The sequence below is a fragment of the Peromyscus maniculatus genome, chromosome 8 (genome assembly GCF_049852395.1).
Source record: "Peromyscus maniculatus bairdii isolate BWxNUB_F1_BW_parent chromosome 8, HU_Pman_BW_mat_3.1, whole genome shotgun sequence".
In the NCBI taxonomy this organism is placed as follows: Eukaryota; Metazoa; Chordata; class Mammalia; order Rodentia; family Cricetidae; genus Peromyscus; species Peromyscus maniculatus.
This window is the reverse complement of record NC_134859.1, coordinates 82,294,942-82,438,005: the sequence shown is the minus strand read 5'-3', so window position 1 is coordinate 82,438,005 and position 143,064 is coordinate 82,294,942. Positions and strand designations below refer to the sequence as shown.

Here is a 143,064-nt window from a genome sequence, read left to right as displayed (position 1 = left end):
GATCAACTTTTGAACAAATCACAGAAGGTAAATATCCGTGGCTTGGTGTCAAAACTACAGCTCCCGGTAGCCAGGAGATCAGAGAGAAGGGACATGGGGAACAGTGACTTCACCTCAGCAGTGAAGAATCAGGAGCCACCATCAAAGCTGAGCCTGGTGACACAGGACTGTAATCCCAGCTAGTGAGAAGGCTAAAGCTGGAGGATCACAGGTTCAGAGCCTGTCTGGGGTACATAGAAAATTCAAGGACGGCCTAAGCAGCTTTGTGAGGTCTTGTTTCAAAATAAAAAGTAGAAAGAGAGCTTGGGCTAGAACTCAGTTTTAGTACTTGCCTAGCCTGCATAAAAAAAAAAAAAAAAAAAAAAAAAAAAAAAACACAAAAAAAAAAAAAAAAAACACAAAAAGATAGCATCCATGATGGGCTGAACAGGAACTAGAGGCTCTTATGTGAGACTTGATATTACAAGTCGAGTTCTGAACATTCTCGCTCAGTCTCTGCGTGGACATGCATGTTTTCTTTTCTTTTAGAAAAGCACTTAGGAATGGAATGGTTGTGTCATAGGTTAGCTCTGTGTTTAGCTTGTAAGAAACTGTCCTCCAGAGTGGTTGTACCATTTTATGTCCTTCCTGCATGGTGCATGGGAGTCCCAGCTCCTGCACACCCTTGCCAACACTTAGTGCAGTGCGTCTCTATTTTAGCCACTGAAACTTGTGCGTCAACGGTGGTATCTCGGTGCAGATTTACCATACGTTTCCCTGTGACTAATGCTTTACCTGAACCAGTTTGCCATCTGCACATCTTCCTTAACAAAACATTGACTCAGATCTCTGGCTCATTTATGTTTTCAGCATGAGGAATTAAACCCTGGGCCCCAAGCATGTAAGGCAACTCCTCCAAGCCTGGGCTACATCTCCAGCAGATTCTTGCCTGCTTTTCAATTTCTTTTCTTCTTAAAAATACTGCTTTTTTTCTGAGCCAGGCATAATGGCGCATGTCTGCGTCAGCACTCGGAAGGCTGAGGCAGGAGTTCAAAGTTATTCTTAGATGCATATAGGAGTTTGAAGCCAGCCTGGGTTACGTGAGACCCTATCTCAAAACAAAACAAAGCCTTGCTTTTCTGTCTCAATTTTTACTTTCCCGTCTACCTTTGTTAGAATATGATTAACAAAAACTGTATGTATTTACAGTGTATAACAGTGATGTGCATAAAAGTTATAAAATTACTCAATCAACTAACACATAGGACATTCCCTTTTAGTTTGTTGAATTTTCAGAGTTCTTCATATAAATTTATGGAGATAAGTCCTATACGTGTGCAGTATTGCTGTCTATAGCTTCTTATTATTTTTTAATTTAATTTTTAAAAATTCTCCTGGAACTCATTTGTGGACCATGCTGGCCTCGAACTCACAGAGATCTGCCTGCCTCTGCCCCCTGAGTGCTGGGATCAAGGGTGTGGGCCACCACCACCTGGCAATTTCTTGGTTTTTGAAACAGGGTCTCTCTAAAGTTTTTTTTTTTTTTTTTCCAAAAATGTATTAGGTTTTTTTTTTGTTTTTTTTAAATGTGTTTTGTTTGTTTGGATGGTTTGGTTTACTTTTTCGAGACAGAGCTTCTCTGTGTAACAGCCCTGGTTGTCCTTGAACTCACTTTGTAGACCAGGCTGGCCTCTGAACTCACAGAGATCCACCTGCCTCTGCCTCCCAAGTGCTGGGATTAAAGGCGTGTGCCACCACCTCCCGGCTTTCCATGTATTTTTATGAGTGTTTTGCCTGCACGTCTGTATTCGTGTGCACCCCGTGCATGTGATGCCCTCAGAGGCCAGAAGAAGGTGTCAGATCTCCTAGGACTGGAGTTACAGACAGCTAGGAGGGAGTCACCAAGTGGGTGCTGGGAATTGAACCCGGGCCCTCAGTGGTCTTAACTGCTGAGTTATCTCTCCAACCCCTAGAAAACCCCTAGTCCCAGATCTTTTTGACCTTTGGTTGTTCGAATCTGCAGATGTGGAATCACAGATACAGACAGCAGATCATATACACATAGTGCATTTGGAATTTTGCACTAGATATATTATAGTGGGTAGCAGTTTCAGCTTTGACCCTGAAGCACTATTTAGACAAAGGGGGAGATGTAGTGGATAGCTGTTCCAGCGGGGTTCTCTGGAGAACTCTGACTCGGTCTGCCATCCAGCATCCAGGATCATGAGAAGCCAAGAGGGCCAGCACTGACGGATCTCGGATCTCAGCTCTTAAGGGTTCCCATCTTGGCCACGCCCCAGCGGCAGGTCATAGGTAGGTGTGGCAGTTACCTTGCCTCACTGAGGTGGTGTTTCAAGGTCAAAGCTGGAACAGCTACCCACTACACTATGTCTGCTCTATTTTTTTGTTTGATTTCATTTTCATGCTTTTCAGTCTTTCCAGGTAACACAGGCTGACTTGAAACTCACTTTGTAGCCTAGGCTTGCCTTAATGTTATGATCCGCTGGCTTCTAGTTCTTGAGTGATGGGATTACAGGTGTGTACCACCAAGCCTAGACGATCATTTGATTACATCACTGTGGATTTAGAGATGTTTTATTTTGTACTGTGGTGTATGATTTATCATAATACTGCTTAAGTTTTTTACAAGAGGATTTCTATATCTCAGGCTCTTATTTGAACACATTACATAGCCAAGGATGACCTTGAATTTCTGGTCTTCCTGCCTCTACCTCCTGAGTGCTGGAATGTGCCTTCACATGCAATTTATATAGTGCTGGGAATCCAAGCCAGGGTCTTCATGCATGATAGGTGAGCAGTCTACCAGAGGAACAGCATCCCCTCCCCAACACTGCTTAATTTTGTTGCTTAAATTTTCCACTATTGGACTGGGGTGTAGTGGTACATGCCTGTAATACCAATCCTTGAGCACAAGAGGTAGGAAGATCACAAATGTGAAGCTGGCCTGGGCTAGAGTGACATCCTGTCTCCAAAAGTCAAGAGAGGGAGAAACAACACCATGATTACCCGTGAGAAGTGTCTTTAGAGCTCTCTCAGGTAGCTCCCGTGGCCTCTCAGCATGGCTGTGGGGCTTTGGTCTGTCTGATTCAAGCACATGCTTACCTCTGGCACTTCTGAAACTCCAGGGTCGTCTTGTGTTTCCTGCTGAAGTCCTTAAGTCAGCCATTTCTCTAAGGGCTCCGGGTTCCTCTGGCTGAATTCATTATTAGAAAACGAGATGTAGGCATGAAGTATGTTCATATCCCACAGGCTATGATGGCTCCTAGGCCTTAGCCAACAGAGTAAGAAAATGCACGTGTGTATGCGAGTGCACGCAACATAGAGATGTATGTTGTAAATATGCCTGTGTGTGATCTGCGTGTAATCCACAGATCATTCCACTACCTCCTTCCTCCCACGCTGCACAGTTAGAAACCTGCCTCCTGCTGTTTGCCAACCCCTTACCTATTTAGCTCCAGTGGGGGGGGGCAATATCAGAACGTTAGCCCACACCCCATGGCAAACGACTGCGTCAGCTAAAGTGCAGCACTTATGGACAAGCTCCTGCCTCTGTTTCACGGACACTGCTCATTTCCCGAGGCATGTGGATCTGCATCTTTCACTCTCACTCTCTGCAGCTCGGATTTGTGACAGTTGGACTGCAACACCACATTCTGGTTCTCCCTCATGCTTTCCAAGCTTCTATAATTAGAAATATCCATTCTGGCCAGGCGGTGGTGGCCCACACCTTTAATCTCAGAACTCCAGAGGCAGAGGCAGGCAGATCTCTGTGAGTTTGGGGCCAGCCTGGAGTGCTGGGATTACAGGTGTGTGCCACGAATGCCCAGCTTGCTTCCAGTTTTTAACAGTAGTTTGAAGTTGCTAAAAAACATATGCACTGAGGACATAAGTTTTCAAATGAGACGAGTAAATGTTAGTATGATTTTAGGGTCCTGGGGAGACATGAACAAGCGTCTACCCACCCCACACTGGGCACCCTCAACAAATGATAGAAACAGTTCCGTCCAAGGCTGGGCTGGTGAACCCAGGACTGCACTGGCCTTGCTTTCAGAAGCATGATTAAAGAGCTGCTTCTGGGGGTCACGGGTGATGAAAAGAGCTGTGTCTCCAAATGCTCCATGCTGCAGAGACGGCGTCCCCTCTTCAGTTAACGTCCTGTCTCTACACTTTATCACTTTCCCAGACCACACGAAGCTACGGCAGAGTTAGAGGTAGAGTTACGCACAGCTGGGGTGGGGGTGATGTGCTCAGGTGGGAGGGAGTGGCTGGGACCTCGAGTGACTGTCTAACAACTCTTGATAGCCCCTTTCTGCAAGAGAAAACCAACCGGCCTGACCTTGCTCAGATGCCCTAACAGCAATCACAGCTGTTCAATTTAATGGTAGTAATGGGGGGGGGGGGAGGCTGGAGAGATGGCTCAGCGGTTAAGAGCACTGGCTGGAGGACCCAGGTTCAATTCCCAGCACCCATATGATAGCTCACAAGTGTCTGTAACTCCAGTTCCAGGGGATCTGGCACCCTGGAACAGACATACGTGCAGGCAAAACATCAACATACATAAAATAAAATAAATCTTAAACGAAAACAAGATAGTAATAATGGCTGTTGAGCTGAGGGCAACAGCCCTCAACAGTTCCATATGTTAGATTTGTGTACCGCTACCAACTGTCTTCTGAGGTGTTTTTACCACTTTTCATTCCCATCAGCAGTGAATGAGCATTCTCCTGTTCTGTGTCCTCACTGGTACTTGACATGGCCACTGCTTTCGGTTGTGGCCCTTCTGGTAGGCGGGTAGTGGCATCTCATTTGTTCAAATTTCCACGCCCCTGACACACCTGCTGAGTGCTGTAATAATTCTTTCTTTGTCCCACCCACCAGCTCTCAAATAACGACACAGAGACTTCTCATTAATTATGAAAGCCCGGCCTATAGCTTAGGCTTATCCTACTAACTCTTGTAACTTAAATTAACCCATTTATATTAATCTACATTTTGCCTCATGGCTTTTTACTTCTATTCCATCTTGCACCTCCTGTTTCCTCTCCGTGTCCTCTGGTGTCTCTGCTGCGCCTAGATTCATCTTCTCTTCCTCTCTCTCTGCCTGGAAGTCCCGCCTAACCTCTTCCTGCCTAGCTATTGACCATTCAGTTCTTTATTAAACCATTCAGAAGGCTCCTTGGCAAAAACACATCTTCACAGTGTACAAAATGATTATTCCACAACGGAGCGCTTCTCATGGTTATTTACAGTTTCTGCTGCTTCTCTAGGGTGGCCCATTCAGACCTTTCACTTATTTTTTTTTCTGTCTTTGTTCATGTATATGTATGTGTCTTTGCGTGTGGAGGGCGTGGGTACACTGCCCTGGGCTGAAGCTACAAACCCAGGATGCCCTGCTCTTCCAGCGTTAGGTCTCATAGTCGATTAAGACCTTCGGCAGGTCTCCTGGCTCAATGTGAGTCTCTCTTCAGACCACAGGGAAAAGAAGGCAGGGGAAGGGAAGAACGGATATTCTGAAGAGGGAAAGACCTGTGCAAGTTGTAGAGATGGGGTTAGAGACCTCAGGGGAGGGACCATCCCAAGGCTGGAAGACGAGAAGAGGAGCTGGCGGGTCAGTGAAGAGCTGAGGAATGGAAACCAAGGAGGCCCAAGGAGCCACCCCAGAACATAAGCTGGTCCACCATAAGTGCGGCCCGACCTGGGACACCAGCTCTGAACTGCTTGCAAACCTGCCTGATCTGCAAGCCTGGCACAAAAGATTAAGGAGAGCGAGGCATGCTTACAGCCCATGCTTATAACCCAGGCTTGGGAGGCTGAAGCAGGAGGTTTGAGAATTCCAAGCTAGCCTGAGCTGCAAGGCAAGGCCTTGTCTCAAAACAAACTAACGGGGCAGGAAAGATGGCTCTGTGGTTAAGGGCACTAACTGCCCTCCTGAAGGACCTGGGTTCAAATCCCAGCACCCACATGGCAGCTAACAACTGTCTGTAACTCAAAGATCTGCAGGCAAAACACCAATGCACATAGAATAAAAGTAAATAAATTAAAAAAAAAAAAAAAAAAACAACTAACAACAACAGCAAAACCCCAACCAGCAAGCAAAGACCCAAAGAAAGATGAATGAGAAAAGGCAAAGGAAGTGGAGCGGGAGACCTGCCCGGTGCTTGGTCTGAGGGATGGTGCCTGAGACCTCCCCACCCCAGGAGCATCAGAAGAGGAAGATGAATGGGTTTCCCTTGGGCACACCCCCTCCGTGGACTAAGGGAGCCTCTGCAATGTAGGGTCTCAGCCATTGGGTCTGTCAGGTGTCCAGAGCCCTGCAGGATGCCTGCAGGTGCATTGTTGTGCTCCTTGAGATTATGAAGGGTATCTGGGTGTTGTGGTGCAATCCTTTAATCCCAGCACTCGGGAGGCAGAGGCAGGTGGATCTCTGAGTTCAAGGCCAGCCTGGTCTACAAAGTGAGTTCCAGGATGGCCAGGGCTACACAGAGAGACCCTGTCTTGAAAAACCCCAAAAGAAACAAAACCAAACCAAATAAACAAACAAAGCAAAAGATTCTTGGGGAGAATACATACAGGCTGTGGGATCCATTGGCAACTTGCTGAGTGGGGGGGGGTCAGAAGGGGGCATCCTCTGAGCCCCCAGGGGATTATGTTACAATAGGTGGTCCAGGCTTACCCTGTGCCTTTCCCATAGGGCCACCAGGAAAGTGGAGAGCAGATACATGGGTTCCTGCTCTGAGAATTTCCCAGTGGGGACCTGGGAGGAAGGCCTGGCTGGTGGAGGAGGGGAGGCTCAGGTAGGCAGTCAGAAGTGAGCTTGGGAGGGGTGGTGGGTGTCTGTCGGCACTTTAAAGGGCACTCTCCTCTGAGGCTCCTTCCCATCCCAGATCTTATCTCGGGGTGCCTGGCCCTAGATGGAGCCTGGCCCTGCAGCGCCCAGTACCCGGGGGAAAGAAGAGGCACAGATCAAAGGGCAGGCGCCCCGGACCAGGGAACCTGAGATACTTTCTTTGTCTGCATCCTGGAGATCCCTGGCCTAGACAGGATGGATGGAGCCCTGGTCCAGGGGCTGGGAGGGGAGGGGTCCGCACAGAAACTAAATCCCGTGCATTCACTGTGGACAAAGGAAGGTGTTGGAGAGGGTCAGTCTTCTTGCCAGCTGCTCTAGCTGGAGGCTTCCGGCCAGGTCTTGGGACACCTGGGGCAGGCAAATCCGAGAGGAAGGGCTGGTTCACACCTCTATTCACTGAAAACCCAGGGCCACTCACTCACCAAGCCGGCCTTTTAGTTGATTCTCAGTTACGTATATTTGGGGAGGCTGGGGATAAGAGTAGAGTGTGAAACACACACACACACACACACACACACACACACACACACACACACACACACACACCACCCCACACCACACCACCCAGCTCTATTCCCAGACACTGTGACCATCCCGGTCCCCTTAGAGAAGCTGACAGGCCATTTGGGTGTAACCCTATCCCCTACTCTGGGCTCCCCCACATCTGGACTCCCCTAGCTGCTGACCTACCCTGGTGGCTGTGAACTCTTCCTCCACAGCTGGCCTGGAGGCCAGAAGCAGAGAAGAGCTGAAGGGGCAGCTGCTGTCTGGGCTGTCTAAGTTTCAGGTGGCGCCAACCCTGAAGGGGGGCTGGTGAGGACGGGGTGCATGTGTTATTTGGGGCCTTGCAGTTGGCTCTGGGATTGGGGGTGCATTTGGAACAGGTTTAGCATTGTCCCCATGTTGCCCTGGAGTCTGGGAATTCCAGACCCTGTGCTCCCCAAGTCATCCCTGAGACGGGCTGGCTTCTGTGTGAGTTAACTGGGTTAAGACCACGATGGACCTTGTGTTGGGGAGAGCAGAGAAGGGGTGGGTAAAACTGGGAGGAGGGTGCGTGGGCAGACCCAAGGTCTGCCTCCTGTTCTCTTCGGCCACATTGTGACTCTGCCGTCCGTCCATCCATCCATCCTTCTTCTACAACAACCTAGACACTGTGTGGCAGGGGGAACGTTATGCTGAGTCAGCAGAGAAGGGACCTGAGCATCTTAGAGACCATCCAGGGAAAGATTATCAACTACAGATGGGCTGGGCACTGAAAGGGAACGTGGGATCTTGTAAACATGAAGAACTGGGGACTGAACTCAGTTAACAGACCCCAGAGGCCTACACAGAAGGAGTCAGCCTGGATGAGGTGGTGTCCCATGGGTGGCACTCCTGGAGATCTTTCCCAGCTCTGACACACAGCGGCATTCTGGGACTGCCATTTTTTTTTTCTTTTTTTCTTTTTTAGGTTTCCCTGTGTCCACTGCTGAGTAAGCAACCTCACAATCCCACAGCTCAAACCAACACCTGTGTGGCATGACAATCCCACAATTCTCATGGGTAGACAGTCCGAGGTCTTTGTTCAGAGTACAGGTGTGGCATTCAGGGTCCCCTTCCAAGGTCGTGTGGTCATTGGTACACTTTGGTTCTTGTGGTTTGCTCAGTGATTACCAGCCTGGAGCTGCCATTAGTGCCTAGAGACTGAGGCCGTTCCTGTCCCTGGCCCTGAGGCATCTCCAGGCTCCCTCAGGTAGGAAAAGTTATTTCTTCAGGCCGAGCAGGAGCACCTCTGAGCTCAGGGAGGACCTCTGTTTCTCTTCTTCACCTGATGAAGTCAGGCCCACCCAGTTACCTCCTCTGATGAATTAAGTCCACTGACTTTGGATCCTGTCCCACCACCACAAACATCACCTGGGACACATTCCATTGCTGGAAGCAAGTCACAGGCCCTGTCACATCAAGGGGGAGGGGACTGCATGAATGGGTGACCCAGTGGTGGCTCACCTCACATACCTATGCTATGCCATTCCACCAAGGCCATTGTCACCTCTGGACGGCTCCTTCCACAGACTTCTGCCCTCCTGGACTGTGAGACTGGCTGATGTTATGACCCCACCCTGCCCCAGGAGGAGGCTGGGTCTGAACCTTCTCCTTCAGCTCTGATTCCATAAAGGGTACTGTGGCACACTGTACAGGTAGCTGAGGTCTGTCCCCTGAGCTCTGGGACCTCCATTCTTATGGGGGAGGCCAGTTCCACATACCCAAGTCACTTTTAGGCTGTAGTTCAGCGGGAGAGTGTTTGCCTGGTGTACAGGAGGCCGTAGGTTCAATCCCCAGCAACATACACAGACGTAACAGCACTTTGAGTTTGGTGGGGGTTAGGAGGGGAGAGAGCGAGCTATTCTAGCAAAACAACAAATTAAGCATCATACATCGGGGGCACAGAGTCTAAACACACTGGGGAACAGGGAGGGGTATCGGGAAGGTGTGGACATTTGATCCGGAAGGACATGGTCATATCTCATCCCCGACACTTCCCCAGAATCCTACCCAAATGCTTCTTCTTCTACAACAACCTAGACACTGTGTGGCAGGGGGAACGTTGTGCTGAGTCAGCAGAGAGGGGACCTGAGCATCTTAGAGACCATCCAGGGAAAGATTATAGCTACAGATGGGCTGGGCACTGGAAGGGAACGTGGGATCTTGTAAACATGAAGAACTGGGGACTGAACAGACGCCAGAGGCCTACACAGAAGGAGTCAGCCTGGATGAGGTGGTGCCCCGTGGGTGGCACTCCTGGAGATCTTTCCCAGCTCTGCCACACAGCGGTCAGTCTGGAGGCCACGTCTTTGTCCTTTATTCTTATTTTCTTTCTCCAACAAGGACCCCAGCATCTTCCCACAATCCATCATTTTGAAAGAAGAGTAATTACTGGTCCTCCTGCCCAGCAGCTTAGCAGGACAACTGTGTGTCTCCAGACTGCAGAGTTCCTGGGTGGTTCAACTCGCAGTGGGGAATTCAGAAGCCCGGGGGCCTCGTCTCACTGCCTCAATGCCCAGATGTCCTCACACCCCCACAGCGCCAGACAGCCCCAGACAGCCTCACAGCTGGGCTGGCTAGCAGCAGATAGCTGAGGAAGAAGGGCGAAGAGGGGACATCTCAGACAGACAAGCAGACTGGCAGGGGGTGGTTTAACTCTCTCTCTCCCAGGATGGACCCAAGGAGACCCCTGTAGTAACTGTCATTCCCCTGCCTCCACTGATTGTCTAAACAGGGGATTGCCCTCTTTGTTCCAGGTTCATTCATTCATTCTCACAGAATCATAAGACACAGACTTCACCCCCAGGTTTGTTCATTCATTCATTCATTCATTCATTCATTCATTCATCCATTCATTCCTACAGAATCATAAGACACAGACTTCACCCCCAGGTTCATTCATTCATTCCTACAGAATCATAAGACACAGACTTCACCCCAGAGAATCCGCATTTGGAGGTTGTTGTCTGGCCAATGATTTCCCCTCTGATTTCCAATTCCCCTCAACTCTGAAACAGAGAAACAGGAAATGGATATGGCTGGAACCGGAGCAGGCTAAATAGCTGTGGCAGGGTGTGGAGGACACTCCAGAGGCGGCCCAATTCCCGTCACAGCTCCCCACTCATGTCCATGCCCCTGGACAGGGCGTGAGGCGTCTGCTTTCTTGTAAAATGACAATGAGCACTCAGCTACCAACAAAGCGTCCTGGGAGCACAGTCCTGGGGGTGACTGGTACCTGCAGACACACAGAAACTGCCCTGGAGCACTGCCAGCTGCGGTTGTGACCACGGGGCCCACTCTGGTTTGTAACCGGCTCAGCCATCTGGAGCTCATGCTGAACACACAAGCAAATCACCAACAAGTCTGTCCTGATGTGACAAGTGATAGGAGGACATCAAAAAGGGACTGGACCGAGGGGGAGGCCGGGCAGGGATGTGGCCAGCTCTGGCCTCAGGCAACACCACTGTGCAAGGGAAGTGTGGATGCAAGGCGCTGGCCGGGGACCATGCCATCGATGACTGCTGAGAGATGCACAGGGTGACAGGAGCCCAGAGCAGGGGCCTGCACATCCCAGGCAGGCAAGGGAGACGAGGCATGGGCTATTGGAAAGGTCTGAGTCTGGGACTGGGGGCGGGGCGGGGGTAAGAATGTGCAAAGGACCGGGAGAGAAGAACTGGGAATGCCAAGCACAGAACTGGAGTGCCCTCAAGAGCAACGGGGAGCCATGGAAGGCGTGAGGCCCAGAAGGGAAGGTGTAGGTGTGAGTTTGGAGAGAAGGAATTGGAAGAGCTGGAGAAGAGGTGGGGAGTCCCGGAGGGCGACCAGAGACCGAGCTGCCGAAGACAATGGAGCTGTTTTCTCCCCGGAGCTGGACTGTGGTTCTCAGACCACACTGTTCAGTTCCACACGTTTCATGAGCGTCTGCCCCAGGCCAGGCTCCACACACACACTGAGTGTAAGAGGCAGCCTAGACCTCACCAGTTGAGAGTCTCAGGGATCCCAGTCTCCTGGAGACAGACCAACACTGACCGGAAGTGATGGCTATGGAAGAGCGGGCAGGGATGTCCCCCTTGGGGTCCCTGAGGGTAGGGGCCACACTTCCCTTGCACAGTGGTGTTGCCTGAGGCCAGAGCCGGCCACATCCCATGAAGCTGAGCCCCTGAGAAGAAGGGACAACTCTCTGCTGCTGTTGGGGATGAGGTCTTCCTCAGGCCCTGCTTCTCACCAGCCCTCAAGGGGCCAGGACTGAAGCAAGCAGCCCTGTAGTTCCCAGACACTCGCCAGCCTCCTGTGTATCCTTCCAGGAGCTATGGCTCTGGACAGTGACCAGGGACTTCATCTCAGAAGTGTCTCTCTGGGAGCGGCTACCCAACTGAGGGTCCCTGAAGCTCTCGCTGTCCTCTCCCAGTTCCAGCTCTAACTGTCTGTTGGCCCAGGCCCTCAACTTACCCCGCTGCAAATGCCACAGTGACTGATGAGTGGGACCAGCAAGGACACTGAGCTGACTCTGGTCTTGGAGAGGGGACCTGTGAGCAGGAACAGGCTAGGGACCAGAAAACTTATAGGAGCGAGCCCTAGCCGGGAGACTGGGGGCTCAGGATCTGCTCTCAACCTGTGGGCCACTGACAAGCTATGTCCGTTCCATTAGCCTCAGTTTCCCCATGCTGTGATGGGCATGGGGTAGTCATTACAGCCTCTAATGGCCTTCACGTTTTTTCTTGAATTTCACCAGGGCCTTTGGTTAGGCCCAAGGCAAATCGGGATGTCTGTCCACTGTCCCAGACCAAAGGACAGTACTGAACCCTGCCTTTAAGAGGCTCCTGTGTGACCGCGAGCCATCGCTCGCTCTTGGGAACTCTAGTCTGAGGGAGTACACAGCTCCTGCTTGCTTCCAGGGGTCTCAAGTGAGGAAAAGAGTTGTAGCCTCTGCCTCAGGGAAGAGAAATGCCATGCGGAGAAATGGATCCCCAACTTTAGAGGCAGCTGGACCCCCAGCTGTGTGTGAATCGGAAACTGGATCGACGGCATGGGGAGCAGAGCATATGGAACCTGGAAACCATGCCGCTCCGCCCCCCTCCCCAGTCCTTCTGTGGGCGCTAGCGTGGGAACGTGCAAGGAGGGCCCTGCTGGAACTGGAGCCCATCGGCGGGTAGCTCTTCAAAAGCTGCGCCCTGGGGCCTGGAGGCTGGGCATCGAGGTCAGGGACCCGGAGCTGGTGAGCCCGCTCGCTCCACGGATGGTGTAGACAGTGGATGAGGGCTGGCGTGTGCGCTGCCCGTGCAGTACGTGTGCGGAAGGCAGGCAGCATCCTCCTTGGCACAGGCACAGACACTCTAGGGCACAGCTGTAGCCGAGGGCTCTGGGGTGAGCCATCCCAGGTCCTCTGCAGACAGGGAGGGCGGGAAGGTTCTCCACCTCCGTGGTCTGTGCTCTGAAAGCCCCAAGGAACCCTGCGAGCCCATCTCGGGGGACCCTGTCTACCCTTGATCCCTCACCCTGGCGCCCCAACAACTGGGCCTGACTAGTGAATGCATGCTTGGCCAGCTGTCACTGTGACATCCATTCTCCCCGGTAGAGTCTGGGAGTTCCTTTCCCCCTCTTCCCACCCTCCCCGACCGCCACCTCACAGCTGGGAACCAGGCTTAGCGGCAACTGGAATCCTCCCGTGGGATCTCGTGGAAGACCCTGGGTCTTACGAGGTTTTGAGCCTGAGCCCCACAGACTTTCCACTCCTCGGGCCCCCAGGGCTCCAGGAAGGTTCCGAGGGCGCTGGCCCCTGCTGGGAAAGGGAAAGCCTGCTTATTTACATATCACTTACATCTAATTTGCGTGTGTTTCCAAGTTGGCCGTTTCTAGGCAACCCTAGAATTGTAAATTCCGAGGATGCTGAACCTTTTCTCAGGGCTTGCTTCTCTACATCCCACCTTGACCAGAAGGCCTCCTAAGATACTGGACACACACACACACACACACACACACACACACACACACACACGCCTCCATTTATACCGTTTACAGAGTGTGCATGCACACGTACAGCGTGCCCAGCTTTGTGCACAAGTGAAAACAGAGTCTTGGGCACCCACCTTTGCACTCATTATGCCTCGTGGGGATCTCACTTGTTCTGCGATCACGTCTCCACACACACTTTGTCTACACCCAAACCCAGACACAAACCCAGAGTCTCTAGTGCATTTTACGGACACACAAGTGAGCAGTGGGTGAGCACATACATCACAGAACCCCACAGACTGGTTGAGATGGTCCAAGCTGCAGGCCCTTCCCACCCCAGCTGAGCAGTCCAGGCAGTGGCCATCCTGTGTGACAACCGATTCAATGGCTGCTGCAGTGGCTTGGCCACCAGAGGGTCCCCGGGATTCCAGTCAGAGTGGCTGTCCTTGAGCCAGAGGCTCGCTTGCCCCCAGCCTGTACTTTCAGTTAAAGCTCCATTGCCACGCTCTCCCCAAGTCCCCTTCAAATTCCTCAGCACACTCCCCAACTTCGTGTTGTGACAAAATGCCAGAGACAGGCTAACGTACAGAGGAAGGAGGTTTGTGTTGTGAAGGGTCCTCTTGGCTACGTTACATGGACAATGGCAGAGGAGATCATCTTGCCAGACAGGAAGGGACAGGGCCAGAAGCAAGGATGAGATGGGACTTTTTTTTTTTTTTTTTTTTTTTTTTTTTGGACAGGGTCTCGCTGTTTACCCTGGATAGCCTGGAACTTGCTATGTAGATCAGGCTGGCCTTGAACTCAGAGAGATTTGCCTGTCGCTGCCTCTCTAGTGTTGGAATTAAACGTGGCTTTTTTATTAGTAGCCGGGCGGCGGTGGCACACGCCTTTAATCCCAGCACTTGGGAGACAGAGGCAGGCGAATCTCTGTGAGTTCGAGGCCAGCCTGGTCTGCAGAGCGAGTTCCAGGACAGCCAAGGCTGTTACACAGAGAAACCCTGTCTCAAAAAAAAAAAAAAAAAATACCGTTTGTACATGTGTTTGCGAGCCCAGGACGGGAGGGCACATGACATGTCAGATGGTTCTCTCCTTCCACTGTTATGGGGGTTCTGGGGCTTGAACTCGGATCATTAGGCTTGTGCAACAAGAGCCTTTGCCCACTGAACCATTTTGCTGGGCCCTGCGCTTGGGATTCTTATTTTATTTAGTAATTTATTTTTATTTCCTCTCTATGCATGCATTTGGAGGTTTACCTAAAGACCTCCCAACAGATTCCACTTCTCAAGGATTCCCCTGCTTCTCCCATCACAACGTGGGGACCAGAACCAACGTATCAAACTGGGGAGCAACCCACATCCAAACCACAGCAGGGGCCTGCCTTCTGCCGAGAGCTCCCCCTTCATCTGCCTTGAACTCATGCACCTCTATACCGCATGTTCTTCCCTCTTCCTGGAGGCTTTCCTTTTGTGTCTCCCTGGAAAACTCCTACACATCCTTCAAATCCCACTTCAGTGGGTCGACTCTCTCCCAGCCTTACCCACAAAACTCAGTGTTGCTCACTCCATGCATCAGAGTCAGAGGACAATGGGAGGCCCCTGCCCTCTCCCAGGGCTCACAGGCTGTAGTCCTCCATTAATACAGAAGAGCACATTTTCCGGAATCTGTACTTGCATGGCAAACACTTGGTTTACACCACACTGAGCTTATTTCTGGAGAAGAGCATGGGCACCTGAGCCAGACGACGCTGCTCCCACCCCCCTCCGCCCTGTGCCTTTGAGTATCACAGCCTCTCTAGGCCTTGGTTCCCTGCCTATGGGCAGTGGTTGGATTAAGAGGATTCAGTGAGCGTTTCAACCTTTGTGACCTGAATTCTAGTGTCACCGAGTGATAAAGGTTGGTCTGCTTCTGAGGATGCTTGCTTTGTGCTCCACCTCACCAGCTCAGGGGCGATCTCTAGCTACACCATGGGGCTAGAGACAGAGCTTCTAGCGAGGGTGTGAATCAGTTCGTGGGACATAATCAGAGGAGTTTCCCTGACGCCACACAGACTTTGCTTTCACAGCTGCTCCATCGTTTAATTCCATGGCTGTTGGAGATGCTGTTGGCCCATTCTGCAGGTAGAGAAAGTGAGGCTCAGGAGATTTAGGGGCTTCCCTGCCACAGTTGCACAGTGAGCCAGTTTTTGGCAGGGTCGTAGCCACCATGCTCTCCTGCCATCCAGGTCCGGGTCAGGATGGCCCTGGGCATGATCGGATGCCTAACTCAGGACTTCCTGGTAGGGTCTGTCTGCACAGATCCACGCCACTCCCTACATCTCACGTTTCAGCAGCTCCTGACTGCGTCCTGAGATGTTGCCCATTGGCATGATCCCCACAACTGACAGAGACCAGCCCTGCACACGGAGGGCAGAGCAAGGGGAGGTCTTGTGGGTCAGTCTTTGCACTAGTCCAGGGTACTGGTTGCTTAGCCCCTCCAACGTGTTATGTGTATGAATTTGTGTGTGTATGTGTGTGTGTGTGTGTGTGTGTGTGTGTGTGTGTATGTGTGTGTGTGTGTGTGTGTGTGTGTGTGTGTGTGCGCGAGTGCGCGTGCGCCTGGTACCCACGGAGAGCAGAAGACATCAGATTTCCTCTAACTGGAGTTACAGACGTTTGTGAGTTCTGGGAATTGAACCCTGGTCCTCTAGAGTTCCTGCTCTTAACCACTGAGCCATCCCTCCAGCTCCACCCCCACATCCACTTGGCTACAGGCACTTTCTGCTCTACACGCCACACAGCTGAGGATGCTGGGCGCTCTTCCTGGGAAGCTAGCCCTGGAACACCCTTCCCACCTTCCCCAGTGGTCTGGCCTCATGCCAGGGATCCCCCAGACTCTGACTCTGGGCAACAGTTTAATGGAGCCCTCAGCTCTCGGCAGAAAGAGCTGTGAGGCGGCAGAAGTCCCGGCAGCCAGGGTCACCATGTGTTTCCTTGATATCTGGCCATCAGCCAGAGGTCTCTTCTCCAAGCCACACAGCAAGGCTGAGGGCTTAGACATGGGAGAGGGGAGTTCCAGGGTGTTCTGCTGCTGTCCTGGTCCCACCAGGGTGCCCAGTGAACTCCGGGGAAGGAAGTCCGAACAGTAAGAATGTCAGGAGGTACAAACTGGGCAGCTGAGAGGGGGCAGAGCTTCCGTTGACCTTGGGACAAAATAGGTACCCACCAGTCTCTTGTCTAGCATGCAGGAATCCCCAGCGTGGCATAAAATCGGATACCATGATACGCAGGTCTGTTGTCCCAGCAACTTGGGACAGAAAATGGAGACAGGAGTATCAGAAGTTTGAAAGCCATCCTCAGTCACATAATGAGTCCAAGGCCTGGGGTACCTGAGACATTGTCTGAGGGAAGAAATCTGGGGCAGAGAGAGATTGAGACAGAGACAGCGATTCAAGATCCTGCCAGGCCCGGGTCCGCAGAACCAAAGAGGTGTGCCGTAGGGAAGGAGGTTAGACATGTCCCTGGAGCAAGAGGTCTGCAGGTCCTAAATGATCCAGCACATGACCTCTCCTAGACCAACGCTAGGCATCAGAAGTTGTGGGGATTAGAAAAGCCAGGAGGGGGAGCTCCTGGGAAATATTTAAAGGGACTTCAGTGGCAGAGCTGTCCAGATAGGCTAGCCTCGGGCTCACCTGCCTCAGACAGAGCAGTCTTGAGCATCCACCAGGCAGGGGCCACTCTAGCCCTGTCCCGTTGCCCACTGTGCGGGAGGGTCTGTGGCTCTCACTCCAGCTGTCCTACCACAGGAGAGGGGAAGGTCACAGTCTGGGCTGGGGACTAGAAGGCCATGGTAGGCCATAGGCTTGGGTAGGGGAGCCTCTAGGGCAGAAGGGACCGTGGCTGGTCTCTGGGAGCTTCTACATTTCAGAAAACAGAGATTTTTCAGCTGCTGCGAGAAAGGTTATTGGATGAACACCTAGAAACCGCACCGTGAGCAAAGAGCGCAGAGCAGGGAGAACCGCAGAGACCCGGCGGCGAAACGCCGAGAGGAGGACGGAATGACTTCTGAACAGGCTCCAGATCTAGCCTCAGCTCTGACCCGAAGAAGCAGGTACTGGAGGCTGCTGGACACTGCGGCTCAGCCTGAGTGTAGAAGCAAACATCCCACCGGCCTGGAGGTCGTGGGCCTCTGGGACTCAAGTCCCGCGCCCAGCCCCGTGCAGAGAGCGATGCCGCGGTATCGCAGCGCCCTCTGCCGGCCAGAGGTTGGAGCCTCTTGCTGGGGAACCTTTTGCAACAGAGTCAGCGTCTTTTGAGGGAGGCACACACATTGGAAGACCCTCGGACTGTTGAGCTCACCCCTATTTTACTGCTGGGAAAATGAGATACGGCCAATCTTAAAAGGCTCTGGGCACACAGACGTGTATGTATGTGCACCACAGGCTGTCCACGTTTCAGTAGTGGTGTCCCGGGATGGCGGGCCCTGGCCACCTCCACAAGCCACACTCCCCACCAGTCACCCCCACAATAAACCGCATGAAATCGACGGCACAAACGCAGCTCCGACGACTCTCAGCCTCAGCTTCGCCTCCAGCCCTCCTAGCATTCTTCAGTGCCACGGTCTCGATTCCAACACCTCCCTGTCTCCCTCCCCCCATCCTCTCCCCCATCCCCTCCAGCGCCCTTCACTTCTCCAATCCCCCCCTCCCCACACACCCTCCCACCCCGCCTCAGGAGACACCTGTGCTCCTTCTGCTTTCTTCTTGTTTAGTCCCCGGGAAATGAAAACTTTAATTTCTTTTTTTATTAACTTTATTGGATTTTCTTTTTAATTATAACTCAACGTACTCCATGTTCTTCGCAATCACTTAAACAAACCGGAGGAGCCTAAGAACAGAGTGGCTAGCTCCCCCTCTTCCCAGCTCACAGCTGAGGACGGGGTGCCTCTGGGGGCTGCTCCACCCGAGGTGGCTCCGCAGCCAGCCCACCGACCGAGGCACCCGCCGCCTTCCGGGTCCCAGGACTCGCGGGGAAGGGGAAGCTTGCCCTCTGAGGAATCTGTGGGCAGATGGGTAGGGGCGAAAGGGTCTGGGATACGGACTGCTGCCTTAAGTGGGGTTCCCTGAGAAAGTACATATGACTAGAGGCTCCGAGAGAAGGCACCGTGGGTCACCACACTGCGCTTGAATAGTCTTCTACAGGCACAGGAAAGCCACTGAAGGCAGGATGGGGACTTCTCTGGATCTGCTGCCTTGGACACTGGGGCATCCACTGGGTGGAGACTAGCTAGAGGCAGGGACAGTATGGCTGCCAGGTGATGAGTGAGATGGATGGAGATCGTCCCTTCTTTGTAAAAAGGCGTGGGCTGGGTCTTTCGTTGCCCCGCTTTCCGTCTTGGACTTTCCAGAACTTCCAGGTCCCAGTCTCCAGTTCCACCTCTCCGTAATAATTAGTGTTAATTGTCAACTTGACAGGATCTAAAATCACCTGGGGGGTCTTTTGGGAGGGGCCTGGGGGAAGGGAGGTGACAATCTTGATTGAGTGGATTGAGGTGAGAAGGCTCGACCACTGTGCCCATTTCCTGGGATTCTGGACTGTATAAAGAGGGCAAGGAGCCTGGCAGCGGTATCCATGCCGCCTCCTGACGGCGGAGATGGGACAAGGGACTTCAAGCTCCTGGCTCCTACCGAAATGGGCTGTAGCTTGAACTGTGAGCTAAAATGACCCTCTTCCTATTAAGTTGCTTTTGTCAGGGTGGTTTTTTTAATTCATATTTATTGACTTTACGTATAGGCATGCTATACCTGCATGCGAGCATGGGTGTGCACAGCGTGTGTGTGTGTGTGTGTGTGTGTGTGTGTGTGTACAGAGTGTATGTGTGTGCACAGCGTGCATGTATGTGCACAGCCTGCCTGATGCCTGAGGAGGTGGGAAGAGGGAAATGGATTCCCTGAAACTGGAAGGGCAGAGCAGCAAGTGCTCGTAACCACTGAGCCGTCTCTCCAGCCCCTATCAGGGAGCACAGCATCAGGAAAAGACACAAGACAATCCCCGGAGTGACAGCTATTCCCTCTGGGGGCCACCAGCCCCGCTTATTGATTAGTCTTGACTCTTCTGATCTGAATGTAAACAACACATTATGGTGAGCAGCAAAGTCAAAGCCGAGGAAAACTGAACCAGAACCCCAAGTCACCGTAAATATCCACACGTGCATATTGATACCAGAAGTGCCTGGCTACGTCAATAAGTGGAGCAGAATTCTAAACCAATTACACAGATGTCTTCAGGGGGAGGGGGTTGCCATGCCCACCCCTTAGCTGTGAACTACAGATCCACTGTTCTTCTAAACCAGAGGTTTTCAACTTGTGAGTTGAGACCTCACAGGTTTGCCTATTAGGTATTTACATTATGCTTCATAACAGTAACAAAATTATAGTTAGGAAGTAGCAACTAAATAACTTGATGGGGGGGGGTCACCACAACATGAGGAACTGCGTTAAAGGGTTGAAGCATAAGGTAGGTTGAGAACCATTTGGAGGAAAGAGGGACTTCACAGTGAGGAAACTTGGCAACTCCCTCAGCCATGGTCACATCAGCACGCAGAACCGTGAGGAGAAAGTGGTCCCTGCATACGGTGTGATAAAAATGCTCTTCTCAAACCAGACCTCGTGGTGCAGACCTGTGATCTCAGCCGAGGCAGAAGGACGGCAAGTTCAAGTAGCCCTGGGCTACAGAGTGAGTTCAAGGCTAGCCTGAGCAACTTAGTAAGACCCTACGTCCAAATAGAGAGCAAAAAGATCATAGATACAGTGACATGAACACTCACTAGATCAAGGAGGAAGGGGGAAGAGGATGAAGAGAGGGGGTGATAGCAGACAAATTGCACCACACACACACACACACACACACACACACACACACACACACACACACACACACACGGCCTGAGCAACATTCCTCAAACCATTAGGTCATCAAAACCAAGGAAGATCTGAAACAGACCTAGGCCACCAAGGAGAGTGCTAGGAAGTGAGCACCACGTGTCACAGTGGGTCCTGGGACAGAAAAAGGACACTAGGTACACTCTAAGAAAATTTGAATGAACTGTGGACTTTAATTGTCATAGATCAACACTGACTCATGGCTCGCAGCAAATGAGCCACGCTGATGTAAATGGTTCCTGGGGTGACGGGCACACCAGGGAACAAGTTGGGCTAGTTGATCAGGGGTTTCTTATTTGTTTTTGTCTGTTTGGTTTTTCGAGACAGGGTTTCTCTGTGTAGTTTTTGTACCTGTCCTGGATCTCACTCTGTAGACCAGGCTGGCCTCTAACTCACAGAGATCCACCTCCCTAGTGCTCGGACTAAAGACATGCGCCACCAACACCTGGCTTGCTAAGCAATTTGTTTTTAATTGTTGTTGTTTGCTTTCAGTTTTTGTTTGTTTGTTTGTTTTTCCTTTTCTGTAAGTATGGAGCAGTGTTTTTTTTTTTTTTAAATAAAGTCCATTAATTTTTAAAATCAATTCATTTTTGGTCTTCCAAGAAAGAGACTTACTATGTCGCCCAGGCTGTTCTGGAACTTGCCAGGACTCTCCTGTGTCTGCCTCCTGACTGCTGGGATTACAAGCGGGTGCTGCCACACCTGGCCGCCCACTCCTTTTTGAGATGCCCACCCCTGACTCCTGAGAGGTTGAGCCTCTTCCCAAAAAATCTGTATCCACTTACCCCTCTGCCTGATTTTTATTTTTGCCTCTTATTGGTATATAGTTTATTTTTATAGAAATTATATTCTTTTTTACGTATATTTCAATCTATTGTTTGTTTTTTATCCATTGTTTTTTTAATCCATGAAACCTTATGTCAAATAATTTTTCATAAACAAATTCTCTCCCTCCCTCCCTCCTTCCCTCCCTTCCTCCCCTATCTCTCCTTCCCTTCCCTCCCTCTCCCTGTCTGTCTGAGCTTCTCAATTATCTGCCTTAAGAAGAGAATCTCAAGTGCTTGAGAATTATCTTAGCCATTAAGATACTGGCTTTCTTCCAGAGGACCCAGGTTCAATCCCAGCATCCACATGGTGCTCACAACCATCCATGACTTCAGTTCCAGGGAATCGGATGCCCTCTCTGGCCTCCACAGCACCAGGCACAAACGTGGTGCACTGTGGTAATATATTGTGTACCAAATAAAGCTTGCCTGAAGATCAAAGGACAGAATAAGCCACTAGATTAAACACAGAAGCCAGACAGTGGTGGCACACACCTTTAATCCTAGCACTTGGGAGGCAGAGATCTGTCTGGATATCTGTGAGTTCAAAGCCACCCTGGACTACATGAGATTGACTCAGTCTAGGAGAGAAACAGAGCCAGGCAGTGGTGGCACAGACCTTTAATCCCAGCACTTGAGAATCACACACCTTTAACACTTCCCAAAAAGGAAGTGATATGGTGGGCAGAGAAAGGTATATACAGTGTGAGGAGACAGGAACTAAAGTCTTTTAGCTGGGGAAAGCTTTTCAGGCTGAGGAGTCCTAGAGGTAAGAGGTAGTTTGTTCCTTTGTCTCTCTGATCTTTCAGCATTTACCCCAATACTTGGTCCTGGTTTTTTTTTTTGTTTTTGTTTTTTGTTTTTGTTGTTTTAAAAAACATTTTAACAATTTGTGTTACAGTGCACAGAAACATGCATGCAGGCAAAACACCCATACACATAAAAAAAAGTCAGGAGTCTCCGGAACCATGCCTGCCTGATGGAGCTCACCTGTAACCCTGAACCTAGGAGGTGGAAGAAGATGGCCTGTGTGTTCAAGGTCGTCCTCAAGTTCATAATGAATTCCAGGCCAGCCTGGGCTACATAAGATCCTGTCCCCAGAAACAAGACCAAAGGATGGTCTGGGGCAATGGCTCAGTTGGTCAAGAGCTTGCCTCAAAAGCACGAGGCACCCAGGTGAAAAGCTGGGCATGGTGGCCTGTGTTTGTGATTCCAGAGCTGGGAAGACAGACAGGACGGTCCCTGGGACTCACGGGCCAGCCAGTCTGGTGCACTCAGCAAGCCCAGGTCCCAGTGAGAGAGCCGGTCTCAAAATACAAGACTTCTAAGGAATGACACCGGGTTGACCTCTGACTCCTCATACACACCCCTGAACCCACACCCCAACATGCCCCCCACTACTGAACCCACCTACCCCCCACACACACAATTTTTAAAAAGAGTTATCTCATCCCCCAAGTTAAAGAATTAGTGTTCTAGGGGCTGGAGAGATGGCTCCGTGGTTAAGAGGCAGTGGATGCTCTTATAGAGGACCGAGGTTTGGGTCCCAGTATCAACATGGCAGCTCATAACCCTCTGTAACTCCAGTAGAGGGGACCTGGCTCCCACTTCTGCCCCCCCCCCCCTTACATACAGGCAAAACACACATATAAAATAAAAATAAATAAATCTCTCTAAAGATTGCTCCTAGATTTTCTTCTAATGTTTTTAGTTTCTTCTGATACATTTGGTTTTTTCATTTAGATCTTTAAGTCCTTGGATCGGATGTGTAGGTGGTGTCGGACAGTAGGAGGAGGCGTTTGGCTTCATTTCCTGCCAGATGGATCACAATACGGCAGCCTTATTTACTAGACAAATTGATTTCCCCTAAACCAACAGGCATTTCCCTTTGACAGGTGACTCCCTGGGGAAATCATCTTCCTCAGTTTCCCCTGCTGCGATGCTCGAAAGTCTCTGCCCACCTCTGGGCTGAGTCCAGGCTGTGTCCACCTCCCCCTACCACACACTTCTGGAGTCCACCTTTCTTGCCATGGCTTCTCACAGAACTCACTCACCACTCATCGCATGGAATGCCTTCCAGGCTTCAGTTTACCACGGAGCCCATTCCTCTAGCAGAAGAACCACGAGCAGCCACACCTGAGAGCAGGGGACCCAGGTCCAATGGTGGGAGGCTGATCTTTCCACTTAAATTTCTATTTAAATAGAGCCTTGGTTTGGGGGCTATGAGACGACTCCGTGGGTCAAGAGACTTGCTGCCAAGCCTGACGACTTTATAATTTATTTATTTTTATTTTTATGCACATCGGTATTTTGCCCGTCTATGTGTCTGTATGTGGGTGTCAGATCCCCTGGAACTGGAGTTGCAGACAGTTGTGAGGTGCCACGTGGGTGCTGGGAATTGAACCCGGCTCTTCAGGGAGAGCAGCCAGTGCTCTTAACCGCTGAGTCACCTCCCCAGCCGCCAAGTCTGATAACTTTAGTTCAGTCCCCTAGACAAGCTGCCCTCTGACCTTGACACTGCTGGTCCCATACAAATAAATAAGTCAATGAACAATAAATGACAAAATGAACGTAATTTCTAAATATGCTGGTGAGGTCAGACAGAAAGGAAGCCAGGGCTTTTCTTTTTTGTTTACTTTTTAGACATTTTTAAATTGTGTTTTGGGGGTGGGTGCGTGTGCCATGACATGTCTGTGGAGGTCAGAGGATAACTTGAGGGGGTATGTTCTCTGCTTCCATCGTGAGGGGGTGCATTCTCTGCTTCCATCATGGGGGGGGGGTATGTTCTCTGCTTCCATCGTGAGGGGGTGCGTTCTCTGCTTCCGTCATGAGGGGGTGCGTTCTCTGCTTCCATCGTGAGGGGGTGCGTTCTCTGCTTCCATCGTGAGGTGCTGGGGGTTGAACTCAGGTTGTCAGGCTTGGTGGCAAAGGTCTTTACACACGGGCCCATCTCACTGGCCTGGTCATTTGTCATTTGTCTTGATGGCTGCTGGTTCGCAGGGGGGTGGGTGTGAGATGGATCTTCGTGTGGTTTTGCTCAGCATCTCTGACAGCTGGTGACCCTGGACAGGCGTTCGTGTGTGTACTGGCCCTCTGTAGTTCACCCTTTGAGAACTGTCTGGATGTTTTGTTAGCTTATTTACTGAGTTCTGGGTTTTTGTGTGTTTTCTGAGGTTTTTGTATACTCTGGGTTCAAATCCTCGGTCATCTGTCTAGCTAGCCAAGATCTCCTCCCATGCTGTAGACTCTCTCCCTTCTTCTGTTTTATTTCCCTGTGTGGACGTCTTTCATTTCATGGACCCCCATTCGTCAATCATTAATGCTGTTTCCCTGGTACCTGGAGTCCTGTTCGGAAAGCCCTCGCCCGCGCTAATACATTGAAGTGTATTCCTTGTTGCTTCCTCCAACAGATTCAGAGTTTCTGGTCTTCCATTCAGGTCTTTGAGCCACTTGGAGTTGATTTTCATAGAGGCTGAGGGATAGGCAGCCGGCCCCGTCAACATTTGGATATCCAGTTTTGCTCCCAACGTTGGTTGAAGAGGCCGTCACTTCTCCCCTGGACATCGTTAGTATCTCTGTTAAGAAGCGGGTGGCTGTGGTCGGCTGGGTTTATACCCAGGGATGTAGATGTAACCAACCGTCTTATTAAATAAGAAACACAGAAACAATGTAAAAGAGAAAGCCGAGAAGTCAGAGCTCAGAGCTAAAATCTCACCCTTCCTCCTGCTGTCCCAGCTTCGCGAAAAAAGACCTACTTCCTGTCGGTTCGTATTTTTAAAGTATGTTGTTCTGCCTTCTCATTGGTTGTAAACCCAAACACATGACTGCCTCGTCACTGTCTGAATGTACAGCCCCCTAGGTCTTAAAGGCATATGTCTCCAATGCTGGCTGTATCCCTGAACACACAGAGATCTTATGGGATTAAAGGCGTGTGCCACCACCGCCACACTCTTGCTATGGCTCTAATAGCTCTGACCCTGAACACACAGATATCTATGGGATTAAAGGCGTGTGCCACCACCGCCACACTCTTGCTATGGCTCTAATAGCTCTGACCCCCAGACAACTTTATTTATTAACATACAATCAAATTAATATTTCAGTACAAATCAAAATAATATTTCAATACAATTAGATTACCACCACACAGGGCCTCTGTTCTCCTCCATTGATCTGTGTGTGTGATTTCATGTGGGTTGTTTTTCTTACTACGGTTCTGTAAAACAACTAGAAGTCGGGTAAGTTGGCCTGGCACTATGGAAATCAATAGAGAGGCCCCCCCTAAAGAAAATGAAAAATAGATCTACCAGCTAAGCCGCACCTCTGCCTGTACCCCACAGACTCCAGGCCAGCAGAATGTAGAGATGTTTGCACACCAATGTCTAAGGCAGTGCTACTCACAATAGCTAAAGTCCAGAGGCGTCCGTCAAAATGGAGTGGACCCAGAAAATGTGGTCTACAGGCACAACAGAATTTTTCTCAACCATTAAGAAGAATGGGGTTATGCTGTTTTCAGTGGGGAAAAAATGGATACAACTGGAGATACTCATATTAAATAAATTGTCAGTCTCAGACAAATACCACATTTTCTAGCATTTGTGGCCTAAACATTCCAGGTACATAAGATCATGTATGTAGAAATGAAACCATGTAAATGAACAATGTTGGGGGGGGTATTGAGACAGAAGAGCGTACAGGAGGAAGGTGAGGAGAAACTCAGAGTACGTTATGTAATTATCTAATTATATGCTTGCATGAAAACAGACTTATGTAACCTGTAATGAACAGAAAAGCCCTGGCAAGAATCAAGTTCTCAACAAGGTTTTGCCTCCAAGGGTGAGCAGGTGGGTGCCCACCGGCCAAGCAAAGGAAGAGGTCAGGTAAAGGGCACAGTGTGGCAAGGTCAGGGAGGGCCTGGTAGGGGCTGCAGGTGGCTCAGAGGCCAGGCAGAGGCGGTGAGGAGAGGGAGGGTAGCCAGATGTTGTCCAGATGAGCAGGAACAGAACATCTGGAAGCAAGCCACCGTGAGGGAGACACATCTTTGGGTGTGTCAGTGAGGGCAAATCCGGAGACGTTTAGCTGAAGATAGAAGACCCGCTCGGGATGGAACAGCAGGGTCTGCTGGGTTGGGGTTCCCAGGCAAAAATGGAGCTGAGCGCGGGCATCCACTCTCTCTGCTTCCTGACTTTGAAGGCAATGTGTCCAGCCACCTCCCACTCCCGCTGCCAGGACCTTTCTTGTTGCCACAGCTCCCTACAGTGATGACCCTGGCTCTCAAAGCTGAGCCAAAGTAAACCCTGGGCTTGCTTTTTATCAGGGAATTTGACAAAACAACACGGAAAGAAATGAATAAAGACCTCCCGTCTCCTGAGAAGCAGGGACTACTCTGACATGCCAACATCCTGTCTGCACATGTGGGAGTGTGTGTGTGTGTGTGTGTGTGTGTGTGTGTGTGTGTGTGTGTGTGGTGTGTGTGTGGTGTGTGTGTGTGTGTGTGTGGTGTGTGTGTGTGTGTGGTGTGTGTGTGTGTGTGTGTGGTGTGTGTGTGTGTGTGTGTGGTGTGTGTGTGTGTGTGTGGTGTGTGTGTGTGTGTGGTGTGTGTGTGTGTGGTGTGTGTGTGTGTGTGTGTGTGGTGTGTGTGTGTGTGTGGTGTGTGTGTGTGTGTGTGGTGTGTGTGTGTGTGTGGTGTGTGTGTGTGTGTGGTGTGTGTGTGTGTGGTGTGTGTGTGTGTGTGGTGTGTGTGTGTGTGTGTGTGGTGTGTGTGTGTGTGTGTGGTGTGTGTGTGTGTGTGTGTGTGTGTGTGTGTGTGTGTACACGCACGCATGCTCCCCCCCTCCCGTAATGCCAGGAACCTAGCATTTCTCTGTTGCCCCCAAACAATTTATTTATTTTGTGGATTTTTGTTTTGCTTCATTTTTTTACTTGTTGAGAAAGGGCCTCACTAAGTCCAGGCTAGCGTCAAATGCCCAGTCTTCTTGCCTCAGCCTTCCAAGCACTGGGAGTCTATCTTTCACCTAAATTATGCCCAGCCTCAAAGAAATTATCTTTAACATACATAAAGACAAAACACCCATGCACATTAAATAATTAATAAATGTCAATGAGTGAATAAAGGGATACTTTGTGCCATAAGTGGAAAAATCAATACCCCTTGCCATAAATAAAATAAATGTAAAACCTTAAGATATCTATTTTGTGGTGGAGAGATGGCCCAGAGGTTAGAGCAGGGTACAACTCTTGCAGAGGACCAGAGTTCAGTTCCCAGCACCCATGAGGCAGATCAATCTATAACTCCAGCTACAGGGGACCTGATGCCTCTGTCTCCTCAGACACCTGCACTCACATGCACACTCCCACATGCAGACACACACACACACACACACACACACACACTTGCCTACACCAGTTTAAAGACGACAAAAATAAAGTCTCAAGGCTGAAGAGGTACTAGCTTTGGTTCTGGGGTCCTGGTTTCATCCTTCCATGCCTCAGTGCTCTCATATGTAAAACGTGGCAGGAGTGGATGGGACCTTCCTCTCTGGGTTGGACAGACAGACGAGAACATGCAGACAATGTTTACTAACTTGATTTGGTGAGTTCCAGACAACAGGAAGACAACTACATGGGCCTACCCCTCTGATCGCACATCCAAACTCTGACTCCCTTGCTTGGGTTGGAATAGGCTGATGGGAGGATAAACCAGACAGCACCCCCACCCCCACCCCCACCCTGGGAGTGGCAGTGGAGCCCTGCAGCCCACCCTGCTGTGTATTGGGTCCACACAACGCTGGTGTGGAGATTCTCATGAGGGTGAATATGGGGGCCTTCAGGAGGCAGAACACAGGGGCCACTGATCATCAGTCGTGACATGCATGGTTTTGCGTCTTTATCTGGGAAAGTCGGTACTCACCGGAGACGGGCCAGCTTACAGGAGCGTGTAGACGCTGGCCTTCCCCCAGCTGCAGGGGCCTGGCACACAGGTGCTGAGCTTGCATGAAATGAGTGCTGGTAGGCACACTCTCCTGGTGACCCGGGGCTGGTCAGAGGCAGAATGGCCGGGTCCAGGTGTCCTTCCTGTTGCCTCTCCCTCAAGCCTCATGGCTGCAGCTGACACTCCAGAATGAAGCCCGGACTGGGGTCTTTTTCAGGCCGTGGCCATTCCTAAGCTTATCCACCTTTGTCCTGCTCCTGTCATTGAAAACTTTAGGGGCTGTGTGCTAGTTTTTTGTTTTGTTTTGTTTTGTTTTGTTGTTGTTTTTGTCAACGTGATACAGACATCTGAGAAGCGGAGAGCTCAGCTGAGAAAACACTCCCATCAGAGTGGCCTGTAAGCAAGTCTGGGGGGGGGGGAGCATTTTCTTGATTGATAATTTGTGTAAGAGGGCCCTGGCTCACTGTAGGAGGAATCTCCTGTGGACACGGGGTTGAGAGGGTATAAGAAAGATGGCTGAGGGGCTGGAGAGATGGCTCAGTGGTTAAGAGCACTGGCTGCTCTTCCAGAGGTCCTGAGTTCAATTCCCAGCAATCACATGGTGGCTCACAACCATCTATAATGAGATCTGGTGCCTTCTTCTGGCCTGCAGGCAGACATGCAGACAGAAGGCTGTATACATAATAAATCTTTAAAAAAAAAAAAAAGAAAGGAAGGAAGGAAGGAAGGAAGAAAGAAAGAAAGAAAGGAAGGAAGGAAGAAAGAAAGGAAGAAAGAAAGAAAGCTGGGTGAACACGAATCTGGGGTGTCATTCCTCCAAGGTCTCTGCTTGAGTTCCTGCCCCGACTTCTCCCAGTGACGGACTGTGCCCTGGAAGGGTACATGAAATAGATTCTTTCCCCAAGTTGTTTCTGACCACGGTGTGTATCACAGCAACAGACAACAAACCAGAGCAGGCTGGAATTACCAGAAAGGGAACAAGGATGACCCCAAATAGTCTATAGGGACAAACACTGGAAATCCTTCCCTTTGAGGACCTAAGGTCTCTCTGGCTATCACTCACAGCTCTGCTCCTTCCTGGGGCCCTAAAATGCCTCTGCCGGGTCTTTGATGGGATTTGGAATCTGATGGTCCTAGATGTCATCTGCCCAGTAGAAGCCACAGTCAAGGCTACTCTGGGGAGCCCTTGTGACCCAGGATCCCACAGGGAGTGTGTACTGCTTCCCTTGACCACCATCCAAGGGTGCCCAGCAGGACCCCACCCAGAAGGACCTCTCAGCTAGCTGGCGAAAGCCCTCAGGTGACGGCGCAGTTATTCTTCCTTTGGTCGCCAGGCGTCGCTACAGGCCTGAAAATGGAAGGCGCAGCCAGGCGTGTCCTCTCTCCCGGGGAGTGGCCCCCGGAATTGTTGAAGCTCCTGGCAGGTGACAAGGCCTGGCAGGTGACAAGAATTGATCTGTGGAAGGAGCTGCCACTTGGGAGTTCTGGCAACATTGTTCAATGGGGGTTCAAAGACCCTCGAGTCCCTGAATTCGAGCTGGTGTGTCTGCAACCCACGAGGCAAATCCGACGGCCCTGGGGACTGGAGAGCTTGCAGACGTTGGGAGCCCCGAGTCCTCTTCGTGCAAAGGAAGTGAAATTCCTCGCCGCAGGTGACCCACTTCACAATGATGAGCCTGAGGCTGTGTGCGCCCCGAGATATACGACCTGCATCCGTCCATCCACGTCTTCCCTATAGCCAGCCACCGACAGCGCCGCCCCCCTTATGAGCTCTAGCACCTCAGTGACACTTGGAATTCTGTGCTCAGATAACAAATCAGAGTATTATAATAGCTAGCTCTCATTGAGCACTTGCTGTCTGCCCGACATTAGCACCATGAAGAGCACAGAAGTGAAAAATAACCTGCCCAAGATGGTGAACGAGTCCAGGCTAGGGACCAGGGGATCTGTCTTCGGAGCTCAGGTGCACTTCATTCCCATTCATACCGTTTTGGGGAGGGGCATGTAAGGGACGGGAGTTCGTGTAACCTAAGCTGACCTCGAACTAGATATACATCTGAGTGTGATCTTGAACTTTCGATCCTCCTGCCTTCCCCTCCTAAGTGATGGCCGTTCATTTTTCAGTCTGTGCGGGGCACTAGGCGGCCACTGCGCCGCAGCAAGGGGACCGTGCCTTCCCCAGACTGCCCACCAGGTGGCGCGCCGACGCCACGCGCATCCCCGCACCACACCCGCGCTCGGTCTCACCATCGGCCCCTGTAATGCTCTCGTTAACCACGGTGACTTGGGTCCAGCCGACAGGTGGCTGAGGGGGTTGCCACTGACCTGGCGCCAGGTGTTGGCTCCGTGCCAGATGCCTGTTTCCTCCTCTTCACTCTTCGCCTCCCTAGACGCTGAAATGCAACAGGAAAGAGCTCCGACACTCTCCTTTTGTTCAGTTTCCAAAGCACTTTCACCAGCTACATCCAGACAAAGACCCCGGGAGAGGGGGGCTGAAGCTCTCCATACCCTCAAGAAGCTGAGATCTAGGGAGAGGAGAGGCCGACCAAGATGGCGAGGGGTGGGGCCTCAGAGCCAGACACCTAACCAGAGCGAATAGACTATGTTTCCCCAGGAAAAGGTCCCTTTGGATGGTGAAGGCTTGTGGAAGCACTCGAGGTAGCCCCCCACCCCCTTGGAGCCTAAGGCATGCACAGTTTGAGACTTTAGCAGTCTCCCTCAGGGCATTCCATGTCACGGGTCCTCTGAGGGCCCCCCCTTTCTCATTACTTCCTACAAAACAGCCTCTGTGGCCCCAGTGTGCACCCGCCCTGGAGCTCTGCCCTTAGTCAGCAATTCCCGCTCTCACTCTGACGAGTCTCCAGGCTCACACACATGCTGGTCATCCATTTTCACAGGGCCTGGGTCCCAAACACCCAGGGGCACTTCCCACACCTCTGTTCCCTGGGCCACAGAGCTGGGGTCCATCCTGACCCTTTAACGTCTGTCATTGAAATGGACTCCTCCATCCTTCCCCTCAGACACTTTTTCAGAGCCGCCATCGCCGGCCCCCACTCCCCTTTCCTCACAGCCTTATGCCTCTGACCTAATTCAGGCTACCATGACCTCCTTGGGTCCTGGACTCACCCCAGCTCTCAGCTCCACCCCTCACAAAGACCAGGATGCTCTTTGGGGTGCTGCCTCCAGAGTGCAAAGGCACCCACTGAGACCCCAGAGCTCTGTGCTCACACCCCTGACACAACCTGCTCCTGTCCCCCTTGCCTTGGGCCCCTCTTCCTGTCTTCCATGCACCTGCCTCCTCTAGTTCCTCCTTCTGAAGGCTTCCTAGGCTCGGGCGATTAGTCCACCATCCCCTTGCCTAGAAGACCTACCCCACCCCCCTGGCAGCCCCGGGCCCTCTCATCCTTCGGACCACAGGTAACTTAGGGCCTTCTCCCTTCCTGTCTCTTGGGACTTGTCTCCCTCATGCTCTGCGCCAGCATCTCAGAGCCCGGGCCTGCCCCTCTTCTGTCTTCCACGTCTCCCTCCCGGCTCACATTCTCCATGCAAATGAGAACTACCGTCTCCTGTCCAGAGCCATACTGCACACCAGCCAGGACCCGACATAAAAGTAGACACTTGATAACTATTCATGGAACAAATGACTCTTTCATCCGGGCCCCCTCAGAACCCCACTCCTGGGCTGACTTTCATCTGTGGCTTTTCCTCGATCTGCTTCATCTGCCTAGAAGGTTCTTTCCCTCTCCTCCCGCTCCACACAGCACTTCCCACTCATCTCTCTGGGATCCATGCTCGGCCCCCCTATTTAAGTTTGGGTTTTTTTTCCCCCTGGGCCTCCTTAATGCCCGATACATAACTCTCCATCCCAACTCTTTAAAATTGCAAATTGACATCTAAACGGGAGAGATTATTAACAAGTATGAGCTATCATCCCCTCCTCTCCCCGAGACCACGCCAGACAGTGGGTTTAAGGGCAGCCACTCTCTGCCTTTCCAAGTCAGGAACTCTGTCTCCTGCTCACTGGCTGAGCACGTTTCAGGGGCCCGCTGTGCTGTTTAGCTGGGCTGCACTGGAGAGGCAAGGAGCAAACAGCCGACACAGGACTCTTCCAGAAGCAGGCAAGAGCACAAGGAGGTGATGAGCAAAGGCTGGACCAGGAGCATTTGGGTGCAGAGGGGCCTGGAGACTGCAGGCCTTGGGCACTCAGTCTCTCTCCCTTCATTGAGTACCTACAGTACCAAAGGGATGCTATGGCTGGGACTTGGGTCATACAGAGACGTGCCCCTGAATGACAGATCCACCTTGGGAACCACCACTGCCATGGTGCTCGGTGCAGAGAGCACTGTGTCTGTGGCCTGTCTTCCCACTCTTTGCCGATGGGCTTTCGGTGGCCTCTGGGGTCACTTTTCTTCTTCCCTTACATTCCCAGCATTCCTCTGTTCTTTTGTGCTGTGGGTCATCCCCTCCTTCCCGACATTTCCCATAACAGAGTTTTCCCTTTCTTTCTCTCCTTTTAGACAAGGTTTTACTACATAGACCAGGCTGGTCTCAAACTCACAGAGATCCACCTGCCTCACCCTCCCAAGTGCTGGGATCAAAGGCGTGCGCCATAGCACCCCGTTTTCCTTCCTACCTGAGATATGCTCTTGGGCAGCCTGGGCTGGCTTCGAAGTCACTGTGGAGGGGCTGGAGAGATGGCCCAGTGGTTAAGAGCCAAGGCTGAGTTAGGCGGAGTGGCATCTGCCTTTATCTCCAGAGCTGGAGAGACCAAGGCAGGAGGATCTCTGAGGGAAGAGGCTAACCTCATCTACAGAGCCAGTTCCAGGTCAGCCACAGCTACACTGTGAGACCTTGTCTCAAAAAACAAAACAAAACAAAACCAGCAAAAAGAGCACTGGCTGCTCTTCCAGAGGACCCAAGTTCGATTCCTATCACCCACACAGCAGCTTACAACCATCTGTAACTCCTATTCCAGGGGATCTAATGCCCTCTTCTGGCCTCTACAGGTACCACGCAAGCAGGTAGTACACAGATATATATGCAGGTAAACGTTAACAGCAAAACAAAATTTAAAAAAAAAAATCCTTCAAAATGACTATGTGACTGAGGGTAGCCTTGAACATCTGATCCTTCTGCCTCCACCTCCCAAGTGCTGGAATTCAGGTGTGTATTACTATGCCTTGATTATGGGGTGCTAGAGACGGAACCTAGGGATTTATGTATGCTAGGTAAGCACTCTACCCACAGTTCCATCCATAGTTTTGGAGGGCTAAAGGTCGCTTTACTCTGTGACCTCTGGTTGAGGGTTAAGTAAAAATATACAGTGCTGGGTTCCTGTTTCCCCAGTGAGGAAACCTGGGGCCTGCATAATGGAGGCCGTCACTCTGCCCCTCTGCTTGGCACACTCAGGGGAGAGAGTCCCTGCTCCTTCGGCTTCCAGAATGAGCCCTCATGGCCCACTTTGCTCCTGATCACCTACTCTGCCCATGAGCACCAGGGAATTTTCTTCCTTTGCCAACTTCTGAAATGTCAGGCTGCCCAGGGCTCCTCCTCCTCCTCCTCATCCTCCTCCTGTGCCTACCACTTCTCCAGCACCCTCCACACCCCAGGACAGACTTTCTGGTGCCCTTGGATGACCAACAGCAGCACAGAGATAAGTCATAGTCAAAGGTGAATTCCTCCACAGCATCCTGCTCCATACACCAGGGTGCCACCCCTTCAACACCCCCACCCCTCCCCCACCCCGTCCATCTTGCAGCCTGTCACACAAAGCAGGATGCTGCCTGGCACCCTCGCCCCTCCCTGCATCTGGCAACAGCCAAAGCCTGCCTGGTTTGCCAGCTGCTGATGTCTTCAGGCCCCCAACCCCGATCTTCTAATTGCTTCCCCTCCCCCGCCTCTCTTTCTAGTGAATTCTCCGAAAGAAAGCTGTCCAAAATGCAAGCTGTACTGTGACAGTCCCTTAAAACCCTTCCAAGGTTCCCCATATACGTGGGTCCAGACCCCCTTCAGCCGACCCATAAGCCCCCAAGGGTTGGTCCCTGCCTCTGGTCTTCCCCTGGAAGAGGCACTCCCACAACAGCCAGCTGCTTTCATTCCTAGCTTCCTGCACCCCCTGCCAGGATGACCCCTTGCCAGACCTACTCCTGACCTCCTGGACATGAGCGCCCTTGGCATGTCAGCCCTGACCTTCCCGTCCCTCCTCCACCTTTGCTGGTGCATCCTCAAGGCTTTATGGGGACTGTGTCATAGCACTCACCGCAGTGAGTTATAATGATCGATTTTCACACACAGGGCGAGGAGATCCTGGAGGGCAGGGATGGTGTCCCATTCATCTCTGTAGCCCAGGCTCTGGCCTGGTGCCGGGCACCGGGTACCGAGGACAGGCTCCACCGGTGGCTGATGGACGAAGGCAGAGAAGAAACTTAAAGGAAGTGGGAGCCAGGAGTGTCCAAGAGGGGAGTGAGGGCAAGCCCGGCAGGAAGAACAGCCGGAGTAAATGTGTGGGCAGTGCAGAAGCCAACCCTTCCGTTTACTGCACTCCCACGGTGCCTGCCAGCCACGGTGCGTGCACTGGGTTTACCCACCACGTCTTCTCTCCTCTAAATGACAGATCTGAGCACTGACATCAGAGCATGGACTTAACCTACCCAAGGTCACACAGCGTGGAGGGGCCTGGGGTGGAATCTGAGACTGGCCCGAAAACAGTAGTACTCCTGCTGCTGGGCCACACTGCTCTCCTGGGGCAGGACTTGGAATGCGCCAGGAGTGGGCCCGGCTACACCTCTGCCTCCTCGCCGAGAGCGGGAACTAGCTGCCCACGCTCAGACCAACAGCTCCTTCCTCCCAGCTGGACCCGAGGCTCCAAGGCCACACAAAAATGTACCTGCTTCTTCCTCTCCGCCTGGCTTTGGGTATCTTGGAGTGTACACACACACACACACACACACACACACACACACACACACACACACACACACACACACCGGAAAGGCCCGGGGCATCCAGGAGATGGGGCTCATCCAGGCTACCTCCTCCTCCCGCAATCTCTCCCTCTTTGCACTTGGCCCAGGCTGATATTAAGATTCATCTGCATTCCTCACACAACGCCTGGCAGATGGTGGGGGAGGAGGCTGGGTGTGAGCTGGGGGCTGCAGCCAGGGACCACACTGGATCTCAGAGGGGCCACAGGAGAGAGTGCGGAGAGCCTTCCACAGGCTCAGCCTAGACCGGGGCCACTCCAAATGCCTCCGACCTTTTGTTTTTCTCAAGACTAAAGGAGTTCTAGAGAGCTAGAGAGGAGGTCTAGCCTAGCCATTAAGAGTGATAGTGATGGAAGGTGGTCCGGTACCTTTGGGAATCTCTTGTCTAGGTCAGTCCTTCTTGCCCTGGAGATTTGAAGAGACCAGAGCAACCTGGGACCCCACTGGGACCCTCCTCAGCCTGGTGAGCATCTATGTCGTAGGGAATGGGTAAGGAAGGACAGCCTCTGAGCGAGAGGCTGTGCTCATCCGTTCACTTCTCTATTTCTCAGGATGCAAACCCTTACCCCAACCTTAGGATCTAGCCTAGCCCCTAGTGGTGTCTTCAGACCAGCGCCTCATCCAAATGTTTCGTAGTGATTGCTCTGAGGTCCTGAGGTCATCTAGGAAGAAAAGGAACGGCTAAGAAAAGGGGTACGAGCTAGACACTTAGAAGAACTTCCCTCAGCACCCTCATCAAGTCTTGCAGGAACCAGCAGCTGTGATCCGCTGTTGATATCCTTAGACCCTTAAAATGGGTTTGGGCAGAACTGTCTGTCCAAATTCCAAGACTCCGAGGGGCGGGGGTAGGCAGGGCGACAAATCCCCGATGCCCGCTACAGAAGATAAGGCGCGCTGCCAGAAGGGCGGAAAAGCTGGTGTCCCCATCCGCGGTCTTCCAGCCTTTCGCCTCCTCTCCCAGAGCTCCTCCGCCCGCCTCCTGTCCCCTACGCTGGAAAGTCAGCGTCCCAGGTCCCCAGGCTGCGGGCCGGCAGGGGAGGAGTTAACTCCGGAGGTACCGACTGGGCTCACGGTACCTGCCGCCGCCGCCGCCGCCGCCAGTGGGAGGGACGAGGAAGCGGGAGCCGCCTGGGCGCCAGGAGCGCTCCAGTCTGGCGGGGCGCAGCGCGGGGAGCGGGCGGCCGCGGCTCGGCTTGGCCCGGGGCGTCCGCCAGGGGGCGCGCCGCGACGGGGCGGGAGGGGCCGTCTGGTCTGGGGAATTAGCACCGGGGACGGGCGCGCGCGCAGGTCCCCAGCACATCTGGGCGAGAGCCCAGCCTCTGGAAGCGAGCGGGGCGCCGAGCGCCTGTCTGGAGCGGCAGAGCCACCGCGCAGCCGGAGCCCCTTCGAGACGCTCCGGGCTCACATCTGGGAGCGGGAGAAGGGACCGCGCGGCGCGCAGCTGGACGCGGGGAGGGGGCGGCGGCTACACAGCTGGACCGAAGGGGGCGGGGTCGGTCCCAGCGACGGGCTGAGGGGAGGGCCTCGAGCCACCGGGGACCCGAGCATGGGACAGCGCGCCTGAAGGAGCAGCCCGGGGAAGAGGGGGCCTGGGACCCTGAAAGGAAAGAGAGAGACCGGTGAGAGCGGAGGAGGAAGATGCAACTGACCCGCTGCTGCTTCGTGTTCCTAGTGCAGGGCAGCCTCTATCTGGTGAGTGGTCCGCGGGGAGCGGCGCAGGGCGGGGGCCAGAGGATGGGGAGAGCGCGGGAAGCTGCGGAGCCCTGAAACTTTCTCCCTCCCCACCCCCCCCAACCCTGACATCCCGGGGATGCGGGCGAACGCTGGAGGCTAGGGGAGAGGGCGGGTCCGAGGCCGGAGGCCGGACGGGAAGGGTTAATAGGGGCGGGGAGGAGGGTGCTCGGCTGGCCCACCCACTCCGTGGCTGATGGCGCGAGGTGCGAGTGACATTAGGGAAAAGGCCCCTCGGAGCTGAGTCGCCAAGGATTACCCGACCTCTGGTAGCATCCCAGGACGCGCGGAACGGGGGTGGGGCAGGCAACCTGCCCGGTCAGGGGACGCGGGATTCTCCTCTGACCCCTGGGGCCCAGAGAACCCCAAACTGTGGGCCCTGGCGCGCCAAGCCCGGGCGGACTGGGGGCGGCCCCCGCGTCCCTGCCTCCCGCCGTCCCTCCCGCTCCCTCCCTCCTCGCCTGTTGTTTTCCTCGCCTCTCCCGGCTGCGCGCAGCCCGAGCCCCATAGGACCTGGGCAGGCGGCTCCCGCCCCAGGCGCTCACAGCAGCTGAGCTGAGCGCCCAGAGCCCGCTCCCCCGCGGCCCAGGATGCCCTGGAACCCCACCCCGGACCCTAGCCCAGAGCTTAACTCCCCCGCGACCCATGCCCGCCGCCCCACATCTGCCCTCGACCCCAATCCTGTCCTGGAGAAGCTTGAGCACTACTGGAACGCCCCCTTCCTCAAAACAATTCCCACTGACAGCACCCCTCCCACCCCGAGTCCACTGTCGGGGAGGAAGCCTTTCCTGCTTGGCCCTTACCTGTGGCCCTGTTCACTACTGAGCTATTGACTATCTCAACCATTCAGTTAAACCCTAGAGCCAAGTATGAACAAGTGGGCAGCCTTGAACCCAGCCCAAGGAGCCTCCCTTCCTGCCTTTCCTGACCCTGGGGGCACTGGGAACCTGGAAAGCAGGGCCAGCCTTAGCTGTGGGACAGATAAGGGCTTGGTCATCAGCCACAAACACAGCCAAGGCCAGAGCAAGAGGCATAAAGACTAAAACCTTTTGGAACCTCCCATGCCAGCTCCCCAGGAATCCCCGCGGCCCCACCCACATCATCATTAATCCAGATGTTGTAGCTGAGCTGGTGTCTCCTCCCTGGTGACATAGACACACTGGTAAAAACTCGGTTTCAGAAACTGAGCAAACACATCCAGGCCACAGTCCAGGGAGCCAGGTAACCTCCCAGTCGCCCAGCTCTGCTGGCTCTTTCCACCCTCCTCCGGGAAGCCTCCCCAAGGTGTGGCCTGTCACCATAGCTGAGCCTGTCGAGGTAAGACAAGCTCTGGCAGAGTTTGACAGGACACTCCAGGTGGAAACGGGGCTTTAGGAAAAGTCTTTTGCAAAGGTGCATCTGGTCTGTGCCTTGTGATGGGACACTGGCACCGGTGACCCGTGTCTTGTGGTGATGTAACCTGCGCGTCCCGATGTCCTCACCTGTGAAATGGGACTCACAAGAACTGGTCCCTCATCATGCAAGTGCCATCTCGGCATGTCGTCACCGGTGTTCCCCAGAGAAGGGTTTTGCTTCCACGAGCTTGGCTATCCTGGGTGTGGCATTCACACCTGGGTGTCCTCGTCTTAGCAAAACCTGCACCAAACTGGTACCTGCCCAGGACTGTCACTGGGTTCTGGATTCTTATTTTATGGCCTGTAGGCTGTCTTTGCCTCTAACGCCAGTAGTTAGGCCAGGCTAGGAATGGTGTCTTCTCAGCCAGAAGACTAAAATGTCTTAAACGGCATGAGATGTGTGTGTGTGCTGACACGCAGGAGCTCCTAAGATAGGGAGGGGCTCCCCAAATAACTTGCAACTCCCAACTCCAGGTGAAGGACGCCTGGAGGACAGAAATGATGCCTCCTTGGTGTCATGATGCCCCACCATCAAGGATGGGGATTCTACCTCCCCTTCAGACTGGGGGCTTCTGCAAGATCAGAAGCTGAGCCCTTCCCACCTGACTGGGGCTTATCCAGACAGGAGAACTGTGTGTCTCTGATACCCTAGTCCATGAAGGGGAAAGACGTCCTGACCTTCCTTCCAGATTTGGAATAGCAGCCAGGGGCAGGGTGGTAAAGAAAGGTCATGGAGGTGACTGATGTATCGGAACATGAGAGTGGGTCATATAGAGAGCCAGGGTATACACCTGGCCTCAGCACAAGGGAACAAGCAGATGTCCCCCTTAGCCTGGGCCAGACAGGGACAGAGACCACGCAGATGGTGATAGGGTGGTGGGTCACATCTCAAATCCTCTGGGTCCTCTGGAGACAAAGCTCTAATTCTCTTTTCAAATCCCTCCATAGGTCATCTGTGGCCAAGAGGATGGCCCCCCTGGCTCAGAGGACCCTGAGCATGATGACCATGAGGGCCAGCCTCGGCCTAGGGTACCTCGGAAGCGAGGTCACATCTCACCTAAGTCCCGCCCCTTGGCCAACTCTACCCTTTTAGGGCTGCTGGCCCCACCTGGGGAGGCTTGGGGTGTCCTTGGGCAGTCCCCCAACCGCCCCAAGCAAAGCCCCCTACCCGCGACCAAAGTGAAAAAAATATTTGGATGGGGTGATTTCTACTCCAACATCAAGACAGTGGCCCTGAACCTGCTGGTCACAGGGAAGATCGTGGACCACGGCAACGGAACCTTCAGCGTCCACTTCCGTCACAATGCCACAGGCCAGGGTAACATCTCCATCAGCCTTGTACCCCCCAGCAAAGCTGTAGAGTTCCACCAGGAGCAGCAAATCTTCATCGAAGCCAAGGCCTCCAAAATCTTCAACTGCCGGATGGAGTGGGAGAAGGTGGAGCGAGGCCGCCGGACCTCGCTCTGTACCCACGACCCAGCCAAGATCTGTTCCCGAGACCACGCTCAGAGCTCGGCCACCTGGAGCTGCTCCCAGCCCTTCAAAGTCGTCTGCGTCTACATTGCTTTCTACAGCACGGATTACAGACTGGTGCAGAAGGTGTGCCCAGATTACAACTACCACAGCGACACCCCCTACTACCCGTCCGGGTGACCTGGATGGGCCGCAGAGGCCTGTGCAGGAGGCCGGCTGTCTGGACACTGGGCAGGGAAAGGGATAGGTCTCAGGAAGGGAGGGGGAGGAGAGGACGAGAGACCAGGTGGGCCAGGGCCGGGCCTCAGGTGTTGGAGAAGGGTCCCCACCGCTGGCCCCAGCCTGAGGTCAGAATGGACTTGTCGTGGAGGAGGAAGGGGCTCTGGGCAGCCTTACAGAGCCATCCAAAGCTGATGCTGGGCCCTGAGGCCCCTGGGCAGGCAAGGTGGGTGGCCCCAGATCAAGCCACGGAGAAGACCTTAACCCTTGGCTCTCTCCTTGCCATTCAGAAAGAGGACAGCAGTCGGCAAAGGGGTGTCCGACTGTGTAGGCCAGACAGACAACTGAGGAGGGATGGCTCAGTGGCTTCCCCCATGGGAGCAGGCAGTGTGTGGCCCCGAGACCCTTTCCTGCACTGAGTGATGACCTCATCCCCACCCTCAGGCCTTTGCTGTCCCAGTGACTACCTTTCATCACCAGCCAGGCCACCCCTTTCCGAGACCCCGTCTCCTCCAGCACTCTACACTGCTCTCACCCTCTTGCTGATGGCACACCGACCCCGTCCTTCACCCGAGACAGGGCTACTCGGTCCTCCTAGCCTGAAGGGCAGAAGCAGAAGCCGGTCCGTGCGCTGTGTGCTCATCCTTTGCCCGAACCCTGCTGAGATTGCTCCCTGGACAGCCCGCTCTTCATGTCAGCCGGGGCATTCCGAAACAGGGGTGGGGACTCCTTCTCTGGGCCATGGGGCTATGTGCAGAGTGGGGGGCAGGAGACTGGACTGTGTGGCCACGCTGGAACTGTGCCCTAGTGTTGTCTGTGGGGTGGGGGTGGGGGGATGGGAAGTCTTGTGAAATGCCCTGTCACTTCTGTGTGCAGAGTCTTGTCCTTGGAGCAGGGAATAAAGTTTTCCCGGGGGCACCGTGTTCCGAGTTATCCAGGGAAGAGGGACCTGGACCCTGTCTGGCTAGCATTTTCCAAATGGTGACCAAAGCTGCAGACCTCTTGGAGCTGGGGCTCCCTGCGGCTTTGGGGCTGGCTTCTCTGACACCCTTTGCAGGCCCACAGATCCAGTGCCAGAGGCCCAAGCCAACACTTTTGGGGCTGGGCATAGCACCTGAAGGGGAAGCTTGGGGATAAGAGCCAGCAAGGGAGGGACGACGGGCCAAATCTTCCTCCCCCAGCCCTCACTGGGTTGCCGTCTCTGGCCCTGCAGGGGGCAGTGGTAGATGCCCAGTGATGTCCGAACTCTGCCATTGTTTTTCTCTGCGACCCCGAGTGGTCAAGTTCACTGTCCTCACCGGCCTCTTTCGGTTTCTCCCTCTGCATCCTGCAGGGCCACTTGCGCCCCTGAGAATCACTTCAGGGTCCTCGCTAACTCAGCCAGGCTGGGTAGGGCCTGTACCTGGGCCCCTGGCCTGGGTAGAGAGATGCTGACAGACTTTGAAAAGTGCCCAATGCGTTGGTGGCGCACGCCTTTAATCCCAGCACTCGGGAGGCAGAGGCAGGCGGATCTCTGTGAGTTCGAGGCCAGCCTGGGCTACCAAGTGAGCTCCAGGAAAGGCGCAAAAGCTACACAGAGAAACCCTGTCTCGAAAAACCAAAAAAAAAAAAAAAAAAAAAAAAAAAAAAAAAAAAAAAAAAAAAAAAAGAAAAGTGCCCAATGACCTCTAAGCAAAGGTCTTGGCTCCAGGTCCAGAAGATGAAGAGATTCCTCTCTGCTCTCTCCAGCTGTGACTCCCATCTGCCTCTTGGGGGGAAAGGAACAGACTGAGGTGGCATGGGGACAAACAGCGTGAGAGTAGCCACTTCCTCCTTCTGCCGGAGAGGGCATCAGAATGGATGGATGCCCAGGCAAGGCTCCTGGACTCTGGGGGTTTGGTGGAGGGAAAGCTGGAGCCCCTACCATCCTTCTGGAGGTCACTCTAGGTCTCTGCTCTTCGGAGGTCAGCACTCAGGTCTAAAGGTCCTTTTGGGGAGTGTAGCCATACCGTGGAGCATCCTAGAGTGAGGGCCAGTGGCCTGACTTCCTCCAGTCCTTGCCCTCTGTCCACTAGCTCCGAGCCCAGATGGTCCACGCATACTCACTGCAGCCCACGCTCACCTGGTTGCATCCCCTCTGTGTGTGAAATGACCTAGAAAGCAAGATGGCTGTGGGCAGGGGGCGGGGGGGGGGGGGGGGGACACACACTCCCTTTCCAGCTATGCCTGAATCATCCTGAAGCCATGTCTTCTGAGCAGACTCAAGACACACATGCCCCTCCACAGCTCTGTCCCTCCCCACCCTCTGTACCAGTGACTACAGTCAGAGGGGTTGGGGCTTGCTCCCTCCCAATCCTCCAACCCCCTCCCCCAACCAAGAGACACCTTGGCTGCTAGAATCTGGAGGGTTCTCCCGCCTGTGCCTCTCGCTGTCCCAGGGCACCTGTGGGGTGTAGCAGATGAAGAAGGAACTGTGAGGCGCCCCCATTCCCACCTCTGTGTGAACACTGAACCCTAAGCACAGTGCAGGGGCGCTCTGACCCGCCCCGCCTACTTCTCCTCTCCTGTGGAGGGCCAGCTGCTGCCGACAGCTGGAGGGCCCGGCCTTTCTGGCACGCGGTGCCGCCTGCACAGGGGGTGGGTTCATTTTAATAACTTCATTTCGTCCTCACGCACACTCTGCCTCCTCTTCGCTGCCTATCTGCCTTCCCCGGCAACCAGGCTGAGCTCAGTTCAGATCTGGCTAACAAATGTCTTCCCAAATCCTGATTCCTTGGAGGGGTCCTCTGGTCTTTCTCGGGTCTTTTCAGCTAGCTCATGAGCCTCCTTGATCCTCACAAGGGTAGCAAGTCCACCCGACTTCCCTGGCTAAGAGGATACCCACTTCTGCCCTTCTGAGCAACAGCTGTGGCATCTCCTGGAGAGATGGACCTCGGGTCCCATGAAGCACCCTGACCTCTGGCCTTGGGGAGCACCCACAGGAGACTGATTCTTCTTGAGGGAGCCCTACAAGAGAAGAAGGTCAGGGTCCTGCCTCACGTCACCCCCTTGACCTCCCCACAGCCCCTTGAAGTCAGTCTCTATAACCTTCTCAAGCTGGTTGGGGACCCTACTTCTGGTCTGTTCTGCCCCCCACCCACTCAACTAGGTGAGGGTCTTGTCTCTCCCATAGGGTGTAGCCCCTGGAGCAAGCCTACCAGACCAGACCAAAGGAGCTTTTCAAGGGCTTGGCTTGCGTCTCCCCATCAGAGTTTGGGTGGGTGGGGGGCACCTGGGGGTAGGGTTGCACCTCCCTCGACAGACTGAACACTGCTTGAGGAGGAGCTGGGTGACATGTCAGACTGATGTAAAGGCTGTGTCTCCCCCATCAGATTGGCATCGTCCTGAGGGCAAGAGCTGTACTGCGGACGGAAGAGAAGCACTCTTTTCCGAGTACCGGGATACCCGGAGTTGCTCTGCTCTCCCATCTGAACTGCAGTAACCTGTGAGCTAGCAGAGGCCCCGCGGCCAGCAAAGCCGAGTCCTCCTCCTGGGGAAGCTTAAGGCAAAACTGAATGGGTTTCTGCCCCTCCTCCCTCTCCTTCGTTCCCCTTCCCTAGATGAGCAAGCGGGGACTGAGTCACCCCTTCCCCATCCTTGGCAGGAATGCTGGTGACCTTGCATGTGGCAGGCTCCTGTGGCGAGGCCCATTGCTCAGAGATGCACACGGTGGGTGGGTGGAGAGGGAAGCTGGAGGAAGGGGTTTGTGGGGGCGGAGGCAGCTGAAGGTCATAGGGTGACCAGGGACTTGGATCATCGAGTGGGCATTTGCAATGGGTTGAGGGCGACTCAACGATCCAGTTCCTCTGCGTTGGGAAGTGATCCAACCTAATGGCTGGGAGTGGGAGAGAGAAATGTTACTTCCGAAGAAGACTCGTGGTGCTGCCTGGAGAACCGGGGGCTGGGGTGACAGGTGACAAGAGACACCATCAGCCCTACCAGGCAGAGGCAAGATGGGGTGGGGGTGGCACCTGCCAATTATGCCAAAGTCCTGGAGTGGCAGCTGACAATATCCCCAAGGCACAAATGCCACGAGAGACCTGCGCCACGAGAGACCTGCGGTTTGCCCATGAGAGGCTGAGTTCTGGTTCCACCGGGGACCTTGTTTCCTGTTGACCGGTCAAGCATTAAAAGCGGATCCAGTGAGTGGCATCATATTAATTCCTCCTGGACCACAGAGGCTTCCAAGGAGATGGTAGGAGGGTGCGCAAGGACCTCTAGCTGGTCCCCATTGTGGGAAGGGTTGTCCGGATGATCTTGAACGAAGGACCACCTCTAAGCGCCTCTTTGTTTGAATTTTGTTTTGTTGTTTGACACAGGGTTTCTCTGTGTAGCTCTGGTTGTCCTGGAACTCGCTCTGGTAGACTAGGTTGCCCTCGAACTCACAGAGATCCACCTGGCTCTACCTCCCAAGTGCTGGGGTTAAAAGTGTACGCAGCCACTGCCTGGCTTATTTGCATACATTTAAGACAATGTAACCTTGACTGGCCTGGAACTTGCTAAGTAGACCAGACTGGCCTCGAACTCAGAGATCCACCTGCTTCTGCCTCCTGAGTGTTGGGAACAAAGGCATGTGCTGCCTCACTCAGTGAGTGTCCTTATTTGAAAAAGTGACAGCTCTCTCTACCTCGGCGCACCGCTGGGGCACTTAAGCTGGTCATCAAAATGTTACCTCTCCCCTTGCTTTTGGAGACAGGTTTTATGTGAACTTCATCCTCCCTTCTGCGTGGTTGGGTGAAAGGGGCTGGAAGGCGAGACTTGGGTTCCCATTCTAATTCTGTTACATGATGCCCGTGGCAGAAATGGCTAATTGCCTCATAATATAGGCCATGGTTAATCTGCCTTGTCTGGATTTGGAACAGTCTAGAGGCCACACCTATACCATTGTGTAGTGTCTACATGGGTGTTTCCAGAGAGGTTTAACTGAAGAAGGTTGGTCTTGGACGTGGGAAGGACCATCCCATGGGCTAGGGTCCTAGCCCGAGTAGAAAGAAAGAAAATGAAGCTGAACACCAGTGTCGATCACTTTGCTTCCTGTGGATGCAATGTGACCAGCTGTCCCATGTTCCTGACGTCACCCTTCCCTGCCAAGATGAACTGTGTCTCTTCAAACCGTGAGCCAAAATAAGGAAATAAACAACAAATAATAAACCCCTCCTTCATCTTCACCAGCTTCTGTTGTTGTCATAGGAACAAGAGACCTCATACACTATCCATTTCCCCTGCCTTCTTAGTAATGGGATCCCCAGCTGTTAGTTGGACTCACAGCTGCCTGGCATAATTCTTTATTTCTCTGCCACCCCCACGAGCCTCCTGCCTTCTACGTGTGGCCTTGCGACTGACATCTGGCCAGTGACCTGTAGGCCAAGTGATTATACAGTAAGTTTCCAGCATCTTAAGATGGAGGTGCTCATCCTTTTTCCTTCTCTGCTTCATCATCCACCCAGCTGTCTAGAAAAATGTGGCCACCAGCCCTAGCTGCTGTTAAGACTATAGCGTTAAGTGCCACTCGGAAGTGGGACAGTGGTTAGTGGATGGAGATATAGTCTCTGAGAGCCCTAAGCTGCCTGCAGACTTCTGTATGTGAGAGAGAGGAAATCCCCACCATCTTTAGGCCTCCGCATTAGGGCTCTGTTTCTTTTTCTCTTTTCTGAAACGAGTTCTCACGTAGCCCAGGATAGCCTGGCCTGGCTGTATAGCAGAAGCTGGTCTTGAACTCCCCCGACCCCTCCACCCCCGCTCCGTAATCCTCCTGCCTCTATCTCTGAGAGCTGGGATTACAGGCAGGTTCCAGCATGCCCAAGGGTCTGCATTTCTTGAAGCTGTATCTAGTGTTGGAGAATTTCAGTTCCTGCAGATTTTGGTCTCCTCATCTGTAGAACTGAGACAACGCCCACACATCTCAACATATCTCTGAAATGTGTATAGACTCCTGGGCAAGAAGGGAAGTGCTGCTCTCCCCATTCCCTGGCCTCATTTCTGGAGGTGGTACAAGTTGCTTCTGTTTTTCAGGGAGCCCCAGGGAGCTCAGGAGTCTCTGTCCCTGTCTGAAGGGCTTCCAGGCCCCAAATTCAGTCCTCACGTGTCTAAGTCTCCATACACATTCTGATGTTGGTGACACACAATCCTCGTTAAGGGCCTGACTGATCCCAGCCAGATGGGATCCTAATTTAATTAAAACCCTTTAATTACCTGCAACAACACTGCTCTGGAAGTCCAAAGGCAGAAGGGGGGTTGGTGATGGGAGGGGTACTGTTGACAGAGCAGAGGAGTGCCTAGCCTTTCAGGCCTCCGGGAGCTGGCACTGCCTCCTCTGGCTCCCATCCTGGTGGTGGCCACGGAGTACATGGATTAGCCAGCACAGCCAGAGTTCTGGCTTGGTCTATAGGGCACAGCTGGGACATGATGGGAAGGGGTTGTAGCAGAACAGATCCTTGGGAAACTGAGTCCCAGCTCTGAAGCCTGATGCTGCCAGTGTTTTGAGCTGAGAGCAGGACCTGCATCACCTATTTATGGGGACCCTGGCCCCACCCAGGGCACTCTGGGTAGGAGAAAGCGTGGGTTTGTATTTCTTTCCGATGGTCTGGCTAAAGAAATAGGGGCGTCTCTGCAGTTTCCAAAGGAAGTCTATGTCCCTGCAACAGTCTCTCTCAGTGTCCGGGGTGTGGAAGATGAAAAAGGGTCACGTAGGTGGGCTGCAGAGGGGTCATGTGGCTTGAGGACTCCTTCCTGTGATGGCAGAATGAGTTCCAGCCAGGCCAGAGCCTGCCAAGCCCTGGCAAGGACAGACTGAAACCTAGACTCGTGAGCTGGGCTATTTATAGCCCTTGTGGACATCATCCGTTAATACCCCTTCTGTTCTTCCTTCGTACTTATTCACTCAACAAATATTGTTTAATAAAGCCTCTCAAACTTCCAGCTGGTCTCCACTGGGCCAGGAGACCCGGAGATGAGGTGTTGGTTCACATTGGAGCCATAGCCTCAGAGGAAGTGTTCTATTCGGGTCAGTGTGATGCCAGGGGCTGAGAGAGAAACAGGAGTCCCAAGAGGAGGGCGCTCCAGGGTGTGTGACCCACAGAGCCCAACCCTTCCCCATCCGAGTCCCCCTCCAGAACTCCAGCCCAGGAGCTTCTGGGCTTAGCTTTATGGAAGGGGTCTTCTAATGTCTAGGCTTTTGTGCGCTGCCCTTACAATCCTCCTCTCCTGATGCTCCAGAACCCGCTTCTCCTGACATCCCCTCTCCAGACTCTGAAGAGCCTGATTCTGACTTGGCCAGTATTTACAATGCTGTGTATCTGCTAACTTTGGGACTCCTAGAAAACGTGGACATCTCTGATAGACTCAGGAGAGAGAGTGCACACAGAACTCTCTGCCATCAGCCTGGAGGTGCTCCCTGAGACAGGGGATGTGAGACCCCATTTACATGGTCCGGGTGGTACTCTTCCTGGAGTGTAGTATGACGCTACCCAAGCATCTTGGCACATCCAGGTCTGTGTGTCAGGTCCCACCAGCTCGCTGTGCCTGCGGTGGGTGCTGTCTATGTGAATACCCTCACTCTCAGCAGGACAGGAAGTGGCTTCACCTTTATCACTCCTACGTTCCTATGAAGAGCGAGGGCAGCAGATGAAACACAGCATTCAGTGTCAGCACACTTCCCGCCCATCCTTAGTGGACTATGTTGTCTTCTCTAGAATGGTCTTTAAAAACCCACCAGTGGGAGCTGGAGAGATGGCTCAGAGGTTAAGAACACTGGCTGCTCTCCCAGAGGTCCTGAGTTCAATTCCCAGCAATCACATGGTGATTCACAACCATCTGTAATGTGTTCTGGCGCCCTCTTTTGGTGTGCAGGAATACAAGTAGGCAGTACACTGTATACATAATAATAAATAAACCTTAAAACAAACCAACAAAACAACCAGTGAGCTCTTGGGGAATGGTGATGGGTGGGGTCCAACCTAGGATCATCAGTTGTTAAGATCAAGAAATCTGGCTCTTGCTATCCTCTTTATTCTAGGAAGCCTCACCTGGACTCATTTTGTGGCTCAGGAAAGAACAGTCTCCAAGGTGCCAGGGAAGCTGAGCGCTTCTCTCCAGAGTCAGGGGAAGGCTGTGGAGAGGCAGCAAATGTCTGAAGGCAGCCGGGCTTGAGTCTTACTTGCCAGGTGATTTTGGTGCAGTCCTCTGGCCTGAGAGAAAGCAGTGATTTTCCTCCAAGCATACCTGCTCACTGGTGGCTGGAAGGACCGGCCCTGTCAGTAGAGAGTGCTGTGCCCATGTGCCCAGTTCCAGAGTTGTCACTCAGCCACCCACCCCAACTCAGAAGCATCTAGAGGCACAGCTTCTCTTTTACAGGGCAGGCTGTGTAGCCCAGCAGCTGAGGATCAATTCTGGAGCCAGGTTGCCTGGATTCAAATTCCTTTTTTGAGGGGGTGGGGTTTTGAGACAGGGTTTCTTTATGTAGCCCCGGTTGTCCTGGAACTCACTCTGTAGACCAGGCTGGCCTCGAACTCACAGAGATCCGCCTGCCTCTGCCTCCTGAGTGCTGGGATTAAAGGCACGCGCCACCACCACTACCCAGCTTGGATTCAAATTCTTGTTCTGACACATCCTCACTGCAGACTGCAGACAAGTTGGCAAACATCTTTGTACCTGAATTTGTCAATGAGATGGGGATGCTCTTTCCCTCCCGGAAGGTTGTTCTTAGAGTGAGTTAAGTATCTGGAAATGTGTTTTGCACAGTAACAGACTACATCTGCACACTGCAGCCATGACCCCGGGTAGGAGGCTTGGAGGATGGTGGCCATGGGCTTTATCATGCCTTGCTCCAGGAAAAGTGCATAACAAAAAAAAAAAAGTCTTAGGGAACATTAGAAGGCTGTCATGTTTTTTTACAAAACACATTAAAAAACAGGGCCCTTGTTTGCATCCTGTAGCTCCATGGGTCCAGACCTCACTTCTGCTGGCTCTAGAGAAGCCTCTTCCAGCATGAACTGTATATCCCTCTAAGGCCTCTACCCACAAACAATACACAATTCTGAGGGTCTGAGGGTCTTATTTAGGAGTCAACAACCAGAGTGCACCCCCCCCCAAACATACTCTAGGCCTGGGTGCTCTCCCACCCTACTTAGCCAGTCTCAATCCTGCCTAGGCCCCCAGCTGTGCCCTTGTCAAGCCCATCCATTTCCCTTTCTCCTTGGCCACCTACATCATCTTCACCCACTTGGGAAAGAATGGTCTCCAAGGTGACCACATCCTCTTCCTCTGGTTAGGACAAGGTACTATTCAGCCAGCATGCACTGAAGCCAGTTACGTCTGAGTCTTGGACCTCTGCCCCTCAGTGCATTACTACCAGCTCATCAGCCTGGATGGCCCCAGGGTCCCTTGCTGGTACCCACTTCATGTATATAACCCAGCCCTGCCTTGGATGGGACCCTTGAGGGGGGGGACTGTCTGTCTGGCCTCACGGTGGGGTCTCTCATGAGCCCTATGTGAACCGTTTCTTATGCATCCTGGAAGGGTTGAGGACATGGGGGACACTGGACTTGGGTCAGTGTCTCAATCACAGATGAGTCCTGAATTTAGTGGCTATGTAGAAGCCTCCCACAGGGACAGAGAAACAACTAGAGAGGGGCTGCACTCCTCCAGGCTGTTTTTATAGGACATGACAGTGTTTTTGGTTTGGGGGAGCATCAAGTTGAGGTACACTGTGTAGAAAGGCACATAACTAGCCCATTTACTAGCCCTGGCAGCTCCCTGGCCTGGGATGGGGGCTGCTGCCGCTCAGTCAGGCTCTGCCATCTGCCACATCTCCGTGGAGATCAGAACTGAAGGGCTCATTGGAGGCAGAAATTTTCTCTCTCTCTCTCTTTTTTTTTTTAATGCTGCAGGATCAGGCTCAAGATGTCACTCTAGTGAGCGGGACCGGAGACGGGAGAGAAATGTCTAGGAAAACGGGAGAAATAAATGGAAGCTTCCATGCTCCAGAAGGAGGGAGGAAGAGGGAACAGCAAAGACAGGAAAATGAGAAGGAAAAGGAGGAGGATCGTGCAGAGAGGGACTGGATTTAGCATCCATCTTTCCTGGGCCGCTCAAGGCAGCAGCAGCCCAGGAAGCAGGGCTCTGGGCGTTTAAGCAACTTCCTACTGCCAACCTTTATTTTTGTGGAACTACAGGCTGAAGTGGCTCCGTCCTGCCTCTTATCTCCTTCCGGAATGTCTGCTCTCCTGACCTTTGGAAATATCACAATGATGACAGTGAGGATCATAAATGGAGAACCCAAGAGTGATTTCTAGGTGACCAGTGGCCTTTCTACCTCTACACATCGCAGCAGTGAGACACCTGGCACCCACAGGACACTAGCCAGCCGGTCACCTCAAGACACTTTTTCTAGAGTGAGTCCTGCTGTGGAAGACTCCCGCACATCCAGCGGTGCTCCAGTGTGTCAGCCCCTCGCTGTAGATTGCGTTCTAAGAAACCCTGAAAGGAAATGGACTCCAAAAGCCACCTGTGGCACAGGTTAGAAATGGAAACAATCGAGCAGGGCGGTGGTGACGCAGGCCTTTAACCCCAGCACTCAGGAGGCAGAGTAGGCAGATCTCTGTGAGTCTGAGGCCAGCCTGGGCTACAGAGTGAGTTCCAGGACAGCCAGAGCCACACAGAGAAATGCTGTCTCGAAGAAAAACAAACCAACAAACAAATGGAAATACTCATACAGAAACATCAATAACACTGCCAGCAGTTTATCTTTATGGAGACTTGATTCAATGCCATGCTGGGTGTTGGGGATATGACGTTTATTTGCTCACCAATTCCTTAGACATCTATCTGGTATGTCTATTATACAGGTAAGAAAGTAAGAGTTTAGCCTGCTCTACACTCAGGCCAGTGTCACTTAAGGTCCAGATCCCGCATGGCAGCACTCAGCAATGCCAACTCCTTTCATAGCTAGCCCAGACCTTCACTTAGACCCCAGTCTTTCCCAGTTGTGGCCATTACCTCATTTCTACTTAGCTATAAAAAGCACAGGTCAGGGATGGTGGTGCACACCTTTAACCTCAGCACTCAAGACGCAGAGGCAGGAGGATCTCTGTGAGTTCTAGGACAGCCCCAGCTACATAAAGAGACTTCACCCCCACCTCCAAAAACAGACCAAACAAACAAATGAAACAAACAAACAAACAGACCATGAGTCACCAGAGACAAACAAGTGCTTACCTTCTCCCTGGAAGACAGACCTGCTTGTTTCTGCACTGCCTGAGCCCACACCTCCCAGCCTCACTGTAGGCCCTCCCTCCCTACTGAGCTCAGCGGAGCTTCAAGGCTTTCTCTCTACGGGGTCACCCCACCACTCGCAGCTCTAAACATGATCAGGTCTTGTCTAGAGAGATGACTCAGCAATTGAAAGCAAGTTCTGATCTTGCAGAGGACCCAAGTTTAGTCCTTGGCATTCATGTCAGGCAGTTCACAACCCCCTGGAACTTGAGCTCCAAGGGGACCAGCTACCTCAAGGCTGCTTCTGCAGACACCTGCACTTATGTGCACACAGACCCCAGGCCTGACATACAATTAAAAATGTGAGCCGGGCGGTGGTGGCGCACGCCTTTAATCCCAGCACTCGGGAGGCAGAGCCAGGCGGATCTCTGTGAGTTCGAGGCCAGCCTGGGCTACCAAGTGAGTTCCAGGAAAGGCGCAAAGCTACACAGAGAAACCCTGTCTCGAAAAACCAAAAAAAAAAAAGTGTACCCATGCTTTGACTGCATGAGTGTCTGTGTACATGTGTGCCAGATGTCCAGAGGGGCTAGAAGAGGGTATCAGATCTGGAACTGGAGTTATAGATGGTCGTGAGCTGTCATGTGGGTGCTGGGAACTGAACCTGGATCCTCTGGAGAAGGAGCCAGTGTTCTTAACCACTGAGCTCTATCCATCCCTATACAAAAGATTCCTATTCAAAAAAAAAAAAAATCTTTAAAACTTGTTCTCATTCTGTAGAAAATACCCCCCCCCACACACACACACCCTCACGTGCTCCTTCGCTTCCTTTATCCTTCCCATCATAGTCACATCTGAAGATTTGTCAGGACACATTGCCCGGTTATCTACCTGCCTCATTTGCAATCTTGTCCTGAGATGATCACAGTCACCAAGGATTGCTATGTTGCCAATTCTCCTCTACCTCCCTAGTGCTGGGATTAAAGGCACCTGTAACCACCGCTGCCACCACCACCACCCAGCTGGTATGCTGCTGCCAATTATAGTGAACGTTTTGTTTTTGTTTTTGTTTTTGTTTTTAACTTCCTCTCGTTAATACTTTAACATATTTTGTTAAATTTTCTTCTGGTTATCACTTCGTCATTGGTGAATCTTCCTTTAATAAATTTTGTTTTGCTTTTTCGAGACAGGTTTCTCTGTACAGCCTTGACTGTCCTGGAACTCCTCTGTAGACCGGGATGGCTTTGAACTCACAGATTTCCACCTGTCTCTGTCTCCCAAAAGTTGGGATTAAAGGTGTATGCCGCCACCACCTGGCAAATGTTCTAAGCAGTATTTTGTTACACTCTAAGCTCCCACGAGTGCAAGGCAGTTTTACTTGTGGCTGTGTGCCTAGAGATCAGCATACCCCTTGGCATACTGCATGTTAGATCTATGAGTTAACAGTAAACAGCATAAACATTTAAAACATTTATTTTTAATGATGTACATAGGTGTATAGCTATGTACATATGAGTGCAGGTGCCCTGAGGCCAGAGCTGTTGGATCTTCTTGAAGCTAGAATCACAGGCAGTTGTGAGTTGGGTGCTGGGATTCCAACTTGGGTCCTCTGTAAGAACTGTAAACCACTGAGCTACCTTTCTAGCTCCCAAAGATTTTGTTTTTATTTTTATTTAGTGTGTGTGTATGTGTTTATATGCCATGTGTGTGAAGGTCCCCATACAGGCTAGAAGAGGGCACTGGACTCCATGGAGCTGAAGTTACTGGTAATTGTGAGCACCTGACATGTGAGCTGGGAACCTAATGTGGGTCCTCTGCATGAGCAGTACATGCTCTTAACCAGAGCTATCACTCTGGCTTCTCTAAAACCTTTATGGGGCCAAATCAAGGCAAAGATTTTTCAGTTTTGATGGGAGGACCCTGGGACCACCCACCAACAGCTGGGCACACTCAAACGCCCTTTCTTTTCTAGAGAACTTTGAAGGATGCACAGCGGAGGCCGCGGCCCCGGAAGAATTGCTGGTGATGGTGAGTAACTCCCTGGTGCTGATGCCTGCTTTCCATTAGCGCTGCAATCAACACAGGTTTCTAGTACTGGTGAGAGACAGAAATAAAAATGTGTTAATTTACCCAGAGAGATCAAAACGTGTAACATGACTATTGGTTCATGTATCAATGTCAACAGATCTACAGATGAGTAAAACCACATTATTTCATTTTGCCATTAAATGACACAAATGCATTTTTAAATTTACTTATATTTTGTGTGTATGGATGTTTGCCTGCATGTGTCTGTGTACCACAAGCATATTGGTACCCATGGAGGCCAGAAGAGTGTGCTAGGAATTGAACCCAAGTCCTTTGGAAGAGCAGCCAGTGCTGCTAACTCCTGAGCCCTCTCCTCAGACACAAATGCATTTTAAAGTACTGTGGGACAACAGGAAATAACCAGGCACAGGCATCTCCGAGGACAATCTGAAACCACACCAGTGGGGCGCTTGAGCTGGTTCACATTGGCTTTCTAGAGCCAACTGCTAAAGTTTTAGGAATCTTGAAAGCTAGCCGTTAAATAGCCATTATTAAAAAATTACATTCAAAGCCAGGTGGCAGTGGCCCATGCCTTTAATCCCAGCACTCAGGAGGCAGAGCCAGGCAGATCTGTGAGTTCGAGGCCAGCCTGGTCTACAAAATGAGTTCCAGGATGGTCAGAACTGTTACACAGAGAAACCCTGTCTTAAAAAACCAAATAAATAAATATAAATTGTATGACCATACAATTAGCAAAGGCAGTAAGCACTCAAAAGCTCTTTCTAATCATTTCACATCTTACTACTGTCTATGTGCATGAGGTTATTTTCATCTATGGTGTCTGTACAGGGGAGCATCTAGAAAATGGCATACTGCACATCTCTTCCCAATTCTCATTCAGTAAGGTCACCTTGAAGACGTGAAGTCAGCCATGGTGAGAACATTTGCATCATGCAGACTGGCAAAGGGCTTCTGTACTTAGGAGCTGAGTAACATGCCTTCAGTAGCATACCACTGAACCAACCACTGGCCCATGAAAACATTTAAGGTGTGAAGAAACTTCTACTTGAAAGATAGGCTGAAAAAGCATAGAAACAGGTCTTTAGGGAATCATTCTCTAAAGAAAGTAGACTGAAGCTGGCTGTTCTCTTCTTCAGCTAGAATCTACAATTATTCTACAAACATGACTTTCACCACACAAGTATCAGTGGCTGAAGTGGTCTTAAACTCAAACGATCAAGTGAACAGCCTGTATACCATTACACACAAAAATGAATGTGTTCACCGACTAACTGAATTATGTTATTAGGGGTTGGTTCCTTTCTTTTCTCACCGCCAAACTTGTGCCAAGAGTAGCTTGTACTCAAGTCTGTTGATTTGTCCCGTTGGCCTTGGCTTCTTCCTCCATCATGACTGAAAATGCTTTACAGTCACCGCTCTTCTCCTAACATATGCTAAGGCCTCTCTGGTTTTCTTCCACCTCTAGCAGATTTCATTGGCAGAGCAGATATTCTACCCTCTATCCTAGACTCAGCCTTGGAAGGACGAGGATCTCCAGTGCAATGCAATCATTTGCTGGTCTTTTACTCTCTGTCACTTTGGGCACATCTCCTCTTTTCTGGGTATCTGTTTTCTCCGACATGAAAAGATGGATTTCGTGGCCACCTCCTTCAATTTGGGAAGAAGTCACCATTAAAACCTTTTCGCTGAGCATTAGTGGCTAAGTCCATGCTACCATCAGGCAAATGTGGCTTCTCATCTTCTCTTTGGTCCTTGGGTCTAAGCACCAAATATTCTATTGCCTGTTACTTCTTGGCTCTGGGCCAGGAGGTGTGACCTTGAGGAAGTGACATTTCCACCTTTCCAACTTATACAACTTGGATGAATGAGAGCCACACAAGCCAAACCAGTAAGTGCTCAGGATGCCTGTGACATCTGTCAGCTGCAGGTACATTCCTATCCTGGAGTGGCATGTACTTTATCTTCATAATGTCTTTCCCCTAGAGTTGATCCCTTCAACTCCTTAATCATTTCTGCTGCTTGTATTGAATTCCCTCAAGTCTAGAATTCTCTTTTTCTCAGAGTGCAGAAGTCAGCAAACAGTATTGCAGATGTCACTTCCTCCTCCAGTGTTACAGACAGGATTTACAGAGGGGAGTGCTCATTTTGCTAATGGCTTAAAGATCCCATCAGTCAACAATATTCAAGTTCTGTTCTCATCTGGAGGTCAGAGCTTCGGGTTCTCCCAGCTCATTATCCCAAAGACTGATCTTCCTACAGCTGCTTTCTTGCTCACTGTATCCAGGAGGCATCCACCTAACGGGTCAAAGGGCCCACAGGGGCACAGTCGCCTCTGAAATTAAAAGCGGGAAAGTACAGCTACCTTGTGCATACACGTACACAGCAGGCCAGCGACACTTACCTGAATGTTAGATTAGTCAGCAAGTCGTCAGAAATGAATCTAAACGGTGGAGGGCAGAGGCCAATGGAAAGTCACAAGACAAAGGAAACACACAGGGCCCAGGCTGATTAAAAAGATAATGAGTTGTGGAAAGTAAGGTTGGGTGCCAGCCAAGAATTAGTCTTTAACAAAGGTATACCGAAGGATCCACCGCAGCCATGTTGCACACTGATTTAGTGGTTCTTTTATAGGAGTTGAAGGGCCAGAACAAAGCACTAGTTGGATGGATTCGAGCGCAGCAGCTCCACCCTCCCCAGTTTGTTGTCTGCTCACAGAGAAGCTGTTTTCCCTTCATCCGCACGGGCTTAGCCAACATGGCGGCCCCATAATAGGTTGAAGGCACATTTTAAAAGGAACTCTCAGAACTGGTCCAGCCAGAGATCTTTTGGCCCGTTGCAGGATCTTCATGTTCCTGGCTGGAATTAAGAAGAAAAGCAAAGCAGCAGCAGCTCTCTGAGAGCTTAAGGCCAGCAGCAGCCTTATCAGTGAAAAGGGAAAGAGGGACATTTCTTTCCTAAATTGTTCAAGCCTATAAAGGTCTCCAAGCTGCCTGGTAACCACAGACAGGTTTAATCTCCACGTGGGGAATGGGAAATTCTCCCTACTCCCACTCCCCCCATGGATGGCCAGATATGAGGTAGGGGCTGACCACAGGGAGGTGGGGAGATGGAGACACGGCCAGATATTCTCTTTGGTCCCAAAACCGCAACTCTGAAGGTTCTGTGGAACTACTTGCCTGAAATACTGTTTTGATAAATAAGCCGTATCCTTGTGGAATTGCCATCTCCAACTGTCCCACTGGCACGGGCAGCTCTGCAGTGACGGCACACGGCCCAGACTGTGGAGTTAACCTGAATTAAATTTCAGATGTGCGGGAGCTAAGGGAAGAGGTGGTGGCGGTGGGAGGTTTATGAACAGTATGCTGAGGCTCTGATGTTGTCATAACCAGATGGCTTCAACTGTATCTTTTAAACAAAAACAAACATGGCCAGAAATAATATAATAATAGGAGAAGCATTGAGCAGCTTCATCTACACCTGAAATTCCATCAGTTTTCAATCCACAGCGAAGTCCACGTTGGAAATTCTACAAGTATGGAAAATTCCAGAAGAGATCTTTATCCTACCAAAAGCCAGATGTCAGGACAGCTCCTTCCTGAGCGCACATGCTGAGTCCTCCATCCTCAACCCCAGGGCTGTGAGTGAAGCTCAGGAAAGCAAATCTGCTTCACCCTGCTGGGAGCTCCGAGGAGCAGGCCAGTAGAGGCACCTTTCTGGAGCTTTGTTCTTACTATTCCCAGAGGAAGCAAGCTTCACTTCCAATTTTGTACCTAAGCACTCCAGAAATGGAACTTCCTCCACTCCTTACGTAATCTTCAGGATATGACATTAGACGATCTGGTACTCAGTACTCGTGTGACCTTAGGCATGCGCCTACCTCCATTTTCACCTTTCCCAGCTACAGACCAACACTACCTATCACCTGTCCAACCAAACTCATCGAGAAGTTGAGGGGTTTCAAAGGACACTGCAGAGGAAGGTCTGCTGAGAACAGAAGGCTGTAGCACACACACAGAGGCAGTATGGGCAAAGGAGATGTGCCCACTGGATTACCACATCTGTGCACCAATTTGAAAAGCGGGGGCCAAAGCAACAGTGGTCAGTACACAGGGAACCAGACACTTCCTTACAGAGGTCACACTTGGGAGGAAACTGAGAAGGGGCACAGAATGCAACAAAACAAGTCCCACTTATGAAAAAACTGTCTCTAGCTCGTACATACCCAGCCCAGCAGTAGGCACACAATGAAAACCAGAAACTTTGTGAAGAGCAGCCACAGAAAGGAAATGGAATGTGAAAAGGGCCGAGTTTCCATCTAAGGTTAAATAATACAACCTTGGCCAAACAATGTATTTTTAGTTTAGTGCTGTGGAGCCGGGAGCCCCATGCATTCCTGTGAGCTCACTGCAAGTTAAGACCCTAGCTTCCCCAGAAATACACCAGTCAGTGACAAGACCCATCAGAGACAACAATTTCCCTTTATTTAATCTCCATATTCATGTCCCCTGAATTTTTTTTTTTTTTTTTTTTTTTTTTTTTTTTGTATTTTGTTAGGAGAAATGAGATTGGGGATTAGGTATTAACACACACAGGGTGCAGAAAAGGCCCACTACAATTGCTTGCCTTGGCAGAGTAGACCTGGTCCCAGCCTCTCATCAGGACATGGTTGGCAGCTCCTCAAGGAGGACAAGACTGGCAGATGCTCAAAAGGAAACTTGAGATTATGGAGAATAAATAAATCCCTACTGCTTCTTGGACATTTCAGATCTAATCCCTGAAAGATGAAGATCAAACCAGGCCTTCAAAACCCCATAAGCAAGAAACTCAGACCCATGAGACAAGCCAGGTGAGTGAAACAAAAGACCAGAGATACTACACAGTACAAAATAGTAATTATTTATATTTTCAAAAAGAAAAAATTAACATTTGGAAGTCTCCCCTTTGGAAGAGGGGCCAATCAGAAGTGACAGGACGGCTCCTATGCAGGCGACAAGTCAGGTACAAACAGCTGGGCATTCTGGGCTGGCATTTTTTTCACATAGCAATAATAATAAAATTTCTTTTTCTCTTATGTATTTTCTGGATTTGTTTCTTCTTCTTCTTCTTCTTCTTTTTTTTTTTTTTTAGAAAAATGGAGGAGGAAGGGAAGAAAAAATAAAATCAGAGAAAAATGAAAAAAAAAAAACCATTTTCCACGATATCTAAAAACAGAACCATAGTTCTTGTCAAGACAGTATGAATTCTGGATGAATTATTTTTTCCAGTTTTCAACATCAATAAAGATTTTGCAAAAGCCACTACCATCAAAACACTCCTCTTCCAGATCAAATCGCCTCCTCCCCTCTGCCTTCATGTGCCACTTTCGCTAAGAGGACAAATGGATGGGCTCTGTTCTTGCAAACAGTAAGTGCGAACAAGAGAGCTCTTCGGATACTTGAATGGTAGTGAGGAGTTTTCACAAATATCCAAGGTTTAGCACAGTTGGAAGGACTAAAATTTGCTTCTTTCAACATAAATACTACTGGAATCCTCAAACTGATTTTTGAAAAAAAATTCTTCTTTCCTTTTCCCTTCTCTTAAAACTAAATGTCCTTTTTTTTTTTTTTTTTTCCTTTTTGCTCCAGGCACCTGACGATGTGCTCTGCTCAGTCAGATGCAGGCAGGTTTCTCCGAAGTACCACTCCTGGGATGTGCTCGGGGCCAGCGCCTAAACTGCATCCCAGTGTCAGACTTGGTCAGGCCACAGGGAACACGGTGACACGGCAACAGGGTTTTCATTAGGTTGAGTAGCCCCAAGTCCTGGGCCCTTCCCTCCCCCCCGTTCCCCTAAGTTATTTAGTGCTGTTTTAAAGTCTGGGTCATGGTGCAGTCTTTCCCCGACACAGAGTAAAAGCTCCACAGATTACACTGTCTACCTGGTGGTCAGTGGCAGCAACAGTGGCTGCTGCTTCTGGAAAATAAATGGAGTCTCACAACTGGCAGGATCTTAGGACTGCTTCAGGCGTTTGCGTGGGGGCCCCAGGAAAGGGCATTGTGCCGAAGCCAGAGAGCGGTATGCTTCAGCCACTAAGTGGGGATGTGACACCACCATTGACTTCCACCCAGAGGTCTCCAAGACATCCGAAGCATGACTAGGAGAAATGTGGAGAGAGAGGTTACCAAAGGGAGTGTACACATGAACCAAACAGCTACCTAGATAGCCTTCTTTTTCAGTGTTTGGTGTAGGTGTTAATGCAACCAACACTACCCAGACAGAACCCTTAACATGCAGAAGAATGTGCTTGCTAGACAATGTGCAGACTGGTGACTGGGCCATGGCTCTTCTAATCCCCAAAACTTGGACTCAGAGGCACTGCATTCTCAAAACGTGGGCTGTTCATCACACTCAACATTGATGATATTTATATTCACAGATGCTAATCAAGAGAAAGAGCAAGGGCTTCCTTAGATATCCAGCTCTGAGCTCCCACGTGGTGTTGCCAAACTAGTCTTGTTAACCATAAGGCACATCATAGCCAGGGCCCATCTGATGGTCAGAAAAGAGATGGTAATAACCACTTTTTGCTCAATGGTTGAGTTACCTTCTAAAAAGTAACAAGCACATATCCAACATATAGTGAGCCCTGTACAGAACTGACGCTTACTGGTCCTTCCCTTTCTCTTCAGTCTCAGGCTAACACCTTAGAAACAACCATGTAACTAGGCCTAGAAGACATATTTCCCATATTTGGGTATTTTCTGTTTTAAAACTGTCCACTCATCTACCTGAACATCTTAGCCTTCTTAATTCCAAGGTGCTGTTGCTAGGACTTTTTTTTCCTCCAATCAGGTAAGGGAGTATAGAGTATGTCCCAATGAGAAGAAGGACTACAGATATAACTTGTCTTAGCTCCTTCAAAGTACTTTAGAAAGTGCTGTGGTGAGGTGACCTGTCACTTGGAGTGAAGTAACCGATCTGGTAGACTGTTTCCCTTTCCAAAATCGTCTTTGACAATCAGCTAATATCTATCTCTTCTCATTCCCTGAGCCCACCAGAGACTATAAAACATATTTGACTAACTCATAAAAAAATGAACCTCTATTCTCCTGGAATTGCTCTATCTTTTTTTTTTCCCCCAGTGAAATTACAGTGAGGTTGCTGTCATTTGGAGCACACAGCTTTTCCAGGCCAGCAAGTTATCACTACTCAGCTACACCGCTGTTTGGAAGTAAGGGGCTTCACTCATAACTAGAACCCGATCCCTGCAAACAAAACCATTTCACACTGTTGAGCTGAATAGAAAGATGAAAATTCTCTACTTACTACCAAAAGGTTAATGAAGCTACTCGCTCACTTTACTCACTAATTCAAAGTCTTTCTTATTTTGTTATCCCAATTATTCTCAGAGATGAACTTTGAAGATGCTACTCACTAGTTGATGAAATCCACTGCCTGAGTTTTCAGTTGATCTGCGCTGTGGAGGTCAGCCAGGATGAGAATTTCTGCAGCGTTCTCCACGGAGAGGTTACTGCAGAGGGCATCCTCGCACATGACCTTCAAACGCTCCAGGGCATACTGTAAAACAAGCAGAGCTGTCGTCAGAGCAGCAATCGCTCAGGGCTGACACTACTGAAGTTGTTCTCTTCAGGGGCACTGCTGTCCAGCTGGTATGGGAAGAGAATTGCAGAGCGCAGGAAAAGCCACCCCACAGTTAGAAACACAGCCGCTCAGAAGGTAGCTGTTTAAGCCTGAAACAAAGACAACCGAAGTAAGGGTGGCATCTATCAAATTCCAAGGTCTACCTGCTAGAAAATGGCAGTCAGAGCAGAGCCCACCCCAAAGCTCACAGTATCACCTGTCTTTCGTAAACAATCACTACCTACCCTGACAAGGAGGCATTAGCCAGCCAACATTATATTACAACTTCTGCAGTCTCACTACTTAGAGCCGACTGAATTAAAGCACAGCTCTTTTTGCTAAGCAGTGTCACTACCCTGGCAAGATTCTCCAAATGACCTATCAAGCTGCGAAAAGCCAGCTGTGGTGGCCTTCACCAGCATCTCTGCCATACATTGTTCCTGAGAGTGAACCAAGGGCTTCTCTGAAATAGGGAAAGAGAAATCAAATCCTATTTTACTGGGGTTGAGATTAAGATTCTCAGGGTAAAGGGACAAAGCAACAGAAACACTGGTTCCAGTTTCAGTTTCAAACTTCTATTTTCTAAATAGACACCACAAACATCTGGAAACGGAAGGTCTGACTAGGCTGATGCCACTCTGCTACTTGCCCTAATACAGCACGGACTTACTGAGGAATAAAGAAGGCATGAAGCAAAATGCCATTCATTACTTCACAGGGGAAGCATTTGCTATGAGGTTTTCCAGTCTCTCTACAGATCCTTCACCCTCAGGCCTCAGAATTCGGTGACGCAATGCCCCTCCAGGCTGAACCACAGCAATCAAACCAAGACAATTTTATTATGAATTTCAGGCAAGGAGGCATACCTGCTGGTACTGTGATCTCCTGCAGCAAAAAGGAGCTTTATTGGTTTTGGTGCTGCTTTAATTTCTTACATTTGAGTAACTGGAAAGCAGTTTCCATGGAAAAGGGAATGATAGGAGACAAGCAAGAAACCAGAGTGTGGGAAAGGCGAGTAGGTGCCCCGTCTTTCTACAGTGCTATTTCGACTGCTCCTCTTACCTGTCCTTACACATTCTTTTAAAAGGACTTCTGCTGTGAATAGCTCTGAGCCCGCCTGCATAATTAGACAAAAGTAGCCACTCTTGTCTCTTGGGGGACAAAGTTTTTTTTCTTAATTATGCTTCTGAAAACCCTGCCTAATGGCAGTACTTACTCAGGAGATTGAAATTGTGTCTCCCAGGCCTGGCCAGCGTGTTTTGTTTTGTTTTTGGTCTAATTACACATGTCCCCAGGAGATCGGAAAGGCTCAGAAGAAGCTGTTTCAGCCTCCAGGGTAAATTCTAGATGTTTAGATTCTTCCATGAAAGACCTTTTACTGTTTTCCTAAACTCATAGAGAGGTGTAAAGGTAAAACATGCTTTCAAATAGGCTTGACTCAAAGGCTGCCCAGTTGGAAATTCTGAATGGAATTTGAAAATGCACCATCAGCTATCCCCACCCCTCCCCCTTTTTCACTGAGACAGGGTTTCTCTGTGTAGCTCTGAATGTCCTGGAACTCACTCTGTAAACCAGGCTGGCCTTGAACTCAGAAATTTGCCTGCCTCTGCCTCCCGAGTGTTGGGATTAAAGGTGTGTGCCACCATTGCCCAGCAACTTCTCATTCATAAATTTATAGCATTATAGGAATTCAACTGCTTTCTATTTTAAAATCAGAAGGAAACATGCTTCATTGAAACCACCACTCACGTGGCAATTCAGGCTAATTTCCATGCCTCATGCCCCACCATTTTAGCTGAGAATGAAAACCGAGAGGCACAGAAGTTTTTAACTTTGGCTCTAAGGATGTATAACTTTGAGTTTCAGTGTTTCTGTCTAAAACGTGGGCTCATCATTCTCACAGGACCTCAAAGATAAGGTATATAAGCACAAGTAACCACTTCATTGGAAACCAGATCCAGGTCAGACAGAACCATAGCAACTCTATGAAAATGGGCTTGGGCTAGGCTTGGGTACACGTAGCTAAACCCAGTACTCAGGAACTAAGCAGGGTGACTGTGAGGTCAAAGCCAGCCAGGGCTATAGAGCAAATCCCTATTTCAAAATAAACAAAAGATGAGCACTGGACTGTGCTAATTTCACCCAGCTTAAAGACAATACTTTCTTACTATCTATTAAAACCAAGTTTCTCCTAGTCAGAAATGAGGTTGACTAGAAAGGTATAGAGTTTTCATGTTGCCAACTACTAATCAAGTCTGGAAAGGTGTTAACAAGAATAGTTACTATTCCAATCTTCATCAAAAGCAATGATTGGGTCTAATGCCTCACATTCAGCAATACTCCAAAGTGCTGATTATGGATAAACCTCTGCTGTAAGTCTAGGGATCCTCCTTTGTCCTCAGACACAAAAGGAGGTATAAGGAGACAATTCTTCAAAGCAAAACCTGGAAAGGCTCTGGTGCTCTTAGCTAGACCTACTTCTTCCTCAGAAAAGTACTGGGACTTGGACACAACAGGATGAGGTAGCATTCCCAGCAAGCATCTGCTTTCTCATGAGGTCTCGAGGAGGGAAGAGAGAAGAAAACAAAACTTGCAATGCACATTAAGAAGTTCTAGCTTCTGAGGACTCCTGCAGGAAAATGGTTCAGTAATCTCTCCTTTCTCTCTCCCTCCCTCCCCCCCCCCCCTCTCTCTCCAAGACAGGGTTTCTTTGTGTAGCCTTGCCTGCCTTGGAACTAGCTCTGTAGACCAGGCTGGTCTCAAACTCAAAGGAATCTTCCTCTGCAAAGGTGTGTGATACCACTGTCTGCTACTATTTTCTTTCTTTAAAATTATTTATTTGAAAAAAGAAGACAGGAAAAAAAAAAAGTCAGGCAGTGGTGGTACATGCCTTTAATCCCAGCACTTGGGAGGCAAAGGCAGGTGGATCTCTGTGGGTTCAAGGCTAGCCTGGTCTACAGAGTGAGTTCCAGGACATCCAGGGCAACACAGAGAAACCCTGTGTTGGTCAAAAAAATAGACCAAAACAAAAACAAAAACAAACCCCTCAAAACATTTATTTATTTATTTATTTATTTATTTATTTATTTATTTATTTATTTATTTATTTATTTAGTGTGTGGAGGGGCATGTGTGTGGAGGTCAGAGGACAACTTGTGTGTGGGCATCAGTTCCTACACCCTGTGGGTTCCAGGAATTGAACTCAGATCCTCAGACTTGGCAGCAAAGCACCCTTACCCACTCAACTACCCTTGAGCCTATAGGCCCAAGACTATAGTCTTTTTTATAAAGTTTGAATAAGTTAATGAAGTAAAAAATATCTTGAAAATTATAAAATACAACCCAAATGTTAGCATTACTTGAATGTTTACTCTTCTTTTTTTTGGTTTTTCGAGACAGGATTTCTCTGTGTAGCTTTGCGCCTTTCCTGGAACTTGCTTTGTAGACCAGGCTGGTCTCGAACTCACAGAGATCCGCCTGCCTCTGCCTCCCGAGTGCTGGGATTAAGGTGTGAGCCAAGACAGAGTAAGAAGAGGGGTGAATATCAAATATACCCTTCTGTTCCATAGTTAGGGTGACCCTGATAGTTTACCGTTCAGAGCACGACACCTGACAGCTTTAGTACCAAAAGGTTACTACTGTGTTGGAACAACAGGTATAAATGAGATGGCCCTGCCTAATTAAGCTGTATGTGTGCCCACTTCATCCATGACACAGCACACAAGCCCTATCACAAAACTAACACCTGGTCCTATGACTCTTTTCCTGTTCTCTCTTATCTTACCTTGTCAGCAGCTGCCAGCAAATCATCAGCCATTTTGTCAAGGTTCGGAGCCTTCCCCGTGTAAATGAAGCACATCATTTCCTTAAAAACTTCAGGTTCCACGTCATTAATTTCAACCCGATTCTATGCCAGAAAAGTTGAAAATGAGAAACATTCCAACAGAACACATTCCTAAACTATATCCATGGTTTTAAGTTCTGGCGAGGAAAGAAGCCTGTACACGGATAGGAAATACCTCTCACTATCCTCTCACAATTGGTTATTCTCGTAGCTCTTCCTCCCATCATTGTGTACTACACCGTTATTTTATTTTCTCAAACACGGTAGCAAAACAAAACAACTACGTGTGTGTGTGTGTGTGTGTGTGTGTGTGTGTGTGTGTGTGTGTGTGTGTGTGTGTGTTTTGTTTTCTTTTAAATCTCTAGGCTTTCTAGTATCTTTAACCCCAACTACTGAGATGACTGCTGAACAGTAAGTCCACGTCACCTGGGACATCCCCAGACCACCCATCTGCTCTCAGAAGGTGTCTGTTTAAGAAACTGTACTTTAATAACATGGCAAGAAAAAAATCATTACAAAAATAAATCTGCCAGACTGGGAAGGCCTGACTGTAGTCACCGGGTTACAAAGACGCGTGTCCATCCTGTTACACACCTTTTTGCTCTCCTCCATCTCGTGTTCAAACATGGCACTGAAAACTGGAGACCGAGCTACAAAGTGAGAGGGAAGTAAAGAGGTTATCACACGGGAACCGCTCCATCACTCCAGTAATTATGACGACCTTTGTTCTTCCTGTCCCACTTCCAAGGAAATGCTCTTGGTCTCAAATCACATTGGAATTATAAAACATATTCTTCTTCTTCTTCTTCTTCTTCTTCTTCTTCTTTTTTTTTTTTTTTGGAGACAGGGTTTCTGTGTAGCTTTGGAGCCTGTCCTGGAACTCACTCTGTAGACCAGGCTGGCCTATGATCTGCCTGCCTCTGCCTCCTGAGTGCTGGGATTAAAGGTGTGCACCACCACTGCCCAGCAAAACACGTTTTCAAAACATTTCTTTGGCTCTACTTTAATCATCCACATTTTAAGGAAATTATTAATCTGTGTTGGACAACAATGGTATATACAATGGTATATACTGTGTAGACTTTGAAGTTCAAATGGAAGGTATGCCATGGTCTAAGCAGGGTGTTCTAATAACTGGACTTTTGGCTGCAGCAATGAATGGCATCTCTAGAGAGACCACACAGGAAGAAGGTCAAGAGCCAGGTTCAATGGCATGCACTAGCTTGATGATGAACATTTCTGGCAAGTGTCTATTCCTCCAGCTATGTGTTCTCAGTGAAGTTGATATCATCCCCAAAAAACCTGCAAGATCCTTAGACAGTATAACAGTTTATGGCCCTTCAAAGTTCTTTTCTGTTTGGCAAAATTATCTTCCTTAACATTTATTTTCTTTCATCACAGAGAATTCAGTTTTTTTCTTTAGAAATGAGAATGAAGAAAAAAGGTCAAGAAACAGTGCTATGGTCCATGTACTTTCTATGAACACCCATGAAACACCACACATACACACAAAAAATAAGTAAACTAAATTTTAACCATGAGAAATAATACAAGAACTCAAATTTTTTCATGTTGCTGAATAAATCAAGAGTTGGGGTCAAAGTTGAAATTCCCAACCCTGTACCTAAGAGTAGAAGGACAGATGGTAGGTGAAAAAGGGGCAGAGACCTACAACGTTTAGACTGTAGTTCACATCAGAAAGAACTCATTTTACCTCTGCTATTTTCCAGGTAAAATTATTTAACCCTCTGAACCATTTACCCCTGCTTCTCCTGCATGCGTGCGTGCGTGCGTGCGTGTGTGCGTGTGTGTGTGTGTGTGTGTGTGTGTGTGTGTGTGTGTATAACTTAATGTATATAAAATTTAAATTTTCTTAAATTTAGAAATAAACCAGGCATAGTGGCGCACACTTGTAAGGCAGGAGAATTCTGAGTGTGAGGTCAGCCTGGGTTACATAGCAGAAATATCTCCCCACTTTTTAAGACTTTAAACGTGAACCTCAGTATTTTCATCGATTTCAGAAGGCTATTTTTTCCCAATGGTCTTATCTCAGAAGAGTTATAGACTATTTGGTGCTCATGGACTGGTGCTTAAATACAAAGAGAAGGTCCATAGCAGCAGGCGGGGCGACTGCAGCTGGTGCAATGGAGCAGAATTCCCAGCGAGAATAGAGGGACACTGCGGCAGACCCTTAGGGCTGGCAGACGTTTGAAGGAGCAGGTGAAGAGGGAGGGAGGGCACCAGGAGAAATAGCTTGGTGACGAAGTGTTTGCTGAGCACGTGTGGGGCCCAGGGCTTGCTATCCTGCCCCATAAAGAGGAAGAACAGGCAGTCAACGAACCAGGAGAGAACTGGAGCACAGAGTCAACTAGTATATGATCCGCAGCCTCTCAAACTTAGGAACTAGCAGGTAGTTCACGTAACTTTAGAAAATTGCTTTCCTGGCAAGGAGGTGAACTGAGGACAATGTGGGGAAAGGAAGCAGACAGCGAATATGCTACTTCAAGAAATTTAGCTCAGAGTATGTGGGGAGAAAGAGCACACAGACTGAGAAAACAAGGTTTCTAGGAAGGCAGGACAAGATTCAGAGAGCAGCAGTATACAAAACAATCCACTCTGAAGTTGAGGGATACCTCCTTGCCACTGAGAAGGCAGGTGAGAAAACAGCAGTCAAAGATGTTCCTACAAAAGGGCCTCTTGGAGGGAAATGTGGGCAAAAGCATCATTTAGGAGTTGGAGGAGGTTAGAGGGGGTATGGCAGAAGTCTGAAACATCTACTGTTGGGAAAAGAAGGAAGCTGACTGTACCTACAGAAAGATGCACTGGGGGTGGGGGTCAGTGGATAAAGTGCTTACTGTACAAAGCAGGAGGACCTCTGTTTCGATCTCTAGTGCCCACTTAAAAGCCAGGCATACATCTTTAACTCCAGCATTGGGTGAGGACATGGGAGGGATGTCCAGTAAAAGTGGTGAGCTCATGCCACTGAGAGACCACAACTTCAAAAGTAAGATAGAAAGTAACAAAAGAAGACATTCAACTTCTGGTCTCTGCACATATACACACAGTAATGTACTTGCACACACATGAAAAAACATGCTTGTACCACATACACAAGCAAGAAACAAACATTAAAAGAGAAAAAGAGGTGGGGGGGGAGGAAGGAGGGGAAAAGAAAGAAGCATGTTGAGGGCCTCACTATACAGGCAGACACTAGTCTGAATTGCTCACTTCAACATTGACAATAATACCGAGGTGAAGCAGAGAATGGGAAGTTGTCCCATGAGACAGCTTGAGCTCATTTCAAGTGTGAACCTTGGAATGACAGAGCTCAGACATCTCAACAGAGGAGTCTTGGGAAGAAGTATGTTACTTGGAGAGTCACACAATACTCTCACATGTTCTGTGCTCTGCAGAGCAGTATGTAGCTATGACCCCCCTTTTCTATAAGGATGAAGTCAGCCCTCTCTCAGTTCCTCCTCTGGTGAGTCTTTCTTGTCTTAAAGATCAAGGAACTGAGAGAACAAGACTTGATCCTCTGGGTCAGTAGCAATAGTCTCATTCTTCTTATATGTTTACAGTGAAGATACAACTTAAGTATCTGAGGCTGAGGTCTCAGCTTGATAAATACTTAGTCCCTTGACCAGAATCCTCTCCATTGCATTCAAAGCCCAACTAGGAGCTACCTGCTCTTAGGTACTCTGGGAGCTATTTTCCAAGTGCAAAGATATGGAATAGTTTTGTATAACCATCATTTATACTTTGAAAACGGTAGCCTAAGAGTCCACTCTAGAGACAAACCAGAAATGCTATTTTTATGGAAAGTAGCCTTTTTGGTTATGAGAACTCTCTTTAGAATATAAAAATACGGTCCAGTTATGGAGGCATATGCCTATTATTCCAGCACTGGGAGTGAGGGTAAGGTTAGGACTGAAAGTTTGAGGACAGTCTGGGCTAACCTAGCAAGTTCCAGGTCAGCCTAAGCTACAAAGTAAGACCCTGTCTCAAAACACCAAAATGAAAATAAATTTTAAAAATGTATTTAGGGGCAGAGTTCAAAAGTTGAAGTTGTCCAAAGACAATTTTGCAGCCACAATTTTTCCTATTGCATCAAAATTATAACGTGAACCATGAATAAATACCAACCTGCTAAGATGGCCTTGTGAGCCTGGAATTCTTGGCCAGCCACACACAGGCAGCAGTCTGTGAATCGAGAATTCTCCCACAGCCCTCCTAATTCATCTGCCAGCCGGCACTCAGGAACCTTTACCATGTTCATGGTATTCTGCCCAGAAATATTGACGGAATCTTGTACTACACTCACCTGTGAAATATAAGGAGACAGAAACAAAGCTTTCGTTACCAGCAGGTGGAGAGAGGCCTGCTGCCACAGTGCTCCAGAAGATTTAGGTAACATATTTTCTTGAAACCACCCCCACTAATCAAGACCTTCTCCTTTGGATCAATTTCCCCATTTATTATAATCACACTTCTTTTAGACCACACTGTAGGACAATGACCGCCTCATAGAGCACGTTCTTCTCCAGTTTCTAGTAAGTTCCATCTCCTTGGAAACCCAAGCACAGCTACCAAGGAGAAACCGTCAGGGACAAATGCTTAATTTCAAGTATTCCCCTTAAGAGCTACTATAGAGGTCACTGTCTTAGTTAGGGTTTTATTGCTGTGAAGAACACCATGACCACAGTAACTCTTATAAAGGAAAATATTGAATTGCGGTCAGAGGTTCAGTCCATTATCATCATGATGGGACATGGTAGTGTGCAGGTAGACATGGTGCTGGAGAAGAAGCTGAGAGCCCTACATCTTGTAGGCAACAGGAAGTGGTCTGTCTCACTGGGTGTGGCTTGAGTATATATGAGACCTCAAAGCTCACCTCCACAGTGACACACTTCTTCCAACAAGACCATACCTACTCCAACAAGGCCATATCGCCTGATAGTGGCACTTCCTTTGGAGGCCTTTTTTTTTCCCCCCCCAAACTATCAGTCACCATATAAAACTCTCTAAAGAAATTCAGTAAGTTAAGCCCAAAAGCATTTCATTTATTTTAGTTAGGTCAGGAAACACAGATAAAGTGTAGTTTCTATAGCTACAGGGCTTGGTAAGTAACTGGCATTTCTCAGAGACGGTTGATTAATGAACATGATGGCTCACTAACCATAAGGATTGAAGTAGGAAGGCCTTTTAGTAGGGATAACTAGGTGGGTACAGCGTAAGTTTTACACCTGAATTCAGTCATCTGTGACAATGACATTCAAGATGGCTGACTGCAGCTTACATGTACACTTGCTTATACCCCTGGAACAGAATGACAATGAATCCTATGGAAGGCTCCAACTTCCCACTCTGGCTTCAGTAGCATGTTTCAACTAGTTGAAATTCAACCTAGATAGAAACCAACCTAAATTTTTAGATGGGTTAGTGAAAGTCAGCTGTTAGGATACCAAGTATAAGGATTTACAAATCACATTAACATAAAATATGCTAGCTGTTAAACAAAAAATAAGATCCTGCAAAGCAGTCACGCACTCAACAACTACTGTGTTTTATTTCCTACAGCACATCATGTTAAGAAAATTGTTTAAGCAGAACTCAAACCTTGAGAATTAACTCCCTGCTCTCCTACTGCTAAGAGTATGATGAGAAAGACAGTTTAAGAACATCCTTGATGACCCAGATTTCTTTTGACCTTCAAGATGCAAGTCATCCTTTAGCTGCAGTCATAAACCCAGAGGCAAAGTTACTGCTTGACCTATAATCTCTTTTGTGTAAGACTGAGGTATTTACTACTAGGTCAAGAAACTTATTCATTTGTTTAAAACTGTTATGATCTTACACAAGGAGGTAGTCAAGTTAATCAATTATGAATGTGCTCAGCATTAGAGCACATTTATCAGGGACAGATTATAACAATATTTTAATAACCCAAGACCCAGCACAAACCACCCCACAGAGATCCTCTCTTGTTCTTTGTAAGATTTCTAATTTGGTTCAACCATTTTCTCTTATTAGCATCCTCACTTCTTTGATATAATATTAAAACACTAAAAGTGAAAGTTTTCTGTTACCAGTTATAGTTCTAAATACTGATTTAGGGGGGGAAAAAAAAGGAAAAGACCAATTAAATCCAACTTCCTCACAGGGAAAGGCAGGAATCTCCAGGGATGGCCAATGTAGAGAATGGAGAAAGCTTCTGGCACTATGTTTCTAGTTTGAATTAAACCAGGCTGACAGGAGCCCAAAATCATTAACACTTAATAGCAATTGAGTAGACTGGGTAAAATGAATTGGCAAACACTAAGCTGAATTTCAAATGAACTATGGTTACCAGTGGACTTTCTGCTGGCTAGATACATGCTTGGTAATGAGTGGGGCCCAAAGGCTGCAACACCTCTCAGTAGGATGATTCTTCTCTCTGGACACAGACAGGAACACAGCAGGAAGGAGAATGTACCTTTACTGCCTGAGCCAGGCTTGTTCTGTAGATATATGGATGCCTGGAATCTCCAGAGCCCTGAATGTCTGGCACCTCTTACCAACATTAAATACGTTTAATTAAAAATAAATTTTAAATGGCACTCAGAAATGAGTCCTCAGAGCCCAAACTTTTAACTTAGAGAGGGATTGTTTTCCTCTGCAAATGATGATGCTAAAATGAGACCATTTTGAGAAAAATGAAAAGATATTTTTTTTATGCCTATAAAGTTGACTATGGAGACTCATTCAGAACTGCAGCTGTGAAGATGACGTGACTGTGACATTTCTGTCGTCTTATAAATGAATGCATGAAAATGTCTCAGGAAGGCTGTATAATCTCCAAAGTTTCAAGTTATGGGAGGGTCTCACTTTTAAAGTCAACTTCTCCTCTCTCTCTCTCTCTCTCTCTCTCTCTCTCTCTCTCTCTCTCTCTCTTTCTTGGTTTTGTTTTTTGAGACAGGGTTTCTCTGTGTAGTCCTGGCTGTCCTGGAACTTACTCTATAGACCAGGCTGGCCTCAAACTCAGAGATCCACCTGCCTCTGCCTCCTAAGTGTGGGATTAAAGGTGCTGCCTGACTTCAACTTCTCTTTCTTAAAAAAAGAAATTACAAGATTAAAAAAAAAAATTTAAAAAGGAAATTTCATGAATGACTAAGGACTATCAAGTCTTGTATATTCATCCACGTAAAATGGAAATCCACGGAAACATTCAGTACCTATGGAAGACTAAGGACTGTCAAATCTTGTATATTCATCTCCATAAAAGGAAAGAAAAATCAATGAAAATCACTTTAGTGTCTATACAATTAAAAACTGAAAAAATAAGGAAACACCATACACTGGTTAAAGTGTAGCACATCATTCACAGCAAAACACTAGCAGCAACCTGAATGTCAGCCAGTAAGAGAACAAACCATACAACCATAAAACAGACTTCCCCTGCACTGAAAATTAACTGTGGTTACATATAAAGTATACATCTTATAAACAATGTTTTAAAAAAAGCAGGTCCTAAAGATGACATTAAATCTCATATCAGTTTTATAAAGCCCAAAACCAAGTAAATCTTAAGACGGTATTGTTCAGGCACATAAACGATAGGGAATAATATAAAAAAAAAGGGAAGTAATTGCCTCATTCTTTGGTTCAGGGACAAGTATTCAGTATAAGGGAACAGCACACACAGGCTAGTTTCTAGTTACTGAGATCTTAGTGTGGGTGGTGGGTTTACTACATCAACATGTTTTATAACGTACAAAGATGCTACATATTAAGCTAACATCTTTGGAGGTCAAGAACAATCAAATATTGGTTGTTTTCATACAGTGCAACTAATGCACACCAACAATTCACTAATAAAAAGTAAAAAATGAAGACATATTTATTTAAAACTGGGCAAAAATACATAGTCTCAGGTAACCAAAGGAATAGTCTATGCATGAGAATGAAAAGGATATTTTAAAAGCATAAGCTAATGTCTGAATATTTTATAAGTGGTATTTCATATGGTGTTTCCTATTTCTTTCTTTTTTTTGGGTTTTTCGAGACCGGGGTTCTCTGTGTAGCTTTGCGCCTTTCCTGGATCTCGCTCTGTAGACCAGGCTGGCCTCGAATTCACAGAGATCTGCCTGGCTCTGCCTCCCGAGTGCTGGGATTAAAGGCGTGAGCCACCACCGCCCAGCTTGGTGTTTCCTATTTCATCTTAACTGACGCCTTACAAAGAGTACTCTTCTACCTGCATAGGCAAAGAAGGGGAATACATGCACCTTCACTGCAAAAGGATATGGAAAGGGTTAACAGAAGCTGAAAATTTTCACAAAGATTTTCTATGGCCCAAATTATTAAGGAGAAAATTAAAAATATAATTTAAACATGCTTTTTATGTCCTCCCTTTCATTAGCAAAGTAAATACTCTCTATTAAGAAAACTTGGGAGAGCCCTTGCTCTCTTGGGTGAATGGCATTCAGCTCCACTTAGTATAGCACAGCAGACAAGAAGTGGGAAATGGAGAGCTGACATGGCCTTGACATTAATTTGCTGTACAATGTTAGGAAAAATTACCTGACCTCCCGAGGCACTGCTTCTCTCATGTAACAAGAAATGAAGAAAACAGAACTAACCTAGCTCAAAGGATTGTGATAAGGGATGATTCAAGAAAGTCTTAAAAAACATTTAAGTATCTTAATTAAGCAAATTCAACTTGGAAGAATCACCATATTTCCTAATAGACAAATCTCCCCGAGAACTGAAAGTGAACCCCATGTGGGTGGCACATTACATACAAGACCACCCACCTGGTACTTTCAGTTGACAATCTAATCTCCAACATTCAGGAGCCATGATACCACTGAAATAAAGGCCAAACAGGCACAAGCGTTGTTCTCAGTCTTTCCCTTTCCGACTCCCCGTGACTCTGGGTCACCAAGCATCTCTGAAGCAGTTGCATTCAGTGTACATTAGGATAGCAAAGAAGTATCTGGGCACAGACTGAGGGCGCAGTGCAGCAAAGCAGTGGGTGCTTGTAACTAAATTTCCATGTGGTTATCCTTTCATAAAATTTCTAAATAATAGAAAATAAGGAAAACTATAGAACATAAAATATAAGCAGGAATTAAGATAAACTTGTTTATAAATATTCCACTGATACAAGGGAAACAGGTCAAAGGAAGAGGACTTACATGGAAAATGGTCTAGCTGTGAAAAGTGCTAAGAACTTGGATGAATTGCAGACATTTTAAAAACCCACACATCCAATACACACCCCCACGCAACCGTCTTGCAGTGTTGAATGCTACTAAGTCCACAGAGAGCCTTGGAACAGGAACGAGTCTCACTAGGCACAGGACCAAGTACGAGAAGCAACACTCAGCACCTGTGGCCAACTGGGAAGTGTGAGAGGAACAGATGGCACACCTGGTTCCATGGCGAGAAACCTCGGCATCAGCAGAACCCAGCAGACGCTTCCCCGTGCAACATCTCCCATTTCCAACGTGTCATCTCACTTCCCTTCTAAGTCAGTAAGGCAAATCTAAACTTAACCACAGGATTTCTCCTAGGAGATTTCATATGGGGAAGTGAAGAGAGAATGCTGGAACTCAGCCTCAGACCTAACCAAGGGAGGGCAGGCCAACCAGTTTCCAAATCACAGACCACAATCCAGGGGTCGGAGCAGCTGGAACAGTATGGGGAAAGAGGAAGAAACACACCAGAAAAGGATGGACCCATTGTAGACTTGAAAATGCTACAACACGAGTCAAGGTAACACCTAAAATGCCAGAGGTAATATTTGGAGAAGATTCTCTTCAGGGAGAAGCTTGAAGACTGGCTTTCATTTCCAACAAAATTAGAATTTCCCACTATCTTAAAGTTGTTTTTTTTTTTTTCTTGAAATGTAAGTCTTCAGCATTCCGGGGGTTAAGCAGGATGATAGGGGTGAGCCTGAGGCCAGCCTGGGCTACAGAAAGACCTGCTTTTAAAAAACCAAAGGGGCAGGGGAACAACCCACAAATCCCTAGGATAGGCAACAGGCAAAGATGGAAACTGATGGTGTTTATGTAACAGCTAACCCCAAACAAAGCCATATAGTTAATTCTCATTGTTCTACTCAGGCAAGCGAGTGTGACCTGCAACTAGCAGGACTCACATGAAATCCACATTTCAAGTTCATTAAACATAAAACTGACACATTGCACATATTTATACAGATGCCGATACTGTATCATTTCGTTCAGTTACTCTGCAATTAAAATGGAGAGGGAATGGCTATTATGCAAATTAAATTTTACCTTTTCAGTGTACAAAGTTTTCTAATCATTAGCAATTATTTGTTCTAATCCACAAGCCTGCTACTGCTGGCCATGCTTTTTTCACAAAAGGGCAAGAGTCCTAAGAACAAGTTCTTGGACTACACAGGTGTGATATGCCTTTGGAACAGTCATTAACTCATAATACAAACCTATTATTTGATGAGCTAGCTGGCAACTGGTATGCTTGCCTGCACTTTGCCTCATGAAAGTACAAAATTATTTGCTTCACTCTCAGGAAGAAGTTCCCTGACTGAGATACAGGGACAATAATACTCCAGTTTACCAGATACAACTTTTGTTTCTTACATTTCTAAATGTATGGAAAATGGCATGAAATGATTCATTACAATATACAGTACCCATTTTAATAAGCCCCTTTCAATTGGATCTTGGGTCAAGGAATTTTTCTAAGCTTCTCCAAAGGCTCTTAGGTCTTTGGTAAGAGACACTGACTCTTCAATCTGATGACAGCTGACTCTCCCACTCTAAGCTACAAGTTCTCACAGCTTTCACCTTAGAAAAAGTGGCCCTTCACTTTCCTATTTCATGATCCCAGCAAGACAAACCATGAACACTCAACTCCTGCAAGGAGCCACCTTGTCCAAAGAGCAGAAAAGGAGAGCAACCCAGTCAACACATGCCAATCAAGAAGGAATCAGGGAGTTTAAGCGACAGATACACAAACTTCGTTGCAGTTGCTGGCCACTGCTCAGCTTCAAGTGTTAGCCCTTCCAAATACTATTTGAAAAAAACCCACAAAAAAAAAAAAAAGTGAGGATCTTGACTCAAGCAACTCAAAACTGACAGATACAATCTTTGTTCTTATGAACAGTAACAAGTAGAGAGCCCAGGTGCCCAACAACCTTGAAATCATAAGGCAGTTCAATCAGTCACATAAATAACATTTGTACAGAACTACTCCCCTTGGGGATTTTTCTCATTTCACATCCTTGACACAATACAATTAAGTCTACCAATACACATCAGGTCAGGGAATTGCCAGTCTCAAAGCAGGGCAAAAGGACTCACCTCACAGAAGAGGGTGAGCTTGTCATCAGGGAGAAGCCCATTGGCCTCATCCAAGAGAAAATCTCTACGAATAAATTTTTTGAATCCCCAGTCTTTGCCTTGCACGAACCTATAAGCTCGCTGACTCTCTGGAATGAAAAAGAGTGTCATATTCAGAGTTACTCAAAGACAAGCTCAAATCCACAACTTATCAGTGTATGAAGTTACTGGATGTGAAAGTAGAGAAATGTCGTTTACCCATAGCTTTGGTTTCTTCTCCCTTGGCATTCAGGATGGAGAACTTGAACTTTGCCCGAACTTCACTCTTTGGACAACTGACCAATAACAGGTAAAGTGACAGGTAATCTTTGCTTTCTTCATCCAGCCCTTTTGGGTTTACTCGCAAACACCTGCCCAACACAGAAACAAATGTGGATCAAAAGAATCCTTATAGTTCCTGAACTCTAGTATGGAACATCAGAATCCAGAGGGGAAGAAGTGTTTCTGTTGCTGTTGTTGTTAGGTTTGTTTTTAAACACCTAAGCTCCTTACCAGGAGGCTGATTCAACAGAAACTTGAAAATAATCTTTCTACACCAATTTGGATCATATTTTAAAAGATAGACGAAAATAAAAGGGTATTCACATCCCTTACATCTCTATCATTTCCTTTATAATTGTCAAATCATTCACCTATCTCAGCCTAAAACATTCAAAAGTTTTTCAGACTACTCTGTTTTTCATTCTTCAATCTCAGAAAAGATAGCCTCAGTTTCTCATGGAGAAATAATTTTGTAAAAAGTCAGAGAACCTTTCAGTAACACTGTGGGAGAAAAATGTTTTCTGGAGAAGTATTCACATAGTATGTACTCTTTTTTGTTTGTTTGCTTTTCTAAACAGGATTTCTCTGTGTTAACAGCCCTGGCTATCCTGGAACTATGCAGACCAGGTTGGTCTTGAACTCACAGAGATCCGCCTGCTTTTGCCTCCAAGTGCTAGGATAAAGGCATGTGTCACCACATTTGGCTAATAGATACTCTTTTATAGGTGTGTGTGTGTGTGTGTGTGATATGCCTGTGGAGGTCAAAGACATGGGACCCCTCTGGAGCTGGAATTGGGCGGTTCTGGGTCATCCAATGTGTGTGTGTGCTGGGAACCAAATTCAGATCCTCTGCAAGAGCAGCAAGTATTCTTACCTGCTGAGCCCTTTCTCTAGCCTCCAGCAATTATATTTTAAGATTTAAAATAACAGGTATTGTGGAAGAAGCACAGATAAAAGTAAAACTCTTATTAGACACAGGAATGTTCTAAGCTTGGCTTCTAAATAAGAGTTTGAGATGCCAATCTGTTAAGGATGATTCAAAACTGAATTTAGGCAGAACTTAACAGGTTCAACTGAGTTAAGTTGTAAATGTCATTAGTTGAAACGCATGTATTTCAGACACTGCTCTACCACACAGAATACACAAGCCACATGTATCTTCAGGCCTTGCCAGGGTTATGTCACCTTTCTCAAACAGGTGGTCTAATCCAGTGCCTCTTTAGGGAGTACAGATGCCAAATATATCACTATACAATATGCTAGAGGGGTTAAATATAATGCTTAGAATAAACATTTTGCTCAGTACCTAGCCTACCGTTTAATGTACAAAGTCAGCAAATATTGAATTAATAAATTCTTCAGTGGGTTATCAGAGAACAAAGTGGGGATTTAGAGACAAAATTGCTTTGATCTTTGCTGGGGACATACGGTTGTATCCCTAACTACCTGGCTCCTACTCCTCAAGATGATACTTGGTTTTGATGACACTCATCCTCACTCTCAGGTCATAGTCATCTTGCAATAGGCACTAGTTCAGGGATTCCAGCCTTAATCCATTCTGTGCATGAACGACAAACTCTTGACTAGACAGTAAATTCAGCTTCAATTCCATTGTTACTTCAAGCATAGGAAAGCTACACTTAAGATGTGTCATAGCATGGAACATGAGCAGAGAAATGAGGTCTGCAATGGAATATGCCTCCTAGATGACAGTTATCTCTACCCTCCCAGTTATAAAGCCAAACAAATATCCTTTATTGCTTAAAAGTAAGCTATTATTGTTAAAGACAGGACTTTATGTGGTCCAGGCTGGCCTCAAATTCCCTATATAGTAAGGATGACCTTGAACCATTGCCCTGCTCTCCTCTTTGAGAAAGACTTACTATGTAACCCTGTCTAGCCTGGAATTTGTTACGTAGACCAGGTTGGCCTTGAATTCAGAGATCCACCTGCCTCTGCCTCCTGAGTGTGGGGATGAAAGGTATGTGCTAGCATACCCAGCCTAACCTTGAACTCTTGTGAGAGGTAAGTGAACTTCAACCTGAGTGTGTGTGTGTGTGTGGGGGGGGGGCGGTTCAGGTATCCACGACCATGCCCAGTTTATGAGTTCTGGAGACGGGATCTAAGTCTTCAAGCATGTGCAGGCAATTTAAAAGTCAAGACCTTAGCCCAGTGGTGGCGCACACCTTTAATCCCCAGCACTCAGGAGGCAGAGGCAGGAGGATCTCTGTGAGTTCAAGGCCAGCCTAGGCTACAGAGTGAGTTCCAGAAAAGGCACCAAAGCTACACAGAGAAACTCTGTCTCAAAAAAAAAAAAAAAAAACAAAAACAGGGCTGGAGCGATGGCTCAGAGGTTAAGAGCACTGGCTGTTCTTCCAGGAGTCCTGAGTTCAATTCCCAGCAACCACATGGTGGCTCACAGCCATCTAAAATTCGATCTGGTACCCTCTTCTGGCATGTAGGCAGAATACTGTATACATAGTAAATAAATAAATCTTTTAAAAAAATTCGTGTTTGATTTTTTAAAAAACAAAAACAAAAACAAACAAAAAGTCAAGATTTTTATGTTACAAACTTAGATTTGTTGCTGCATGTGATGGTGCACACTTTTAATCTCAGCACTCAAGAGGCAGAGGCAGGTGAATCTTTGTGAGTTCAAGGTCAGCCAACTCTACTTAGTGAGACCATATCTCCAAACAAACAAAAAGAAACCCACAAAAGTTAGACTTTGTCGCTTTTTCTGGAAAACACAGAAAAATCCTGGAAATCCTGATGATAGTCGGCTCTTCTCCACACATAGCTCTGTTACTGAGCCGTGTGGCACCAAGTCCTTCATATACTTACTGTAGTGCCAAGAACTAACCCTAGAACCTCACACATGCTGGGTGAGCACTCTGCTGCTGAACTACACCCCCAGCCTTCTAACAATCCTTTATGAAAGGTAAATTACAATTTTTAATTTCTTGTGTGGGTCTTTATGTGGGTCCATGAGCGCCTTGGTTCTAGTGTGGACAACTTGAAGAAATCATTTCTTTTCCTTCCACCATGTGGGCCCCAGGGATCAAACTCAGGTCTTCTGGTAACCCGGCCTTCTTTATTCACTTATGTTACCCTATACAACCTGAATTTGCTAACTTGTAACAAACTCATTAAATTATTTCAACCACTTGTTAGTAGGTGCCTACTGTGTCTGGCCCTATTCTAGGCAATGATGATAAGAAAAGTGAAGTTCCTGCTTTTAAGAATTTACATTCTGCCCATATCCTAATCAAACCAAGCAAAACAGGCAACGTATGGAATAAGTTTACAACTAGAGGTGTTCTTCCTCACCATTTCAGTTTATCATTGGCTCCTGATGAAAAAGTTGAACTTTTTATGACTTCACCCATTTCCTCCCGGCAAAAACTAAAGTTATTGATGGTCCACATGTAGGAGAATTTCACTACCTTGATCTGTTGATAGAAAATTAGGAAGGAATTAAATGTGGGGAACCTGGAAAAAACAGGCTGAAGATCAGACAAGCACCCCTCCCTTAACCCCACAGGAAGACAGCAGTTATCAGGCCCCTGATCTACATTAGAGAAATCTCAGTGACCTACTGCTTCTACAACGTTTTCAACTTCTGAAAACATTGGCAGGAAGTAAGAAAGAAAAACACAGTCAAGGAAGCAACAGCAACAATAACAACAAAACATGGACAGGATAGGGAAAGTCTGAAACTTTGTGGTCCTAAAAGAGCCTGTTATTGAGATGCTGATGTCATTCCTGGGACTCTGAATCTCAAACATTGCTCAGAGCTTTAGAACACACCCCTATCAAGTAGGATTGAAATAATCTCGACAAAATCTCTGTGAGTTCGATGCCAGCCTGGTCTATAAATCAAGTTCCAGGACAGCCAGAGCTGTTACACAGAGAAACCCTGTCTCAAAAACAAAACAAAAAAAATCTAGCCAAAGATTCCCCTTCAATCATCATAGAAAAGCACTAGCCTTGGGAATTCTGACTCTATGTAAGAAAAACAAGAATTTAAGGCTAACAAGGACTTTATCTTGTGGCTTTTGGCAGTTATGCCCCAGAGAAACTAGTAACTCAAAGTTGAGAAGTGATTGTGTTGCTTCTGCCCACTAGTGAAAACATGAACTTACCTGTGTATAGCACCAGCTCTCTGCCACGGGACCACTCGACATTTCTGCCGGAGGTGGAGGACTTGGAACCCTTGACATCGCCAGTTTGAAGGTTAAACTGGGTTTCCAAAGTCAGGGGGCAAAGATTTCTGGCTTTTCTTCACCCTGGTAAGACCCAAGAATTAAAAAACTTATTAGACTCCTTTTAATTGATTATTTTTAATGTTAATCTCAATTTTTATTATTCTTCTCTCATATAACACATCCTGACCTCAGTTTCCTCTCTCTACTCCTCTCAGGTCCTCCACCCTTTTCCTACTATCCTATTATTCCATTGATCTTCTAAGGTACTGGAAACTTTGTGGCTTGTCTGAAATGTTCTTTCTTGATTTAAATATTAACTTCAGAGAAGACCATGTAGTCTCCTAGGCAAAATTACATTATTGTCTATGCATGGTGGCTTACACCTCTAATCTCAGCACTCAAGAGGCAGAGGCAGGTGGATCTCTGTGAATTACAGACCTGTATATCAAGTTTCAGGCCAGCCAGGGCTACAGGAGACCCTGTCTCAAATAAATGAAGTGAACCGAATAAATAAATAAAATCCCATTACTCTTCTGCACAATTCTCAACATTATGTTTAAAATCTGCTGGGCAGGGTGTCACATGCAACTTTCATCCCAACACTCTAGAAACAGGGGCTGGCGGATCTCTTGAATTTGAGGCCAACCTAGTCTATACAGCCAGTATCAAGCCAACAAGCCCTGCATAGTGAAACAAAACAACAGAAGCAGAGAAACATAATCTAAAGGTATATTAAAGCACACTGAAAAGGCTGCTTGATAAAGAGTCTACAGGGCTAACACTAGGAACCCCCTTGCCACCAGAACCTTCCCTTAGGACACAAATGCTCTGCTCCAGTGGAAAATGACCTTGGTACTCTACCCTCCAATTTTCCTGATCGCCTGTGCTTCACTGCAGACTTAAGAGCAGCCTTCTGTTCGACTCCTCTGCCAGCTGCTCTCTTAAAGGGCACCATTTTTACACCTCCCTTAGATGTGCTCCTTTCTCTACAACATCATGTCAAGTTTTCACCTGACTTTCTAGATTTTTCTTGCTTTCTCTACTAATTGTTCTTCAACCTCAATTTCTCTTTCTTTCTTTTTAGACAGGGTCTCTCTATTATGTAGCTCTGGCTGGCCTGGAACTCACTATGTAGATCAGACTACCTGGAACTCAGAGATCTACCTGCCTTCTGCCTCCTGGGTACTGGTATTAAAGGTGTGTGCCACCAATTGGACCTTCCTCAATTTCTTTTATTGGATTTTTTTTTTTTTTTTACAATTACTCCCCATGGTTTAATTTTCAATCATTTTCTCAATTTACATTCTCATGGCAACCAATCATTTCAACAGTATCAAATTTCTGCCAGCACATAAACATTCTCAAATGTCTTTAACTTACACCTCTTTTATAGCCCCAAGCCCCTTTCAAATAGCTGCTATAATAAAATCTAACTCAAAATCATTTTTAAAAACTTAGGTCATGGACCAGTGTGACAGCTCAGCAGATAAAGGTGCTTGCCACCAAGCCTGCTGACCTGAGGTGAAGTCCTGGAATCCACAGGGTAGAAGGAAATAACCAAGTCCTACAAACTGTCCTTGTACTACATGTATGCCATGGTACATGCATGACACAGCCACAGAATAAAAAATATAATAAAATTATTAAAAACGTAAGGTCAGGTGTACTAGTATATGCCTGTATCCCAGTACTTGAAATTCAGAAGCAGCAGATCTCTGTGAGTCCAAGACTAGCTTGGTCTACACATAGAGAGTTCTAGACCAGCCAGAACTAAGACCCTGTTTCTCAAAAACCAAACCAAAACAAAACAAAACAAAAAAACAACAATCAAGAGTAAGTCAAAGGAAGCAAAGTTGCAGAGATATGGGGTAGACATAGAAACTCTTTCCCATTGTTGGTGAGACACTAAAACAAAAAGTGTAACTGTGTATGTAGGAATTTGGTCATATCTAGCAAAGTTTAAAGTGCACACACCACAGAACACAGCACTCCTACTTTGAACACAATGCACACCACAACAGGAATTGCCAAGTTTGGAAGGCACAAAATTACCTCGTATGAATGCTGATCTACCCCCACGCTTCTGATTCAGCAGTCTGGGATGGGCCCAAGAGTATATTTCTAGCAAGGTCCCAAGTAATCCTGCTGAACTAGTCCTGGAACCACTGCCCTAGAGAAAGTCTGCACTTATGAACAAGACATGGACTAGAGAGTCAATGTGACACTGTAACAGTGAAAAGCTAGAAACAAACTAAAACCCTTTAGTAAGGAACAGGTAAGTAAACTGGGTTATTTCCATATAATGGAAAATGAGCTTTATGGTTTAAAATAGTAACTAGATCTGTAACACTGTGGTCCTCAAACACAATGAATGCCAAAGAAAAGAAGGAGTTTTTGAAAGATAAGTCCAGAACATTACTTCTACAAATATAAGTACTGGTACAGATAAAAGCATACTGTAGGAACAAAACAAGAATAACAAAAACATGGCAAGTTGTTACCAGTTTCATGGGGAAATGAGATTTGAAAATAGAAGACACTAACTTTGTCTCTTACGTTTTGGTTCTCAAAAATTTATTTTTATGTATCTAGGTGTTTTGCCTGTACATGTATATGCATATGCACATACATATGTGCCTAAAGCCCAAGGCCTGAAAAGGACAACAGATCCCTTGGAACTGGAGTTACAACAGTTACGAGTTACTATGTAGGTGCTGGGAACTGAACCCTGGTCCTCTGGAGGAGCAGCCAGTGCTAACTAACCACTGAACCATCTCTCCAGGTCCTCTGATATCTGCTTATTTTAAAAATAAGGGTGATAGGAAGCAAATAAAATAATACAAATCTGTTAGAGATAACAAGTGCTTGAGTATCTACTATTCTTTGAAATGTCTGGCTTAAATAATTTTTAAAGTGATGATGATGATAGTATGTGTGTTTATTACTTGTGTTCGTGCATGTATGTGCAATGCATGTGTGAGCACATTCCCTGGTATGCATGTGAAGTTAGAGGACAACTCTTTAGAGTCGGTTTTCCCTTCTTCCCTTTACATGGATTTCAGGATGAACTCAGGTGGTCTGGCCTGCAGAGCTACTCACCAATACGGTGTTGTCTGTCCTCTCTGCCTGGCTACTTGGAGGCTCTAAGACAAACTTTGACTCATCTCCTAAAATGACAGGTTTACATTCCTGTTCTACAGGCTTCATTTTATATGTAATCACACATTCTACTCTAAATTAGTTTTAAGTTCATTAATTTTCTTTGCCTCTTTGCTATAATTCTCTGAGCTATGAGAGAGAGAGAGAGAGAGAGAGAGAGAGAGAGAGAATGTGTGTGTGTGTGTGTGTGTGTATGTGTGTGTGTGTGTGTGTGTTCTATTGTTCCCCCAGAAACTAGAGCTCACAGACTCAGCAAGGCTAGCTGTCTAGTATCTCTAAGCTCCAGGGATCCTCCTCATCTCTGCCTTCCCAGTGCTGAGATTATAGACACGTGCCACCATGCATGGCTTTTCATGGGCACTGGGGATCGATCAGAACTCGGGTCTTCATGTTTACATAGCATGTTTATTGCCTGAGCTGTCTCCCAAGTATTTTTTCAGTTTGCCTCAAATCCTGAGTAGAGGGATGATATAAATGAATAACAGCAAAATCATTTAGTAGTAAGTAACTAACCTCACAAAACTTGCTTACATAGAATAAAAATACTTATAAATGTAATTAAATGTTCCATTGGTCAAACTCTGCCCTAGAAGCATTTATAACTACAGCATCATCTGCCATCACAGACGGTTAGCTGTCTTATACACAGGGCATGCTGTTGCAAACCGCTGCATTCACCAGTTGGTGCAAGTCATGAGCCCCAGTCTCATAGGCTTGTCTGTCTAGTAACAAGTTAATATACCTTAGGCAGTTTTACAAATCCCAGTTATCGTTGCTGCCTAGAATGAAGTTGCAGATTTCCTACTTTTGGGCAGCGCAGCAATGAAGATGTGAATTTTAACGTGAGTTAAGAGAGTAAACCTGGCTCATGAAGCATGTGTTGGAAGCTACACTCCACACTGAGTCATCACAAAGTACTGAGCTGAGCTTATTTTTAAGTTCTTTAAAAAAAAAAAAAAAAAAAACTTCAAATTCATCTAACAAATAACAATTAACAGGGCTGGGGACAAAGCTGAATGGTAGAGTGCTCGCTTAGCCCCGGTTCAATATCCATTACTTCAACTACTACAAATTTTAAAAATCTAGGAAAAAGACATATATTTTTTCCAATGACATTCTGTTAATTCCTTAGTTTCTTTCCACTGAGTATTACTCCATTATGACCAGGAATAAAGAAATACTATTTTATTGGAATTGGGCAAGTGTGTGCTTGAGTAGTTACTGTAAACTAAAAGGATGATGTTTTTGTTTATTATAACAAAGTGGTTTTATTTAAATAATTTAAAAAGAAATACTAATTGGTCTTGACCATTATTCTCCTTTTTCTTTTCTTTTTCCTTTTGACTTGTTTTATAACCAAGTCTTTCTTTGATCTAATTTTTTTAAATGCCCAACCCAGCACCTAAGAGAACTAGAGACTCAATCTCAGCTCTGAGAAGCTCTAACCAGACAACCTGCTGGGAGGGAAATTGACTGGGATGGCAGAAGTCTAATTAATTTCACTCATAGTGGGCACTATGGGCAAAGTGTTCATGGGCCAAGGAACCTGGTGCTGCATGAACTCTTCAGCACTTCATGCCCACCGCTGCAGAGGCTCAGCGAAAACAATCCTGGGAAAGAAGAGATCTATTTGAAGGTCACAGTTAGAGAAGGTTCGAAAGAGACAACCAGAGCCAAAACATATTGTTCACAGCTCAAACAAGTTAAGACATGACCATCCAAGTTCTCTAAGGAGAAAATGATTTCCCCAAGCTTACCAACTCTAAGCATTGACAACTCTAGGTTGAGATGTCTTTATGTGCCACCATTTATTTTCCTGCTGACTCTGTAAAATACTGACCTGTAAGGAAAGACCTTCCTGGATTATACAGAAAAAAGTGTACTTCAGCACATTCCTTTCAACTCTAATACTGGAGGCAGTGTTACTAGCTAATGGCCATCTCTGATAGGATGTTTTCTAGCAGTACTATAAGTACTAATCATCTTTTGACAGGGGATTTAAGTCAATAAATATACAATTTCTAACTAGAAGGTAAAATGTAGGCAAAAGAGAAACATAAATGCTATCAAGCAAAAATAATGCTTTGAACTGAATCTACACAGTTCACTTTTCAGCTGAACCACCTCTTCCTGCCTTCTTACACACTTGTAAAAATACCCAGTTGCCTGCAGAAGGTTTTAAAGTTTTATTAGTTTTTAAAGTTTACAAAGTTATGCAGGTGGTGGTGACGCACGCCTTTAATCCCAGCACTCGGGAGGCAGAGGCAGGCAGATCTCTGTGAGTTCGAGGCCAGCCTGGGCTACCAAGTGAGTTCCAGAAAAGGCGCAAAGCTACACAGAGAATCCCTGTCTCGAAACAAAACAAAACAAAACAAAACAAAAAGTTTATAAAGTTATTACTTAAACACAATTTACATCTGTTCTTTGTATCTATTCCTTTTTCACCTAACATAGTGCCTAGAAAAGTAAACATACTTTGATTAAAATACTTATCTAGTTATATTAAGTTAGCTAACTTTTCTGATTTTTGTTGTTCCTTTTTGACAGAACTCTAAAACAAGCTTTCTAACAATGTTGAGTACATCAGCTGTGCAATGCAATGGCAATCAGTAATTTGCTCTTTTGAATAAAAAACAAACACAGGTCCAAACTCTTAGCCTAACTTCTAGCCATAACATCAAATCCCAGATCTAGTAAAAACGAGGGTTTGGGCCAGTATGAAGTGTACCTTCCTTTTATAGAGGAAGAAAGATTGACTGTAATTTCTTCATTTTGGAAACACATATCAAGTGGGTTAATTAATTTGGGTTAGCCAATAATTAATTGGCTTCTTATATAATCAAAATTATTTCAACAGACAGACAGATTCTATTAGTAACAACAGAAAAGCCAATTGTTTATGTGTGGTATTCACTGAGCTAAGCTAGAATATACTAAAAAAGTATAAAACAGACAGCTTGTACAGCTATTTTGTTTAATCTTTCACAAGCATTCCTTCATCATTAATCTAATCTACTCATCCAGAGAATTAAAAATTAAACCAATGCACACAGACATATATCTCATACATGATGCACATATGATGAGTTAACTTTATATTCATCAGTTTTAAAATGATAGAAATAAGATCATGAAGATACTAAGCTGAACCATGAAACTTGTTTTGTATGTCAAAATAGGTGCTTAATGGCCACTGCATGTGACACAACATGATACCCAGCACAAATGAGCTAATAATGTAGCAAGAACTAGGAATGGATCTTTCAACCAGAGAGCAGTTAAGAACTTTTTTTTAAAAGTCTACCTCTACCTTCTTCCCTTTAAAGACTTGTTCAGTTTCTAAAGAAAACTCCCAATGTCATATCTATTTTAAACCTGAGAGACGTTAACATTCCCCAAAATATAAGATGACAAAACCACTGTTGATTTAAAAAACATACACGCCGAAAACATATAGAAGATTTGGGTATATTCGTTTTCAAAAGGCTAATGTGACCTAAAAGGAATTTCTGTTTCTTCTGTTAGTATTTTCAAGCATATTCAGCCCAGGAGGTAATAGTTTCTCATTACCTTAGGGACAGCTATTACAGGTCATATTGACATCTTTTGTTGCAATATCTGAATGAGATTTTAATATTTTTTATAAGTAAATCCTTTGTACTTTGGTCTAATCTAATGAAATATTAAATACACTGGGCTTTTTTTTTTTTTCCAGTGTAGAGACACTTCTTAATGAAAATAAGAACACTGAAGAGAGATCTCAATCAGCAAAGGAAAGGTTGGGGGTTTCTTGCACGTCCAGTTCATGTTTTGTACAATCTTACAAGACTACTGCTTTGTTTGTTTGTTTGTTTGTTTTCATTATTAAAAAAATCCTATGTACCTATACAAGGACTTTGCAATATTAAGTAGATCTAGAGATAAAAAAACGCAACTACTTCCAGTGTGGCCATGGCAGCCAATGCAACCACGGATCACTGCAGTTCCTGCTGCTAGGGCTTGTGGACAAGTGTATAGGATCAACAATTCACACTGTGATGAAGAATGATAAAGAAACTGTTGGTACACTTCTAGGTTTTGATGACTTTGTCAATATGGTGCTGGAAGATGTCAATCTGAAATTACACCAGAAGGAAGAAGATCTAAATTAGATCAGATTTTACTAATGGAAATAATGTAACAATGCTGGTTCCTGGAGAAAAAGTGCCTAAAATATAAGTAGACTTCCTTGACTTATGCTAGATTCTGGCTTTTTAAAGCAAGCATGAAGACCTGAGTTCAAATCTCCAACACTTTCATAAAAAGCTAAGTGCAGCAACACACATGCATAATCTCAGTGCTGGCAAGGCAGAGACAAGGAGATTCCTGGAGCCTACTGGCTCGATAGTCTTACCAAGTTGGTGAGTTCCAGGTTCAGCAAAAGATCCTGTCTCAAAAAAAATAAGGTGGAGGACAATGGAGAAAGAAATCTGTGGCCTATACATATAAACAGACAGATGAACAGACACACACACACACACACACACACACACACACACACACACCCTTAAGGGTTTATTAAAATTTATTAATAATAAATTTTTAATCCAAATGAGACAAGACACAAATTCTTCAGTGGTTTATGCTGTTCTGAGTAAAATCAGCATTCTTGTCCTGACCTGACTACCATGGCCTCTCTGTCTCATAATAATGTCTACATTTCTTTTCAACCAATATGCTTTATTTAGTCTTTACTTCTGTTGGCACAAATCACTATTGAGCACATAGACTTTTTCTTCATCCCGGAGAGCTTTTTCTCCTCACGTTCCCCTACTATGGGGGCAGGTGCTAAGATAGGGTCTCACTCTGTAGCCAAGGCTGGCCTTCATCTCACTGCAATCTTCCTGTCATAGCCTCCCAAGTGCTGGGAGTAAGGCATGAGGCACAGTACCTGGCTCCATCAGGTCTTTCTAGTTGAGTCCCTCCTGTCATTTAGGTATCCTATAAAATGTAGTAGCCTAAGAGAGCTCTTCCCTGACCACCTAATCTGGGGCAGTCCTCACTTCTAAACCTGTTTCTTTCACATTACCCCCCTTTTTTTTAATTGTCACTAATTGAAGTTATCTTGCTTCTATTTCCACACCTATCTAGTCTTCCCCACTAGAATTTATGTTCAATAAGAAAATAGCATCTCCTTGTGTCTCCAGTGCTAATACAACAGACATTCAATAAATATTTGTTCCATGATTCTGTTGTTGAGTAGCTAGACTGTTTGGGATCTATTTTCCCTAAGTGTGTCCTATTTACTAAGTTAAACTTCATGAACTACTGAGTCAATGTAGATATACAAAATCTGGCATACATTTTTGTATGTATATGCATGTGTGGTATGCATCCATGTGTATATGTGCATTCACACATGTGGGTGGGTGCATGTGTGTGTGTAAGTGAACTTGCTCTTTATGTGTGCATGTGTGAAGGCCAAACACTGATGTTAACATCTTCCATCACTCTCTCTTTTATTTAGCAGGGTCTCTCACTGAATCCAGAAGCTTGCCAATTCTGACTAGTCTAATGAGCCAGCTTGCCCCTGGATCCCATTTCTGTCTGCTGGGATTACAGGTGGCTACTACCTGCCTGGCTTTATATGGGTTCTGGAAATCTATGGTCCTCACACTTGCTTGGCAAGCACTTTATCCAGCCCACCTAGTCCCTCAAGCATACCTTAAAAAAAAAAAATCATTCATTTTACTCATAAAAGATTTATTAAGCCCAGGCGGTGGTGGCACATGCCTTTAATCCCAGCACTTGGGAGACAGAGCCAGGCTGATCTCTGTGAGTTCAAGGCCAGCCTAATCTACAGAGCAAGAGCCAGGGCAGGCACCAAAACTACACAGAGAAACCCTGTCTCAAAAAACCGGAAAAAAAAAATTAAGTACATCTTAAAACTATAGTCAAAATTCTTTAAAAAAAAAATTCAGAAAAGAAGAGAAAAGAGAATCTGCAGGGATATGGGAGAATTCCTGAATCTACAAGACAACACTGCGAGACGCACACTTCCCAGAACAATTTCTCTTATAGAAAGTACCATTAGCAGGCGCACACCTTAAATCCCAGCACTCAGGAGGCAGAGGCAGTTGGATCTCTGTGAGTCTGAGAGCAGCTTGGTTCACATAGTGACTTCCAGGATAGTCAGGACTACATAAAGAGACCTCCATTGTGCTCTCTCGTGTGAGAGCGCACGCACACGCTCCCCCCCACCCCGAGACACACACACACACACACACACACACACACACACACACACACACACACACCAAAAACAAAACAAAACAAAAAAAATAACTGTCAGGAAACCAGTCTAAATTTTAAAATAATCAAATTGAGGCAGATAGTGAGCATTTACTTAGATTCCATCTATAATTTTCCTATTTGACACAGCCTGATTACCTTAAAACGGACATATAGAAACAAAGATAATTACACATGAAAACACATCTATGTCTAGACACTTAACTAAGTTTTTCTAAACATTGTTTTTCAAACTATTGTATACGTGGGAAACTCTGAAACAAAGATAGCATTTAGTGTATAAGATTTCCCCAGGCTACATACATTTCTTAGGCAAATACCGATTCTGAGAGGACTATGAGGACTCCTTCCTTCTTCTCCAGTACCATAAGCTAGTTTCAGAGAAACAGACTGACAGGGCTCATGCATACAAAGTTAAACTGTCAATGAACAAGAAAGGGTATCAAGTCTTTCCCCAAATGCAATAGGTTAACAGCAGAATGTTCCCACTCATTCCCAAGCTTCAAGGTATGCTGGGAGTTTACAGCCTTATTGCCCTCTTTAGAAGGCAGTAGGTTATAAATAACCACAAACTGTCCTTGTCCCTAAGGAGATCTAGCAGCCAGCTCAAAGGTTAAAATGTAGAACAATTTTCACTTCAGATACAACTTTTCCAGACAGCAAAAAATAAAAAATAAAAATGCAAAAAAAAAAAATGTATTGCCAATTTAAGGGTCTGGAAGTAATTTCCTTCCCCTAGAATCTACCCACCACTTTAAGAGTTACTGGTACAGACACACTGGCATCATCCTCTACCCTCAAAATAACACTGGGAGAAGGCAATGCATCTATGCTCCAAACTTAGAAGCTTGCTCTGGAAAGGAGATTCCATTAAATTACTTTGTAGGACTGAAAAACTCCAGATATTAGAAAGACTTTTGGAGTTCCATTTTGCTTTTTAATTTAGGCAAAAATAGCTATGAAACAAAATACATGCAAAGAACAGCATATGAGAAAAAAAAAATTCCACCTTTACTTAGATGGGGGAATCCAGAAAAATAAAACATGTCCAAAACAAGCATAGGTTTCACAAGGCTTGGGCTAAAACCAGCAGGTGATATGCTGCTTTGTTAATTACAGAACCCCTGCTGGGGAGCAAGACTCTACCAGCTGCTTAAAACAAAAAAACAAAAAAACCAACACATAGGACTCATCAGAATAAGCTCTCCACACATAGTTTCAAATCCATCACTTGGGAGATGTCTAAAATGGAACAACACAAATTCAAATAAAAAAACAAACTTGCTGGGTGGAGGTGGCTCTGGCCTTTAATTGGATCTTTGTGAGTTCGAGGCCAGCCTGGTCTGCAGCGCAAGATCCAGGAAAGACACAAAGCGACACAGAAAAACCCTGTCTTGAAAAACCAAAAAAAACAAAAAAACAAAAAAACAAAATAACAAACAAACAAACAAACAAACAAAAAGCTTATAAAGGGGCTGTTTCACTTCAGAGTGGACTTTTTTTATGACTCCATTTTCATAAATTAAAATCATGTGTTACTTCTAACGAATGATGGCCAAAACCTTTCAAGACCACAATGAGCAAGCTTGGTAAAAGTAAAGATTTCAACATCTCCCACATGTCCAAGATTTCTCTGCTGGAAAATAGTCAACAAAATTTTTAATAGGAGAATGTAAAAAGCAGACTCTAGTATTAGTTAATACTCCCAAAGCTCATCACATGTGGGCCCCCCCACACAAGATGTGAGGAAAAACATAGATTACTGTATAAAGTTTTTATAGGTGTAGTTGAAGGAAGAAAGGAAAGATCATAATTTCAAGTCTAAACAAGGTTGGGGGTTCTGGTATTTCTAACAAAATTTTCCTATTTATTTGTTTGTTTGTTTGTTTAGTGTGTATGGGGGTGCGTGAATACCATGGCTCCTGTATGAAGGCACAGGGCCAATTGTGGGAGTTGGTTCTCTCCTTCTACCACGTGGTTCCCAGGGATCCATCAGGCTTGGGGACAAGTGCCTTTACCCACCAAGCCATCTTGCTAGCTGACCTAAAACTTTATATACAAGTAAACAAGCGACAGAGATGGCTCAGCAATTAAGAGCCATATTGCTCTTACAGAAGACCCCAGTCTGGTTCCCAGCACCCATCTCAGGTGCCTCTTAACGCCTACACATAGTTAAGAATACTTTTTAAAAAATCTTTAAACCATAAACAGATGAAAGGTTAACTCTAATATTATGCATATGTGTCCAGCATGTAAGGAATTTAAAAACTGAAATCATCTCATTTAACAAAGAGAGCTGCCTATAACCCATAGTATCCGCTGGCCTTATAAGAAAAAAATCATTTAAATATTTATTGCTAATAAAAATTGGTCAGATAAGAGGCCCAAGGAATGAACATAGAAGAAAAGTCAGAATCAATACTGGGATATAGAGTGAGGAGTAAACTCATTAACTTGGAAACAGAAAAGCCTCACCTGCTACGGGGCGTTTACCATACTACAAAAGCAACCCATTATGTTCCCCATTAACCACTACAACCTATCAGGGAACTCAATTTTCCTCAGAAATATGTTTTGAAAGGGAAAGCCCAACCCCCTCCAACTAAGATAAGCAAGTACTCTACCACAGAGCTACCTTCCCAGCCTGTGTGTGTGTGTGTGTGTGTGTGTGTGTGTGTGTGTGTGCGCGCGCGCGCGCGCGCGCGCGCGCCACACACTGTCATCTCCTTTAGGTCTTAACACATCTCCTTATTAAATGAAGGTGTCTTATCTAGAAATTAAACACAGAAAATAAATTCCTTCTTAAAAATAACTAAATTCAGCCAGGCAGTGGTGGGTGGCACACATCATTAATCTCTGCACTCTAGAGGCAGGGAGATCTCTGTAAGTTCGAGGCCAGAGCTGTTACACAAAGAAACCCTGCCTCAAAAAACTAAAAAAACAAACAAACATAAACAAATTCTGGCCTGGGCATGGAGCTCAGTTGGTGGAGTTCTTGCCTAGCATACAGGAAATCCTGGGTTTGATTCCCAGCACCACATAAACTGGGCATAATAGCACATGCCTGTAATCTCGACATTTGGGAAGTGGAAGCAGAAAAGACCAGTGGTCAAAAGGTCATCCTCAGCTGTTTAGTTTGAGGCCAAGAATAAGTGAGACCCTATATTGGTGTGCATGTTGGGGATGGGGTGGGGGGGCACAGAGAGTAGGGGGAAGGAGGGGGACTCAGAAGGAGATGCCTCTTTGGGTAAAGTGTTGCCAGACTGGAAACACTTAGAAGTAGACAAGGAGAGTCTTGGGAGTTAATGGGCAGCTAGTCTAGCTAGGCAATGAGCTATGTTAAGGATCTAAATAAACTCAACAGAACAAAGGAAAACCTGAAAGTTCTCAGTCTCCAGTGTGCATTATAAGTTCTTGAATCAAGGGGAAAGTAAAAACACATAGGCAGACAAAACAGGAAAGTTGAACAAGATGTCTCTCTTAAGAGAATGAATGCCCTTAGTTCCTGATGACCTTTGTCTGAAAAGATTAAAATGCAATAACACCCATTTTGCCCAGTAAGATTCTGTAGAAGTATACATAGAGGCTTGAGGCATTAATCAGAGCCCAGAGTAAACACCTGAAGAGAGCCATTTTGGTAGCAAGATTTTAAGTCAACATTAAAGAACTAAGTTCTAAAGTACAATACAAAAAGGTAAGATGCTCAAAATTCAAACTCCTTTTACAGACCAAAAAAGCCACACTGCTTACAGCTTTTTGCTTTATAAACTGTAATCTTAACCCTCTAAAGAGCTCTTCTTACTCTACTGTTTCCATATCATGTATTAGCAACCCTTGATTAAAAATTTAAACCCAGCTGGGACTGCTGGTATATACCTATAATCCTAGCATTTGAGAGGATGATGAGTTTGAGGCCAGCTTGTGCTATATAGCGTCATTAAGTCTCAAAAAAAAAAATTTAAATCCAAACACAACTGCTTCCCCCATTAGTATGTATAACCTTTTCCTAGTATATATTAGTCAGCAGAAAAGATATGATTAAAAGGTTCTAGTTTATTCCCAGCAGGGATATTTAGAATAAAACCTTTATTAGAGTCACTTACAAAAATGTTTCTTTGGATTGGGCTGGGAAGATAGCTTAGTTGGTAAAACATTTACCTTGTAAGAACAAGGGCCTGAGTTCAATCCCCAGAATCCACATAAAAGCTAGGCATGGTGGCACTCACTTTTAAACCAGCATTACTGGCAGGCAGAGATGGGGGATCCCTGGGACTCACTGGCTAGCCAGCCTATCATAACTGGTAACTCCAGGCCAATAAGATAACCTTGTCTTAAAGGAGGTGGATACTGTCGTTGAAGATGACAGACTACCCTCTGGCCTCCACATGCACACGCATACAAGTACATACACATTAAAAAGAAAATCAAACATGTTTTCTTTATATGACTTTACCTTCCATATGCACTAAAATCAAACAGTAAACTGCACTAAAGATGTACATTTTTCAAGCGCAATAAATATTTCTATCTATCTCATTCTGCTTTACCCCTTCATGATTAAACTGTATAAATAAAACTACATAAAACTCACCAAGTCAAGTCAGTAGGTAAACTCTAATTTGTCTTGTCTAGCAGGAAATCTCTGTTGGAAATAGAGATGATGAGTCAGCTTAACTACATTGTGAGTCTCATACACATCTTACTTTGGCTATTATTTAAAGGGAAAAGTTCACAAAAATCAGGTGATACAAATGCAATGAAATGACTGATAAAAGGACTTACTAGACAAAATTACTATTCTAATACTCTAGTCTGAACGATCTACTTTTTATTCAGTTCTCAAAAAGGGTATACTTGAAAGTCAGAAAACCAGCTGGTTCTAACACTTGCTTATAAGCAAAAATGAAATATCACTTGCCCCATGTCAATATTGTTGAGGAAAACTTACTACAAAGTATAACATATGCCTTTACTAAAGGTGCTGTCTGGCTAAATTACACCAAAGCAAGACACATTTAAACAAAGTCATTTATCACATGGTTTTAGGAAATAGTAGGAAGCTATCCACAAAAGACCAGGTTATTAATACTGATTATACACGGGAGAGAAGGGTTTGTGTTGAAGATCGGTGAGATGATCTTGGTTGCTGTCTGCAGCACAACTGCTTTAATAATCTTTCATATATCATGCAAAGGGAATTGGGCTTGTAGGACCAGGACCTAGGCAAAAATAGGTAGAACAGATCCTTTTTTCCTTTAATGTGGAAAAATGAGGCGCTGTGGAAATCATTGGTTAGCCTTCAAAGTCTCTCAAATGTGTGCATATGAACTTTAATAAACTGATTGAAATTAATTTTCCTTACACTGTAACAGATTTTGGTAAAACCAAATGTGGTTACTATTAGTAACAGAAAGAACCCCCTAAACAGGATGTTACCTCAGGACACCTTTAATCAGAGACCATAAAATAAAACTTAGAAAAATCTCACAAGTTATATCAAGGAGCAGCAGTCAGATCAAATCCATCCAACAAATATTTGGTAAGCATCCAAATGGACACAGTTCTGGACACCCCAAAGGCAGAAAGAGAATGCCTTAAAGTACTAACTTCCAGCCAGAAGATAGCCTACTTTTTCAAATTAAAAGTCTCTGAATATGCGTGATTTTCTCTCTCTCTCTCTCTCTCTCTCTCTCTCTCTCTCTCTCTCTTTCTTTCTTTTTTTTTTTTCTTAAGACAGGGTCTCACTATGTAGCTCTGGTTGTCCTGAAACTCACAATATAGAACAGGCTGGCCTTGAACTTACAGAAATCCATCTGCCTCTGCCTCCTGAGTGCTGAGATTAAAGGCGTGAGCCACGACACACAGTTTATACGTGTGATTCTTGCAGCAGAAACCTTTAGCCTTTTCCTCACTTTTTCTTAAGTTTCTGGGTTTTGTCTTGAATTAATTTCCCAGAATTAACACTTTTAGGCCCCATACACTGAAAAGGTTAAAGTAACACTACAGTGAATAGGTATCTAGCTACCCTCTACTATTTAATAGTGAACAAAAGGTCTCCCCCACAGAACACTCCTTTGATTTTTCTTTTTTTAAAAGATAATTCAGCATTGAGAACTTGGTCATAAAACAGGGTCACCCAAGAATAAATACTTACAGACCAATATCCTATCATATTACTTAAAATTTAATTTTGAAACATAAGACCTGTATTTCAGAAGTTTCCTCTATTGATATAAGGGTTGAAATGTAATGCGTGTGACTATTCTCTAGGAGCCAACACTTAACACTCCAATTATATGAGAAAGAAGCTTCTGAAAGAGCAAAATCAGGACAGACGTATTTTCTTTGCTTTGTGGAATGTCACAGTGGTCAAGGGAACGTCCAGTCACCCCATCTCACTCTGAGTAAAAGCCACAGTCTCTACAATGGTCCAGAGGCTGCACAAGCGGTAGGCACTCTGTAGCTCTCTGTCCTATCTCCAGCTCCAGCTCCTAAGCTCGGAATGTTCCAGCTGTACCACTTTTCTTTGTTGTAGTTTCTCACAGCACAGGCTCATTCCTGTCTCGGGGCTTTGTATTGCAGTTTGCTGTCTTGGTAATGTTCTCCAGGCCCTGAGAGATGATCAGGGCACACGCCCTGCCACTGCTGATTCCTTAATTGTCACCATCTCTGTGAGAGCTTTCCCTGACACCTTTAAATGCAACTCTTTCTCCCTGGCACAGTCTTATTCCTGCCTCATTATTTTTTCTATACTAGATAAAGTCATCTAGCATACTATATTTTTTACAATCTGTTTCCTCTAACTGAAAAATAAGCTGTTCAAAGGTAGATTTATGTGTTTTGTTGCTGTACCTAGACAGTGTCTGGCACATGGAAGGCAAGAAACAAACCTATTTAATAAATGACTGAATTCAACTTTCCTTCTGAACTTCCATCCTTTGAAGATTGCACAGTAGTTCTATACATTCCTATGGGGGCACACACCTGTTATTGAGCACTTGGAAAGAAAAGGCTTGAGGATAAGTTTGAGGTCGGTAAGAGTTACAGACTAACTAAAGCTCCAGTCCAGCTTGGATACCATGCCTCAAAACAAACAAAAAAATTACCTCTCCATAAATTAGCAATTTTTTGTTTTATTTTTCAAGACAGGGTTTCTCTGTATAGCTCTGACTGTCCTGGAACTCACTCTGTAGACCAAGCTGGCCTTGAATTCAGAGATCTGCCTGCCTCTACCTTCTGAGTGCTGGGATTAAAGATGTGTGCCATCACATCTGGCCTTAAAGATTTATTTATTTTATGTAATGGATGTTTTATCTGCATGTATGTCTGCACACCGAAAGAGAACATTGGATCCCATTGGACTACAGTTATAGATGGTTTTAAGTTTTCATATGGTTGCTAGGAAATAGAACCCAGGACCTCTGTAAGAACAGCCAGTGCTCTTAACTACTGAACCATCTCTCCAAGCCTCTTAAAATTAGCATTTTTTACATGAACAAGGTTTAGACTTATGCTTTTAATATTAATGGACGATAGATGCCCAAAAAGTTAATACAAGTATATTTTCCCCCAACAAAGCAAAATACCTGTTTTCAATGATAACATCCTTGAGGGCAAAAAGAGTTAAGAACTCCTGTATTATGGGAACTAGCTGACAATGCACAACAGAAGTTTGTAAAAACTGAGCAGATTTTATTTATACTATAAGGTAAAATATTTTTAAAAAATAAACGTGTAAACAAAAGAATTGTAAGAAAAATGTACAGGCCTCCAGTGGCCTTTGATCCTTTGATCCCAGCACTTGAGAGGCAGAGGCAGGTGGGTGGATTTCAGAACTTATGGCCAGTCTGGACTACATAGAGTTCCAGGCCAGCCAGGGCTACATAGTGACACTGTCTTAAAAAAGCCAAAAGAGAAAAGAACAGTTCCTTAAATACTATATTTTTAAAGATTTATTTTTACTTTATATGCATGAAGGGTTTTGCTTACATGTATATATGTAAGTGTATGTATGCTGTGCTTGCCAGAGGCCAGAAGAGAGCACTGAACTGTCTGGGTCTGGAGTTAACAGACAATTATGAGCCACTATTTGGGGGCTGGGCACTGAAACCCAGGTCTTCTGCAAAGGCAATTTCTCCATGCACCAAGAAGAAGTACCTCCCGCCTTTTGCATTTATTAGTGTGTATTTGACTGTGTGAGCGTGCACACGACAGTGATGTGTGGAGAGAGGACGACTGCAGCAACAGGTTCTCTCCTTCCACCATGTGGGTCCCAGGGAACAAACTCAGGTCATCTGGCTTAGCAGCGTGCACCTTTGCCATCCACTTACTGAGCCATCTTATTGGTCCTTAAGAAGAAAATTCTTTGTATTATTTTGATTGCCATAGAATAACAGATGCTGTTATGTACCCAGATGAAACAGACTAAGAGGATGACTATAGTTTAAAAAACATACTTTTTTACTAAAAAGATTCATGACAATTTCTAGAAGAGAAAGAAAACTCCCTAGTGTTAGTGCTCTTTGTTTGTTTTTGTTTTTCAAGACAGGGTTTCTCTATGTAGCCCTGTCTATCCTGGAACTTTCTCTATAGACCAGGCTGGCCTTAGACTCACAGAGATCTGTCTGCCTCTGCCTCCTGAGTGCTGGGATTAAAGGCGTGCGCCACCACTCAGCTAGTGTTAGTGTTCTAAAGAAAGATTTAAGACAAGACATGTCTTAGGGCTGAAAGACAGCTCAGTGGTCAAAAGCAAGTAGTGTTCTTGCAGAGAATTCATTTGTTTTCCAGTACCCACATTAGGCAGCTCTACCCACAGACATACCTACATTTAAGCAAATGAACAAACATATCTTTGCAACATAAAGTATAAAATGTGGAGTTGATGTGACAAAGAATAGGTTATCAATTCCTTTCAAACTCCAAGATTACCATGGCATAAGGAAGAATATTCACTAAATAAAACTTTCTAGTAAATGACATGAGACATATTTCAGCATATAGACAGCATTTATTTTGCTTCCCCCCTTTGGGGGGGGGGGAATCTGGCTGTTTAGCCCAGTCTTATCTAAAACTCTCTATTCTCCAGCCTTCCAAGTGCTGGAATTACAGGCTGGAAGCAAGCCTCACTGCATTTGTACTTTTGATGGAATACTTCATCCACATAAAAGTGAGAATATGCCTGAATCTAAGGTACTTTCCAATCTTGGTACTTAGGACCTGAGCCATACCCTAAGACGAGAACACATCTGAAAGAACACAGACATCTGGGACTTAAGTTTTATTAATGTGGTTTCCGATTCAAGGTCATATTGGTTGTTAAAAAAATACTCAGTATATCAATTCTTCCCAAATTCTTAAAGATAGCTCATATAGTCATGAGACGGGTTGCTGCCCAAACTAGTTGTTAAAAGTTCTAATTGACACTTGCAACAGGCAGTGTGTGTTATTAGAGAAGAGAAACAGTTTTCATTGTATCACTTCTAGACTCCAAGTGCTGGAAACCTCTGAATAGGATCCAGGTTTAAAGGGGGAAAACACGCAGGGTGCAAATTAAAAATATACTCAACCTCTCAATAACAAATAAAGCACAGCAAATTAAAGGCTACAAAGAAAAATTTTAAAGTGGAAATCATTGGTCATTGAAATATATGATCCCTTAGACAAAATTTATAGGAAGTAATTCTAAACTAATACCAATGTAAAATTATATTTTAAAAATGGGGCTGGAGAGATGGCTCAGAGGTTAAGAGCACTGGTTGTTCTTCCAGAGGTCCTGAGTTCAATTCCCAGCAACCACATGGTGGCTCACAACCATCTACAATGAGATCTGGTGCCCTCTTCTAGTCTGCAGACAGAACACTCACTGTATACATAATAAATAAATAAATCTTTAAAAAAAAAATGCTAACCCTGATGGGCAGTGGTGGTACACACCTTTAATCCCAGCATTTGGGAAACAGAGGCAGGCAGATCTTCGTCAGTTCAAGGCCAGCCTGGTTTACAGAGCAAGATCCAGGAAAGGTGCAAAGCTACACAGAGAAACCCTGTCTTGAAAAACAAAAACAAAAACAAAAGAAAGACTTATTTTTGGGGGCCTGGCTCAGCGGTTAAGAGCACTGACTGCTATTCCAGAGGACCCGGGTTCAATTCCCAGCACCCACATGGCAGCTCACAACTATCTGTAACTCCAGTTCCAGGGGACCCTCAGACAGACATACATGCAGGAAAAACACTAATGCACATAAAATAAAAATAAATAAATAATTTTTTAAAAAATGCTACCCCTTGTTTGTAGCATTTATAGCCATTAAATCTGAGGGAGGCAGAGGGATGATGAAAACCTTTCATAATTCAGAATATTGGTCTTCTTTTACTAAGGTGAAGCTCTGAAATTTTCTTTCCTTATAGATTCTTCTAAGAATCTGATAATGTGATAGCACTGCATTTTAATGTATTTCTAGTGACAGCCCAGTGTTTAGCAGCTACAACTGGGACATGCTGAATTGGGACATGCTGAATTTCTGAGGCAACACAAGAACTGCAGACTGGGTCAGAGGTTATTAAACAGTCCCACAATTGGTGAATTAAAGTATCCGAGTAGTTAAAAAGTAGTAAAAGAGCTGAGCATGGTGGTACAGCCGGTCATCCTAGCTCTTGGGAAGCAGAAGCAGGAGAAATCACAAGATCAAGAACAGCCTAGTCTACACAGAAGAGAAAAATCTCAATAGTTATGGAAGTTTATGAAAACAGATATTAGATTTAAAACAATAAAATGTGGGCTGGAGAGATGGCTCAGCAGTTAAGAGTACTGGCTGTTCTTCCAGAGGACCTGGGTCCAATTCCCAGCACCCACATAGAAGCTCACAACTGTCTGTAACTCCAGTTCCACGGGATCTGACACCCTCACACAGACAACATGCAGGCAAAACACCAATGCACACAAAAATAATAAAGATTTTAAAAAGACAAAATACAAAATATTAAAATGCAAAGCTCTCATTATCAAATTGTACAAAGAGTCCATAGGAAAGAATTTTTGGCACTTTTCACACCAGTAAAAAAAAGAAGTATTAAAATTATATAAAGGTTTTCCTCATTCCCCTTACTCCTTCAAATAATGACTATAAGTTATTGGAGTAAGTAGGAAATTCAAATGAAACTTTAGATAAAAATCAAACAAATTCAAGCCACTGAAGGAAAAAAGGAGCAGCGTGAGCATAACACACACACACACACACACACACACACACACACACGAGATACCTACGTTCTTTGATATTTTTGTCTATAATGGCAAATTTTAAAAAAATCAACAGAGTTGTGATACTATGAAATAAAAACAGTATCATTAAAACAGGAAGCCTAGGGCAAGGCATGGTGGTGCATGTTTTTAATTTTAGAACTCAGGAGGCAGAAGCAGGCGGATCTCTGTGAGTTCAAGGCCAAGCTGGTCTACATAGAGAGTTTTGGACCAGCCAGGGCCACATAGTGAGACCTTATCTCAAAAAAAAAAAAAAAAAAAAACAAAAAAAAAACCATGAATGGCCGAGCATATATATAGCAACATGGATAGAGGTCAGAAAATAAGAAGAAATGAAAAAATGATTGCTGTAGAATCTTTAGCCAAGTATGGTGGCGCACACCTTTAATCCTAGCATTTAAGAGGTAGAGGCAGAAGTATCTATTGTTAGTTTGAGGCCAGCCTGGTCTGTAAGTAGCTCCAGGACAGCCAGGACTACATAGAGAAACCATGTCTAGAAAAAAGAAAAAGAATCTTCATATATACAGTATACATACATAAGTACTTAAAAATCCATATAAAATTTACTATAAAGGACTGAACACATAAAGCAATACATTTTCATATCCATACCTATACTACACTGAAAGGATACATATTACATTCTCTGTGGAGAAAGGATTGAAAACGAAGGATAACTTCTTTAACTGATAGTATTTCTCACAATCTCTACTTGGCTTTGTAAAAAACTTCAATGAAAATTCAGCGGAAACAGAGAATTGGAAAAACTAAAAACAGAGTACTCTTTTAAATAGACAATTATGTCATCTGAATGAAGGCCCATCACACCCTAAAAGCCAATGAATCTAATCAGATTTCATTAGTGAAAATCTGCTTGTAAAATACTTTTCCTGTGATTGATGGGAATAATATAGCAGTGGGTGACTTAAGCAAAGAGGAGAAAGACGCTGGCTTCCCACACTTCAGCAAGGAAGTACTTCTTAAACAAAAGTAAGCTCCAGTAACTCAACAAGCCTTCAGAAAGACTTTGGTCCCTGTAGGGAATGTTCTTCATAGTGCATAGTGTACCTCCTCATTCCCTCTAACATGCCACTCTGAAGACGGATCCTTCCTCCCTGAAGACCGATCAATCCCCCCTCTAATGACCTCGGATTTCAGTGTGTGAGAATGCAAAGACACATTTTCCAAAAAACACTTGACACTTTTTGTTTTTGAGTGGGGAGGACTCAAATATTTCTTTGAAATATTTAAAGTCTTTTTTCTTTCTAATATTTCTCCTTCCTTTACTTTTTCTGTTTGTTCTATCTCTGGCATATTTGTACTTTTCACTTCTTGAGGGAAAATGTAATTCCAAATAAACCAAATCAAAATCTACTTCACAGCCCAAATCTAAAATAAAGGGAGAAAAGGGGGGAAAGCAAGAAAAAAACTAACCTTATATTGCTGTCTTCATTTTAGCAATAAGACTACAAATAAAGTTCTGCTTATCAAGTAAGGGAGTAAAATCAAACTTACTCGTACATCATAAACCTTCAATTAATTCAGAGCCACCTTTTACAAGCCACTTTGTTTACTATAAAGCCATTTGAATAGGTACAACTGACCACTATAGTAGAATCTATAACTTCAGAATTCAGAGCTGTGATAGTCTATGTATCCCTACCTCATCCTCCTGGTCTCCTTCCCCTCCACAGCCTCCCAAGGACCAGTGTTTTCAGTGTTCTGGGCTATATAAGGACTCCCTCAAAAGCAGAACTGCATCCAGTACTAAGTGGCTTCAGTTGTTTTCAAAGCACTCTGACATTCATGATCTTATTTGGGATTTTTACCAACTTAGTGAAGCATGCAGAATAAGCATTTTACAAACAAGGAAATAAGCTTCCCAGCTGTCCTGGTCACATGGTTACTAAGGAGCTTAAGTTAGACTACAAGTCTTTTTAACTACTAATCTAACAGTCTAATCCTTTGACTTCCCGATTCTTACATAAGGTTACATGTGAGGATGTATGTTATATGTCTTTTATTCAACATGTAAAAAATTGGGAAAATATCTCACAGAAAGCATGTTTATATACTCCAGTTTGCAACTGCATTTGATTTTTTTTTTTTTTTTTTTTTTAGCTAGGATCATATGAGCACAGTCTGGCTTCAAAGTCACTATGTAGCCAAGGATGGCTTTGAAATTCTGATTCTCAGGGGCTGGAGAGATGGCTCAGTGGTTAAGAGCACTGGCTGCTCTTCCAGAGGTCCTGAGTTCAATTCCCAGCAACCACATGGTGGCTCACAACCATCTGTAATGAGATTTGGTGCCCTCTTCTGGCCTGCAGGCAGACATATATGCAGAACACTGTATACATAATAAATAAAATCAATCTTTAAAATAAAAAAAAGAAGAAATTCTGATTCTCCTGACTTGGCCTCCTCAGTGCTGAAATGTGCCATTGTTCCTGGCTTAATTTCATTTTTAAGTGGCAACTACGTAAAAACCGTCTTAGATTCTAATGAGTTCTGAACGTCATATGTTTGTTTTGGTTTTTGAAAACAGGGCCTTGGCTGTCCTGGATCTCACTCCGTAGACCAGGCTGGCCTTAAACTCACAGAGATCCACCTGCATCTGCCTTCCAAGCACTGGGATTAAAGACGTGTGCTACTACCACCCGGCTACCAACACCCAGCATCTGAGCATCATTATTAATGGAGACATCAGCAAGCCATTGATTGGATTCATACTTTTCTTTCAGACTGGGTACTGGGAACAGATACTGTGTACCTAATTCTTCTAGAATGACTTTCCACACATTAACAGTTTATCCATCAGGTCTTTAAAATACAATGTTTACTATTCCAACCTGTCAGAATAATAGTCTACTGTTTCCAGGAAACCAGTACCTTTTCCTCTAAAGACCTCTACTGTTCCTTTGCCACAATTTACAGAATTAAAAAGCAGAATTTCTACAGTTCTTTAATTACATGTATTTGTGGTGTCTAGCATAACATTAACTGCCACCCCCTTCAATAGTTGCTCAGGCCACACCCTGTGTTTGCGTATCCCACCCAGTATCAAGTCCTTAGCATAACATTAACTGCCACCCCCTTCAACAGTTGCTCAGGCCACACCCTGTGTTTGCGTATCCCACCCAGTATCAAGTCCTATCTGGCACTAGGCTTCTTTACTCTCTATTATCCACTGTGTCCAATCCACAGTGTTCTCTCCCCTGAACAGTGTTACCTGTGCTCCTAACTCATCTCCTGGCTTCCTCTGTAGCCCAGTCTATTCTCTACAAAGTAGCCATGGTAAATTTTTTAAAATGCCAACAGATCATGCCACTTTTTCTCTTAACCACATTTAAAATAAAATTCAGCCCCTATAACAGACCCTATAGAATCCTTATATACGAGAGCTAGCTCATTAATTCATGGCCTACCCTTCTTCCCCGTCTTTTGACTCCAAACACACTGGCCTTCTATAAACAAGTCAAGCTTGTTTCCATCTCAGGCCTTTGACTCTCTCTTCCTTGCTCAAAGTCCCTTAAAGATCATTTCCCTAGACATTTACATTGCTAGCTTCTCTTTGTTGTTGTTTCAGTTTTTGAGACAGGGTCTCACTATGTAGCCCTGGATGGCCTGGAACTCACAATGTAGACCAGACTGGCCTATTTAGACCTGGCTGGTCTCTTAAGAGATCCCCCTGCCACTGCCTCTGCCTCCCAGAGCTGGGACTAATGTGTACCACACTGGCTCATTGCTAGCTTCTTGTTACTAACTCAAGACACCTCTTTTTTTTTTTTTTTTTTTGGTTTTTCGAGACAGGGTTTCTCTCTGTAGCTTTGCGCCTTTCCTGGAACTCACTTGGTAGCCCAGGCTGGCCTCGAACTCACGGAGATCCGCCTGCCTCTGCCTCCCGAGTGCTGGGATTAAAGGCGTGCGCCACCACCGCCCGGCTTCAAGACACCTCTTAAGAGGTAGGAGGAAAGGGGCTGGGAGGGGTGGGGGGAGTCTCCTTTTTATAGACTTTGTGACCTCAATCAAAAGTAACAGCCAGTCCCTACTCCTTGGATGATTTCATGTGCATTAACCCACTATGCTACTTACAGCCTACAGCCCAATCATCTTCTTGGTGCAACTGTAATGACATTCTAGTCAGGTGTGGTGGCACATGCCTACAATTCCAGTTTGCTAGAGGCAGGAGTTTAAGGACAGCTTGAGCTATGTAGCCAGACCCTATATCAACAAACACAAAGCAAAAACAACAACAAAGACATTCTGTTCCTATGGAGCCGAGAACACAGAGGCTCTTCTGAGAAAACATCCATTTTTCAACAGTGGCCTGCTTCTTTTCTTTTTGGCACTCAACAGGATTTTCTCTTTGGTCACAAACTTTTTTTTTAATCAATTTTTAACAAAGCCACAGATTTACAATACAGATTAGATACAATTTTGAGACAGGGATTCACTATTACCTAGTGAATCTCCCAAGGCCAAGTGACCCTCCTACTTAAGCTTCCTGAGTAGCTGAAGACAGGCCCATGCCACTATGCCCAACTCTAGGCCACACTTAATCTCAGAAAATTCCCTTATACAATTATTTAAGTCTGACTTAAAATACATATAATTATTATGCCTCTAATTTTGTCTCTCTTTTAACTCACTGAGTCCAATTAGTGCTGTCCATATGCACAGACATGAGGAACCTACCAGTGGCCACATTTGTCAAGAAAACCAACTCTCCCTCCCTCAGCTGCTGCTGCTGATCTTCTCTGATTGTGTGTGTGTGTGTGTGTGTGTGTGTGTGTGTGTGTGTGTGTGTGTGTGTGTGTGTGTGTGTGTGTAGGTGGTACACATATGCCACAGGATGCACATGGAAGTCAAAGGACCACTTTCAGGAGTCAGTTCTCTCCTTCCACTTTGAGTTCTATGGATAGAACACTCAGGTTGCTAGGCTGCAGAGCAAGTAATTTTACACACTAGCCATCTAGTTGGCCTCTGCCCCACCCCTGAAGTCCCCCTCCACTTCAAGAGAGATCACTCACTAGTTTAGGGCTGAGGGCAATGCTTTATAGTAAAGTTCTTGCCTAACATTGGAGAGACCCTGGACTCATCCTCCACCACTGATAGAATGGGGATGAAGGCAGGAAGGAGGAAAAGGCAGACTAGTTTGCTGACCACTGAATATTTTTTTGTGTATGCCTGTTGTGCCTACAAGGATGTCTGTACACCATGTGCATGCCTCCTGCCCGAGGATACCAGAGAAAGCATAAAATCCCTTAGGTTGGAGTTACAAACAAATGGTGATGAACTGCCGAGTAGACACTGGAAATACCCCGGACCTCTGCAAGAGCCACCAGTGCTCTTGACTGCGGAGCCGCTTCTCCAGTCCTCTAGCATTGACTTTAACTCTACAGATCTACACAGTGGGTTCCAGGCTAGCCAGGGCTACACAGTGAAACAGTTTCAAAAAACAACTAATCATAATGAGACCTGATAACAACACTGGAATTTTCCAAGATAGAAAATTGCTTATAAATAGAGTGGTGGGGAGAGGTACTGACATGAGTATTTTGGGAGATTTTGCCTCTAGATTCATATTCATATATATTCTCATTCTCTCTTTCTCTCTTTCTTTCTCTCTTTCTCTCTCTCTCTCTCTCTCTCTCTCTCTCTCTCCCTCCCTCCCTCCCTCTCTCCCCTCCTCCCTCCATTCCTCCCTCCTCTCCCCTCCCCTCCTAACCCACTGGGTCCAATTAGTGCTGTCCATATGCACATGGGCATGGATCGTCCACTGTGGAATGAGAACCAATCTGTGATCACATGTATAAAGAAAACTCTCACTCCTGCATCAACCACGTTAATACAGAGTGAAAATCAAATTTCCTAATACTAGTTTTTCCGAAGTAAAAGGCTAAATTGATCTGAAGAACACAAAGGAAGTTCTTTGCAATGAACCAACTATTCTCTTGAGGGAAAAGGACTGTACCCAGAGCATCTTAAACTGTGCCTTGAACATAGGATGAGCTCCATAAACGTTTGATTAATTAATAAAATCACTCTGAAGATGTATCTAGAAACAATTTTGTACTAGAGATCAGGAAGCTGAACTCCAAAGCAACTTAGTGGCTTGCCAAATGTGACATTGACACTGAAGCCAATAGCAGAGCTGAGACCAAACACAGTTACATTAGGAAAGGGAAGTGCTGAGCTGAAGAATTTCAAAGTGCAAACAAAAGATAACACACTGATGATAGACCATGCGACTGCAGCTAAGAACAATAGAGCCAGGATAAAGCAACACCATCAAGACTCTGGTGAGGTAATGGTTACCCAGTGCATAGAGTACAAAAGGACAAAGCAAACCTCTCCGTTATGAGGAAGGATAGCACAACCAAACCAGAAAATGAGTGGGACACTGACACTGCCCACGCCAGCTTTCCAGTCTTAGTTAATGTGACTGCTCAACTCAACTGTCAAGCTGCCCAATCCACCGCTCAGTTACACCCACAACAAAATTAAGGTAGGTTTACAAACTGGATTCCTCCCTAAGGATATGGGATTATAATAATAAATTTGGAAATCTATTTGTTCTTGACTCTAGTAGTCCTTTCCTCTTACAATTCAACCAATCATTACTGATTTAAATAGCACCTAATAGTTTGACTCTGATGTTCAAAACAGAAAAAGGGCTTTCCCCTCAAAACTCTTTCAAAGCCTAATCATCTTATCACCTAAATCAAATTATTTGAATTATTATAAAATATTTAGAGATCCCATTTGAGACAGGGCTGTGATTCACCTAAGTTTTATAAAAGTTTTCCCCACCCCTACTAGTAGTAAGGCTACAAAGTGGATTTTTTTAAAATCCTCAATCTAACTAATTTTAACATTAGTAAATGTGTTTCTACTGCTTAAGCCCTAAAGTCAATCAACCATAAAAATATTTATTGAAGGTTAGAGAGACGGTTCAGAGGTTAAGCACACTGGCTGCTCCTGCAGAGGGCCTGGGTTCAACTTCAGTACCCACACAGTGACTCACAACCATCTACAAACTCCAGTCCTAGGAAATCCAATGTCCTCCTTGGGCACCAGGCACATACATGGTGCATATATAGGCAGACAAAATACTCTCTCACACACACATGATTAAAAAATTATTAAATATAATCTGAATGTCCAGTCCCATACTGAGCCTTACCATTCCCTGTCTGGCATGAATAGAAAATGTTTTTGGCCTTGAAGAAGTAGGAAAAGCCTCAAGTTATAGTTAAAAGATTATATATTTTCAAGGACTAACAGCTTCTCCACTATATGTATTTTGTCCTCTTAAACACCAAATCATTCAAAAGTCAGAGAATATTTGCCCTGGTATTTGAGATTTAATTTTTTTTTTTTTTTTTTTTTTTTTTTTTTTTTTTGGTTTTTTGAGACAGGGTCTCTCTGTGTGGCTTTGCGCCTTTCCTGGAACTCACTTGGTAGCCCAGGCTGGCCTCGAACTCACAGAGATCCGCCTGGCTCTGCCTCCTGAGTGCTGGGATTAAAGGCGTGCGCCACCGCCTCCCGGCGAGATTTAATTTTTTTTTTTTTTTTTGGTTTTTCGAGACAGGGTTTCTCTGTGTAGCTTTGCGCCTTTCCTGGGACTCACTTGGTAGCCCAGCCTGGCCTCGAACTCACCAAGATCCGCCTGCCTCTGCCTCCCGAGTGCTGGGATTAAAGGCGTGCGCCACCACCGCCCGGCGAGATTTAATTTTTTAAAACATTGTAAAATTAATCTAAACATCTAGGTTAGATAGGTATTAATAAAAAAGGAAGCACGGGACTTTAGACAAACTCCATTTCAAATAATGCATAATGTAACGAGTCCTTTTCTGTCCGGCCAGCCAGCTCCCAAATAATGACATGGAGAGTTCTTATTAATTATGAAAGTTGGCCTATAGCTTAGGCTTGCTCTTAACTAGCTCTTACAATTTAAATCAACCCATTTATATTAATCCATGTACCATCACACGACATTACCTCTCTTCTATCTTGCACCTCTTATTTCTTCTTTGTGTCTCCTGGTGTCTCTCCTTTTTTCCCAGAGTCCCCTCTGTCCCCAGAAATCTCACCTAGACCTCTTGCCTAGCTACTTGTCATTCAGCTTTTTATTACACCAACCAGCAATACACCTTCACACAGTGTATGAATATCCCACAACAACATAAAGATCTCATAAGTACATTCATCTTTAAGGGGTCAATTGAGTCCCTCAAACTTATAAAACATGAAGAGACGTTAATACTATTTAATCATGAGTGAAAAAAACAGTTACTTTAAAAATCATCTTGTAGGTCAACATTTTACTGGGTCTTCCAAAAATGCAGCTCTTTACAAATGAGAAATGGGCATCAGTTAAATAAACTTAGAAGAAAACAAGAGTTGCCTTTCTGGCTCCTGAATTCTTATGCAGCTTTATATATACATTCCTAAATCTGAATTTTCTCTTTTCTAAACTAAGTATAAGACTGTCACAAGACAGTCACAAGGACTATCATTATCTATTCACTCCTGGATATGAAATGAAATAAAAACAGTAAAATCAATTTTTAAAATCTAGACTAGTCGGGTATTAAAGTTAATCTGATTTCTAATACTAAATTTCTGTGCCTCTTTGAAAATAATGTAAAAACTGTTACCTGGCTCTCTTTATGAATGAGTGTAAAAGCAGTTCATATGATGCAGTGCACATGATACAAAGTTTTTTGTTTGTTTGTTTGTTTCTGTTTTTTTCAAGACAGGGTTTCTCTGTGTTGTTTTGGTGCCTGTCCGGGATCTCGCTCTGTAGACCAGGCTGGCCTCGAACTCAGAGATCTGCCTGGCTCTGCCTCCCGAGTGCCGGGATCAAAGGCGTGCGCCACCACAGCCTGGCTTGCAAAGTTTTAAGAAGCAAGGTGGCCCATGTCTGCAATCTCTGTAACCCCTGCACTTGTGAAACTGAAGCAGGGGAACTAGGCTTGAGGCCAGCCTGGGCAATATAGCAAGATTCTGGAGGAGAGAGGAGAGAAGGGGGGGGTGGGGGAGAGGGGAAGAGAGAGAGGGGGAGAGGGAGAGAGAGAGAAAGAGGGAGAAGGGAGAGAGGGAGGGAGAGAGATGAGAGAGAGAAGAAAGGAGAGAAAGAAAGGAGAGAAAGGGGGAGAGAGAGAGAGTTATGGGAAGCTATAACCCAAAAGTTAAAGTTCTGTAGACTCTCTAAGACCTCACCAAGTCTGATGACCTGAGTTCAATCCCCACATGTACCAACCATTTTGGCACATTGGCCTTGGACCTCCACACATGCATGCACACACCAATAAATATGTGGCAAAAATTTTTAAATAAAAAAAATAAATAAAACCCATGTATCAGTAAAATACATATACATATTCATAATATATTCATATATTCATATTCCTTGTAGGCACATACACTCCCTAATTCTTGTTTGTTTTTTTCCATACAGTGTCTCAATCATTATGTAGCTCTGGTTGCTCTGGAACTTACTATGTAGTCCAGGCTGGCCTCTAACAAAGATCTGCCTGTCTCTGCCTCCCAAGTGCTGGGATTTCATGTGGCCCCATACCCAGCACCCCTATTTTTTTAATGGTTGCTCAAAACTCTTTACCTATATGCATACCTTTAATGATTGTACAGAACTCCCTTCTAACTCTGCTGTATCATTTCTAGTTTTTGTTACTACAAACAACTTAGCAAACCAGTCTATAAGGAGGCCCAGGAGCCTTGACATACTGTTAACTATTTTATCAAGATAACTGCTCTCCAAAATGTACTGATACTTCCAGTGTGGTTCCTCACTGTGTATCTATCCATTCAACATGGCCAGAGAATGGGGAAAATGGGAATAAATAAATTTTAAAGTAAAAGAGTCAGTGAGATTTAGACTGAAACAAAACAGGCTGAACTGTCTCTCATGAACGAAGTGAACAAACTTCAACTAAAAGTACAGCAGATGTGATACATGGTACTGTCTATTGTTTGTAAGGTTGAAAGGGTGATGTTGACAGAAAATACATCTCTATTCAGAGAGCAGGTAAACACCTTGTATTGTGAATTCTACCAACCACAAGAAAACCCAGTTCTGTCTCAGGTCAGGATGTATTTTACTAAGATGTACACTAACCTGGCCACTCTTGCTTAGAATGGGCTACTAGCACAGTAAGTATGGTTCAGTTCCTCGCCTCTGTTACTAAGAATTCCTATGAATTCAGCTGTCTTCTGCACATTAGTCTGACTCCAAAGGTGGTAAATGTGCTCACAAAACAAATACAAAGAAGCTCTTGGTGTTTTTACAGTTTTTAAATTAACAATTCATACAGCATCTAACATGTAATAGATGCCCAGTAACAGCTGATTTAATTCATGACATCTACTTTGTATTGTTATCTAATTCTGTAATGGAATATTTGCAAAGAAACATGTAAACACCAGGCAACCCTAAGAGTTTACATATATGGGGGAAAGGAGTATATAAAAGCAAAAAGAAAACAAAGTACCTAATTTACTTCTCTGTAATTTACATACATGTAAAAGTATTTTCAGCAAATGCTCTTTCTAGTTTTATATGGAAGAAAAAAAACCAACATATGACTATTCTCAATATATTCTTTCTTCTTCATCTATGTAAACCAACTATATCTAACATCTAAACTACTTAAGAAAACTGCTTTCCATTTCTGTTATTATCAGGGATCACCAAGATACAAGCCTCACAATTGTAGGCAGTAACAAGAGGCACTCAGAATCAAGGCCAACCTTTATAACCACCTGCCCATAAAACTAAGCATGAGCTGATGGTGGTGGTGGCGGTGGTGTATGCCTTTAATCCCAGCACTCCAGAGGCGGAGGCAGAGGCAGCAGCAGGTGGATTTGAGGCCAGCCTGGTTTATAAAGTGAGTTCCAGGTCAGCCAAGGCTACACAAAGAAACGGTGTCTTGAAAAACAAAACAACCCAAACAAACAAATAAAACCAAAAACCAACCACACTAAGACCAGTGCTGATGGCCAGAACTCTTTCTCATTATGAGGCTTGTCTTTTAGCCTTTGTTCTGATTATGTCAGTACAGGGCCCAACTGTGACATGGACTCACAGCAAATAGTTCTAGGAACCCAAAGAAACATCAACAGGTGCATTGATTGGATGGTATGTCAAATAAGGAGCTAGGGCCATGACTTGATCAGTAAAGTATTTACCTTATAAACATGAGTTCCTAAGCTCAATTCCCAGTATCCATGCTTTTTTTGTTTTGTTTTGTTTTTGAGGGGAGGGGTATATTTTTAAATGCCCAAAGTAGTGGTAATTCATGCATTGGGGAGGCAGAGAAAGGCATATCCCTGAGGCTTGCTAGCCAGACACCCTACTGTAACCAATGAACCTCAAGTACTAGTGAGGATACTGTCTCAAAAACCACGGTGGGACAGGTCCTGAGGAGTAATACCAAGGTTGACCTCTGGCCTCCATATACATGTGCACCCAGATACACACAAGCAATCACACACAAAAGAAAGTCAAGACCAGACAGACATCTTTAATCCCAGCACTAGAAGGCAGAAGAGGTGAATCTGTGTGGGTACAAGGCCAGCCTGATCTACATAATAAGGTCTAAGCCAATCAGATACATAGTGAGAATCTGTCTTTAAAAAGTCAACTAAGAAGCCGGGCGGTGGTGGCGCACGCCTTTAATCCCAGCACTCAGGAGGCAGAGCCAGGCGGATCTCTGTGAGTTCGAGGCCAGCCTGGGCTACCAAGTGAGCTCCAGGAAAGGCGCAAAACTACGCAGAGAAACCCATTCTCGAAAAAACAAAACAAAACAAAACAAAAAAAAAGTCAACTAAGATTTACTGGAAAAATGATTAATAAAAAGTGTGGATGGTCCCCAAATTCTGAGACTATTAAGCCTTGACCTGCAGGTTTATGACCTGGGAGGCTCTTTTCTTTTTTCTTTTATTTATTTATTTATTTATTTATTTATTTATTTATTTATTTATTTATTTATTTATTTATTTATTTTTGGTTTTTCGAGACAGGGTTTCTCTGTGTAGCTTTGTGCCTTTCCTGGATCTCGCTCTGTAGACCAGGCTGGCCTCGAACTCACAAAGATCCACCTGGCTCTGCCTCCTAAGTGCTAGGATTAAAGGCGTGCGCCACCACTGTCCGGCTATGACCTGGGAGGCTCTTTAAGACTGACTGCAAAAAGTTTTGTGGGTGTGTTGGCAAATTCCACCTAATAGTTCAACATCCCATTTATCAGACAAATTCTACACACTGGCAAGTAAGAATTTTCAAAATAAAATTTAAACCATAGAAAAACAAATATTCTAACCACACAATTAACTGGGATAAAATAACTACATTATTCAATATACATTATCTCTTGTTTGCTTCCAAGACACAAAAACGTCTTTCTTGGACTTAAAAATAGTATTAAGTAGCAATGGCTCAAGGAGAGAAAAATAAGCTACCTGATATTAATCCAAACTCCAAATCCAAAAACATCCAACACAACACTGACCATGTTCACAGTGTAAAGAACAAACGAAAACAATGTTAGGTTGAGTTGCTATATTAAATGCCAAACTACTATGACATAAGAGAAAAGAAAAGGTCGTGAATGGCTGTACATAGCCTGATAACTGAACTGCTTATTCTTTGGCTGCTGTCCATTAGTACCAGAAAGTTTTATCCAACCAGATTAATAATGCAAGTAACTTATAAAAGTAAGTGACTTTAAAACTAATGACCAATGTTTTGATACTTTTTTTTTTTTTTTTTTTTTTTTTTTTGGTTTTTCGAGACAGGGTTTCTCTGTGTAGCTTTGACACCTTTCCTGGAACTCACTCTGTAGCCCAGGCTGGCCTCAAACTCAGAGATCCGCCTGCCTCTGCCTCCCCAGCACTAGGATTAAAGGCGTGCGCCACCACCGCCCGGCATGTTTTGATACTTTTATATTATTTATAATTGACTCAATCACTTTTATAAACTTTAAAGTTTAATTTTTACAAATTACATTAACTTGGCTAATTCACATATCTTTGTATTATGGTTAAAAATAAAGACGACACTGTTGATTCTTTTTGTTTGTTTGTTTTGTTTTGTTTTTTGAGACACGGTTTCTCTGTGTAGTTTTGGTACCTGTCCTAGATCTCTCTCTCTCTGTAGACCAGGCTGGCCTCAAACTCACAGAGATCTGCCTGCCTCTGGCTCCCGAGTGCTGGGATTAAAGGCATCACTGCTCAGAGATTCTGTTTAGTCTTTATTCTGGAATTCAAAAAGAAATCTAACAACAAATTACTTCTGGCCTGGTGTGATGGCTCACACCTGTAATCCTAGCACTAGGAATGTAGAAGTGGGGATCATAGATTTAAAGTCATTCTCAGCTTTATGATAAGATGAGGCCAGCCTGAAATACAGGAGACCCTCTCTCAGAATAACAACAAAAATTTATGTTAAACAAACTACATGAGATCACCCTCATTGATTTGGAAAAAGAAAGGTTGGAGTTCATTCGGTACCTACTTTGCAGTTTGTGACTCTTCAGGACGTTTCTTACCTGCGTCTCAAGTGTATATTTTACTTGCTACTCAAGTAGAAAGAGAATAGTTACAGTCAAACCAACATGTTCTTATTTGTGAACTTGACAAGTTAATTAAAATGAGGCTTGGAAGATGGAGAAATGCCTCACATGTTAAGAGCACTGCTGTTCTTGCAAAGGTTTGGTTCCCAGCATCCACCTGGTGACTCACAACAGGCTGTATCTCCAGTTCCAAGGGATCCAATGCCCTCTTTTGACCTCAGGAGGCTCCTGCACACATAAAATCAATTTAGCCAGGCCATGGTGGTGCAAACCTTTAATCCCAGCACTCAGGAGGTATCGCTATGACTTTGAGGTCAGCCTGGTCTACAAAGCCAGTTCCAAGACAGTCAGGGCTGTTATAGTAACTGAGAAACCCTGTCTCAAAAAGCAAAAAAAAAAAAAAAAAGCAAAAAAAGAATTAAGATAAATGAAATGAGGTTTTTATATTTTAAAAAGATCTAACCATATGCTGTCTAAGGACACAAACAGAATATCCACAAAATTCTGGGATAATCTTTTTTGTTACAATTTTTATATACAACAAAATACATCTTTTAGTATACAATTCTGTGAACTCTGACAAATACCTATAGTCATGCCACTCAACCAAGTCACAAAACAATATGGAGGTAAATTTTGGAACAACCACCTAAATAAGAGCTAACTAAAAACATTTATTTCAGTAGGATTTTTTTTTTTTTTTTACCAAGTTTGAAGCAGATAAAACAGGATCTAAAAATGTAGACCAGAGCCAGGCATGGTAACACATACACCTTTAATACCAGGCTGATCTCTGAGTTCCAGGTCACCCTGATCTACATAGGGAGTTCCAGGCCAGCGGCTTCACAGTAAGACCCTGTTTCAAAATTTATATTAATAAAATAAAAATTTGGGTGAGGGTTTAATGAAAACAGAGGAATGGTCCATTCTCTACTTCTAATCCTATTTCTGAGTCAGTCCAAACTACTCTGTGATCCACCCATTTCACTGAGTTACAACCTTGCCTAACTAACTTCCTGCTACTTAAACAGTTGTATTTAAGTCCATTTTGGACTTAAAGTCTTTCCATAAAAACCTGATTATCATGGGCGGTAGTGGCGCATGCCTTTAATCCCAGCACTCTGGACTGTGAGTTTGAAGTCAGCCTGGTCTACAAAGCCAGTTTGAGGACAGCCAGGGGTCAGGGCTGTTACACAGAGATAGCCTGTCTCAAAAACAAACAAACAAACAAACAAACAAACAAACAAAACCAAACTGATTATCTTCCACAATGATTCTACTATACATGCAATTGTTTAAGTCAGGCCCTTAATCCTAGCACTCTAGAGACAGAGGCAGGGAGATCTCTGTGAGTTCAGGATAGGCAGAACTACTGAGATTCTGTCTCAGAAAACCAAAAACCAAATGACAAAAAAACACATATAGTCAAACTAAAAACCCAGGAGTCAGCCTTCACTCCACACTCTCTTCTTTACCTCAACTCCCCACCTCCAATTCTAGTCAATATTATCTTAGAAATACATCCCTTTCTTGATCTCCACACCAGTACAAAACCATCAATATGCTGGAATATTATTTTAATTGTAATACTATACTCCCCCATTCTCACTAACAGTGAACTCATTTTTGCTATGGCATCTTTGAATGTTTTTCTTCTATCCAGAATGCTTCTCCCTCATCTTTGTAAAAACCTACTGCAATCTTTCCAAGGAAAATTAAATGCTTCCTTCTTACTCTCAATGTGTAGATCTCCTGCTATTGTAATTATTATTATTCTTTCCCACTAGACTGAGACTCCCTGGAGAGCACTTGCTACGTTACACATTAGGAAGTTTGGTATTAGGCATTACCCAGCACGTTGTAGGTACTTATGAATGTTTGAAAAAGGAACAAGTGTATGCACCATGATTTAGATAAATCAGTCTTCTAGGCTATTTACTTTCCTGGCTAAGATTTCAGGCTTACCATCTAGTAATGATCTTTTGTTTGTTTGTTTTTCGAGACAGGGTTTCTCTGTGTAATAGTCCTGGCTGCCCTGGAATTTGCTTTGTAGACCAGGCTGGCCTCACAGAAATCCATCTGCCTCTGCCTTGAGGGCTGGGATTAAAGGTGTGCATCATCATCACCATGCTGAAAGCTCCTAATTACTAATATTAGATCTGCACTGAGTTCTTAAAACATACAAATAACTAAAAATATTTTAAAAATCCTTAACATTTTACTAACATAATTCTTCCTAAAGATTTACATCCAAAATGATCTCCTCAATGAAATAATAATTTACATATCCTTGGTATACATTAAAGATCTCACAGGGTAAATAAAACAGGAAGCCAGCATGAGGAAAATGAAGACAATTCTATAACAACTCCCTGTGACTGCCTGCCATCCTCTTGCAGCTTGTCCTTAGCCATAAGACACATTCAAATGAAAATCTCTGGGCCAGCAAAATGGCTCAGTAGTAAATTCACCTATCACCAAATCTGAGGAACTAAGAGTCCTGCCACCCACATGGTAGAAGGACAGAACTCCTGCAAGTCTGCCCTCTGACCACCACTCTCCAACCATGGCATGTGCATGTACATGAACACACACACACACACACACACACACACACACACACACACACACACTAATATGAAAAAATAAAATTCTCTAAATGGCATTTAAAAATGAAAGGTGCCCAAGAGTGGGATGGCTGGGTCTTGAGGTAGTTTGATTCCTAATTTTCTGAGAAACCGCCATACTGATTTCCACAGTGGTTGTACAAGTTTACATTCCCACCAACAGTGGAGGAGTGTTCCCTTTGCTCCGCATCCTCTCCAACATTGACTGTCATTGGTGTTTTTGATCGTAGCCAATCTGACAGGTGTAAGGTGGTATCTCAGAGTCGTTTTGATTTGCATTTCTCTGATGATTAAGGATGTTGAGCATTTCTATAAATGTCTTTCAGCCATTTGTGATTCTTGTTTTGTGAATTCTCTGTTTAACTCTTTAGCCCATTTTTTAATTGGACTGTTTAGTATTTTGATGTCTAGTTTCTTGAGTTCTTTATATATTGTGGAGATCAATCCTCTGTCAGATGTGGGGTTGGTGAAGATCTTTTCCCATTCTGTTAGCTGTCTTTTTGTCTTATTGACTGTGTCTTTCGCCCTGCAAAAGCTTCTCAATTTCGAGAGGTCCCATTTATTAATTGTTGTGCTCAGGGTCTGTGCTGTTGGTATTATATTTAGGAAATGGTCTCCAGTGCCAATGCATTCAAGAGTGCTTCCTACTTTCTTTTCTATTAAGTTTAGTGTAACTGAATTTATGTTCAGGTCTTTGATCCACTTGAACTTGAGTTTTGTGCATGGTGACAGATATGGATCTATTTGTAATCTTTTACATATTGACATCCATTTATGCCAGCACCATTTGTTGAAGATACTTTCTTTTTTCCATTGTATAGTTTTGGCTCCTTTGTCAAAAGCCAGGTGTTCATATGTGCATGGATTAATGTCAGGGTCTTCAATTCAATTCCACTGGTCCGTATGTCGGTTTTTATACCACTACCAAGCTGTTTTTATTACTATAGCTCTATAGTAGAGTTTGAGGTCAGGGATGGTGATGCCTCCAAAGGTTGCCTTATCGTATAGGATTCTTTTAGCTATCCTGGGTCTTTTGTTTTTCCATATGAAGTTAAGTATTTTTCTTTCCAAGTCTGTGAAGAATTGTGTTGGGATTTTGATGGGGATTGCATTGAATCTGTAGATTGCTTTTGGTAAGATTGCCATTTTTACTATGTTAATCATACCTATCCATGAGCATGGGAGATCCTTCATTTTCTGATATCTTCTTCAATTTCTTTAGAGATTTAAAGTTCTTATCAAAAGGTCCTTCGCTTATTTAGTTAGTGTTATCCCAAGGTATTTTATATTATCGGTGGCTATTGTAAAGGGTGATGTTTCTCTGACTTTTTTCTCAGCCCTTTTATCATTTGTATAGGAGGGCTACTGATTTTTTTGAGTTGATCTTGTATCCTGCCAAGGAATGCTGATTCATACCATAAAGATACATGCTCAGCTATGTTCATAGCAGCACTATTTGTAATAGCCAGAACCTGGAAACAACCTAGATGCCCATCAACAGAAGAATGGATGAAAAAAATGTGGTACATATACACAATGGAGTACTACTCAGCAGAGAAAAACAATGAAAGCATGAAATTTGCAGGCAAATGGATGGAACTAGAAAAAAATCATCCTGAGTGAGGTAACCCAAACCCAGAAAGACAGTCATGGTATGTACTCACTCATAAGTGGATTCTAGATATAAAATAAAGAACAATCAGACTACAACCCACAGAACCATGGAGGCTATATATATAGCATGGAGGTCCCTAGGACGACTGTGGCTTATAATAAATTTTGGTTTTACTCAAATACTGAGCAAGCCTCAATGAAACATCTCACTACTAAGGTAAGAATACATACTCTATCAAGATGATAATAGAAAAATAAATAAACTAATTAATTTTAAACAATAAAAAATAAATAAAAATAGAAAATTTTGAAATATTAAACAAACAAACAAACATTTTATTAAAATTAAAAAAAGGGAGAACTAGGGACTCATCATTTCTCTCCACATTCTATTCTTTCCCTTGTTTTACATATTTTAAATTTTTTTATCAGTGGATTCTGCTGGAGGATCCGATGCAGATAAGCACTGGAGGGCTCCTGTTGCAAATCACCCTCTGGAGCAATGGAAGGATCTTTCTACTAGCATGTGGAGGAGACCCGATCTAGTGTTGGTGTGGCCCCGGAGCTTGGTTTATGTCTTTCCTCAGGACAATGAGGTTCCTCTTTAGATTCCTGAGCACTGAACGCGCCCTGTGGCTGCTGCTGAAGCCCAACATGACAGAGACCTAATGGGTCATCATGAAAAAAATCTACCCTTCTGATGCCAATGGAGATTGAGAGCCCAATATGGCCAGCTTTGGCAAGCATTAATGTAAGCCTAGGAACTGTAGCCATGAGATTGGATTCTCCAGAAGAGCTGCCAGCCAAAGTCATGCTGGGATCAAGAAAAAACGGGCCTTGGCGGTTCGTGTTCCTGGAGTTGTATCCATGCCAGTGGATGTCCACACAATCCAGAAGAGAATTTGACAATGGCGCACACCGCTGCTACTGTTTCTGGGATTACCATTTCATAATTGCTTACTACAGCTAGCACAGTGGAGACCCTGGCAACAAAAGTAGCTACTACAGTTAGTTACTCTTTCATTTTATTGGGCATGATAAATTTAATTCAGTAGTTATATACATCTCAATTGGCTTTGAAAATTATAAATTTATAAACTCAAGTTCCAGTTGCTTTTGGGATACTATCTTACAAGGACTCCAACGTCCAGTATGGCTCATTAAGGAAGGGAATGGCTCAGTTGCCTTTAGCCTACTGGCTATGGGTGAGATAGGACCTCTGTTGGTCTTTTCTGTATCGAACACACAGATTGCAAGCCCAGTGCCACTTTGAGATCTTTGGCAGCAATTAACCATACAGCTCACACACGATTGAGCCAGTATGATAATGAGTATTCAGAGACAGGTAATGCCTGGGGGGCACTCACCAACCTAAGACAGAGCACCTGTGTGGCCTGGGCAGGCGTCTCCATGACGGGAAAGGTGACCTGCTGACATCCCACGCAACCCAAGTCAGAAGCTCATTTTTTAATAAAAGGGGGACCTGTAGGGCCCTGGCCCCCCGTTTTGGGTAACTGTTGCCTTGCTTGCGGACCTTGACCTTGATATCTTCCCAATGCTAATTCCCTGCCAGGTTCTACCCTCCTGAATGCTTAAGGGAAGTTCCTTGTCTGTGTATCCTGAATAATGGGCATTAACAGCTTAGATGTAAGATTGTAAAACATCAGTAGCGAACTTCTGCCCTCCAGGGTCCTCCCATTGTGCTGTAAGCCTGTAATTAAGACCTCCTACCCCCTTCAAGAAATGACATTCTACATTTAAAATTAAATAAATATATATATATATATGAATATATATATATATGAATGAATACTGTGAATGTAATCTATGAATATCACAAATGTGATTAATGTCATGAGTGTAATTTAAAAAATAAATAAATAAATAAAAAATGAAAGATGAGATGAACCAAATTGCATAGAGTCCTACTGTGTTTAAAGAGCCAGAAATGGATACCAATATGAATAGAGACCAGATATTTCATAAGCCTCTCATTTTTGAAGGTTCTCTAATAATTTACTGTCAAATTAAAGCTAAACCCTTTAATTTTACAAGAGTAAGATCCACAATAGTTGCAATATACCTAATCAAACTATACAGTACAATAAATATTTGTTATTGGGAAGTTCACTGTTTAAGTAATTTACACATACATAACCCCTAATCCTTATTTCTTGTAAAAAGTGACTACACTGTTTCTAGCTTGTTTAAAATTGGGCCATAGCTGTCTACTTTATCTTATATTTCTATACTATACAACTTAAAATGCACTAAAAATAAAAGCAGTCCTCTGAGATACAAGAGAGTTCTCATAAAGCCTTTCAACTACATCACAAATAAACTCTCCTCTCCAACTAACTGACTGTGGCCTCTTTGTCATCTCACTAACCTGCCTTTCTCAAATTGATTCACAGCACTCTGAAAGCCAAAAGCATTCTTCTTCCTCTTATCAGAATAGTACTTTTCTAGATCCAGGTCAAGTTTTACCTTGCTGCCCCAGTTCACTCTGAATTCCTATCATGCTTACTGTAACTAAATGCTATTTAGAAATCAGGAGCTGACAATTAACTAGACTATCTTTCCTAAATCTCTCATACCCCCTTCTTAAAAATAAAGATTATTTTATGTATCTGAGTGTTTGCCTGCATGTATACATATGCACCACTTATGTGCCTGGTAACAGGAGGGCAGAAGAGGGTATAGATCCCCTGGAATTAAAGTTATGGACAGTTGTTAGTTGCCATGTGAGTGCTGGGAACCAAAACCCAGTCCTTTGCAAGAGCAGCCAGTGCTCTTAACTGCTGAGCCATCTCTTCAGCCTCTCACAGATCCTTTTGATAGAGATAATGACATCTAGAATAACTGCTTAAGAAAAAATAAAAAACTGAGGCTGGAGAGATGGCTCAGCAGTCAGTTTTGGCAGAAGGTACTACCTTTATCTACTGAGCCATTTCATGGATCCTGTTGCTACACTTTCACAAAATAATGAAACTTCAGAAATCAATCCCAAGAGATCTGATCAGCATATAAAGATTTATGTACAAGAATGTCTGTCGCAGTATAATTTATAGATAAAACCAGAGAAGAAAGTTTAATTAATAGAGTTGGTTAAATTAATTATGTATTCAGGGAGTAGTGATGTAGCTCAGTTAGCTACAGATTATTTGGCTAGCATACACAAAGTCCTGGGTTCTATTCTAAGAACCACATAAACCAAACATGATGGCACATGCCTGTACTCCCAGCACTTGAGAGTTAGAGATAAAAGGATCAGAAGTTCAAAGTTATTCTTGGCTACACAGCAAGTTCCAAGCCAGTTCACACTACATAAGACCCTGTCTCAAAAACAAACAAAACCCAACTAACTTAAAAACAAATAAGCAAACAAAACCACCCTAACTAAACAAAACACTAATGCATTATGTATCCATACAACAGACTTCTATGATTATTGGTGGTTTGTCTGTGCATATGTGTGTTGTGCATGTGGTGCATTCACCTGTGTGGGTCTGAGCACCAGCGTGTGCATATAGAGAGGCCAGATGAGAAAGTCAGGCTGTTTTCTCTGTGACTCTTTGCTTTCCTTCAGACAGTGTCTCTCACTGAATCAGAAGATCACTGTTTTCCTAAGGCTAGTGAGTTCCCAAGATCCACCCATCTCCACTTGCCAATGACAGAGTGACAGGCATATGCAGCCATGTGCAGTTTATTTTTTATGAGTTCTGGGGATCTGAACTGAGGTCCTCATATTTGCACAGGAAACATTCTTCCCACTAAAACATCTACTCAGCCCTATTGTTTTTGGTTTTGTTTTCATCTGAAAGAGGATCTCATGTAACCCAGGCTAGCCTTGAAAGTCCCTTTATGGCTAATGCTGGGTTTGAACTCATCATCTCACCTCCATTTCTCAAGTGTTGAGCTTACAAGAGTGTGCCATTACACTCTGCTTTCTACAGCGTTACTTAAGAGATCATATTTTCATCAACATGGAAAAAAATTCTGATTTTTTTTATATTTATTTGCTTGATTGTTTATTTGGTTTTCCAAGACCAGGTTTCTTTGTGTAACAGCTGTCCTGGAACTAGCTCTGTAGACCAGGCTGGCCTCCAACTCACAGAGCTCAGCCTGCCTCTGACTCCAGAGTGCTGAGATTAAAGATGTATGCCACCACCGCCTAGCTGAAATTTTATTTTTATTTTTGTCTGTATGAATGTTTTTTCCTGGTATGTAAGCCTACATGTACATAGTGTCCATGGAGGCCAGAAGAGGACACTGGATCCCTGGGACTGGAGTTACAGTTGTGAGCTGCCATGTGGGTGTTGGGAAATGCACCCAGGTCCTCTAAAAGAACAGCCAGTGTTCCTAACATATGAGTCATCTCTCCAGCCCCAATACAGTGAATTTTTAAAGCATCTTTTTTTTTTCTCACTATGTAGCCCTAAAACTGGCCTTTTACAGAGATCAGTCTGCCTCTGTCTTCTGAGTCCTGAAATTACAGGCATGTGCCAACACACCAGATTATGAAAGCAAATTTAAAAATAACTTTAAATTCAATGAAGTTTATAAAGATATAAATACATCTTTATATAAATATATACTACAAAGTCAGGCGATGGTGGCGTACACCTTTAGTTCCAGCACTCAGGAAGCAGAAGCAGGCAGAGCTCTGTGAGTTCCAGGCCAGCCTGGTCTACAAAGCAAATTCCAGGACAGCCAGAGCTACACAGAGAAACCCTGTCTTGAAAAAAAACAAATATATATATATATATATATATATATATATATATATATATATATATATATATACACACACACACACACATATGTATATATATACATATTTTACAGATTTTATATATAAACATACATATGGAAATTATTTTAAATGCCCAATAAGTTAGAAAATATTGGGCTTGTGAGCTGGCTCAGTAAGTAAAAAGTTGATGATCTCAGTCACTAAAAAAAGAAAAAAGGGGCTGGAGAGATGGCTCAGTGTACAAGCGTGTACTGCTCTTCCAGAGGACCTGAGTTCAATTCCCAGCACCCAAGTCAGGCTGCTCCCATCTGCCTGTAACTCAGGTTCCAGTGGGATCCAATGCCTCTGGCCTCTGAGAGTACATGCATTCACATGAACAAACCCACACATAGACATACATAAGCCTAGTGACTCCACTAGGCTCTTACTGTGAGATCAGAGGCTGAGAAAGGAAAATCACCCAGAAGCTCATGCATGGACCAGCTAGCCTATAGAGTACACAGAGTACTAGCAGAAACAAGACAGACCCTGGCGCAACAAGATGAGAATTGGCTCTTGAAAACTGTCCTTTAGCTGGGCAGTGGTGGCGCACGCCTTTAATCCCAGCACTCCGGAGGCAGAGCCAGGCGGATCTCTGTGAATTCAAGGCCAGCCTGGACTACCAAGTGAGTTCCAGGAAAGGTGCAAAGCTACACAGAGAAACCCTGTCTTGAAAAACCAAAAAAAAAAAAAAAAAAAAAAAGAAAGAAAAGAAAAGAAAATTGTCCTTTAACCTCCACATGCCCTCAGTGGCACGCATAGCCCACACTCACACACCTGCACTTAAGACACACACACACAGTAACAAGTTGTTTAGAAAACTGAAAATGTCAACTGTTGTTAATTCCATGTTGAGTCTTGGGGTGATTTCTTTTTCCACTTTAATATTTTTTTTCATGAACTATTTAATAATGAGAAAAAGAATACTTTCATTCTGAAAAAAAAATAAAGTACAGGGCTTTGGTTTTGTTTTGTTTTGGTTTTGGTTTTTTGAAACAGGGTTTCTCTACATAGTCCTGACTATCCTGGAACTCTCTCTGTAGACCAGGCCTTAAACACTCAGAGATCCACCTGCCTCTGCCTCCCGAGTGCTGGGATTAGTGCTGAGATTAAAAGCATGAGCCCCCATTGCCTGAAGGTTTTTTAATTCTTTAAGGACTAGTGTATAGGTTCATTACTCCATTTACTGTTATCATCACTACTTAAGGAGTGACAAAACAGCTAATAAAGAGTTATTTTCACTAACAGGGAAAGCACTAACAGTAAAAATCACTAAAAGTGTATCAAAGTTGGTTTAATTAAATTCTCGGCTTTTTTTTTTTTCCCCCATACAGTCCAGGCTGGCTTTGAACTTACTATGTAGCCAATGCCCTTGAACTCCTGATCTGCCTGCCCCTACACCTCCCTTTCAGGCATACATCACCACACCTGATTTATGTGGTGCTGAGGAACAACCCCAGAGCTCCTGTTATGCCAGGCAAGCACTCTGCCAACTGAGGTACACACCCAAGCTAGCTTCTTCATAGTATTTCCAGAAGTTTCTAAAATAACTTAGAGTCACTTTCACTGAACGAAGTTTTTTGCCTCTGCAGAATTGGTCTCCATAAACAGTGACAGAATAGATGACCATGAGTCAAGTTCATCACCAAATCAACTTACATTCCAAAGGTTAACCATCACTACCATCCCACTGCTTTGGCATCGCTAATGAAAAAATTTGAGTACCAGGGTACACCAAGACCATCTATGCCTTTGTGTTGACAGGGTTTTAACTTCATCAGCTTTCACAGCCATTCCATTTCAACTGCTAGCTTGTACTGCCGAATCTTTTTTTTAAGAATCATTTTATTTATTTACGTGTGTCTGAATGTATGCATACATCTATGTACATGTGAAAGTCAGAAGAGGGGGCTGGATCCTTCAGAGCTGGAGTTACAGGTGTCTGTGGGATGCCTAGCTTGTTACATGGACACTGGGGTGTGAACTCCAGTTCTCATGGCTGGGCTTCAAGTCCTTTTAACCACTGAGTCATCTCTCCTGCCTCCACTCCCATCTTCCTTTTGGAACTTTCTCCACTTCTCATATACTAACTTCTGAATTTTTCTGTCTATATTCACTATCCCTATAATCAGAGAAAAAGAAGAATCAAGATGAAGAAAAAGTATAAAAGCTAAAGGGGAAGAATTAACTGAGGACACTAGAAATACAGTAATGAAGACAGTACATCTCAGGAATGGTGACCAAAGCAAAACATTACATTACACAAAAACAGGCAAGGACACATGACAGACAGCCTAACACATCAAAACTGACTGCAGATGTGTTTGTTTGTTTTATAAATCTTGGTGAATCAATTTTATATAAATGAAACTGTTTCATGGAAATGAATTTCTAGAACTGTGTGCTGAACTTCATTTGCCCTTCCAAAACCCAGTACAAAAAATCCAAACTGCCCGCTTTCTGGGAATGCTTCTAAATGGTAACCCATCTAAAGCCAAACACTTCCCAACCCCGCTCCTTCTGATTGTCTTATAACTGCTAATAGACCCACCATTCATCAAAGCTTGGCATTCCAAAACTACCCTCAATTCCTTGCCCACTGTCCACCTCCACTGCATGCAGTTCCACACACCCTCAGATCGCAGGCCACCTTCTCCTCTATCCAGCTGACACTCATTCACACCAGCCACTTGTTCAGACAACTGTGAGAGGCTAACTAGTTCCCACACTCCCAGATCTTTCTCCATCAAATTTATCATGTGAAATGTCATTTAGACATTTTAAAGACTATCAATAAGCAGATGGTATACAAATGTATTACCTTAAGGTCTGATTTCATTCGAAGCTCCACTCACGTATCTGCCTACTTAACATATTTATACTTAGCCTCATTCACATCCCAAATTTGACATGTCTAAAACTGAACTCCTGATTTTTGATCTTCCCTCCAAATCCCACACCTACTTCCCAATCCTCTTTATCTCTCACCCTCATCTCAGTAAGTGACACCTCTACCCATCCAGTTGCTTGAGCCAGAAACCTGGAATCATTCATGACACTTTCCTTTTCCTCAACCTCCACATTCTATCTAAAATTAAATGGATTCCGTTTTGACATTCTTCTCAAACACAGTCACTTCTCCCCCTCTCCTCTGCCACAGTCCCACCTGCAGAGATTCCTATTTCAAAGTGGACAGGCACAGCCCAGGAATTAGGACTCTTGGAGGCCCCTAAGTGTGCTGCCACCCTAACAGACAGCTAGCTACAGGAACCAAGTTTCTTTAGCCTCTCGTACTCCATTTCTACTGTCTCTTGCTCACTTAATCCTACCGGCCTCCTTGCTGGATCTTTGGACACACCAGACACAAGCACGTCTCACAGCTTTTGCCCCCGCTCCTCTCTTTGACCTCCAACAGACATTTTCTTAATCCTTGTCTTGACAGTGATTTCAAGAAGCCCTCTCTAACTAGACCTAGGCTTACTACCTAATGCTCTCCATCCCTTCTCCATCCCGATAGTTTTGCTCCTGGCATCTTCTGCCTGAATTTTCCTTTCCCTTCTCTACCAATCAAAGTTCTACACTTTGTGATTCCTAGGACCTATGTTTGAAAAAATGGTAAATTGTATACTGTAATACACAAACGACATATTATTAAAATAGTTTATACCAAGATTATCAAATGCTTGAAAGAGTATCTAGCTAAAAAGCTTAATCCCTTAAAGTCTGGTGTTTGAAAATGTTAATTCCTAAGATGTATTTCTAATCAAGAAATCTAAAGCGTTTTATGCTCTTTTAAAATATAGCATTCATTTTGATATCGTGTTAAGCAACTCAAAGTGACTACACTAGCAATCCAGTAAGATTACACTATGAAGGACTTGTATCTCCTCATAAGGTTGCAGTTCTCAAAGTGCGGTATGTCAATGCATGGCAAGGTCCTTTCAAAAGGTCTCTAAGTCATAACTATTTCAAGAAGAAAAAGGAAGAATCCGGGCAGTGGTGGCGCACGCCTTTAATCCCAGCACTCCAGAGGCAGAGCCAGGCAGATCTCTGTGAGTTCGAGGCCAGCCTGGGATACCAAGTGAGTTCCAGGAAAGGCGCAAAGCTACACAGAGAAATCCTGTCTCAAAAAACGAAAAAAAAAAAAAAAAAAAAGAAAGAAAGAAAAAGAAAAAAAGAAAGGAAGAAGAAGAGAAGGAAAAAAGAAAAATTGTTTAGCTTTATGAATATGTTGACATTTGTTCTAATTATTCAAAATAATGAGTAAAAACTGTTGTGCCTACAAAAAGCAAGGTAAATGGGATAAAATTAGTATTAATCTTTCAGACGTTGTCACTGATGATTTAGAAATAAAGTCAACTGCACTAAGAATGTTCCTTTGGTTTGTTTGAGGCAGGGTCTCATTCAGCCCATGCTGACTTTCAATTAAACTCCAGATCCTCTTCCTCTACCTCCCAAATACTAGGATTACAGATGTGGGCCACCATGCCTGACTCAAGAATGTTCTTGATGAAAGTAATCAAAACAGACCCATGATATATTTTGTGAACAGAAACAGGAGGTATGCACAAAGCACTTCTCAGTATCCTCGAGCACAACAGTTTCGAGGAAAAGCACTTGTGACTGGGTTTTGAGCTCAACTAGCTTCTTTTTTCATGAAACACTACTTTTTCTTTTTTCTTGGAAAAAGAACAAACTAGTTATTCAGACATAAATATCTAGCAGACATTTTCTTGAAAATGAAGTGAGTCTGTCACATTAAGGAAAACAACCGACAGTATTGTTGCCAATGATAAAATCTGAGCGTTTAATGAAAAAAAATTACAATTTTGGATAATTGTAGCTGCTTGACAGCTTCCCAATGCTGATTTTTTTCATAACTTCATAGCTAAAGTGTTTTTTGAAAATGATGAGATGTTTTAGACATTCAGAAGATCTGCTAAACTTGATGACTCAGTAATTTTACAAATGACCAGTGACTGATCTGGAGCAAGTGCATTCAAGTGTGCACTGGCCCAGCTCCTCAGGAAGTTAAGGCTAGAGGATCTCTCGAACCAAAGAGTTTGGAGCCAGCTTGGGCAACACAGGAAGAGTCTATCTCTTTAAATAAATAATCCAATCAAATGTAAGACATACCAACATATGTCAATATAACAGTTGCAGCAATATAATTTCAGATCAACACTGCAAACTAGCTTACAAGGAAACTAACATTTGTCAAGTTTTATTATATCAAATGTATGTGATTGTCTAAATGGCTATAAAAATAACTCTTCCTTTTCTAACTGTCCTTTGAGACTACATTTCCTTCCTGTATTTCAATCAAAATTATCTATCACATCAAATTGAATATAGAAGCAGAGGGCCAGGAACCTGGCTCAGTTGGTAAAAGTACTTGACAGGAAGGCCTGACAACCTTCAGTTTGATCCCTGAAACTTATGTAAAGGGGCCCAATGGGTGGCCAACATCTGTAATCCTGGTACTGCAATGGGGAGATGGGAGAGCCTCCCAGTAGAATCATCCAGAGGCTCAGAAGCTGGCTAAACTGAAGTATACAACACTGCAGAAACAAGAGAGGCTCTGCCTCAAAAACAAGGTGGAAGGCAAGAAATTACTTCTGAAAGTTATCCTCTGATCCTCATGTGCTCATAGTCTCTCTCTCTCCCTTCCCCTCCTCCCCCATACATAGCACATACAAACAATAATAAAAGGATAGAGAATGGTGGATGTGGTTACACCTTTAATCCCAGCACTTGCGAAGGCAAAGGCAGGAGGTTCTCCGTGAGTTTAGGGTCAGTCAGATCTACATACTGAGTTCCAGGATAGCCACAGCTACATAGAAAGACTGTCTCAAAAACAAACAAACAAACAAAGAATATAAACCCAGATACAAAAATTTAGCTTAGCTGTCTTCTACTAAGCCAAACATTTAAGAAACTTACAAAAATATTTTAAAAAATGCCAACCTCACTAATTTTTCAAGTTTTTTTTTAATACTATTTAAAAAAAAAAAAAAGGCTGGGCAGTGGTGGCACACACCTTTAATCCCAGCACTCAAGAGGCAGAGGCAGGCGGATCTCTGTGAGTTCAAATCCCGCCTGATCTATAGGGCGAGTTTCAGGACAGCCAGGGCTTACCCAAAGAAACTCTGTCTCAAAAAACCAAAATAAATAAATTAATTAAAATACTATTTAGTTTAATATGAGATGGAGGAGTTTGGTTTGTTGGTTTATTTTGAGACAGAGTCTATATAACTATATATATAGTCCTGGCTGGCCTAGAACTCACCAAATAGACCAGGCTGGCCTCAAATTAAGAGTGCTGAGATTAAAGGAGTTACCTGCCTGAGTGCTGGGATTAAAGGCATTCCTCACCATGCTTGGTGACATGACTTTATTTTTAAGTAAAAAAAAATTCTTACAATGTTTTTCTTGATGTTTTCTTTTGTAATTTATGACATGTATTCAGAGTTTGTGTGCTGTGGCATGCGTGTGGAGGTCAGAGGACAATTTACACGAGTCAATTCTCTTCTACTATGGTAATGGTGAGCACCTTTACCTGCTGAGCCGCCTCTCCAGCCATGTATTCTAAATTCTGATTTGGTAATGACCAATAGATACAACCCACATTTTAAAAACAGAAAACAAAACTCTTTAAAGCACTCAATAATTTTTAAGGTTGTAAGGATTCCTAAGATACATCATTTCTCAAAGAAAACCTGTCTCTAATTTCAGCCATTCCCCAAATTTCTATTTATATCAAACTTCCCCTTCCCCATAAACAACTGGAGTTGAACCTGGGGCACATATGTGGCCCATGGGAAATCAAGCCTTGGCCTGACCAAATCAGATCTCCCTTAGGAATCTGAATTAAGCCTCATGGAAACTCAAGTTTATTTATAGAGCACCAGAGTCCACCGGTTCTTACTGCTGAAGTCTCTGCAACAGTTTTGGCTCCAGGACTTTCTAAAACCTGACTGTTCAGCTTTTCCTGTACTATACAACTACTATACATCTTTTTGATAATCTCTTTGTTTGAAATAAGTTCCTCATGATCAAGATTTTAACACTACTGGGCAGGGTGACTCACTCTTGTAATCCCAGCATTTAGGAGGTTGAATCAGGAAGACTGGCACGAACTGGAAGCCAGTCTGAGATAAACTGAGATCATGTCTCAAAAACAGCAGCAACAACAACAAAAAAGATGAAGAGAAAGAAAGGAAGGAAGAAATCCTTAACACCATCAAGTTCAATATCAATGCCATTAACAAAACTGTTTTATTGGTGCCCTTATACAATCATAACAGGTCGCTTTCCAGGTGAAGAGCTGATCTCTATATAAAAATGAAAACCACACACAAAAAAACCTAAAGGGGAATTGGAATTATAATCTCATTCAGAACAAGTAATCAGTTGCTCAATAAGGAATGAAGGCTTTTTCCCCCTTTGGAGGCCATGATATATCACATGAACATATTTCAACAGCAATAGCCTATGTTAAAATGTTCCAACCAACCAGTCAGGCTTTTTCAAGGACCTTGATGAACATAAAGAGGTACTCAGCTGCAACACGAATTGTCAGAAGGTCTTAACAATAATAAACAAACCTGGAGCCGGGTATTGGGGTGAATGCTGGAAGATCAGAGAAGCAGGACAAGCAACAGCCACCTCACCTCGCCAGTTCCTCAGCTGATCTCATTTCCTCAAAAAGGAAGCCTGTGTCCTCATCTGAATGGGTCTCAGCTGAACTGCTACTCAAAAGCCTAAAAGCTTAACCAGGTTAGTTCTTGGTTTTCACACCTTTTATACCTTTCTGCTTCCTGCCATCACTTCCTGGGATTAAAGGCTCTTCTTACCACGCCTGGCTGTTTCCAGTGTGGCCTTGAACTCACAGAGATTCAGAGGGATCTCTGCCTCTGGAATGCTAGGATTAAAGGCGTGTGCTACCACTGCCTAACCTCTGTTTATATTATGGCTATTCTGTTCTCTGACCCCAGATAAGTTTATTAGAGTGCACAATATTTTGGGGAACACAATACCACCACACTAAACCTTGCTTATCAGATAAGACCAATCACTCTAAGTTTCTGATAATGAAAGCAGTATTGTTAACAGCACAAGATAGGCAAGCTGAGCAATGACTCAGAAAATAGAGAGGCAACCCTCATATACACAGACAAACACAAATGACATTTTAACAAGAGTAGGAACAGATGGGATTACCCAAAAGATGGGGCTGGGTCACTGGGTTATCCTCATGGAAAATTAGATCCATATTTTAGGGTCATCCTTATAGAAAAAAGAAGTTTTATCTTTTTCATGCTGAGTATCAAAATAAATTATGTAAAAAGTAAAACTATAAAAACACATAGGAGAAAACAGGACTTAATTTTCCCATAATGTAAAAGAGAATTCCTTCTGTAAGATACACACACACACACACACTAAAAAAAAAACCCAAAAACATATATATGCCTGCAATCCTAGCACTGAGCTACAAACAGTGGTGGGACCATGGAAGCAGTGGCTACTGCTCCACGTTGCCAGCTCCTTCTCATCATGTTGGTGACTGCGGTGATGCTGCTACCTGGAACAAAGGGTTTACTGCTGCTGGTTCAGAGAAGAATTGCCAGGACCATCATGTTACAAGAAAGCATCGGCAAAGGTCAGTTTGGAAAAGTTTGGCAAGACAAATGGTGGGGAGAAATTGTTGTGAAGACTTTCTGTTCTAGGGAAGAATGAAGCCTGAAGCCTGAAGAAGAAAGATCACAAGTTTGAAGCCAGCCTGGGTTATACTGCTCTCAAAACTCTGTTTCAAACAAACAAACAAACAAACATCAAAAGGAGAACAAAATAAATCTGATTGTTGTAAAGTTTATGCTGGTCATGATGACTCATATTTGTAATCTAGAATCTAGCACCTGAGAGACTTAAGAAAGCAGGATCATCAGTTTCAAGCCAGGCTGGGCTACAGAGTACAACTATGTCTCAAAACAAACCTTGGGGACTGGAGAGAAGGCTCAGCAGTTAAAGCAGTTAAGAGCACATAGTGCTCTTCCAAGAGAACCAGAGTTCAGTTCCCACCTGTAACTCAAAAACCACCTGTAACTCCAGCTCCAAAGAATCTGACACCCTTTTCTGGCCTCCATGGGCACCTGCATACTCACAGCACACAGACACATACACTAAGTAAACAAAATTATAATGAATCTTTAAGAAATTAAAAATAGCCGGGTGGTGGTGCACGCTTCTAGCCAGGTGATCTCTGTGAGTTTGAAGCCAGCCTGGTCTACAGAGTGAGATCTAGGACAGGCACCAAAACTACACAGAAATTTAAAATAAATAAAACTTAAAACTCAGCCTCAGTAAAATATAAAGCTAAAAAAGGATTCAACAACACCCATTAGGATGCCACTACCAAGAAGAAAAAAACTGTTGGTAAGGATGTGGAGAACTTGGAACATCTGTGTACTGTTGGAGGGAATGTAAAATGGTACAAGCACCATGGAAAACAGAATAAAGGAGCTTGAAAAAAATTAAAAATAGAATTACCATATGATCTAGCAATTCTAACTCTAGCTATATACACTAAAGAATTGAGAGCAGCATTTTAAAGAGAAGTTTGTATAACTATTATCAGAGCATTTCTAAGTTAGATTCTGGAAGTCAATGTAACAACGTCAGGCACAGGCTGGAGAAATAAACAGCTGTTAAGAACACTAGCTGCTCTTCCAGAGAACTAGTATTTGGGTCCCAGCACCCACATGGCAACCTGCAACTACCTATAATTTCTGCTCCAGGTGAACCAATAGCCTCTTCTGGCCTCTGTGGACACACATGGTACACACATATACTTGCAGGTAAACACTCATAAACTAAAAATAAATAAATCTTTTAAATAAGGTTTAAAAAAAAAAAAGGCTGGGTACATGGCTCAGGTTTATAACCCCAGTGCTGGAGAGACAAAAGGATCCCTGGGGAAGCTTGCTGGCCAGCCCGTCTATACCAAGTGCTAAATTCCAGGCCAATAAGAGACCTTGTCTCAAAGAAGATTGTCAGTGTTCCTGGGAATGATAACCAGAGTTGTCCTCTGGCCTCCACAGATACGCATAGATTTTTATATAATTTGGTGATGGTATATGAGTGGCATTATTCCTCATACTTTTCTACATGTTTGAAGTATTTTATATTTAAGATGATTATTTGGGGGTACTGAATGTGGGTACATGTGGAAGCAAAAGTCAACTTCAGATATCTTCCTCAATCACTTCACCTTGTTTTTTGAGACAGGGTCTTTCACTGAACCTGGAGTTCACTGGTTTGGCTAAACTGGCTGGCCAGGAAGCCCCAGGAATCCTTCTGTCTCTGCCTCCCAGCACTGGGATTATGGGTACAAGGTGTCATGCTGGCTTTTTAACAGGTGCTAAAGATCCCAATTCAGACTACCAACTGAGTTCTCTCCAGCCCAGACATTTTGTGTTTTTAAGGCAGGATCTCACTATGAAGCCCTGTCTGGCCTAGACCTGCATACATAGACCAAACTGACTTTGAATTTGAGGGATCCTGCTCTGCTGCCTCTACCTTCTTTCCAAGTGTTAGGACTACAGCTGTGTACCAATATACCCAACTTCTAATTTAAAAATTAAGTCAGGCAGTATAAATAATGTTCTACATTGAAAAGCTTATTTTTATGTTAGAAAAGCAAACTTCTACATGGCTACCTTTTTATAAAAATCAAGTAAAAAAATATGTGTGTGTACATATATATATGTATATATCTCAAGAAGATAAATAATTACACGTACATTTTCCTTCTTACAAATAAAAAAGCAGGCGGATCTCTGTGAGTTTGAGGCCAGCCTGGGCTACCAAGTGAGCTCCAGGAAAGGCGCAAAGCTACGCAGAGAAACCCTGTCTCGAAAAACCAAAAACCAAAAAAAAAACAAATAAAAAAGCAGATCTGCAGACTGAAGAAATTAGAAGTGCTGGGAAAACTTGTGCAAGCCCTCTTTAAGGTAACTTATGACAGCAGGAAAATTTATGCCAACAGCTTCTCAGGAACAGTCAGGAATAAAGTTCTTTGTATCAAAGAAGACTTATGCTGAATTTCCACTCTGAGGTCTGTAGCTACCTCCTGTAAGCTACTTGACCAACTTTGCTATACAGAGAGCACCTAGGCAACTATTGGCCAGTTCTTTGGAAATGTGCCTATCAGACCTATGAGATGGCTCAGTTGGTAAAGGCACTTGTCACCAAGCCTGACAGCTGGAGTTTCATCCCTGGTACCCCACATGTTAGAAAGAGAGAACCAACTCTTGCAGGTTGTATTCTGACCTCCACACACGCACTGCCATATGCATATGTTTACACACTCAAATAAATAACTATAATTTAAAAATAAACGTGACTATAGTAGTAGGAATGGTGGCCTAAGCATCCCTCCCTTCAAAAGTCTACTTTCAAAGTATTTTCCTGTAATGGAAGCTTTACAAAAGTGAAAAAAGCAACCGGATCCAATTTATTAGCAAATGTGTCCACACAGCCTTTCAGAGTAATTTTACCATGCCTGAAAACAAACACAAGAAACAGGTGTGCTTCCTCAAATACACAGCAGAATTTAATGTGGAGCCAGTATTGTTATGAAGCCAGATTGGGAATAAACAACCTTGTAAATATGACAAGGTGGTAAAAAGAACTTGGAAAATGGATTTCAGATAAGTATCAGAATACTATTATTGTCTGGCTTTGAGTAACCTGAAATCTGTGAAATTATTCAAAATATCCCTGCATGGGAAGAGTCTAATTAAATATTTTTCCTAAGACAAGAATTAGCCTAGACCCAAAGACCAGCTACAAGATGTGGTTCTATTGTATCTTTTATCTGTGTGACATTAGTGTGCCTTCATTAGTGTGGCAGAGTTGCAGAAAGCACTCAGATGAGCAGACATTTTTCCTGAGTCTACAGTACACAATATCACAGGATGTAGCAATGTTCCAGACCCTGAGCTAAGACAACTGGGAATCAGAGGTCATGGTTTGGCTGAAAATTTTCCCTAATTAAGAACAATTTATCTTGCTCCTTTTGAAAGATGAAAATCTAATGATAATGAAAAAAATATGCTATAACAGCAGAACCTTACATAACACTCTTGTAGAGAAATATATGTGGAAAATTTAAAAGAAATGCCTTTTAACGAGGAAAAGGAAAGGAAAACAAATCGGTACATACATACCCACAAAGATTTCTTTTATATAATGTTAGAATACCACATGCTCCAAAAAGCTTGTGTGACAAACTCCCTGTGTACCTATGAGATGCCTTCAACTTCTAATCCTCCTGCTTCTACTTCCCAAATGCTTGATCATAGGTGTGGGCCAGCATGATGTCTAGTTTATGTGGTGCTGGGAATCAAAGCCAGTCCTTCCTGCACTCAAGGCAAGCATTCAAGAACTGAGCTACATTCCAGCCCTCATTTCATATAGCTCACTTCAGGGAAAAAAAAAAAAAAAAAAAGCGCAACACTGCTTGTGAAAAAAAACAAATAAACAAAACCCACTCCAGTATTCTCTATAGCCAACTTGATGTTCATGTGGAAGATAAAGATACCAAGTGTCGCTTGGGACACTACCTATCTTTCACAAAGAATATCTGTCTTGAAAAGACAAACAAGTTGTGGGTTCTAAAGTCGAGATCCCAGCAATGGCAGCAGCACAGAAGGGAGTCAGAAACCAGGTATACGAAGTTAAAACAAGGGGACTGTGTGTTAGAACTTAGCTGCAGAGCCCCATAAAGGACAGGAACAACCTTATTTATGGAAAGAGAAACTACAGAAAGGTAAAGTGGGGGGCTGGAGAGATGGCTGGACGGCTAAGTACACTGGCTGCTCTTCTGAAGACCCAAGTTCAATTCCCAGCACCCACACAACAGTTCATAACTGCTCAGGGAATTCCCTCTTCTGGCCTCCAAGGACACTGCATTCACATGGTGCACAGACATACACAGAGGCAAAACACCACACACAAAAACTAAAAATAAAGGTTAAAAATTTTTAAATTAAAAAAAAAAAGGTAGCTGGGTGGCGGTGGCGCACGCCTTTAATCCCAGCACAAGTGAATCTCTATGAGTTCAAGGCCAGCCTGGACTACCAAGTGAGTTCCAGGAAAGGGGCGAAGCTACACAGAGAAACCCTGTCTCGGAAAATCAAAAAAAGAAAAGAAAAGAAATTAAAAAAAAAAAAAAGGTAAAGTGAGGTCTGCACATCTGGGACAGAAAAAAATACAAAGAGAGTCAGGAACTTCTTGTGCCAGAAAGCAAGGATGCACTCATATGCTGAGCTGAGAGGACTCCAGAGGCCTGACAGGGAACATCTTGTGCATCATAAAAAAGGTTGTAACTGTTGGTAAGACACAATACATTAAAATCCATGCCTGCAAGATGATACTAACAGAAAGAAAAAGAAACTATTCATTTGTTAGCAGTAAAGATGACTATTTGAGCTATGGGGATAACCCAAGGTAGAGCACTTACTTGCTTCCCACATTCCAGGCTTTAATAAACCCCCAGGACTGCCATCTGTCTGTGGCCTTTCTAAGTCTTTCTCACTGCCTATTAATTAAACCACCTCCTTACTCAGAAAATACTAAATGGAAAGAAAGATTCATCTCAACTTTTTTGTAGAAATTGTAATTTACTAACACATAGGAAAAGTTTTACAGAAAACCAAAAACTAGTCAACGGAAAAGAATGGCAGAATCTTAAAATCACCATTTTGCAACTACTGAATTAAATGGCTAAGGTAAGGACCATCATCTTAGGAGAAAGGCTGCTGGAAAAACAACAGTACACACCGGGCGTTGGTGGCGCACGCCTTTAATCCCAGCACTCGGGAGGCAGAGCCAGGCGGATCTCTGTGAGTTCGAGGCCAGCCTGGGCTACCAAGTGAGCTCCAGGAAAAGGCGCAAAGCTACACAGAGAAACCCTGTCTCGAAAAACCAAAAAAAAAAAAAAAAAAACAACAGTACAGTGCCAGAGTGGGACCACTCACCAGAGTACCTGCTAATCAAAAAAGGAGGAAATTGGCCGGGCGGTGGTGGCGCACGCCTTTAATCCCAGCACTCCGGAGGCAGAGCCAGTCGGATCTCTGTGAGTTCGAGGCCAGCCTGGACAACCAAGTGAGTCCCAGGAAAGGCACAAAGCTACACAGAGAAACCCTGTCTCGAAAAACAAAACAAAAACAAACAAACAAAAAAAAAAAAAAAAAAAAAAAAAAAAAAAAAAAAAGGAGGAAATTTCACTCAAGAGTCTAGGCTTCATCACCTAAAACACACGACCAAACCCCACATAATTAAGAGGGCTCTGGTCCTATGCTTCCTAAAACTGTTTAACGGGAATCTAACCAAGCCTTTAGGTCTCAATATCAGCTTGTACTGATAAAAGAATAAATTATTAAAACCAAAAACAAAAAAAATCAGAAAATCAGAGATGATGTACTCAAAAAGCAAAAACCACTAATCCTGAGCAGCTTCAAATGGTTCTGCGACTAAAGAGACATGTTTGAAGAGGGAAACATGCAAACAGCAGCAGGTGTGGTGGTACCTGCCTTTGATTCCAGGACTTGAGAGGCAGAGGGCAGGTGGTTCTCTATGAATCTGAGGCCAGCCTGGTCTATATGGTGAATTCTAGTCCAGCCAGGGCTACATAGTGAGACCCTGTCACAAAATATAAAATGAAATTTAAAATTACCTATAATTGACTTGTGACAAATACTGTAAGAATAATCAAGTATTTCAAGGAGATCCATCTAAGGGGTGAAATATATCTGCAATATAAATAAACAATATGTATCACATATAAATTTTAAAATACACTGGACAGTAATGGTACATGCCTTTAATCCCAGCACTTGGGAGGCAGAGGCAGACAGATCTCTAGGTTTGAGGCCAGCCTAGTCTACATAGTGAGTTCCAGGGCAGTCAGGCTACCCAGAGAAACCCTGTCTGGAAAAACAAAATATAAAAAAAAAAAATACAATTCAAATGTGAACAATCACAGTAATGGACAGAAGGGTAATAAGTGTACTATCCTTTCTACTTTTCTGTATGTTTAAAGGCTCATTTCAACAGTAGGAAAAAAGCAGAAACCTCAACATATACTTTCTCCACAAAACCCTCGAAAACAAACTTCCCTTCAACCCTTGGTCACCCCTGTGAAGGTCTTCTTAGCACAAAACACAAGCACACTATTTTACATTTTATTTTTGAACTCTTATTATTTCATATATTCAGTGCCTCTGGTTTTCCAGTGATCAAAATCTCTGTTAGGCACAGAAATCTCATTCATTCTTTCTTTTTTTGTGGGGAGGGGAGTGGTTGTTGGGATGGGTGTCTCACTATGAAGTTCTGGCTGGCCTAGAACTATGTAGATCAGGTTAGCCTTAAACCCACAGAAATATACCTGCCTGAGTACTGAGATTAAAGGTGTGCTCCAACATACTCTGCCTTTTCATTTCTTTACAGCTCACAGTAAGGTATTCTGCAATCAGAAGACTGCTAAGACCAACATTCTGGTGGAGATAACAGTACCTTAACAACTGAGTTACCTTTTCAACACAACAAAAAGCAGTCTACTTGCTTTCAGTCATAGCTACCAAAAGGATACCCAAAACATCACAATAGTTTTTAGAGTTTCACAGAAAGAAACCAGAATCTAAGTGAAAGGGAAGAAACTGGGATACAGGTCTTATAGGCCTTCCTAGTACTGTCTGTCATGGGTTTACTGTTACCCAGGCATATGACTTCACTCTAATGGCATTGTTCTTTGGTTGAGGCATACATAGTCTAATACCCTTGATGTACAGAACAGTGACAGAATTTGTCCACAACTCCTCAATGTAATGAAACTTATGAAGCTATATAATGAACTTAAAATCTCAGAGAAAACACTACAAAATCTCAGAGAAAATACTACTTAAGATTTATTTTTAAATTATTATAGTATTGGTTAGGAAATACGCAGATGAGCTGCTGGCAATAATATAAATTCATAAACCTCTGTGGAAAACAATTCAGCAATATTGCCAACATTAAAAATGCATACATCCATTGATCTGGCACATTCACAAAAAAAATTTAATCCAACAGACACAAGTACACATAAAAAGTGAATTATGGCTCTGGAAATCTACTGTTAAGAACTGGCTAAATGATGATCTATCATATACAATGCAACTCTTGCCACTTTTTAAAAAAGAGATACTACACACACTATATGAAATGATCACCCAGATAAATTGAGTGAAAAAGTAAAAAATGGATATAGTGTCCCATTTGTGAGAAACAGACAGACACCAAAGAATATGCAGGTGTATGTATTTGTAATGGATAGACTCTGGAAGGAGAGGACGCTGTCTTCGAGAAGGGTAATCTGGACAGGAGAATGACAGAAGGCTTTTCATTCTCACTGTATACCTTTGGAATATTTCTTTTCACATTTGTATTACCTTTTATTTTTTAAAAAAATTTCTGCAATAATATGAATTAATTAACAACTTATCTTAATCCTAAAAGCATTCCATTCTTTTGTACCATCAAAAATTTAAATAAAGCTTAAGTGAATTCAGAAATGAAATGTCTCCAGATAAGAACAAAGCATCCTAGATGAAGAAAGCCTACTTAGAAGAAAGACAAGCATTACCTCAATAGTTTCACTTCTAGATTCTCTAAGAGCCTGGTCCAAGTATAAAGGTAGGCCCCATTAAGTATTTCCAACTACCAAACTAGCCACTGTAATAACTCTTTTAAAAGGCGTAGTCACTAAAATCCCAAAAGGACACCAACTGCCCTGATCCTTAATGTGGAGTTGTCACAATAATTCATACTACGGGTGGTGGGGGAGCTGAGTGTCCAGCTCTTTCTCAACACAGGATGATAGATGCTTCCCTGATCCCAAACCCCTGAGCTGCCTCTATGTCATCCCTTGGCTCCAAGTGCAACATGGCAACCGGAAACAGCACAATAGACAGCTGAACCACATAAAGGTCAGTGTTAAATGAGGAAGTGAAAAGTGCAAATATACTTTAAAGCCCAAGAACACAAGGTCCTAAAGTCAACATGGCAACCAAAATAAGTCTTGTGAGAATACCAAAGAAAGAACACAAAGGAAAGGCAATTTCAAAATAAGGCTGATTTATGTCCCACTCCCAGGAGTCTAGCTGAGACATAAGGTTAGCTACACAAGCGGAAGACAGAAAATACCCTGCCTTTTCCATTCTCCCCACCTAACAACAATTTAGCTATTCATTTTAACACAATTCAGCAAAACTTTTGCTAGTAAAGAGTTCATCTTTGTGACCAGATGTGGTGGTGTACACATAACACTCAGGAGGCAGGGGTAAGCAGATCTAAGTCCAGTCTTGAGACCAGCCTGGTCTGCTGCACAGGAGTTCCAGGCCAGCCCTGGCTACAAGAGACCCTGATTGTCTCAAAACAAACACAAACCTCCCCGCCCCCACGGTAGAGGTAAGACAAAGTTTCTAAGAGTGACAATACAGCAGCAAACTACAGAACCAAGTATAGTCTGTCGACGGAAACTCCAAGTCTTAAGTCACTGAAATATTTCTGTAAAGTTCCTCAGTTTAATTTTTTTGGAATTTGACCATAATTGAAAAAATTATCATTCTCATTATTTAAAATTTATACTTCTGGAAAAAAAAAATTTATACTTCTGGACAAGCTGTTCAATTGTTTCAGATTGCCTCTGTTTTCATATGGTCACAGAACATCAGTAATGTACAGCTAAACTGAAACACTATGGAAGAACCCTGACCCCCACCCCCACCATCACACACACACACACACACACACACACACACACACACACCCCACACGCAAAGAGGGCTGAGGTGAAGCTCCTGATCTCTTCATTTCCGTTCTATTGTTGTTACCCCAAGTCTTAAAACTGTGTGTGGCACTTACCCCTTCCTTATCTACTTCTGTAAAGGCAACTCAGAATCTTACTATAAAGGAATTCCCACTTTAGTTTCTTTTTGATGGCCCTTAGTCCTTCTCAACAAGGCCATCAAAATCCCCTGCCAGAATAAACGAGTTAGACTTACTCCTAAATTTAGGGGAAGTTTGTAGTAAGGGTTCGGCATGACGACCGGAGTGGTGGAAAGGGAAGTAATTCTAGAACTAGAAGTTGCAGTCAGTTTCAAAAGGAGGGTCAGCGTGGGACACGTTGGCTCTAGGAGGCGTTGGTAGCCTGGGAGTCTCTAGGGCAACACCAGATGCGAATAGTGCTTTGTCCTTAAATCCCTCACATAATTTAAATTCTCCCTCTCGGGTCGGAGCGACAAGCTCACTATTGGGTGGCAAGTCTAGCACTGCCTGGGAAGAAGGCGGGCGCGTGGTCAAGGGGCTCTTTATCCCGCAGGTCCCTGCAACACGGCAGTGCGCATGCGTCCTGAGGCAGCGACCAGGCACCCCCGAGCTCCTTCACATTCGAGCATGCGCAGTTCTCCATCTCGCCGCAGGCGACAGCTCACTATTTGGCAAGGGGGATGGGGCTGGGATATGATGGTGAGGGAGGCTGGAGGCAGGGGGCGCGTTTGTGTTTCCTGAATGCTTGAGGTAGGAAGAACAGACGGCTGACTAGGCTCTGGCTTCCTCAGGCCGGGAAAGCAGGGTGTGGGAAACGGGGCAGAGAATAATACATGAGGGGAAGTGAGTGAGTGTGTGTGTGTGTATGGGGGGGTCAGTCACTTCTCAAGGAAACCCCCCGCACCCCAACAGGCCAACCCCCTTCCTCGACTCTTGACACACACACACTCACACTCACCTGAGAACGGCGGCGGCGACAGCAGCTGGTCCCTGTCCCCCTGCGCTCGCCTCATACTGCCCGCAACATCCGGGACCTGCGGGACCGCCGATACACAAACACACACTCTCGGAGCGCGCACACACACACAAACACACACATATACACACACACACACACATACACACACACACATACACACCGACACACACCGGCCCGGGCGTCCTGTCGTCAGCACGTCGACGCAGCGAGCGCGTACCCGCCGGGCCCCACCCCGCGCGGCCTCCTCCCCCGGCTTCCCGCCCCGCCCCGCCTCGCCCCGCCCCGCCCCGTCCGGCCCCGCCCCGCCCCGCTCCAGGCGCTCCAGCTCCTCCTCCTTTAAGACTCCGCCCACCTTCCCTGGTGCGCAAGCGTCGCGAGGCGGTGCCAGCGCCCGGGGATTTGCGCGGAAGGCGGGGCCAGAGTGGGAAAGAGGCGGGAACTCGGAGGGGGTCGCGTGCAGTGCGCGGAAGATCGCGCTGAGGTGCGAGGCCGGAATGGAG

At 45.0% G+C, this 143,064-nt stretch overlaps 2 protein-coding genes and 1 pseudogene across 11 annotated transcripts; 2 read left to right on the top strand and 1 right to left on the bottom strand.

The window, feature by feature from the left end:
* The first annotated feature begins 36,232 nt into the window (after nucleotides 1-36,232).
* On the top strand, nucleotides 36,233-40,707 carry Nxph3 (neurexophilin 3). Its single transcript, XM_006971928.4, has 2 exons — nucleotides 36,233-36,667; nucleotides 39,049-40,707. Exons 1-2 carry the CDS (start codon nucleotides 36,614-36,616, stop codon nucleotides 39,751-39,753), a joined length of 759 nt encoding a protein of 252 aa, XP_006971990.1. The 5' UTR covers nucleotides 36,233-36,613; the 3' UTR covers nucleotides 39,754-40,707.
* An 11,768-nt stretch (nucleotides 40,708-52,475) lies between these two features.
* On the bottom strand, nucleotides 52,476-142,825 carry Spop (speckle type BTB/POZ protein). 10 transcript variants are annotated; one of them, XR_013041867.1, is made up of 13 exons: nucleotides 142,544-142,815; nucleotides 94,409-94,459; nucleotides 80,305-80,448; nucleotides 79,490-79,611; nucleotides 76,097-76,248; nucleotides 75,860-75,987; nucleotides 68,673-68,850; nucleotides 65,124-65,179; nucleotides 64,470-64,592; nucleotides 60,480-60,622; nucleotides 58,983-59,198; nucleotides 53,957-54,124; nucleotides 52,476-53,112 (listed from the first exon to the last, which is right to left on the bottom strand). XR_013041867.1 is itself a non-coding variant. In XM_016008902.3 (11 exons), the coding sequence occupies exons 3-11, from the start codon at nucleotides 80,380-80,382 to the stop codon at nucleotides 59,054-59,056; spliced, it is 1,125 nt and encodes a 374-aa protein (XP_015864388.2). In that variant the 5' UTR covers nucleotides 80,383-80,448; nucleotides 94,409-94,459; nucleotides 142,544-142,825; the 3' UTR covers nucleotides 57,948-59,053. The 10 variants fall into 10 exon arrangements, 3 of the variants coding, with proteins under 3 accessions (XP_015864388.2, XP_076399314.1, XP_076399315.1); XR_013041869.1 differs by lacking the exon at nucleotides 142,544-142,815 and adding an exon at nucleotides 141,822-142,157; XR_013041868.1 differs by lacking the exon at nucleotides 142,544-142,815 and adding an exon at nucleotides 105,773-105,935.
* On the top strand, nucleotides 87,478-87,744 carry LOC102909860 (U6 snRNA-associated Sm-like protein LSm5 pseudogene; annotated as a pseudogene).
* Nucleotides 142,826-143,064: the final 239 nt, after the last annotated feature.

Excerpts from the sequence above, each read along its gene's own strand:
- Nxph3 (XM_006971928.4), top strand. The coding sequence starts at position 36,614 with ATGCAACTGACCCGCTGCTGCTTCGTGTTCCTAGTGCAGGGCAGCCTC. Across the intron at positions 36,668-39,048 it reads TGCAGGGCAGCCTCTATCTG|GTCATCTGTGGCCAAGAGGA; the intron begins GTGAGTGGTCCG and ends ATCCCTCCATAG.
- Spop (XM_016008902.3), bottom strand. The coding sequence starts at position 80,382 with ATGTCAAGGGTTCCAAGTCCTCCACCTCCGGCAGAAATGTCGAGTGGT. Across the intron at positions 75,988-76,096 it reads AGAAGAAACCAAAGCTATGG|AGAGTCAGCGAGCTTATAGG; the intron begins GTAAACGACATT and ends TTTTCATTCCAG. Across the intron at positions 68,851-75,859 it reads AGCTCACCCTCTTCTGTGAG|GTGAGTGTAGTACAAGATTC; the intron begins GTGAGTCCTTTT and ends TATATTTCACAG.